Consider the following 144,179-nt stretch of genomic DNA (forward strand, 5'->3'; position numbering starts at 1 on the left):
ATGCTTTTAAGCGCATAAAAACTTACACTCTTGATTTCTGGCTAAATAAAAGCTGTTGCAATGATATTTCCATGCTGAACTGAGTTGTTCTGGCTCAAATATGAAGGCAAACCCACTTTCCTTTCAGTATTTTGCTGCATTTGGCAGAAACAGGCATATTTGCTCATTCGGCCTGAAAATGCTTTTAAGCGCATAAAAACTTACACTCTTGATTTCTGGCTAAATAAAAGCTGTTGCAATGATATTTCCATGCTGAACTGAGTTGTTCTGGCTCAAATATGAAGGCAAACCCACTTTCCTTTCAGTATTTTGCTGCATTTGGCAGAAACAGGCATATTTGCTCATTCGGCCTGAAAATGCTTTTAAGCGCATAAAAACTTACACTCTTGATTTCTGGCTAAATAAAAGCTGTTGCAATGATATTTCCATGCTGAACTGAGTTGTTCTGGCTCAAATATGAAGGCAAACCCACTTTCCTTTCAGTATTTTGCTGCATTTGGCAGAAACAGGCATATTTGCTCATTCGGCCTAAAATGCTTTTAAGCGCATAAAAACTTACACTCTTGATTTCTGGCTAAATAAAAGCTGTTGCAATGATATTTCCATGCTGAACTGAGTTGTTCTGGCTCAAATATGAAGGCAAACCCACTTTCCTTTCAGTATTTTGCTGCATTTGGCAGAAACAGGCATATTTGCTCATTCGGCCTGAAAATGCTTTTAAGCGCATAAAAACTTACACTCTTGATTTCTGGCTAAATAAAAGCTGTTGCAATGATATTTCCATGCTGAACTGAGTTGTTCTGGCTCAAATATGAAGGCAAACCCACTTTCCTTTCAGTATTTTGCTGCATTTGGCAGAAACAGGCATATTTGCTCATTCGGCCTGAAAATGCTTTTAAGCGCATAAAAACTTACACTCTTGATTTCTGGCTAAATAAAAGCTGTTGCAATGATATTTCCATGCTGAACTGAGTTGTTCTGGCTCAAATATGAAGGCAAACCCACTTTCCTTTCAGTATTTTGCTGCATTTGGCAGAAACAGGCATATTTGCTCATTCGGCCTGAAAATGCTTTTAAGCGCATAAAAACTTACACTCTTGATTTCTGGCTAAATAAAAGCTGTTGCAATGATATTTCCATGCTGAACTGAGTTGTTCTGGCTCAAATATGAAGGCAAACCCACTTTCCTTTCAGTATTTTGCTGCATTTGGCAGAAAAAGGCATATTTGCTCATTCGGCCTGAAAATGCTTTTAAGCGCATAAAAACTTACACTCTTGATTTCTGGCTAAATAAAAGCTGTTGCAATGATATTTCCATGCTGAACTGAGTTGTTCTGGCTCAAATATGAAGGCAAACCCACTTTCCTTTCAGTATTTTGCTGCATTTGGCAGAAACAGGCATATTTGCTCATTCGGCCTGAAAATGCTTTTAAGCGCATAAAAACTTACACTCTTGATTTCTGGCTAAATAAAAGCTGTTGCAATGATATTTCCATGCTGAACTGAGTTGTTCTGGCTCAAATATGAAGGCAAACCCACTTTCCTTTCAGTATTTTGCTGCATTTGGCAGAAACAGGCATATTTGCTCATTCGGCCTGAAAATGCTTTTAAGCGCATAAAAACTTACACTCTTGATTTCTGGCTAAATAAAAGCTGTTGCAATGATATTTCCATGCTGAACTGAGTTGTTCTGGCTCAAATATGAAGGCAAACCCACTTTCCTTTCAGTATTTTGCTGCATTTGGCAGAAAACAGGCATATTTGCTCATTCGGCCTGAAAATGCTTTTAAGCGCATAAAAACTTACACTCTTGATTTCTGGCTAAATAAAAGCTGTTGCAATGATATTTCCATGCTGAACTGAGTTGTTCTGGCTCAAATATGAAGGCAAACCCACTTTCCTTTCAGTATTTTGCTGCATTTGGCAGAAACAGGCATATTTGCTCATTCGGCCTGAAAATGCTTTTAAGCGCATAAAAACTTACACTCTTGATTTCTGGCTAAATAAAAGCTGTTGCAATGATATTTCCATGCTGAACTGAGTTCTTCTGGCTCAAATATGAAGGCAAACCCACTTTCCTTTCAGTATTTTGCTGCATTTGGCAGAAATCAGCTCATTCGGCCTGAAAATGCTTTTAAGCGCATAAAAACTTACACTCTTGATTTCTGGCTAAATAAAAGCTGTTGCAATGATATTTCCATGCTGAACTGAGTTGTTCTGGCTCAAATATGAAGGCAAACCCACTTTCCTTTCAGTATTTTGCTGCATTTGGCAGAAACAGGCATATTTGCTCATTCGGCCTGAAAATGCTTTTAAGCGCATAAAAACTTACACTCTTGATTTCTGGCTAAATAAAAGCTGTTGCAATGATATTTCCATGCTGAACTGAGTTGTTCTGGCTCAAATATGAAGGCAAACCCACTTTCCTTTCAGTATTTTGCTGCATTTGGCAGAAACAGGCATATTTGCTCATTCGGCCTGAAAATGCTTTTAAGCGCATAAAAACTTACACTCTTGATTTCTGGCTAAATAAAAGCTGTTGCAATGATATTTCATGCTGAACTGAGTTGTTCTGGCTCAAATATGAAGGCAAACCCACTTTCCTTTCAGTATTTTGCTGCATTTGGCAGAAACAGGCATATTTGCTCATTCGGCCTGAAAATGCATTTAAGCGCATAAAAACTTACACTCTTGATTTCTGGCTAAATAAAAGCTGTTGCAATGATATTTCCATGCTTAACTGAGTTGTTCTGGCTCAAATATGAAGGCAAACCCACTTTCCTTTCAGTATTTTGCTGCATTTGGCAGAAACAGGCATATTTGCTCATTCGGCCTGAAAATGCTTTTAAGCGCATAAAAACTTACACTCTTGATTTCTGGCTAAATAAAAGCTGTTGCAATGATATTTCCATGCTGAACTGAGTTGTTCTGGCTCAAATATGAAGGCAAACCCACTTTCCTTTCAGTATTTTGCTGCATTTGGCAGAAACAGGCATATTTGCTCATTCGGCCTGAAAATGCTTTTAAGCGCATAAAAACTTACACTCTTGATTTCTGGCTAAATAAAAGCTGTTGCAATGATATTTCCATGCTGAACTGAGTTGTTCTGGCTCAAATATGAAGGCAAACCCACTTTCCTTTCAGTATTTTGCTGCATTTGGCAGAAACAGCATTGCTCATTCGGCCTGAAAATGCTTTTAAGCGCATAAAAACTTACACTCTTGATTTCTGGCTAAATAAAAGCTGTTGCAATGATATTTCCATGCTGAACTGAGTTGTTCTGGCTCAAATATGAAGGCAAACCCACTTTCCTTTCAGTATTTTGCTGCATTTGGCAGAAACAGGCATATTTGCTCATTCGGCCTGAAAATGCTTTTAAGCGCATAAAAACTTACACTCTTGATTTCTGGCTAAATAAAAGCTGTTGCAATGATATTTCCATGCTGAACTGAGTTGTTCTGGCTCAAATATGAAGGCAAACCCACTTTCCTTTCAGTATTTTGCTGCATTTGGCAGAAACAGGCATATTTGCTCATTCGGCCTGAAAATGCTTTTAAGCGCATAAAAACTTACACTCTTGATTTCTGGCTAAATAAAAGCTGTTGCAATGATATTTCCATGCTGAACTGAGTTGTTCTGGCTCAAATATGAAGGCAAACCCACTTTCCTTTCAGTATTTTGCTGCATTTGGCAGAAACAGGCATATTTGCTCATTCGGCCTGAAAATGCTTTTAAGCGCATAAAAACTTACACTCTTGATTTCTGGCTAAATAAAAGCTGTTGCAATGATATTTCCATGCTGAACTGAGTTGTTCTGGCTCAAATATGAAGGCAAACCCACTTTCCTTTCAGTATTTTGCTGCATTTGGCAGAAACAGGCATATTTGCTCATTCGGCCTGAAAATGCTTTTAAGCGCATAAAAACTTACACTCTTGATTTCTGGCTAAATAAAAGCTGTTGCAATGATATTTCCATGCTGAACTGAGTTGTTCTGGCTCAAATATGAAGGCAAACCCACTTTCCTTTCAGTATTTTGCTGCATTTGGCAGAAACAGGCATATTTGCTCATTCGGCCTGAAAATGCTTTTAAGCGCATAAAAACTTACACTCTTGATTTCTGGCTAAATAAAAGCTGTTGCAATGATATTTCCATGCTGAACTGAGTTGTTCTGGCTCAAATATGAAGGCAAACCCACTTTCCTTTCAGTATTTTGCTGCATTTGGCAGAAACAGGCATATTTGCTCATTCGGCCTGAAAATGCTTTTAAGCGCATAAAAACTTACACTCTTGATTTCTGGCTAAATAAAAGCTGTTGCAATGATATTTCCATGCTGAACTGAGTTGTTCTGGCTCAAATATGAAGGCAAACCCACTTTCCTTTCAGTATTTTGCTGCATTTGGCAGAAACAGGCATATTTGCTCATTCGGCCTGAAAATGCTTTTAAGCGCATAAAAACTTACACTCTTGATTTCTGGCTAAATAAAAGCTGTTGCAATGATATTTCCATGCTGAACTGAGTTGTTCTGGCTCAAATATGAAGGCAAACCCACTTTCCTTTCAGTATTTTGCTGCATTTGGCAGAAACAGGCATATTTGCTCATTCGGCCTGAAAATGCTTTTAAGCGCATAAAAACTTACACTCTTGATTTCTGGCTAAATAAAAGCTGTTGCAATGATATTTCCATGCTGAACTGAGTTGTTCTGGCTCAAATATGAAGGCAAACCCACTTTCCTTTCAGTATTTTGCTGCATTTGGCAGAGAACAGGCATATTTGCTCATTCGGCCTGAAAATGCTTTTAAGCGCATAAAAACTTACACTCTTGATTTCTGGCTAAATAAAAGCTGTTGCAATGATATTTCCATGCTGAACTGAGTTGTTCTGGCTCAAATATGAAGGCAAACCCACTTTCCTTTCAGTATTTTGCTGCATTTGGCAGAAACAGGCATATTTGCTCATTCGGCCTGAAAATGCTTTTAAGCGCATAAAAACTTACACTCTTGATTTCTGGCTAAATAAAAGCTGTTGCAATGATATTTCCATGCTGAACTGAGTTGTTCTGGCTCAAATATGAAGGCAAACCCACTTTCCTTTCAGTATTTTGCTGCATTTGGCAGAAACAGGCATATTTGCTCATTCGGCCTGAAAATGCTTTTAAGCGCATAAAAACTTACACTCTTGATTTCTGGCTAAATAAAAGCTGTTGCAATGATATTTCCATGCTGAACTGAGTTGTTCTGGCTCAAATATGAAGGCAAACCCACTTTCCTTTCAGTATTTTGCTGCATTTGGCAGAAACAGGCATATTTGCTCATTCGGCCTGAAATGCTTTTAAGCGCATAAAAACTTACACTCTTGATTTCTGGCTAAATAAAAGCTGTTGCAATGATATTTCCATGCTGAACTGAGTTGTTCTGGCTCAAATATGAAGGCAAACCCACTTTCCTTTCAGTATTTTGCTGCATTTGGCAGAAACAGGCATATTTGCTCATTCGGCCTGAAAATGCTTTTAAGCGCATAAAAACTTACACTCTTGATTTCTGGCTAAATAAAAGCTGTTGCAATGATATTTCCATGCTGAACTGAGTTGTTCTGGCTCAAATATGAAGGCAAACCCACTTTCCTTTCAGTATTTTGCTGCATTTGGCAGAAATCAGCTCATTCGGCCTGAAAATGCTTTTAAGCGCATAAAAACTTACACTCTTGATTTCTGGCTAAATAAAAGCTGTTGCAATGATATTTCCATGCTGAACTGAGTTGTTCTGGCTCAAATATGAAGGCAAACCCACTTTCCTTTCAGTATTTTGCTGCATTTGGCAGAAAACAGGCATATTTGCTCATTCGGCCTGAAAATGCTTTTAAGCGCATAAAAACTTACACTCTTGATTTCTGGCTAAATAAAAGCTGTTGCAATGATATTTCCATGCTGAACTGAGTTGTTCTGGCTCAAATATGAAGGCAAACCCACTTTCCTTTCAGTATTTTGCTGCATTTGGCAGAATCAGCTCATTCGGCCTGAAAATGCTTTTAAGCGCATAAAAACTTACACTCTTGATTTCTGGCTAAATAAAAGCTGTTGCAATGATATTTCTATGCTGAACTGAGTTGTTCTGGCTCAAATATGAAGGCAAACCCACTTTCCTTTCAGTATTTTGCTGCATTTGGCAGAAATCAGCTCATTCGGCCTGAAAATGCTTTTAAGCGCATAAAAACTTACACTCTTGATTTCTGGCTAAATAAAAGCTGTTGCAATGATATTTCCATGCTGAACTGAGTTGTTCTGGCTCAAATATGAAGGCAAACCCACTTTCCTTTCAGTATTTTGCTGCATTTGGCAGAAACTGGCATATTTGCTCATTCGGCCTGAAAATGCTTTTAAGCGCATAAAAACTTACACTCTTGATTTCTGGCTAAATAAAAGCTGTTGCAATGATATTTCCATGCTGAACTGAGTTGTTCTGGCTCAAATATGAAGGCAAACCCACTTTCCTTTCAGTATTTTGCTGCATTTGGCAGAAATCAGCTCATTCGGCCTGAAAATGCTTTTAAGCGCATAAAAACTTACACTCTTGATTTCTGGCTAAATAAAAGCTGTTGCAATGATATTTCCATGCTGAACTGAGTTGTTCTGGCTCAAATATGAAGGCAAACCCACTTTCCTTTCAGTATTTTGCTGCATTTGGCAGAAATCAGCTCATTCGGCCTGAAAATGCTTTTAAGCGCATAAAAACTTACACTCTTGATTTCTGGCTAAATAAAAGCTGTTGCAATGATATTTCCATGCTGAACTGAGTTGTTCTGGCTCAAATATGAAGGCAAACCCACTTTCCTTTCAGTATTTTGCTGCATTTGGCAGAAACAGGCATATTTGCTCATTCGGCCTGAAAATGCTTTTAAGCGCATAAAAACTTACACTCTTGATTTCTGGCTAAATAAAAGCTGTTGCAATGATATTTCCATGCTGAACTGAGTTGTTCTGGCTCAAATATGAAGGCAAACCCACTTTCCTTTCAGTATTTTGCTGCATTTGGCAGAAACAGGCATATTTGCTCATTCGGCCTGAAAATGCTTTTAAGCGCATAAAAACTTACACTCTTGATTTCTGGCTAAATAAAAGCTGTTGCAATGATATTTCCATGCTGAACTGAGTTCGTTCTGGCTCAAATATGAAGGCAAACCCACTTTCCTTTCAGTATTTTGCTGCATTTGGCAGAAATCAGCTCATTCGGCCTGAAAATGCTTTTAAGCGCATAAAAACTTACACTCTTGATTTCTGGCTAAATAAAAGCTGTTGCAATGATATTTCCATGCTGAACTGAGTTGTTCTGGCTCAAATATGAAGGCAAACCACTTTCCTTTCAGTATTTTGCTGCATTTGGCAGAAACAGGCATATTTGCTCATTCGGCCTGAAAATGCTTTTAAGCGCATAAAAACTTACACTCTTGATTTCTGGCTAAATAAAAGCTGTTGCAATGATATTTCCATGCTGAACTGAGTTCTTCTGGCTCAAATATGAAGGCAAACCCACTTTCCTTTCAGTATTTTGCTGCATTTGGCAGAAATCAGCTCATTCGGCCTGAAAATGCTTTTAAGCGCATAAAAACTTACACTCTTGATTTCTGGCTAAATAAAAGCTGTTGCAATGATATTTCCATGCTGAACTGAGTTGTTCTGGCTCAAATATGAAGGCAAACCCACTTTCCTTTCAGTATTTTGCTGCATTTGGCAGAAACAGGCATATTTGCTCATTCGGCCTGAAAATGCTTTTAAGCGCATAAAAACTTACACTCTTGATTTCTGGCTAAATAAAAGCTGTTGCAATGATATTTCCATGCTGAACTGAGTTGTTCTGGCTCAAATATGAAGGCAAACCCACTTTCCTTTCAGTATTTTGCTGCATTTGGCAGAAACAGGCATATTTGCTCATTCGGCCTGAAAATGCTTTAAGCGCATAAAAACTTACACTCTTGATTTCTGGCTAAATAAAAGCTGTTGCAATGATATTTTCATGCTGAACTGAGTTGTTCTGGCTCAAATATGAAGGCAAACCCACTTTCCTTTCAGTATTTTGCTGCATTTGGCAGAAACAGGCATATTTGCTCATTCGGCCTGAAAATGCATTTAAGCGCATAAAAACTTACACTCTTGATTTCTGGCTAAATAAAAGCTGTTGCAATGATATTTCCATGCTTAACTGAGTTGTTCTGGCTCAAATATGAAGGCAAACCCACTTTCCTTTCAGTAATTTGCTGCATTTGGCAGAAACAGGCATATTTGCTCATTCGGCCTGAAAATGCTTTTAAGCGCATAAAAAACTTACACTCTTGATTTCTGGCTAAATAAAAGCTGTTGCAATGATATTTCCATGCTGAACTGAGTTGTTCTGGCTCAAATATGAAGGCAAACCCACTTTCCTTTCAGTATTTTGTTGCATTTGGAAGAAATCAGCTCATTCGGCCTGAAAATGCTTTTAAGCGCATAAAAACTTACACTCTTGATTTTTGGCTAAATAAAAGCTGTTGCAATGATATTTCCATGCTGAACTGAGTTGTTCTGGCTCAAATATGAAGGCAAACCCACTTTCCTTTCAGTATTTTGCTGCATTTGGCAGAAACAGGCATATTTGCTCATTCGGCCTGAAAATGCTTTCAAGCGCATAAAACTTACACTCTTGATTTCTGGCTAAATAAAAGCTGTTGCAATGATATTTCCATGCTGAACTGAGTTGTTCTGGCTCAAATATGAAGGCAAACCCACTTTCCTTTCAGTATTTTGCTGCATTTGGCAGAAACAGGCATATTTGCTCATTCGGCCTGAAAATGCTTTTAAGCGCATAAAAACTTACACTCTTGATTTCTGGCTAAATAAAAGCTGTTGCAATGATATTTCCATGCTGAACTGAGTTCTTCTGGCTCAAATATGAAGGCAAACCCACTTTCCTTTCAGTATTTTGCTGAATTTGGCAGAAATCAGCTCATTCGGCCTGAAAATGCTTTTAAGCGCATAAAAACTTACACTCTTGATTTCTGGCTAAATAAAAGCTGTTGCAATGATATTTCCATGCTGAACTGAGTTGTTCTGGCTCAAATATGAAGGCAAACCCACTTTCCTTTCAGTATTTTGCTGCATTTGGCAGAAATCAGCTCATTCGGCCTGAATATGCTTTTAAGCGCATAAAAACTTACACTCTTGATTTCTGGCTAAATAAAAGCTGTTGCAATGTTATTTCCATGCTGAACTGAGTTGTTCTGGCTCAAATATGAAGGCAAACCCACTTTCCTTTCAGTATTTTGCTGCATTTGGCAGAAACAGGCATATTTGCTCATTCGGCCTGAAAATGCTTTTAAGCGCATAAAAACTTACACTCTTGATTTCTGGCTAAATAAAAGCTGTTGCAATGATATTTCCATGCTGAACTGAGTTGTTCTGGCTCAAATATGAAGGCAAACCCACTTTCCTTTCAGTATTTTGCTGCATTTGGCAGAAACAGGCATATTTGCTCATTCGGCCTGAAAATGCTTTTAAGCGCATAAAAACTTACACTCTTGATTTCTGGCTAAATAAAAGCTGTTGCAATGATATTTCCATGCTGAACTGAGTTGTTCTGGCTCAAATATGAAGGCAAACCCACTTTCCTTTCAGTATTTTGCTGCATTTGGCAGAAACAGGCATATTTGCTCATTCGGCCTGAAAATGCTTTTAAGCGCATAAAAACTTACACTCTTGATTTCTGGCTAAATAAAAGCTGTTGCAATGATATTTCCATGCTGAACTGAGTTGTTCTGGCTCAAATATGAAGGCAAACCCACTTTCCTTTCAGTATTTTGCTGCATTTGGCAGAAACAGGCATATTTGCTCATTCGGCCTGAAAATGCTTTTAAGCGCATAAAAACTTACACTCTTGATTTCTGGCTAAATAAAAGCTGTTGCAATGATATTTCCATGCTGAACTGAGTTGTTCTGGCTCAAATATGAAGGCAAACCCACTTTCCTTTCAGTATTTTGCTGCATTTGGCAGAAACATGCATATTTGCTCATTCGGCCTGAAAATGCTTTTAAGTGCATAAAAACTTACACTCTTGATTTCTGGCTAAATAAAAGCTGTTGCAATGATATTTCCATGCTGAACTGAGTTGTTCTGGCTCAAATATGAAGGCAAACCCACTTTCCTTTCAGTATTTTGCTGCATTTGGCAGAAACAGGCATATTTGCTCATTCGGCCTGAAAATGCTTTTAAGCGCAAAAAAACTTACACTCTTGATTTCTGGCTAAATAAAAGCTGTTGCAATGATATTTCCATGCTTAACTGAGTTGTTCTGGCTCAAATATGAAGGCAAACCCACTTTCCTTTCAGTAATTTGCTGCATTTGGAAGAAATCAGCTCATTCGGCCTGAAAATGCTTTTAAGCGCATAAAAACTTACACTCTTGATTTCTGGCTAAATAAAAGCTGTTGCAATGATATTTCCATGCTGAACTGAGTTGTTCTGGCTCAAATATGAAGGCAAACCCACTTTCCTTTCAGTATTTTGCTGCATTTGGCAGAAACAGGCATATTTGCTCATTCGGCCTGAAAATGCTTTTAAGCGCATAAAAACTTACACTCTTGATTTCTGGCTAAATAAAAGCTGTTGCAATGATATTTCCATGCTGAACTGAGTTGTTCTGGCTCAAATATGAAGGCAAACCCACTTTGCTTTCAGTATTTTGCTGCATTTGGCAGAAACAGGCATATTTGCTCATTCGGCCTAAAAATGCTTTTAAGCGCATAAAAACTTACACTCTTGATTTCTGGCTAAATAAAAGCTGTTGCAATGATATTTCCATGCTGAACTGAGTTGTTCTGGCTCAAATATGAAGGCAAACCCACTTTCCTTTCAGTATTTTGCTGCATTTGGCAGAAACTGGCATATTTGCTCATTCGGCCTGAAAATGCTTTTAAGCGCATAAAAACTTACACTCTTGATTTCTGGCTAAATAAAAGCTGTTGCAATGATATTTCCATGCTGAACTGAGTTGTTCTGGCTCAAATATGAAGGCAAACCCACTTTCCTTTCAGTATTTTGCTGCATTTGGCAGAAACAGGCATATTTGCTCATTCGGCCTGAAAATGCTTTTAAGCGCATAAAAACTTACACTCTTGATTTCTGGCTAAATAAAAGCTGTTGCAATGATATTTCCATGCTGAACTGAGTTGTTCTGGCTCAAATATGAAGGCAAACCCACTTTCCTTTCAGTATTTTGCTGCATTTGGCAGAAACAGGCATATTTGCTCATTCGGCCTGAAAATGCTTTTAAGCGCATAAAAACTTACACTCTTGATTTCTGGCTAAATAAAAGCTGTTGCAATGATATTTCCATGCTGAACTGAGTTGTTCTGGCTCAAATATGAAGGCAAACCCACTTTCCTTTCAGTATTTTGCTGCATTTGGCAGAAATCAGCTCATTCGGCCTGAAAATGCTTTTAAGCGCATAAAAACTTACACTCTTGATTTCTGGCTAAATAAAAGCTGTTGCAATGATATTTCCATGCTGAACTGAGTTGTTCTGGCTCAAATATGAAGGCAAACCCACTTTCCTTTCAGTATTTTGCTGCATTTGGCAGAAACAGGCATATTTGCTCATTCGGCCTGAAAATGCTTTTAAGCGCATAAAAACTTACACTCTTGATTTCTGGCTAAATAAAAGCTGTTGCAATGATATTTCCATGCTGAACTGAGTTGTTCTGGCTCAAATATGAAGGCAAACCCACTTTCCTTTCAGTATTTTGCTGCATTTGGCAGGAATCAGCTCATTCGGCCTGAAAATGCTTTTAAGCGCATAAAAACTTACACTCTTGATTTCTGGCTAAATAAAAGCTGTTGCAATGATATTTCCATGCTGAACTGAGTTGTTCTGGCTCAAATATGAAGGCAAACCCACTTTCCTTTCAGTATTTTGCTGCATTTGGCAGAAACTGGCATATTTGCTCATTCGGCCTGAAAATGCTTTTAAGCGCATAAAAACTTACACTCTTGATTTCTGGCTAAATAAAAGCTGTTGCAATGATATTTCCATGCTGAACTGAGTTGTTCTGGCTCAAATATGAAGGCAAACCCACTTTCCTTTCAGTATTTTGCTGCATTTGGCATAAATCAGCTCATTCGGCCTGAAAATGCTTTTAAGCGCATAAAAACTTACACTCTTGATTTCTGGCTAAATAAAAGCTGTTGCAATGATATTTCCATGCTGAACTGAGTTGTTCTGGCTCAAATATGAAGGCAAACCCACTTTCCTTTCAGTATTTTGCTGCATTTGGCAGAAATCAGCTCATTCGGCCTGAAAATGCTTTTAAGCGCATAAAAACTTACACTCTTGATTTCTGGCTAAATAAAAGCTGTTGCAATGATATTTCCATGCTGAACTGAGTTGTTCTGGCTCAAATATGAAGGCAAACCCACTTTCCTTTCAGTATTTTGCTGCATTTGGCAGAAACAGGCATATTTGCTCATTCGGCCTGAAAATGCTTTTAAGCGCATAAAAACTTACACTCTTGATTTCTGGCTAAATAAAAGCTGTTGCAATGATATTTCCATGCTGAACTGAGTTGTTCTGGCTCAAATATGAAGGCAAACCCACTTTCCTTTCAGTATTTTGCTGCATTTGGCAGAAACAGGCATATTTGCTCATTCGGCCTGAAAATGCTTTTAAGCGCATAAAAACTTACACTCTTGATTTCTGGCTATATAAAAGCTGTTGCAATGATATTTCCATGCTGAACTGAGTTGTTCTGGCTCAAATATGAAGGCAAACCCACTTTCCTTTCAGTATTTTGCTGCATTTGGCAGAAACAGGCATATTTGCTCATTCGGCCTGAAAATGCTTTTAAGCGCATAAAAACTTATACTCTTTATTTCTGGCTAAATAAAAGCTGTTGCAATGATATTTCCATGCTGAACTGAGTTGTTCTGGCTCAAATATGAAGGCAAACCCACTTTGCTTTCAGTATTTTGCTGCATTTGGCAGAAACAGGCATATTTGCTCATTCGGCCTGAAAATGCTTTTAAGCGCATAAAAACTTACACTCTTGATTTCTGGCTAAATAAAAGCTGTTGCAATGATATTTCCATGCTGAACTGAGTTGTTCTGGCTCAAATATGAAGGCAAACCCACTTTCCTTTCAGTATTTTGCTGCATTTGGCAGAAACAGGCATATTTGCTCATTCGGCCTGAAAATGCTTTTAAGCGCATAAAAACTTACACTCTTGATTTCTGGCTAAATAAAAGCTGTTGCAATGATATTTCCATGCTGAACTGAGTTGTTCTGGCTCAAATATGAAGGCAAACCCACTTTCCTTTCAGTATTTTGCTGCATTTGGCAGAAACAGGCATATTTGCTCATTCGGCCTGAAAATGCTTTTAAGCGCATAAAAACTTACACTCTTGATTTCTGGCTAAATAAAAGCTGTTGCAATGATATTTCCATGCTGAACTGAGTTGTTCTGGCTCAAATATGAAGGCAAACCCACTTTCCTTTCAGTATTTTGCTGCATTTGGCAGAAACAGGCATATTTGCTCATTCGGCCTGAAAATGCTTTTAAGCGCATAAAAACTTACACTCTTGATTTCTGGCTAAATAAAAGCTGTTGCAATGATATTTCCATGCTGAACTGAGTTGTTCTGGCTCAAATATGAAGGCAAACCCACTTTCCTTTCAGTATTTTGCTGCATTTGGCAGAAATCAGCTCATTCGGCCTGAAAATGCTTTTAAGCGCATAAAAACTTACACTCTTGATTTCTGGCTAAATAAAAGCTGTTGCAATGATATTTCCATGCTGAACTGAGTTGTTCTGGCTCAAATATGAAGGCAAACCCACTTTCCTTTCAGTATTTTGCTGCATTTGGCAGAAACAGGCATATTTGCTCATTCGGCCTGAAAATGCTTTTAAGCGCATAAAAACTTACACTCTTGATTTCTGGCTAAATAAAAGCTGTTGCAATGATATTTCCATGCTGAACTGAGTTGTTCTGGCTCAAATATGAAGGCAAACCCACTTTCCTTTCAGTATTTTGCTGCATTTGGCAGAAACAGGCATATTTGCTCATTCGGCCTGAAAATGCTTTTAAGCGCATAAAAACTTACACTCTTGATTCTAATAAAAGCTGTTGCAATGATATTTCCATGCTGAACTGAGTTGTTCTGGCTCAAATATGAAGGCAAACCCACTTTCCTTTCAGTATTTTGCTGCATTTGGCAGAAACAGGCATATTTGCTCATTCGGCCTGAAAATGCTTTTAAGCGCATAAAAACTTACACTCTTGATTTCTGGCTAAATAAAAGCTGTTGCAATGATATTTCCATGCTGAACTGAGTTGTTCTGGCTCAAATATGAAGGCAAACCCACTTTCCTTTCAGTATTTTGCTGCATTTGGCAGAAACAGGCATATTTGCTCATTCGGCCTGAAAATGCTTTTAAGCGCATAAAAACTTACACTCTTGATTTCTGGCTAAATAAAAGCTGTTGCAATGATATTTCCATGCTGAACTGAGTTGTTCTGGCTCAAATATGAAGGCAAACCCACTTTCCTTTCAGTATTTTGCTGCATTTGGCAGAAACAGGCATATTTGCTCATTCGGCCTGAAAATGCTTTTAAGCGCATAAAAACTTACACTCTTGATTTCTGGCTAAATAAAAGCTGTTGCAATGATATTTCCATGCTGAACTGAGTTGTTCTGGCTCAAATATGAAGGCAAACCCACTTTCCTTTCAGTATTTTGCTGCATTTGGCAGAAACAGGCATATTTGCTCATTCGGCCTGAAAATGCTTTTAAGCGCATAAAAACTTACACTCTTGATTTCTGGCTAAATAAAAGCTGTTGCAATGATATTTCCATGCTGAACTGAGTTGTTCTGGCTCAAATATGAAGGCAAACCCACTTTCCTTTCAGTATTTTGCTGCATTTGGCAGAAACAAGCATATTTGCTCATTCGGCCTGAAAATGCTTTTAAGCGCATAAAAACTTACACTCTTGATTTCTGGCTAAATAAAAGCTGTTGCAATGATATTTCCATGCTGAACTGAGTTGTTCTGGCTCAAATATGAAGGCAAACCCACTTTCCTTTCAGTATTTTGCTGCATTTGGCAGAAACAGGCATATTTGCTCATTCGGCCTGAAAATGCTTTTAAGCGCATAAAAACTTACACTCTTGATTTCTGGCTAAATAAAAGCTGTTGCAATGATATTTCCATGCTGAACTGAGTTGTTCTGGCTCAAATATGAAGGCAAACCCACTTTCCTTTCAGTATTTTGCTGCATTTGGCAGAAACAGGCATATTTGCTCATTCGGCCTGAAAATGCTTTTAAGCGCATAAAAACTTACACTCTTGATTTCTGGCTAAATAAAAGCTGTTGCAATGATATTTCCATGCTGAACTGAGTTGTTCTGGCTCAAATATGAAGGCAAACCCACTTTCCTTTCAGTATTTTGCTGCATTTGGCAGAAACAGGCATATTTGCTCATTCGGCCTGAAAATGCTTTTAAGCGCATAAAAACTTACACTCTTGATTTCTGGCTAAATAAAAGCTGTTGCAATGATATTTCCATGCTGAACTGAGTTGTTCTGGCTCAAATATGAAGGCAAACCCACTTTCCTTTCAGTATTTTGCTGCATTTGGCAGAAACAGGCATATTTGCTCATTCGGCCTGAAAATGCTTTTAAGCGCATAAAAACTTACACTCTTGATTTCTGGCTAAATAAAAGCTGTTGCAATGATATTTCCATGCTGAACTGAGTTGTTCTGGCTCAAATATGAAGGCAAACCCACTTTCCTTTCAGTATTTTGCTGCATTTGGCAGAAACAGGCATGTTTGCTCATTCGGCCTGAAAATGCTTTTAAGCGCATAAAAACTTACACTCTTGATTTCTGGCTAAATAAAAGCTGTTGCAATGATATTTCCATGCTGAACTGAGTTGTTCTGGCTCAAATATGAAGGCAAACCCACTTTCCTTTCAGTATTTTGCTGCATTTGGCAGAAACAGGCATATTTTCTCATTCGGCCTGAAAATGCTTTTAAGCGCATAAAAACTTACACTCTTGATTTCTGGCTAAATAAAAGCTGTTGCAATGATATTTCCATGCTGAACTGAGTTGTTCTGGCTCAAATATGAAGGCAAACCCACTTTCCTTTCAGTATTTTGCTGCATTTGGCAGAAACAGGCATATTTGCTCATTCGGCCTGAAAATGCTTTTAAGCGCATAAAAACTTACACTCTTGATTTCTGGCTAAATAAAAGCTGTTGCAATGATATTTCCATGCTGAACTGAGTTGTTCTGGCTCAAATATGAAGGCAAACCCACTTTCCTTTCAGTATTTTGCTGCATTTGGCAGAAACAGGCATATTTGCTCATTCGGCCTGAAAATGCTTTTAAGCGCATAAAAACTTACACTCTTGATTTCTGGCTAAATAAAAGCTGTTGCAATGATATTTCCATGCTGAACTGAGTTTTTCTGGCTCAAATATGAAGGCAAACCCACTTTCCTTTCAGTATTTTGCTGCATTTGGCAGAAACAGGCATATTTGCTCATTCGGCCTGAAAATGCTTTTAAGCGCATAAAAACTTACACTCTTGATTTCTGGCTAAATAAAAGCTGTTGCAATGATATTTCCATGCTGAACTGAGTTGTTCTGGCTCAAATATGAAGGCAAACCCACTTTCCTTTCAGTATTTTGCTCCATTTGCCAGAAACAAGCATATTTGCTCATTCGGCCTGAAAATGCTTTTAAGCGCATCAAAACTTACACTCTTTATTTCTGGCTAAATAAAAGCTGTTGCAATGATATTTCCATGCTGAACTGAGTTGTTCTGGCTCAAATATGAAGGCAAACCCACTTTCCTTTCAGTATTTTGCTGCATTTGGCAGAAACAGGCATATTTGCTCATTCGGCCTGAAAATGCTTTTAAGCGCATAAAAACTTACACTCTTGATTTCTGGCTAAATAAAAGCTGTTGCAATGATATTTCCATGCTGAACTGAGTTGTTCTGGCTCAAATATGAAGGCAAACCCACTTTCCTTTCAGTATTTTGCTGCATTTGGCAGAAACAGGCATATTTGCTCATTCGGCCTGAAAATGCTTTTAAGCGCATAAAAACTTACACTCTTGATTTCTGGCTAAATAAAAGCTGTTGCAATGATATTTCCATGCTGAACTGAGTTGTTCTGGCTCAAATATGAAGGCAAACCCACTTTCCTTTCAGTATTTTGCTGCATTTGGCAGAAACAGGCATATTTGCTCATTCGGCCTGAAAATGCTTTTAAGCGCATAAAAACTTACACTCTTGATTTCTGGCTAAATAAAAGCTGTTGCAATGATATTTCCATGCTGAACTGAGTTGTTCTGGCTCAAATATGAAGGCAAACCCACTTTCCTTTCAGTATTTTGCTGCATTTGGCAGAAACAGGCATATTTGCTCATTCGGCCTGAAAATGCTTTTAAGCGCATAAAAACTTACACTCTTGATTTCTGGCTAAATAAAAGCTGTTGCAATGATATTTCCATGCTGAACTGAGTTGTTCTGGCTCAAATATGAAGGCAAACCCACTTTCCTTTCAGTATTTTGCTGCATTTGGCAGAAACAGGCATATTTGCTCATTCGGCCTGAAAATGCTTTTAAGCGCATAAAAACTTACACTCTTGATTTCTGGCTAAATAAAAGCTGTTGCAATGATATTTCCATGCTGAACTGAGTTGTTCTGGCTCAAATATGAAGGCAAACCCACTTTCCTTTCAGTATTTTGCTGCATTTGGCAGAAACAGGCATATTTGCTCATTCGGCCTGAAAATGCTTTTAAGCGCATAAAAACTTACACTCTTGATTTCTGGCTAAATAAAAGCTGTTGCAATGATATTTCCATGCTGAACTGAGTTGTTCTGGCTCAAATATGAAGGCAAACCCACTTTCCTTTCAGTATTTTGCTGCATTTGGCAGAAACAGGCATATTTGCTCATTCGGCCTGAAAATGCTTTTAAGCGCATAAAAACTTACACTCTTGATTTCTGGCTAAATAAAAGCTGTTGCAATGATATTTCCATGCTGAACTGAGTTGTTCTGGCTCAAATATGAAGGCAAACCCACTTTCCTTTCAGTATTTTGCTGCATTTGGCAGAAACAGGCATATTTGCTCATTCGGCCTGAAAATGCTTTTAAGCGCATAAAAACTTACACTCTTGATTTCTGGCTAAATAAAAGCTGTTGCGATGATATTTCCATGCTGAACTGAGTTGTTCTGGCTCAAATATGAAGGCAAACCCACTTTCCTTTCAGTATTTTGCTGCATTTGGCAGAAACAGGCATATTTGCTCATTCGGCCTGAAAATGCTTTTAAGCGCATAAAAACTTACACTCTTGATTTCTGGCTAAATAAAAGCTGTTGCAATGATATTTCCATGCTGAACTGAGTTGTTCTGGCTCAAATATGAAGGCAAACCCACTTTCCTTTCAGTATTTTGCTGCATTTGGCAGAAACAGGCATATTTGCTCATTCGGCCTGAAAATGCTTTTAAGCGCATAAAAACTTACACTCTTGATTTCTGGCTAAATAAAAGCTGTTGCAATGATATTTCCATGCTGAACTGAGTTGTTCTGGCTCAAATATGAAGGCAAACCCACTTTCCTTTCAGTATTTTGCTGCATTTGGCAGAAACAGGCATATTTGCTCATTCGGCCTGAAAATGCTTTTAAGCGCATAAAAACTTACACTCTTGATTTCTGGCTAAATAAAAGCTGTTGCAATGATATTTCCATGCTGAACTGAGTTGTTCTGGCTCAAATATGAAGGCAAACCCACTTTCCTTTCAGTATTTTGCTGCATTTGGCAGAAACAGGCATATTTGCTCATTCGGCCTGAAAATGCTTTTAAGCGCATAAAAACTTACACTCTTGATTTCTGGCTAAATAAAAGCTGTTGCAATGATATTTCCATGCTTAACTGAGTTGTTCTGGCTCAAATATGAAGGCAAACCCACTTTCCTTTCAGTAATTTGCTGCATTTGGCAGAAACAGGCATATTTGCTCATTCGGCCTGAAAATGCTTTTAAGCGCATAAAAACTTACACTCTTGATTTCTGGCTAAATAAAAGCTGTTGCAATGATATTTCCATGCTGAACTGAGTTGTTCTGGCTCAAATATGAAGGCAAACCCACTTTCCTTTCAGTATTTTGCTGCATTTGGCAGAAACAGGCATATTTGCTCATTCGGCCTGAAAATGCTTTTAAGCGCATAAAAACTTACACTCTTGATTTCTGGCTAAATAAAAGCTGTTGCAATGATATTTCCATGCTGAACTGAGTTGTTCTGGCTCAAATATGAAGGCAAACCCACTTTCCTTTCAGTATTTTGCTGCATTTGGCAGAAATCAGCTCATTCGGCCTGAAAATGCTTTTAAGCGCATAAAAACTTACACTCTTGATTTCTGGCTAAATAAAAGCTGTTGCAATGATATTTCCATGCTGAACTGAGTTGTTCTGGCTCAAATATGAAGGCAAACCCACTTTTCTTTCAGTATTTTGCTGCATTTGGCAGAAATCATTTTATTCGGCCTGAAAGTGCTTTTAAGCTCATAAAAACTTACACTCTTGATTTCTGGCTAAATAAAAGCTGTTGCAATGATATTTCCATGCTGAACTGAGTTGTTCTGGCTCAAATATGAAGGCAAACCCACTTTCCTTTCAGTATTTTGCTGCATTTGGCAGAAATCAGCTCATTCGGCCTGAAAATGCTTTTAAGCGCATAAAAACTTACACTCTTGATTTCTGGCTAAATAAAAGCTGTTGCAATGATATTTCCATGCTGAACTGAGTTGTTCTGGCTCAAATATGAAGGCAAACCCACTTTCCTTTCAGTATTTTGCTGCATTTGGCAGAAATCAGCTTATTCGGCCTGAAAATGCTTTTAAGCGCATAAAAACTTACACTTTTGATTTCTGGCTAAATAAAAGCTGTTGCAATGATATTTCCATGCTGAACTGAGTTGTTCTGGCTCAAATATGAAGGCAAACCCATTTTCCTTTCAGTATTTTGCTGCATTTGGCAAAAATTAGCTTATTCGGCAGAAACAAGCATATTTGCTCATTCGGCCTGAAAATGCTTTTAAGCGCATCAAAACTTACACTCTTGATTTCTGACTAAATAAAAGCTGTTGCAATGATATTTCCATGCTGAACTGAGTTGTTCTGGCTCAAATATGAAGGCAAACCCACTTTGCATTCAGTATTTTGCTGCATTTGGCAGAAACAAGCATATTTGCTCATTCGGCCTGAAAATGCTTTTAACCTCATAAAAACTTACACTCTTGATTTCTGGCTAAATAAAAGCTGTTGCAATGATATTTCCATGCTGAACTGAGTTGTTCTGGCTCAAATATGAAGGCAAACCCACTTTTCTTTCAGTATTTTGCTGCATTTGGCAGAAATCATTTTATTTGGCCTGAAAGTGCTTTTAAGCGCATAAAAACTTACACTCTTGATTTCTGGCTAAATAAAAGCTGTTGCAATGATATTTCCATGCTGAATTGAGTTGTTCTGGGTCAAATATGAAGGCAAACCCACTTTCCTTTCAGTATTTTGCTGCATTTGGCAGAAACAAGCATATTTGCTAATTCGGCCTGAAAATGCTTTTAAGGGCATCAAAACTTACACTCTTGATTTCTGGCTAAATAAAAGCTGTTGCAATGATATTTCCATGCTGAACTGAGTTGTTCTGGCTCAAATATGAAGGCAAACCCACTTTCCTTTCAGTATTTTGCTGCATTTGGCAGAAATCAGCTCATTCGGCCTGAAAATGCTTTTAAGCGCATAAAAACTTACACTCTTGATTTCTGGCTAAATAAAAGCTGTTGCAATGATATTTCCATGCTGAACTGAGTTGTTCTGGCTCAAATATGAAGGCAAACCCACTTTCCTTTCAGTATTTTGCTGCATTTGGCAGAAACAAGCATATTTGCTCATTCGGCCTGAAAATGCTTTTAAGCGCATAAAAACTTACACTCTTGATTTCTGACTAAATAAAAGCTGTTGCAATGATATTTCCATGCTGAACTGAGTTGTTCTGGCTCAAATATGAAGGCAAACCCACTTTCCTTTCAGTATTTTGCTGCATTTGGCAGAAATTAGCTTATTCGGCAGAAACAAGCATATTTGCTCATTCGGCCTGAAAATGCTTTTAAGCGCATCAAAACTTACACTCTTGATTTCTGGCTAAATAAAAGCTGTTGCAATGATATTTCCATGCTGAACTGAGTTGTTCTGGCTCAAATATGAAGGCAAACCCACTTTCCTTTCAGTATTCTGCTGCATTTGGCAGAAACAAGCATATTTGCTCATTCAGCTTGAAAATGCTTTTAACCTCATAAAAACTTACACTCTTGATTTCTGGCTAAATAAAAGCTTTTGCAATGATATTTCCATGCTGAACTGAGTTGTTCTGGCTCAAATATGAAGGCAAACGCACTTTCCTTTCAGTATTTTGCTGCATTTGGCAGAAATTAGCTTATTCGGCAGAAACAAGCATATTTGCTCATTCGGCCTGAAAATGCTTTTAAGCGCATAAAAACTTACACTCTTGATTTCTAGCTAAATAAAAGCTGTTGCAATGATATTTCCATGCTGAACTGAGTTGTTCTGGCTCAAATATGAAGGCAAACCCACTTTCCTTTCAGTATTTTGCTGCATTTTGCAGAAATCCGCTCATTCGGCCTGAAAATGCTTTTAAGCGCATCAAAACTTACACTCTTGATTTCTGGCTAAATAAAAGCTGTTGCAATGATATTTCCATGCTGAACTGAGTTGTTCTGGGTCAAATATGAAGGCAAACCCACTTTCCTTTCAGTATTTTGCTGTATTTGGCAGAAATCAGCTCATTCGGCCTGAAAATGCTTTTAAGCGCAAAAAAACTTACACTCTTGATTTCTGGCTAAATAAAAGCTGTTGCAATGATACTTCCATGCTAAACTGAGTTGTTCTGGGTCAAATATGAAGGCAAACCCACTTTCCGTTCAGTATTTTGCTGCATTTGGCAGAAACAACCATATTTGCTAATTCGGCCTGAAAATGCTTTTAAACGCATCAAAACTTACAGTCTTGATTTCTGGCTAAATAAAAGCTGTTGCAATGATATTTCCATGCTGAACTGAGTTGTTCTGGGTCAAATATGAAGGCAAACCCACTTTCCTTTCAGTATTTTGCTGCATTTGGCAGAAACAAGCATATTTGCTCATTCGGCCTGAAAATGCTTTTAAGCGCATAAAAACTTACACTCTTGATTTCTGGCTAAATAAAAGCTGTTGCAATGATTTTTCCATGCTGAACTGAGTTGTTCTGCCTCAAATATGAAGGCAAACCCACTTTCCTTTCAGTATTTTGCTGCATTTGGCAGAAACAAGCTTATTTGCTCATTCAGCCTGAAAATGCTTTTAAGCTCATAAAAACTTACACTTCTGATTTCTGGCTAAATAAAAGCTGTTGCAATGATATTTCCATGCTGAACTGAGTTGTTCTGGCTCAAATATGAAGGCAAACCCACTTTCCTTTCAGTATTTTGCTGCATTTGGCAGAAATCAGCTCATTCGGCCTGTAAATGCTTTTAAGCGCATAAAAACTTACACTCTTGATTTCTGGCTAAATAAAAGCTGTTGCAATGATATTTCCATGCTGAACTCAGTTGTTCTGGCTCAAATATGAAGGCAAACCCACTTTCCTTTCATTATTTTGCTGCTTTTGGCAGAAACAAGCATATTTGCTCATTCAGCCTGAAAATGCTTTTAAGCGCATCAAAACTTACACTCTTGATTTCTGGCTAAATAATAGCTGTTGCAATGATATTTCCATGCTGAACTGAGTTGTTCTGCCTCAAATATGAAGGCAAACCCACTTTCCTTTCAGTATTTTGCTGCATTTGGCAGAAATTAGCTTATTCGGCAGAAACAAGCATATTTGCTCATTCGGCCTGAAAATGCTTTTAAGCGCATAAAAACTTACACTCTTGATTTCTGGCTAAATAAAAGCTGTTGCAATGATATTTCCAAACTGAACTGAGTTGTTCTGGCTCAAATATGAAGGCAAACCCACTTTCCTTTCAGTATTTTGCTGCATTTGGCAGAAATCAGCTCATTCGGCCTGAAAATGCTTTTAGGCGCATCAAAACTTACACTCTTGATTTCTGGCTAAATAAAAGCTTTTGCAATGATATTTCCATGCTGAACTGAGTTGTTCTGGCTCAAATATGAAGGCAAACCCACTTTCCTTTCAGTATTTTGCTGCATTTGGCAGAAACAAACATATTTGCTCATTCGGCCTGAAAATGCTTTTAAGCGCATAAAAACTTACAGTCTTGATTTCTGGCTGAATAAAAGCTGTTGCAATGATATTTCCATGCTGAACTGAGTTGTTCTGGCTCAAATATGAAGGCAAACCCACTTTCCTTTCAGTATTTTGCTGCATTTGGCAGAAATCAGCTCATTCGGCCTGTAAATGCTTTTAAGCGCATAAAAACTTACACTCTTGATTTCTGGCTAAATAAAAGCTGTTGCAATGATATTTCCATGCTGAACTCAGTTGTTCTGGCTCAAATATGAAGGCAAACCCACTTTCCTTTCAGTATTTTGCTGCATTTGGCAGAAACAAGCATATTTGTTCATTCGGCCTGAAAATGCTTTTAAGCGCATAAAAACTTACACTCTTGATTTCTGGCTAAATAATAGCTGTTGCAATGATATTTCCATGCTGAACTGAGTTGTTCTGCCTCAAATATGAAGGCAAACCCACTTTCCTTTCAGTATTTTGCTGCATTTGGCAGAAATCAGCTCATTCGGCCTGTAAATGCTTTTAAGCGCATAAGAACTTACACTCTTGATTTCTGGCTAAATAAAAGCTGTTGCAATGATATTTCCATGCTGAACTCAGTTGTTCTGGCTCAAATATGAAGGCAAACCCACTTTCCTTTTAGTATTTTGCTGCATTTGGCAGAAACAAGCTTATTTGTTCATTCGGCCTGAAAATGCTTTTAAGCCCATAAAAACTTACACTCTTGATTTCTGGCTAAATAAAAGCTGTTAAAATGATATTTCCATGCTGAACTGAGTTGTTCTGGCTCAAATATGAAGGCAAACCCACTTTCCTTTCAGTATTTTGCTGCATTTGGCAGAAACAAGCTTATTTGCTCATTCAGCCTGAAAATGCTTTTAAGCGCATAAAAACTTACACTTCTGATTTCTGGCTAAATAAAAGCTGTTGCAATGATATTTCCATGCTGAACTGAGTTGTTCTGGCTCAAATATGAAGGCAAACCCACTTTCCTTTCAGTATTTTTCTGCATTTGGCAGAAATTAGCTTATTCGGCAGAAACAAGCATATTTGCTCATTCGGCCTGAAAATGCTTTTAACAGCATCAAAACTTACACTCTTGATTTCTGACTAAATAAAAGCTGTTGCAATTATATTTCCATGCTGAACTGAGTTGTTCTGGGTCAAATATGAAGGCAAACCCACTTTCCTTTCAGTATTTTGCTGCATTTGGCAGAAATCAGCTCATTCGGCCTGAAAATGCTTTTAAGCGCATCAAAACTTACACTCTTGATTTCTGACTAAATAAAAGCTGTTGCAATGATATTTCCATGCTGAACTGAGTTGTTCTGGCTCAAATATGAAGGCAAACCCACTTTCCTTTCAGTATTTTGCTGCATTTGGCAGAAATCAGCTCATTCGGCCTGAAAATGCTTTTAAGCGCATAAAAACTTACACTCTTGATATCTGGCTAAATAAAAGCTGTTGCAATGATATTTCCATGCTGAACTGAGTTGTTCTGGGTCAAATATGAAGGCAAACCCACTTTCCTTTCAGTATTTTGCTGCATTTGGCAGAAACAAGCATATTTGCTCATTCGGCCTGAAAATGCTTTTAAGCGCATAAAAACTTACACTCTTGATTTCTGGCTAAATAAAAGCTGTTGCAATGATATTTCCATGCTGAACTGAGTTGTTCTGGCTCAAATATGAAGGCAAACCCACTTTCCTTTCAGTATTTTGCTGCATTTGGCAGAAACAAGCATATTTGCTCATTCGGCCTGAAAATGCTTTTAAGCGCATAAAAACTTACACTCTTGATTTCTGGCTAAATAAAAGCTGTTGCAATGATATTTCCATGCTGAACTGTGTTGTTCTGGCTCAAATATGAAGGCAAACCCACTTTCCTTTCAGTATTTTTGAGAGATAATGACTTACACTCATACTTCAGGTCTCAAAATTGAGGAAGAAAACTTACACAAGAAGTCACACTGCCACCCAAAAGTACACAAAGCCAGTTCATATACAACTTTTCATCTCATGACAGATGATAATGTGAAACTGCTAGCAAAATGTAAAATAAAATTGGCAGAAACAACCATATTTGCTCATTCGGCCTGAAAATGCTTTCAGGTGCATAAAATCTTACACTCTCTTATACTCAGGGAAAGTGGGTTTGCCCTCATATTTGACCCAGAACAACTCAGTTCAGCATTGAAACATCATTGCAACAGCATTTATTTAGCCACAGTTCATCAGTGTAAGTCTAGGACAATATAATGCGCTTACTAGAAGTTTTAAGCACAATGTAGCTGATTTTAACGATATGCTTATTTCTGAAAATTGCAGATAAATACTGAAGGGAAAGTGTGTTTGCCTTCATATTTGTCCCAAAGCATCTCAGTTTAACATGGAAATATCATTGCAACAGGTTTTATTTAGCCACAGTTCATCTGTAAGCTATTATGTGCTTAAAAGCAGTTTCAGGCCAAATGGAGCTAATTTTGAAGATATGCTTGTGTCTGACAATTGCACCAAAATACTGTTATAAAAACTCTTTGCTAAATATGAAGATATCTGGCCCAAAGCAACTCAGTTCAGCTTGGAAATATCATTGCAACAGCTTTTACTTAGCGACACTTCATCAGTGTAAGTTATAATGTGATTGTAAAGCAGTTTCAGGCCGAATGGAGCTGATTTTTAAGATATGCTTGTTTTTGACAATTGCACCAAATTACTGAAAGGAAAGTGTCTTTTCCCTAATATTTGGCCCAGAGCCACTCAGTTCAGCATGGAAATATCATTGCAACAACTTTTATTTAGCCACATTTCATCGGTGTAAGTCTAGTACAATATATTGCGCTAAATAGCAGTTTCTTCTTTTCACAGTCTAAGGCTCAAAGTACTGCTTGATGACAGAGTAGTATGACCAGATCTCTCAAGATACTGTTCGTTGAGAACGTATCGCCCTGTCACCTAGTTTGCCCTTAAGTCTATGATCATTATGCTAGGTACCGTAGAGACCATTGGCTCGAGAGAGAGAGGTATAATGGAATTTCTGCTCGTAAGGAGAAGAGGTTCTTGAGTGATGGCATATTCAGGGCTGGTCTCTCTTTGACACTAACATGCCTAGTCCCAGCCAATCTGGCGGCAGAGTGCAATAGGAGCTTCTGATGAGGTCACTTTGAAGGCGTCTAAATGTGAGACACAAAACAAATTGTCAGGGTTTTGGTTAAGGGAGGACCCAAGTGAAGAGACTGTGAGAGGGATTGCAAATAACGAGGGGCTTTATTGACAGATGTAAATCATTTACAGAAGTCGCTCCTAACAGGAGGGTACTAGGAACCGGATACAGAACAAAGAAAACTCAGACTAACCAAAGGGACCAGAACGTGAGGGGGATGAACTTAATAGATAGTAAGATGGTTACTTAGGACAACAGGCTCAGGAAACAATAAGACTCGGATAAACATAAAAACTAATAACAGGTAAGTACACGGAGAGGAACTAAGGAAAACTGATAATCAGAGGGTAACCAGATAAATAAGGCACAGACAAACAAGGATCTGGCAGGGGAGCGAAGGGAAGACTGAACTTAAATAGAGAGGGGAACAGGCGCAAACAATGAGGGACAACGAGGGCAAAGCTGGGGAAAAGAACCAAGGCCACCAAGGAAGTAGGGAGAAGGGCCACAAAATAAAAGTCCACAGACAGGAAGTGCAGAGACATCCTGACACAAATGCTATAAAAGAGAACTCCCATTGGCGCAAACACGTTTTCTTTTTTCCAAAAGTGAGTTAACAACAGTTTTAAAAATGTGTCATTTGAATTCTTTTTAAAATGCATTATTTTAATTCATTTTACAGTTTTGTTGTGTGCATGTCTTCTTGTGCTTATGAACACTTATTGATATGTAAGACCTTTAGTAAATGTTAAATGGTCTGCATTTATATAGCGCTTTTCTACCTATTGGCGCTCAAATCGCTTTACACTGCTTATTATTCACCCCTTCACACTCCCACCGATGGGGGAGCTGCTATGCAGCTGGCCAACACTCACCGGGAGCAACTAAGTTAGGGTTTAGAGTCTTGCTAAAGGACACTTTGACATGTGACCGGAGGAGCCGGGGATTGAACCAACAGCTGCGAGATTGGTGGACAACTGCTCTACCTTCCTGCATCACAGTCGCCCCAAAGCATGTGAATGCTTTTTTTTTTTTTTTTTTTTTTTTGGCAACTGTAACAAATTTAGTCCTGGTATATGCATGCTGGTAATTTGTGATTTCATACCAGGGATCAATAAAGTCTGATAAATATTCTGTATTTCTTTTCATTAATCTGAATCTGAAAAGGATCTAGCAATGTTTTTCAAATATATGCAGTGGAATAAAAATAAGATATTTGTCTCTGCAATGTATTGATTCATAGTTATATAAAGTAGCAGAAAATGTAAATGTTTAAATAAATTAACTAAGTAAATGTTTACACCACTGGTTCTGACCGGTCGATCAAGCAGTCATCCTGACCCGTTGGCAGTGCATTAACCAGCAGGTGGTGGTAATGTTGTTGTGGATCGGTGTACATGTGTTTCCTTGCGGAACCATAGCCATTTGCTGCAGTTGTGCATGCCGGACGGGTTACGAAGGTGGACAAATTTTATATTCAGGGACAGACGAGAGATGTTCTCTGCTGCTGTTATTGATGTTGTAAGTTCTGTTGTTTATTTTCTTTCATTTGTAGTAGCTGCAGTGCTGAAAGGGTTTTAAAGATGATAGCTCACAGTGAGAGAGGTTAATGGCTCATTTTCAGACTGGAGACAGTACCTCAACACTACCGTGGATGAAACGTTGTAACGATAGTTTTCAGTCCAAGATTCAAACGAGGTCAATCGAGTTTTACTTAAGCTCTATTAATACGTTTAACATCCCGCTTTATAGAAGCTTCAGTTCTGAAGAATGATAGCCCTTATTTCATATTGATCAATATAGATATGTACGTTTTACAACATAGTAATAGTGCAAAGTATGTTTGTTTATGCAGATAACTTTCTTTAGTTAAATTACTGACTTTCTAACTGGCTTTACGATAACATGGATGAAGCAGTTGTCAGTACATCAAGTGGTTAAAACCAGGTTCACCAGTCCTTTCTGCTGCAATGTAGTAACTTATCTTGTTTGTAATAATTACCAGAAAACCTTCCTGTGTAGTCACAGCTTCATCTTAATCGTATTGTTACTGCAGCACTGCAACATTTGGTCTTAAAGTTCTTTTTTGTGTGGGAGCAAGTACTTGTTTTGCTTGAGTATTGAGCTTGTTTACACCTCTGGGTTTAAATACTGTAAGTCGGCCTAAACCACTAGTATCAAACCAATAGTTTGACATCTCTGGGTTAACAGTTGACTACAGTGTACAAGTATAAATATTGTACACAATATTCTAGCCTCTGTACAGATTCAACACTGAAGCTTTACTCTCTTGTTAAATGAAAATATCCCATGAACAAAGCAGTATGTCTGTTTGAGAAGGATTTGAAGGATTTGAGGAATTTACATGTAAAAATGTTGCATGAGGGCCAGTACCCCTGGTTTGTAGCATTAATTTAATTTTTTATAAATCAGACTTCAGGATTTGATAATGTGTCAATGTCTATCTGTGTGCTCTGTCTCCCCAGGTAGTGAAACATGTGACTGGGGTATGTTACTATTCTAAGGCCATGTAAGATCAGCCATGGACCAGATCACTTTTCATCATGACACTGTGCTGTCAGATGTTCACATGCTCCTCCCCAATGCATGCCACCTCATGACTTATCTCAACAGAGTTGGGCAGCCTGGTGTGTGATTACATAGTTTATTTTAGGCCGTGTACTAACTGTTGTATGTGGTAGATGTGTAGGCCTTGTGTTCATACAGTGGCTTCAGAAAGTAGTCACATCTATTAAATTTTGGCATATTTTACTCTCATAATTTATTTTAAAATTGAACAATTGAAATTGTCCTTAACAATGAACACACTGCAATCCATAACCATAAAGTGAAAACATTTATAAAACTTTTGCAAAATTCTAAATAAATAAAATTTGCCATCCCCCCCAAAACATTTTTGGGAGATTTTACTTTTTGATTGGTTGGTTTCACATAAAAAATATTTTCACCTTCTCTCTATTTGGTATAGAGTGTAGTTTTCTTTAGCTTTCTTTTTATGTAAAATATTACAACACTGTAAAATGTGCAAACGGAAATTCTTTATGAAACTATTGTACATTCATTTAGTCATGAACTTTAGTCAGGCAAATTTTAACACTGAAGCCAAATAGAGGAATGACTAATGGGGGGTAACTTGATTAATCTAACCTCATGTATCTTCCAATATACCCATGTGAGTGATTCCAGATGTATTGTTTTTCACAGGGAATATTATTTAACTTTTAATTATCTAAGAAAGTGATTAGAGTAAAGTATTACCACAGGCTACTGCTACTAGAAAGAAATAATAAAGTCAGTGTGTGCTACGTGTGCTAAATGATTTGTATGGAGTATTCTAACTTTACTATATTAATTCTTCCAGTCTTCATCTCCAAATTCAAGATCTTGTCAAGTGCTGAAAGGCTTGACAACAGTGAGCCAAACGAAGACAGGGGGCAAGACACAAATGCCACACAAGGAGAAGTTAAAAAGGAAGTTGGTGCAGTAAATGTGGACACATTATTGGATGAGGATGGAGACCTAGACGTCACACATCGGTACGAAAAGCTCTCTGTCAACAGTGAATGCAAGCAGGACTGTCCATGGGAGGAGGTTCTGAAACCAAACTGCAACTATTACTGTACTGCTATTTAGACCCCTTGAGATTTTGTCTACTGTGTTGTAAATCTGTAGAACAAATCAATCTACACATTATAACCCATCTTGACAAATAATAATTTTTATTTCAAAAGAATTTACAATTAAAAACATAAATCGTTTAGAAAAGTATTCAGATCTTTAGGTCAACACTTTATAGAATCCTGGTTGACAATAATTGAGGCTCAAAGGGTGTGTGGGACTTTTTGGGGCAGTCTCTACAGGCTTCTCCCAGAAAATAAAGAATTATTAAAGACTGCAGAAGGCAGAGCTATCCCCCCTGTTCTGATAAGCTTAAAGTCCAGGAGATTTTGCCTTGCCAAGGCTTATCATTTTTTTTCAGACTTTAACAAATTAATATATAAAGAGAGAACAATTAATAATAGAAATATAAAAACAGAAGGAAACCCACAAGAGCATAGGGAGAATATATAAACTCTACACAGCGAGCAGGGTCAAAACCATGGCCACCCAGTTGACCACTGTCCTGCCACTAAAAATAAGAAAAACATTTTAAATGGTGGGAAGATTCAAGTTAATGGCCCATAACTTTAACAAACTGGATATGGACACAACAGCTTTACAGCAACTGGTAATGGCCCCCTTCTGCAGCTCTGTTCTGACTTCCTGATTTAGCCTTTTCATGCAGTTAGAAGCTGTCATTAAATTGAGATTAACATAGACAAAAAATAATAATAATGCATTACTTTTAGAAACATATATTGTACATTAATGGATTTCCTTCACCACTCTTCAGACCAAGGACAATGTCCACAGAGGGCAGTGGCAGAGCCCTGGTCTGTCCCATCATTCTCCAACAGTCCAGCCCTGAACTGGAAGAGGAAGACAATACAGACGATGAAGCTGATAAGTGCTTTAAAGACATTATAAAGATTGGTAAGGATTAGGATCTGTTATTTCATTATTGTGGGTGCAAAAATAAATCTGTGCCTCAAACACAAACTTTCCATAAAGCTACAAGAAATTTAATTGAATGTGTCATAGAAATAATGGGTCTTCCGTCCAACCTTAAATATATCATTTAAAAATACATTCAGTTTCCCAATTAACAAATAATAATAGAAAATTGGAAACATTGAATTTGGTTTTCTAAAGCTACAGATGTGGATGAAATTGTTACAGACAGTAAGCAAACACACCTTGCAAGATGGTAGATGTCAGGCAATAATAGAAAGCTGTTTCTAATATGGTGATCTAGGCAGATTAGGCACTATTGTCCACTTTCTAATAAACTTACTCAAGAAAGACACTATGAGCTATTGGCATTATAGTTTCTACCACATAAAATGAGGTTGGTGCAAAGATTTGCATCCCTATATGTTAAGTTGGCAAAAAGTTTTATTTTTTCTATTTTCCAGTTTGATACTTAAATTTACATTTAGTCATTTAGCAGAGCATTTTATCCAAAAGGACTTACAAGTGAGGTACAAGGCAAGTAAAAATCTAAGTCAAAGCAAAGTCTTACCAGAAAAGTGTTTACATTTCATTAGATGCAAGTGCAAGAAAAAGCAGAAACGAAGTTTTTTTAAAAGAAATAGATTTGAGTGCACAGGAATATACCAAAAAGTTAAGTTTTCAGAAGTTTGTTTCATATTGGGAATTAGTTAGCTGAGCGTGCCGAGTTTGGTAGCACATTCCACCATCATGGGATCACAAGAGTTTTGCTTGATGTCGTCTGTGTGGTGCTGGGACCACCAGACATCATTTATTGGCAATGCACATTTGCAGTTCTAGCTATGCAAAATTAGCTAGTAAAACTGTTTCTTCATCTGAAATTAAAATGTAAAAGTCTGTTGTTAGTTTTAAGGTTTTTTAAGCATACTATACACTTCATGCTATACAATAAACTGTAGTAAATAAAAGAGTGGTGGCTCATGCAAGAATCTATTTACAGAGCATACTATGGCTACACCCCTGGAGGATGTGGGCAAACAGGTCAGTAAAATGTGATCAGCGCAAATTTTTCTTGTCTGATGCTCCCCCCCCTCACCCAAGAAACTAAGACATTGTGTCTTTGCTTTTAAGGTGTGGCGAGGGGCCCTCCTCTTAGCTGACTTCATCCTCTCTGAGCAGCTCATGTTCAGAGGAGCTACAGTCCTAGAACTGGGAGCAGGGACAGGCTTAACTAGCATCATCATGGCAACCATAGCCAAAATGGTGTACTGCACAGGTAGAATAGCATGAAGCATGGCTGCTTTTATTTAAGCGAAAGATATGAGAACTTTCACCACTGTTGATCACAAAGTCAAGAAAGTTCTTCCATGCTTATTCATAGAAATCTGTTTTGCTTTACCTTTTAATTAACACGTCGAGACACAGTATACAGTGAAGAACCCTGAGCAGTTGCCTCTTAGATTGGCTCTGCTGTTGCACACACTAGCACTTCCTTTCCAAGATCATAATGTTGTGATGCCATCATAAATCTGTGGGACCCCATCATAAGCAATACCATTGTCTAGCCCTATTTAACCCTATTTATAAATGGGATATTTATATGTATACAATGATAATAACTTTGCTCCTTGTTCAGCTCTTTGGTACTTGCTCTGCTTTATTTTGATTGTCTGTGTGTAGCTTACTGCTTCTTATTCTTGGTGATGTGTGTAAATACAATCATGTATCTGCAAACATTTATAAAGTTAATATATTTTGATGTAAATATTTATAGATGTATAAATTAATATAAAATAATTTTTTGATTGTGAGTCTATTGTATTCCAATTAGCCTTTCTCAAAGGGAGTTGACTGTATCTAAAATTCTATATTGTACTTAATATTGTACTCTAGTTGAGCTCATGTAGAAATTTCAGTCTCTGTTTTCATGGCTGAAAATCCAAAATGTATTTTACAGATGTGGGAGAAGACCTTCTCAGCATGTGCAGGAGAAATGTGGCATTAAATAGACATATGATGGAACCTGGGGGTGAGCTGTTTCTTCTACATTTACATCTACATTTACATTTAATCATTTAGCAGACGCTTTTATTCAAAGCAACTTACACGTGAGGTACAAGGCAAGCAAATATCAAATTCAAGGAGGAAACATTGAAGTAAAGTCCTGTCAGAATAAGTGTTTCTGTTTCATGAGATGCTAGTCCAAGAAAGCGCATAAAGGAAGTAGTTTTTTTGACCAGCACCTGCACAATGGGTTGGGTTGTATATGAGGTAGAGTATTATCTTTTTAATGTTCCCCTCCCCAGTTACTGGGCACTGTTGGCTACACATGAAAATATCTCATGTTTTTCATCCACTAGGGATAAACAGTTGTTAGTGACAAATTCAACTCCTATTTGTTTTAAAAAAAAAAAGAAATTCCCAATAGCAAGATTATACCTGCTGCTAATGGTTTTCTGAAACCTTTATTTTGATTTGGCATTTGCTCTATGTTACATTAATGTAATGCATTCAGTTGCATTATAATTGAGTACCTCTTTATGTATTTGATTTCTAGATTATTTCTCTTCCTATTCAAAATGCATTATTTTGGCAGAACAACTTATACATTTTATTTCATTGATACTTAAAGCTTATGACAGGTTATCTGTTTCAGCACTGTCTTTTTGACCATCAGGTAGTGAGGTTAGAGTGAAACAGTTGGATTGGCTCCGACACGACTTTTGCACAGGTAACTAACACACAGTCACTTATTTTTCTTTGGCAAACACAAAAGTACATTGAAACAACGTGTGGTCTTACAGTCAGTCCTCCTTCACAAGGTAATAATTTTTAGTTTGAATACAATACAAATTTTATTTGTAGTTTGGGTGTGCAACACACTGGTATACATTATAAAAAAGCAACCACATTCTAACCCTATTTGTATTTGTCTGACCTTTATAGATGCTGATATGGAATTTAGCTGGAAAGAAGAGGAAATAGCAGATATATATGACAACACAAGCTTCATCATTGCTGCTGATGGTAGGCTGTTGAATTGATTAACATACAACTATGTTCACTCTTCTTAAATATACCATCCATTTTCAGAAGGTAACCGAACCTGCATAGAACTAAAACTATGATAGATGAAGAATGCAAATGAAATATGGCACTTTGATTCACTAATTCATTGGGGCCTGCCTCGTTACAAACCCAGTTCAACAAGACTTGGCTTGCTGGGCCATATCAATAAAGAGAATGCACTGATTTGCATTGACTTGAATGTCAATGACAACATATCAATTATTAAAACTGAGAAATTAGAAATGTGTTTTTGCTCATTTTAAATTTGAATAGAAACTGGGCAAAAGACTGTGCTCTGACATTTAGTGTTTTTTTTGTCTTCACTCTAAACAAAATGTTAAGATGCTACATTTCAATATGACCTGGGGTATGTTTGAGGCCCTAGTCATTAATTAATATTTGTGGCAGCAATGAAGCACAGTCCATTATTGCACTCATATAAATACTATAGGTATGACTTATTTAGATGATATCTCCAAGCCAGGTCGTGATTTTTTTATGTATTTTTTTGTGCAAACATCCACAGAACATATTACTTGAATAACACTGCATCCTTAGACCACCATAATTATTGCAGCAGAACAGCTCCTACATTGTTGCAACTGCATTGCAGCTGGCATGTTTATAATACCTTTAGAGTTATTTTTTTGCAAAAAGAAAAAGTAAAACATGCTCTGAATTTAACAACTGCTAAAACCACAAATGGTAGAGAAGTATATTTTTTTAATATATTTTTAAATTATTAATATATTAATTGAAATATCAGAAGAATCCTGTTAGATGATATGACTGATAATCTGAAGTCTACTCACTGTAACCTTTTACAGCAGCAGTAGCAGCAGTTTGGTTTTAAGAATCTTAAAACCAAACAATGCACATGTGCAGACAGACAAACAAGCACAATAATTGTTTCTTTGTCAACAGTTTGCTATGATGATGATCTGACAGATGGCTTTTTCCGAACACTGTACCAACTCTGCAGTAACTTTACTCACACCTGCACAATCTTCATCTCTATAGAGAAAAGGTAAGGACTTGCATTTTATTCTTTGTCAAATTATGTTTATTTCAGTGGTTGCTAATACATATTTTTATTATACAGCAGCAAAAATTATATTTTGTCTGCAGTGTATGTAGTATTCACTGGGGCCAGGTGACATGTTACCCAGTCATGTGAGAAATCTTTAAAATCATGCATAATCTTTCTAAATGTGTGTGCGAAGAGAAATATTTATCAAAAAAAGTGCAACACAGCTTTAGGCAATAAGCAGTTAGAAATCTCACGTCCCTAAATCTCATCTACTTATGAATATAAAGGCTGATTTAAAGTAAAACACCTAAATAAAATAAATAAAATATCCATATAAGTCACAATGACACTGTAATAGTTTATAATGAAGCCAACTTATTACAATTCAGTGTTGACAGTTTTGCCACATCCAGACACTGGCGCACTACTAGCCAAACAACATGAAGAAGAGGCATCAAGCCAACTTTTATTTGGAATGAATTATAGTACACACTATAGTTATGACCAATTGACATACACCTGAAGATAATAATACATTTGAAAAATACATTCTTGCAGTTACTGCATTTACATTTACTGTCATTTAGCGAATGCTTTTATTCAAAGCGACTTACACACCAGGTACAATGCAAGCAAAAAATCTAAGTCAAGGAGAAAAACATCAAAGCAAAGTCCTATAAGAAAAGTGTTTACATTTCATAAGATGCAAGTGAAAGGAAGTTTGTTTTTTGTTTTGTTTTTTGTTTTTTTGTTTTTAATAGATTTAAGTGCATATGAAGATGCGGAAGAGTTCTGTTTTCCGGAGTTTTTTGAATATTGGGAGTGAGTTTGCTGAGTGTGCAGTCGAAGAAGGAGAGGAGGAAGGTGTGTTTGTAGGCAGAGAGAGAAGAGGAAAGCTAAGAATGTAGAACTGACAGTAGGGACTTTGAATGTTGGGACTATGTTGGGACATGGAAGGCTAGAGAGTTGGTTGACATGATACAGAGAAGGAAGGTGGATATACTGTGTGTCCAGGAGACCAGATGGAAAGGTAGCAAGGCTAGAAGCTTAGAAGCAGGGTTCAAGTTGTTCTACATGGGTCAGATAGGAAGAGAAATGGAGTAGGAGTTATCCTGAATGAGGAGTTTGTGAAGAACTTTCTTGAGGTGAAAAGAGTATCAGACAGATTGATCGGTCTGAAGCTGGAAACTGAAGGCGCGATGTTCAATGTTGTTAGTGGTTATGCCCCACAGGTAGGATGTGAGTTAGAAGAGAAGGAGAAATTATGGAGTGAGTTAGATGAAGTGATGCAGAGCATCTCCAGAGGTGAGAGAGTGGTGATTGTTGCAGATTTCAATAGGCATGTAGGTGAAGGGAACAGGGGTGATGAGAATGTGATGGGCAGATTTGGTCTTCAGGACAGGAACACAGGTGGTAGACTTTACAAAGAGGATGTATAAATGGCTGTAGTGAACACTTTCTTCCAGAAGAGGCAGGAACTTAGGGTGACATATAAGAGCGGAGGTAGAAGCACTTAGGTGGACGACATCTTGTGTAGACGTTGTAATCTGAAAGAGATCAGTGACTGTAAAGTATTGGTAGGGGAGATTGTAGCCAGACAACACAAGATGGTTGTGTGTAAAATGACTCTGGTGGTGAGGAAGATGAAGAGGACAAAGGCAGAGCAGAGGACGAAGTGTTGGAAGTTGAAAAAAGAAGAATGTTGTCTAGTTTTCAGGAAGGAGCCGAGACAGACTCTGGGTGGTCTGGAGGTGCTTCCAGATGACTGGACCACTACAGCTAATGTGATCAGGGAGACAGGTAGGAGGGTACTCGGTGTGTCATCTGGAAAAAGGAAAGTGGACAAAGAGACTTGGTGCTGGAATGAGGAAGTTCAGGAGTGTATACAGAGAAAGACACTGAGAGGACTGAAGAGAGTAAACCAGAGTACAGGGAGATGCAGCGTAAGGTGAAGGTAGAGGTGGCAAAGACCAAACAAAGAGCATATGAGGACTTGTATGCTAGGTTGGACACTAAAAGGGGAGAGTTGGATTTGTACAGATTGGCGAGACTAAGATAGAGATGGGAAGGATGTGCATCAGGTTAGGGAGATTAAAGATAAGGATGGAAATGTATTGACAGGTGCCATGAGTGTGATGGGAAGATGGAAGGAGAACTTTGAAGAGTTGATGAATGAGGAAAATGAAAGGGAACGAAGAGTAGAAGAGGTGACTGGTGTGAAGCGGGAAGTAGCAAAGATTAGTAAGAATGAAGTGAGGAGGACGTTGAAGAGGATGAAGAGTGAAAAGGCAGTTGGTCCTGATGACAAACCTGTGGAGGTATGGAAGTGTCTAGGAGAGGTGGCAGTAGAGTTTGTGACTTGTTTGTTTAACAAGATCTTGGAGAGTGAGAGGATGCTGAGGACTGGAGGAGAAGTGTACTGGTGCTTATTTTTAAGAACAAGGGAGATGTGCAGAGCTGTGGCAACTACAGAGGAATAAAGCTGATGAGCCAAACAATGAAGTTGTGGGAAAGAGTAGTGGAAGCTCGGCTAAAGGCAGAGGTGAACATTTGTGAGCAGCAATATGGTTTCATGCCTAGAAAGAGTCCAACAGATGCAGTATTTGCTTTGAGGACGCTGATGAAGAGAGAGTGTGGAAAAGAAGTGAAGAGGTGAGTGCAGGCAGGTTGGAACAGGTGGAGAAAAGTGTCAGGTGTGTTGTGTGATAAAAGAGAATCAGCAAGAATGAAAGGAAAGATGTTAAAGACGGTGGTGAGACCAGAGATGTTGTTTCCGTTAGAGACAGTGGCACTGAAGAAAAGACAGGAGGCAGAGTTGGAGGTAGCAGAGCTTAAGATGTTGAGGTTCTATTTGGGAGTGACGAGGATGGACAGGATCAGGAATGAGGACATCAGAGGAACAGCTCATGTTAGATGTGTTGGAGATAAAGTCAGAGAGGACAGATTGAGGTGATTTGGACAAACTGTGAATATATCGGTAGAAGGATGCTGAGGTTGGAGCTGCCAGGCAGGAGGTCTAGAGGAAGAGCAAAGAGGAGGTTTATGGATGTAGTGAGAGAGGACATGAAGTTAGTTGGTGTGAGAGAAGAGGATGCAGAGGACAGAGTTAGATGGAGGCACATGATTCGCTGTGGTGACCGCTGAAAGGGAACAGCTGAAAGGAAAAGAAGAAGATGATGCAGAAGAGTTCTGTTTCCAGCAGTTTCTTGAATATTGGGAGTGAGTTTGCTGAGCGTGCAGATTTTTTTAGCTCGTTCCTCCATCGTGGGATCATTGCGCTGAAGAGTTTTGCTTGGTGTCTTCTGTGTGGTGCTAGGACCACCAGACATTGTTTGTTGGCAGACCGCAGCAGATGGAAATGATTGTAGACCTGAATGAGGGAGTTGAGGTAAGAAGCTGTTGAGGGGATGACCCTGTAGGAAAGAGACAGAGCTTTGAACCTTATGTGTGCAGCTACAGGAAGCCAGTGTAGAGTGGTGTTACAAGAGTCCTTTTTGGCTGAGGCGTGCTGCCACGTTTTGGATAATAATAAAATTCAGTTGTTGGTTCAATCCCCACCTCCTCTGGTCACATGTCTTAGTGTCCTTGAGCAAGACACTGAAACCCAACTTAGTTGCTCCCGGTGAGTGTTGGCCAGCTGCATAGCAGCTTCCCCATCGGTGTATGAGTGTGTGTGATTGTGAGTGTGAATGGGTGAATAAGAAGTAAAGTGCTTTGAGTTTCAATAGGTAGAAAAGTGCTATTTACGTGCAGACCATTTACCATTTACCATAATGTTCAAGGGTTTGATTGTGGATACCAGTAACCCATTTACCAAAACGTTATCAAGATGAGATACAACCAGTACCTGTACAATGAGTTGGGTTGTACTTGTAGAAGTTATTTATAAAAATACAAATGATACAAATGTGAAATAAGGAAAACATACAATAATACAGGCTAGCATTTTGCATTTTAGTCCCAAATGTATCATGCATCATTTACCATTGTAAGTTATCAGAAACATGTTCTTCAGTCATTTTACTGTTCTGTTCTTACAAGGATGAACTTCACTCTGCGACACATGGATGTTTCCTGTGATGCTTACGACCATTTCTGCCACTGTCTGTCCCAGCTCCAGGAGCTGGTGGATGGACGATGCAGTTTCCAAGTGGAACAGCTCCCTTCTAACTTTGAACAGTTTCTTCTGTATGAGCGCATAGAGCAACTGGTAAGTACAACTAACACAAATTAATTTTAATATATATTAGTTAGTTTGGCTGAGTCACCTACCAAAGTAAGATTTGGTCTAAAATAATAAATAATTAAAAGTAAAATAATTAGGACCCAGCAACACAGTCCTCTCTAACAGACTGCTACTACTCACACAGCTTGAAGCAAAAAAAGCTTTATTTCTAAACAAAATTTTCTGCTCCTAAGCTGCTGCTTAGCTAATAATTCACCTTTTCATGCTTTGACTGAATCCAATTAATCAGAATGTGGCTAATGAGAATTCTGGAAACTAAGGATTTTAACATCAATATGTCCCACCACCTAATCCACTACAAGCTGCCTTAGCTTGAAAACACTGTTCTTACTGACGATAGGGATTCAGCTCCACTTTTTACTGCTTTGCATCCTTCTGCTGCACAGATGTTAGTGTTGTCAGTGACAGACTGTCAGTGAAACATGCAAGATGACCAGAAATAACTTATATAATCCAGAGGTTCAGTTTGTCCAAAATGTAACTTTTATATTTTAAAAAAATCACAGTATAGTTTCCAAACATAGTAATTAAAATATTGCATGAAGTAACTAATAAAAATATTACTACTAAAATTACGTAATACATTATATCACATTACTGCACTGATAATAAGATGGAAACAATATTGTCAGTAATAGAAATAGAATATCCACCCTGAGCCTGGTTCTGCTGGAGGTTTCTTCCGTTAAAGGGAGTTTTTCCTCTCCACTGTTGCCTATGGCTTGCTCCAGGGGGAATTGTTGGGTTCTCTTTATACATCTTTATAATCTTGACTTTATTCTGTAAAGTGCCCTGTGATGACTTTGTTGTGAATTGGCACTATATAAATAAAGTTGAATTGAATTGAATATCCATGTCTAGTAAGAATCCTAGAGCTCACATGAAGATCATTGCAGTTGAATTTACTCGTCTCTAAAACTGACACTGTCTGATAGGGCTGAACAATTAATAATTTTTAAATCATTGCAATTTAGCAGAATGCAATTTAAGTGCAACTGCATCGAAAATGGTTTTGGCAGAAGCAAACCTTGATGTCAATGGGCAAGAGACCATACTATAATAATAATTTATAGTAATAAATAATAATAATTTCAGCATTTGAATTCTCCACTTTCTAAACCCCCAAAGCTTAACAGTTAGGATAACTACATGTCCTCTAATCTTCTAAGGCTGTGTCATCAAATGAAGAAGTTCTCAGGGTATTATCTTTCAGTGCAGTTAATCAGAGTTTGGACATCTGCAGTAGCTTTGATTGTTTATATCAAATGTGATTTTTTTTTTCTACTTAGGGCAGTTTAAAACATACCATTTAAGGTTCTTGATGTAGGACTTGAATTACTAACTAAAACAAAACTTTAAAAAAGGTGTTTTAAAAATGTTGATCCAGGTCTTTATATATACATGGAATGATACTAAAAGGCAAAAAAAAAGTTCTGTTAAACATCATAAAATTGTGATGCGCACAGCTTTGTACAACTGAGATGAAACCAAAACATCTGGACTTCCTGACACTAGGTGTAATGTTATTTTGTGCTTCCACTTTTTTTCCCTAAGCGAGGAGTTTTCAAGCTATAGGTCAAAATATAGACTTGGCTGCCCAGTCTTGTACAGTTTAGATGGAGCAGATAAATATTCGATTTTTATTAACTGAATCATCCTTTTCTTCAGGAGCTGTGGAAGCTGACTGCCACTCCAACTTCGTTCTGATTCGGAGCAGTTTTCATCTTGATCTGGACTCGTATCCAACTAGTGTGAACACTGTTCTGCTCACACTGTAGTACAGTCCTATTAGCAGGTTTATAACATGAAAAACTCAATGTAACAATACAGGTTCCTGTGGAGGTAAAATTATAAAGAGACCAGCCTTTTAACAAAAAGCATTTATCAAAAGGTTTTGGAATTTTTTTATTGTTTTTTTATTGATGCATTCTTGTCATGCATTTTTACATGGTCAACTGTAGTTGAAGCCAATTTGAGGTATAGTAATGGTCTCAATGTACCCCCTAATGTTTGTACAGTGTCAGATTAAAATAATATCTAATAAAAAGCTAATTTACTGAGTACATCAATCTGTGTTATAGGCATTTAAAACTGTTTTTTAACCTGAGGAGCTTTGCATAATAATGCAAATTTGATATGTGGTAAACATACAGACATATTAAAACACATTTGACAGGAAAAGTACATTAGTGAATGTTGAAACAAATGCTTTTAGGAATGCATTTTAATGCAGTTCAAACCAAAATAAATCTTTAACATTCTTGTTGGATTATGGTGCTTGTTGGAACCTTCACCTAAGCTCTAAAAAGTACTATTTAATTTATGGTCATTGTGAAACATACAGTACATAATTATGTATTATAAACTTTTATTTAATACATCTACTCACACAAACAAACACCACTCCTAGCAACATTTGAATTAATAAGTGTTCATTTCTTATCTTCTTCTTTTTCTTTGGGCTGTTCCCTTTCAGGGGTCGCCACAGCGAATCATGTGCCTCCATCTAACCCTGTCCTCTGCATCCTCTTCTCTCACACCACCTAACTTCATGTCCTCTCTCACTACATCCATAAATCTCCTCTTTGATCTTCCTCTAGACCTCCTGCCTGGCAGCTCCAACCTCAGCATCCTTCTACCGATATATTCACAGTTTCTCCTCTGAACATGTCCAAACCACCTCAATCTGGCCTCACTGACTTTATCTCTAACACATCTAACATGAGCTGTCCCTCTGATGTCCTCATTCCTGATCCTGTCCATCCTCGTCCCTCCCAAAGAGAACCTCAACATCTTAAGCTCTGCTACCTCCAGCTCTGCCTCCTGTCTTTTCTTCAGTGCCACTGTCTCTAAGCCGAACAACATCTCTGGTCTCACCACCATCTTGAACACCTTTCCTTTAATTCTCACGGATAATCTTTTGTCACACAACACACCTGAAACTTTTCTCCACCCGTTCCAACCTGCTTGCACACACCTCTTTTCCACACTCTCCATTGCTCTGAACTGTTTACCCTAAGTACTTAACTTAACCCTCTTCACCTCTGCTCCGTGTTACCTCACCTTTCCACCAGTGTCCCTCTCATTCACACACGTATTCTGTCTTACTGCAGCTAAGCTTCATTCCTCAGAATTCCTCATACAATACCACAGCTACTCTCTCAGCACACTGTCATACAATTTCTCTAAATCTACGAAGACACAATGCAACTCCCTATGACCTTCTCTGTACTTCTCCATCAGCATCCTCAAATCAAATAGTGCATCTATTGTACACTTTCTCACAGATTCTTCTAGCTTCAACTACTCTTTCCCACAACTTCATTGTATGGCTCATCAGCTATGCTAATTTTATTTGCCAATTCAGGTTTCTCCTACAGGGTTGGCTGTGCATCTGACAGGGTGAACAGTGCCTAAGTTATAGAAGCTTCTTACACCAGGGCCAAAATACATGTCTGGCAGGGCTACTAACACACAAGCTCCTTCCTGCACTAGGACCTGTCTTTATTGGGAACATACTGTCGAGCCAAATCAACAAAACACCAGATATTGAGGACACCTGTCAACCTGTATACTTGTCTGTGGTCTCACGCTTAGTCAGTTTGACATCCATGTTACTTTAGTGGGAAAGCAGCATTCAGTGTGCCTTTTAAGTGGTTGTTGTTGAGTGATTAGTTTGTTGATGATGAATTTATTAATAATGAAACAAATAATGACAGCAGTTTGTGTAAAGACGCCTCAGCTTCTTAACAGAGGAGCTGGAAGGAGACCTTCGGAAGGAGACCTCCAATGAGATTGATCCTCAGTTCCAGCAGCATGACCAGCTGCATGCTGCAATAGAGAAAATAATATATAAGACAAAAAAGGACAAGTCTGTGTATATTTTGAGCTCTTAATCTGACGGGCTCGTGCGGTAAGCGTATTGCGTCATTTCCTGTTTCTGCACATGCTTGGGTTTCGACCGAAGGACTGTTTACTGATTAATTGTAGCTCTTTTTTTTTTACTTAAATAAGTGATTTCTTCCCACAAGAATTAATAATTGAGTCGTAACATACACTTGTATTACACAAGCACCTGCTCTTGTAAAACATAACCAGCTAACGTTTACAAATTCCAGATTTCCCCTATATTAGCTTCGCTAGCATAGCAGTTATCCGTTAGCAATGGCTTGTCTGTCTTCCCTTCTCTCACTTCCTCTGCCTCCTTTAGTGATAATGGTCTATGTAATAAGCGTAAGGTTTTGCAGCTTTGGATGCGAGGCTAACGGAACTGGAAGCGCGGCTGCGCACCACGGAAAACAATTCAGCTAGTCAGGCCCCGGTAGCTGGTGTGGGTCAACCTAGCGTAGCCCCTGCTAGCTGTCCCCCAGCAGTTCCCGAGCAGCCGGCAAGCGAGTCCGGCTGGGTGACGGTTCGTAAGAGATCTAATGCTAAACAGACGCCCGAGGTTCACCACCAGTCGGTTCACGTTTCTAATCGATTTTCCCCACTCAGCGACACACCCGCTGAGAAACCAACTCTGGTAATTGGCAGCTCTATAGTCAGAAACATTAAGTTAGAAACTCCAGCGGCCATAGTCTCTGGACCCCTGCCAAATCTGACCAGTGACGACATGTACACCCGCATGTCGTCATTCAACCGCTGGCCGTCAAGGTGGTGTCCAGCAAACGATGTGGCCCACAACTCCCACATAACTATAGAGACTGTGTCTGTTCCCCGACCTAAATTACATAAAGTAAATATGACAACAAGAGGAGTTAATCATAATAACCTAATAAAAGTTAAGACTACTCCTCTTACAGAACAAAACCCAAAAAAACTATAACTAATGACAACACTATTAAATGTGGATTATTAAATATCAGATCTCTCTCTTCTAAATCTTTGTTAGTAAATGAGATTAGTAAATAAGATCATCAATTCGATTTATTTTGTCTTACTGAAACTTGAGCAGGAAGAATATGTCAGTTTAAATGAGTCAATTCATTTTTAGATTCAATTGTTTTTTCTGATTTTCTATCTGATTTATTGCTTAGTACAGATAAAGTCTTTAAAGTGGGTGACTTTAACAATTATGTAGATGCTGACAGTAACTGCCTCAACACTTCGTTTAATTCATTATTAGATTCAATTGGTTTTACCCAATTGTTTTAGTCACACCCTAGACCTTGTCCTTACGTATGTAATTGAAACAGATAATTTAACAATATTTCCGCACAACTCTCTTCTGTCTGACCATTTTTAAATAATATTTGAATTTACAATAACAGACTATACAGCAGATAATGAAAAATTCCACTATAGCAGATGCTTAAGTGAAAAAGCTGTCAACAAATGTAAAGAAATGATTCTTTCATCATTTGTTTCACCATATGCCAATAAAATGGAAAGTAGCCACCTTATTGTCACTCCTGCATGAGTAGATTATCTTGTTGACAATTCTGCAGCCTCACTACGTACAATACTCGATAGTGTTGCCCCTCATAAAAAGAAGGCAGTAAACCAGCAGAGGCCATCTCCATGGTATAGTTCACAAACACGCAACTTAAAAAAGGAAACACGAAAGTTAGAAAGGAAGTGTTGTTCCAGAAAGTTAGAAGACTCTCATTTAGCCTGGAAAAATAGTTTAAAAATGTACAAAAAAGCTCTCAGTGATGCCAGAACAGCATATTATTCATCATTAATAGAAGAAAACAAGAACAACGCCCGGTTTCTGTTCAGCACTGTAGCCAGGCTGACTAAGAGCCATAGTTCTGTTGAGCCTACTATTCCCTTAACTTTGAGCAGCAATGACTTCATGACCTTCTTTATGAATAAAATTGTAGCTATTAGAGAACGAATTCACCAGATCCTCCCCCCAAAAATTACAGATAGATCTTCATGTTGTGCTAGAGTCAGTGCTAGAGTCATCGATAAGGCCCCACTTCCTGTTAGACTGCTTTTTACCCATAGATCTCTCTGAGCTAACTTCAATTATTACCTCATCTAAACCAACAACCTGTCTGCTAGACCCTATTCCAACTAAGCTGCTCAAGGAAGCTTTACCCTTAATAGATACGTTCGTATTAGATATCATCAATCTATCTTTAGAAACAGGCTATGTACCACAGGCCTATAAGGTAGCTGTAATTAAACCATTACTTAAAAAACCCTGTCTTGACCCAGGTGTTTTAGCCAGTTACAGACCAATATCTAATCTCCCCTTTATTTCTAAAATAATTGAAAAAGTAGTCGCAAAACAATTATGTGATCACCTTCATAGGAATAATTTGTATGAAGACTTTCAGTCAGGATTTAGAGTTCATCATAGTACAGAAATAGCACTGGTAAAAGTCACCAACGATCTTCTCATGGCCTCAGATACTGGACTCATCTCTATACTTGTTCTGTTAGATCTTAGTGCTGCATTTGATACCATTGATCACAACATTTCATTACAGAGACTGGAACATGAAATTGGGATTAAAGGAACTGTGCTAGGTTGGTTTAAATCTTATCTATCTGATATATTTCAATTTGTTCATGTTAATGATGAATCCTCCATGCACAAAAAGGTTAGCTATGGAGTTCCACAAGGCTCTGTGTTAGGACCAATACTTTTTACTTTATATATGTCTCCTTTAGGGAAACTCCATAAATTTCCACTGCTATGGTGATGATACCCAGCAGTGGTGACAATTGCTGGATGAGAGAAGAGGAGAGATGGTCAAGAGGAGGAAAGGAGCTCAGTGCATTGGGGGGTGGGTCCCCCAGCAGTCTAAGCCTATGGCAGCATAACTATCACTAACTATATGCTTTATTAAAAAGGAAGGTTTTAAGCCTAGACTTAAAAGTAGAGAGGGTGTCTGCTTCCCGAATCTGAACTGGGAGCTGGTTCCACAAGAGAGGAGCATGATAGCTAAAGGCTCTGCCTCCCATTCTACTTTTGGAAATTCTGGGAACCACAAGTAGGCCTGCATTCTGAGAGCGAAGTGGTCTACTGGGATGATATGGTGCTATGAGGTCTTCTAAATATGATGGAGCCTGACCATTCAGAGCTTTATATGTAAGAAGCAGGGTTTTAAATTCTATTCTACATTTAATGGGAAGCCAATGGAGAGAAGCTAGTGAAGGTGAAATATGATCTCTCTTGCTAGTTCCAGTCAGCACTCTTGCTGCAGCATTTTGGATTAATTGCAGGCTCTTTAGTTACTGGGGCATCCTGAAAGTAGGGAATTACAGTAGTCCAACCTAGAGGTAACAAATGCATGGACCAGTTTTTCGGCATCACTTTGAGACAGGATGCTCCTAATTTTGGCAATGTTCCGTAGGTGGAAGAAGGCTGTTCTAGAGATTTGTTTTATATGTGAGTTAAAGGACAGATCCTGATCAAACATAACTCCAAGGTTCCTTGCAGTAGTACTGGAGGCCAGACTTATGCAATCTAGAGTAACAATATGGTTGGACATCATGTCTCTGAGATTTTTGGGCCCAAATACTATGACTTCAGTTTTGTCTGAGTTTAAAAGTAAAACATTGTGGGACATCCAGGCCTGTATGTCTTGTAGACATGCTTGAAGCTTTATTAACTGATTATTTTCATCTGGTTCCATAGATAAATATAGCTGGGTATCATCAGCATAACAGTGGAAATTTATGGAGTGTTTTCTAATAATGTTGCCTAAAGGAGACATATATAAAGTAAAAAGTATTGGTCCTAACACAGAGCCTTGTGGAACTCCATAGCTAACCTTTGTGTGCATGGAGGATTCATCATTAACATGAACAAATTGAAATCTATCAGATAGATAAGATTTAAACCAACCTAGCGCAGTTCCTTTAATCCCAATTTCATGTTCCAGTCTCTGTAATAAAATGTTATGATCAATGGTATCAAATGCGGCACTAAGATCTAACAGAACAAGTATAGAGATGAGTCCAGTATCTGAGGCCATGAGAAGATCGTTGGTGACTTTTACCAGTGCTATTTCTGTACTATGATGAACTCTAAATCCTGACTGAAAGTCTTCATACAAATTATTCCTATGAAGGTGATCACATAATTGTTTTGCGACTACTTTTTCAATTATTTTAGAAATAAAGGGTAGATTAGATATTGGTCTGTAACTGGCTAAAACACCTGGGTCAAGACAGGGTTTTTTAAGTAATGGTTTAATTACAGCTACCTTATAGGCCTGTGGTACATAACCTGTTTCTAAAGATAGATTGATGATATCTAATACGAACGTATCTATTAAGGGTAAAGCTTCCTTGAGCAGCTTAGTTGGAATAGGGTCTAGCAGACAGGTTGTTGGTTTAGATGAGGTAATAATTGAAGTTAGCTCAGAGAGATCTATGGGTAAAAAGCAGTCTAACAGGGAGTGGGGCCTTATCCATGATTCTAGCACTGCTGTACATGAAGATCTATCTGTAATTTTTGGGGGGAGGATCTGGTGAATACTTTCTCTAATAGCTACAATTTTATTCATAAAGAAGCTCATGAAGTCATTGCTGCTCAAAGTTAAGGGAATAGTAGGCTCAACAGAACTATGGCTCTTAGTCAGCCTGGCTACAGTGCTGAACAGAAACCGGGGGTTGTTCTTATTTTCTTCTATTAATGATGAATAATATGCTGTTCTGGCATCACTGAGAGCTTTTTTGTACATTTTTAAACTATTTTTCCCGGCTAAATGAGATTCTTCTAACTTTCTGGAACGCCACTTCCTTTCTAACTTTCGTGTTTCCTGTTTTAAGTTGCGTGTTTGTGAACTATACCATGGAGATGGCCTCTGCTGGTTTACTGCCTTCTTTTTTAGAGGGGCAACACTATCGAGTATTGTACGTAGTGAGGCGGCAGAATTGTCAACAAGATAATCTACTTGTGCAGGAGTAACATTAAGGAGACTACTTTCCATTGTATTAACATATGGTGAAGCAAATGATGAAGAAATAATTTCTTTAAATTTGTTGACAGCTTTTTCACTTAAGCATCTGCTATAGTGGAATTTTTCCCTAACTGCTATATAGTCTGTAATTCTAAATTCAAATGTTATTAAAAAATGGTCAGACAGAAGAGAGTCGTGAGGAAATATGGTTAAATTATCCGCTTCAATTCCATACGTAAGGACAAGGTCTAACGTGTGACTAAAACAGTGAGTGGGTTTATTTACATTTTGGGAAAAACCAATTGAATCTAATAATGAATTAAACGCAGTGCTCAGGCAGTTACTGTCAGCATCTACATGAATGTTAAAGTCACCCACTATAATGACTTTATCTGTACTAAGCACTAAATCAGATAGAAAATCAGAAAATTCAATCAAAAACTCTGAATAAGGGACTGGAGGACGGTACGCGATAACAAATAATAGTGGTTTTTGAGTTTTCCAGTTTGGGTGTGAAAGGCTAAGAGTAAGGCTCTCAAATGAGTTATAACTATGTTTAGGTCTAGGAATTATTGATAAGCTACAATGGAAGATTGCTGCAACTCCTCCACCTCGGCCTGTGCTTCTAGGAACATGATAATTAATATGACTTGGGGGGGTTGACTCATTTAAACTGACATATTCTTCCTGCTGCAACCAAGTTTCAGTGAGACAGAATAAATCGAATTGATGATCACTTATTAAGTCATTTACTAACAGAGATTTAGAAGAGAGAGATCTGATATTTAATAATCCACATTTAATAGTTTTGGGGTTTTGTTCTGTAAGAGGAGTAGTCTTAACTTTTATTAGGTTATTATGATTAACTCCTCTTGTTGTCATATTTACTTTATGTAATTTAGGTCGGGGAACAGACACAGTCTCTATAGGTATGTGGGAGTTGTGGGGGGGTGATGGTTGTAAGGATACTGCAGAGAGGCGTGTAGGACTGGATCTCTGCATCCTAGGCTCAACTCTGGATTGTCATACCTTTGGTTGTGTAATAAAACCAGCCATATTTCTGGATAAGAAAGCTGCACCATCTAAAGTAGGATGGATGCCATCTCTCCTAATCAGCCTAGGTTTTCCCCAAAAACGTTTCCAATTGTCTATGTAGCCCACATCGTTTGCTGGACACCACCTAGACAGCCAGCGGTTGAATGACGACATGCGGGTGTACATGTCGTCACTGGTCAGATTTGGCAGGGGGCCAGAGAAAATTACGGAGTCCGACATTGTTTTGGCAAAGTTACACACCGATTCAACGTTCATTTTAGTGACCTCCGATTTGCGTAATCGGGCGTCATTAACTCCCACGTAAATAATAATATTACTGTATTTACGTTTATCCTTAGCCAGGAGTTTCAAATATGATTCAGCGTCGCCCGCTCTGGCCCCAGGAAGACATTTGACTACGGCCGCTGGAGTCTCTAACTTTACGTTTCTGACTATGGAGCTGCCAATTACCAGAGTTGGTTTCTCAGCGGGTGTGTCGCTGAGTGGGGAAAATCGATTAGAAACATGAACCGACTGGTGGTGAACCTCGGGCGTCTGTTTAGCATTAGATCTCTTACAAACCGTCACCCAGCCGGACTGGCTTCCCGGCTGCTCGGGAACTGCCGGGGGACAGCTAGCAGGGGCTACACTAGGTCGGCCCGCACCAGCTACCGGGGCCTGACTAGCTGAGTTGTTTTCCATGGTGCGGAGCCGTGCTTCCAATTCCGTGAACCTCGCCTCCAAAGCTGCAAAAACCTTACACTTATTACATATACCATTATCACTAAAGGAGGCAGAGGAAAAATTGAACATAAGACACACTGAGCAAGTGAGAGAAGGAGAAACAGAGGGAGACAGAGAAGCCATTGCTAATGGATAACCGCTAAGCTAACGAAGCTAATATAAGTGAAATGTGGAATTTGTAAACTTTAGCTGGTTATGTTTTGCAAAAGCAGGTGCTTGTGTAATACAAGCGTATGTTACGACTAAGTATTAATTCTTGTGCGAAGAAACCACTTATTTAAGTAAAAATAACAGCTACAATTAATCAGTAAACAATCCTTCGGTAGAAACCCAAGAGTGTGCAGAAACAGGAAGTGACGCGATACGCTTACCGCACGAGCAGCCAATCAATCAAACAAGTTTCTCAAAGTATGGCTGAACAGCCTGCTTTAAGTGCGTCGATGAGTAGTACTCTATCAACCTTTGTATTATATCAGTGCTTTCATCAACTGCGAAAACATCGAGAACATTCACTGTGACCTTTTTTTTAAACTCAGGATCGGCTACATCAACATCTTGCAAGTCTGGATTTCTTGGCTACTTCTCGACCATTTGTGTAAGGAAGGCAGGTCCTGAAACCCACAGCTTATTACGCAGAAAGGCTTTCATGTTCTGCCCCCTTGATGCATCATCTGCCGGATTAAGCTGAGAGTTCACGTAGTGCCACTGTAAAACTGTTGAGGTCTGCTGAATCGACGGCACCCTATTAGCAACAAACGTGCGAAACCTTGATGTCTCGTTGTTGATGTACCTTAGCACCGTTGTACTGTCAGTCCAATACACAGAGTCTTGCAGTGGAAGTTCCAACAGTTTATTTTTTTAGCAGTTTATCCATGCAAACTGCTAAGGTTGCTGCAGTTAGCTCCAAACGAGGGATAGTCATGGGATTTAGAGGGACAACTCTTGCCTTTCCCTACACAAAGGCACTGTGAGCTTGATTACTGATGTTTTGCTGGACTAAGTATGTCTCTTGACGAAACCTACTCAGAACTCCAAATATTGTACTACTAAGGTTTGGTCCTTGAAGCTGCTGCTCATTCAATGAGGTTCCCTCATAAGACGCGCCACAGTCAAACACAAAGCTTAATCTTTTTAGGATGGTTCACCCCATGATGTGGAATATGCCGAACCTTTCCATCAATGCGGCCAAGTTCCTTGTCCAGAACCCTCACTGCATATTTTTTGATGCCATATCATTCATCAAGGCAATATAATCCATCTTAAAAGAGGGATTCCTGAGAAACGTACTCTTCTGCTATGGCCCCGTTGTTTGGCATTTTAATGTCCAAAATCCTCTAATGGGAGATTAAGGCATTAGTGGCCATCTACCAATTTAGCAGATTGTGACATTCTATCCATGAACAATCTGCCTTAGACAGCTCATAATCCTCCCCTTGACCACCCTCAGGAAAGTCATACTGAAACTGTTGATTCCACAGGCAACGGATATACAATTTGACGCAACTTGCGTTATTTTGTTCCTGGCTCTGTTGCCACCACCCCTCTTTCGGTGGTCCAACCCAGTATGGTTCTGACTGCAATAGGCCCATTGCTTACGGTAGGAATGAGTTCGTCTGGTTCCATCACCCTGGCAACATTAGTTCCAATCAACAACCCTATATCTGCGTTGATGAGAGGTATCTGCACTCCTTTAAGATGTGGCCACTTATCTACATCCTCTACATTCTTGCTTACTGGAATGACCTTTTGTGAAAACACCCACTTAACTTTATGAAGTTATTCGATTAGCAAAAGAGATGACTTAGGTGAGGCTTTGATGGTACTAGAAGAGCCTTTCTTACTAGAGCCAGGTTCTACCCACACATCCTTTTGAGTAGTCCCTTGCTTTGCAGTAGTGGTAAAGCTCTTTTTACTACCACCTAGCTTCCCTAACTTGGTACTTGAAAGACACTTTATGTGCTCTTTAGCTTTGTCAATTATGTCCCTATAGTAAAGGGGCAGTGAGATCTAGGATTCGTCATTTACAATCTCCACTACATCTATAAACTTAGCCTTACGTTCGTGTTTCTTATAAAGGTCATAAGCCACATTCCTCCACTTCTTTCTCAACTCATGTGGAAGTTTAGAAAGATGTATGTTGCCTGCAATATTAAGCTCTTTCATACATTCCAAATCTGCTATTGCTTCACCATCTTCGGCCTTAATTGTTTGCCAATTTAAGACCTTTTCCATGTAAGCTACTGATATCTTATTTTCATTTCCAAAATTCTCCTTCCTGGCCTTTGGATATCCTTGGCTTGGTTCCATATGAAAGCAACTTTACACTATCTCCCTGGGTTTTCCACTTGTGTACTGCGTTAAAAGGTAAGCTGATCACTGTCATCCCCAGTTTTGCTCTCCACTCCGTGTTCAAATCCTTTGATGAGTCCATAGTCTAGAGCAGGGGTACCCACACTTTTTTGGCTTGAGAGCTATTATAAAATGACCAAGTCAAAATGATCTAACTAATATAAAAATACTAAACATTTATTTATTTATGAATATATTGAGAATTCTTTATATGCACAAAATATGTTGGTGTAGCTTGCATAACTACATGAACCCATATTGCACAATACCACTCTGTAAATTTTGTTATTACCTTACTCTGATGAATTGGCACTGGATAGAATCAGCCAGGTATGCATAGTCCGGAGGCTACATCGCCAGCTTGCTAGATTTTTGCAGTACTTGGTGCCGTTGTATTCATGTCCGGTGACCTATGCGTTTTAAAAAATCCGTCAGACTGGCTGCCCTGTACGTCAATTAAGGGACAAATTTCATAGTAAGGACGTATACTTTATTAATTCCATGCGATCTACCCGCACTACCTTTGCAATCGACCGGTAGATCGCGATCGACGTATTGGGCACCCCTGGTTTAGAAGTTAGGAACTATTTGAGGAGATTAGGAACTATTTGAGGAGATTGAGCATAAAACCTGTGGGGTTTATCCGGAATTTTGGTAAAATCGTTCTGCCGCTGAGAATCCCTAAACAAAGCATGTTGACCCTTTTGATATTGGAAACTGGCTAATAGCACTTGCTTGGAAATCACAGTGGAGAGTCTCTGCCTTTACACTCCCACTTCATCACACTTTACAGCTTCATTGACAGGTACTTTGCCATTGCATATGTTGTCTATGCATGACCAAGATTAAAGTTGTCATTGCTAATGTTTGAACCACATGACACCATAGAGCCTTTTCTTAAGACATGAATTTGAGTGTCAGCGGCTGCAAGAGCAGCGTTCATTTCCAACTTTTCCTTCCTTGCTCTAACCTTCTCCTAAGCATAGCTTCTTGGTGCTTAACTAAAAAATACCTATACTATTGGTATTTTTCTAATTCTCATCTTGTTACCCTGTTATTCCTCAAAGTTTGCTTATTGTTATAAAGTAACAACAAATATGTATCCGTAGGTACTGTGGAACTACACCATTTTTGCTAATAAGTACAAAAGTTCACTGTACTTACCCTGTAAGTCGAGGGCTGTAATCTAAACTGTTACCAAAAAAATGTCACAGACTCTAATATTTCAATAGACCGCCTCTAACCTTGATTACCCATTGCATGGTTTTAATGAGCTTATGCAATGTCACATCATTTTTATTTCCTGGTGATGAAGAAAAATACATCCTTGCATTAAAAAAAAATAGAAACCCACAGTTTTATGCAAAATTTATTACTTATGTCAGTTTCAAGTCATGTCAGAGAAAATGTGTAGCAACTAATCTTTTTAAAATAGTAGACTATTATTATTACTATTATTAGTGGCAGTAATTTTACTAGTAATATACTGTATGCACGCATTTTCAAGACCAAGGTCCTGTATCTCAAAATAATGACATACATTCTCAAAATTATGCCTTAGTAACTCAAAATATTGAGAAAGTATCTAATTTATTCTGAGTTGCTAAATTAAAATATTAAAGTATCTCGTTATTTTGAGTTAGTGACTCAAAATTCTTAGAAAGTATCTCATTATTCAGAGTTGCTGTCATTATTTTGACAAAGTATTTCATTATTTTAAATCGGTAACTAAAATATTGACAAAGTATTACATTTGCTATACAGTTACTATATCATTATTTCAAGAAAGTATCTAATTATTTTGAGTTAGTAAGTCATTATTTTTAGATACAGGATCTTGATTTTTTTTTTTTTTCCCAGTGGCGGTAATAGGCTTCCATATGATACAGACTGTCTATTTGTGGCTTGTGACATATTAAAATACAAATAAAGATTTGTTTCAAGAGAGAAAGAGAGTGAGAGTATAAGCCCCTCCTCTCCCAGAGAGCAGGCCTGGCTGCTAAAACAAAAGCCTAGAGACCCACACTCTGTCTGACTGTCCTCCTTTGGTGCGGGGATCTTCACGCACACCCTGCAGTCGTCGCTGGATCATCGGTAAGTTCTGGCAGAGCTGTGCTCTCTAACACACGGATTATCATCTACCGGCTCAGCAGCGAGAGCCGCCCGGATCAAACCGCTGTCATGTCGCATTGAGTATCACTGACGTCGGTGTTGCGATGAAAGCTCCGAGATGCACAGCAGTCTGCAGTAGCGTCCATGTCAGAGAAAGCTGTTGTCCAAGCATCTGTCTCGGTTTAAAATAGCGTATCGGTTATAGGTCGGTTGCTCAAACGTTACAGATCCATAACCTGTAAGTGTGTGAGCCAGCTCGATCCAGTGGGAACTAGATTCGTCAGGAGAAGAAACGTTAACACTTAAACAAACAGCATATTTTTTAAACAAGTTTGGTTAAAAAAAAGGTTTGATAAGGATTTTTGGTGGTTCCTGGACCCAGGTACGTTTGACAACACACACCAGCAGTAAACAACTGAATAATGTAATTTCCTTATTTCCAGGATGAAACACTTTCACTGGTCCAGTATCCCCTGGGTTTGTATATAAATTACATATTTTTTTATTTCTAAACCCACCCCTGCCTTTGTGAAAACTGGCTAAAATTGTGTGCACGTTATACCAAGATGCAGCTTAGTGGCCTCAGTGCCTCAGAGCTCTTAGGTAGTAATCAGCTGGTCGGCTGTGACCTTTCTGTGTGCAGTTTGCACATCCTCCTTCCACAGTGCGAAGACATGCAGTTGGGTTTACTAGTCTCTGACCTGTCCGTGTGATTTGGTTGTCTGTTTGTGTAAGCTCTGAGTCCAGAATGGACCCCACCTGACATTTGCTCAAGCCCCCCTGAGGCTCTTAAGAGTATAAAGAGCATAGACAACAGATAGGTGTTGTACCAAAAGAATGAAGAAATGCTCATACAGTCTAAACACTATATGACAGACCAAACAATAATGATGAACTCTAAACTCTCATATACCAGCTGTCAAATAATTGACCTAGCATTGTGCCACTTTCCATAAATTTGCTGTCATGTCTGAATAAAGCCATGAGGGACATTAACATGACAGTGTCCTCTCTGAGGGACCACAAGCTGTCAATGTAATAGACACATTTTAGTTGCTTATTGTTCTGCTGCCAGATTCAAGGAACTAAAAGTTCATGAGCCAGCTGCTTTTGCAGAATGGAGACCTTTGAAATACAGTTGAAATGTTTGTGGTCTCATTAGCGGACCTTTTTAAATAAAGACTCACCATCTATTTTAAGCTTTTATTCTCTCATTGGACAAACCAGCAAAGCTTCTGCAAACCACACACTACACTACAAATGTAATACTCAAGGTAATCAGAACATTGAACCCATTCATTTATCAGTTATCTTTAACTGCTTTTATTAAAAGCAGTGCCATAAATTCTGCTATGTGATTGCTTTATTTATCCCTGATAAATTGATACTCTTTCATCAACGCAACTCTTTCATTATCTCTGAATCTGAAAACACTTCCTCTTTGCCATGACTCCTTCTTTTTGCAGGTTACCAGCAGCATAGACACAAAGATTGAGGTCATGAAGTGACAGTACTTTCAATGTGCAACTGTAAGAAAAACATGCTGGGATTAATAAATGATAACTGATAACCGCAGGGGCGTAAAATAGATAGATTGGACAATCTGGAACCTTATGCATGTTAAGGGTTAGCTATATACAGGGCTGATGGTTCAGTATTGTCTTCACAGTTGTGGATGTTCTTTTCATGGTTGTTAAGGGAATCCTTACATGTGTATATAACATGAGTGGGTGCAGTGCAGTGCAGTCCTGCATTTGACAGGAATATTCTTCTGATGGGCTACAGTTAAGGTTGGTGCTGGAGCATTCACAGTAATGAGATTCTATTATTATTATTATTATTATTATTATGGTCTGTCTTCCTTACATATTTGTGGTGCCAAATTGCTTTGTCATACTTTTAGCTAGAAACACTGTTCAAACTTCGAAATGTGTTATAATGACATCACACAATCACCTTCTGAAGTTTTTGCTAATTGGCTTTGAAGCTTGTCTAACCAGTATATAAGGAAGCAAATTTTAATTTCCGCTATTTCTGCAAAAGCAAATCTTTCACCAATGACTGTTCAGCTTTTTTCAGCTTTGGTTGGAAAATCCTTTCACTGTTCATTTTTCTCTTTGAAAATGTAGAAATGTTTTTTATTTTATGTATAAAAATGTTCACTTTTGGTGCGTTCATTGTGTACTTCAAGCGATGTAATAGGACACAATACTACTTGACTTAGTCTGTGTATTTGATTGTTCTGACTCATAAACATCACCTGATCCAAAGCTCTGCTAATAAACAGTATAGTAAGCTCCCAGAAGAGTTAGATTTCAGAAATGCTCCACTCTCTCTGTATCTGTGATTGATAATTTGATCAAATGGATGTAGTGTAGCCAGGCACTGGAGTCTACAAACTCCAGTGTTCAATTAAATCATGCTACAGCTGTGATTACACAACAATCTTTTTATCGATGCCTTGTGAGGTCATCAAGAGCACAGAGCAGCTGATTAGACAGCCCCAGACCAGTTTCATACAAAAAAAACCACATGAACACCACAAAGTAAATTGCTAAACTATAGTGTATATGATTAGTTTCATTTTGCTTTTAAGTGCCTATGAAATTCTAGAAACCACATCAGAGATTCTAGTAAAAATATATTTTACTATGATATATTTTTACTATGACCACTAGAATCTGTGATGTCTTATTGTTTCCATAATTTTATTGTGTTTATTTATTTTTTATGTGATGCTTATATTTGCTCTCAGTGACTGTGCATTAAATATGTACAGTGTCAGCTGTAGCCTTATTAATCTGACACACATTATTTATCAGGACCTATTTGATCCAAATACCAGGGGTCCTGGTTAGACCATAAAAAACTATTTTCTCGGTTTAAGTGATTGAAATAAAAAAAATTGAGATAATGTGGTGTTGTCTGTTTCCACTGTCACAGTGTTTACCTCCTTTTACAACTGTGTTATGTTTAGATTCAGCTTGTCAAAATTGGATAGATTTTAACACCTGAACTAAAGAGAGATCATTGTTAATTGTTAGACATGGGCTATAGAGAGAGTTTTAACTAACAAGTCTCCTGGAATTAGTAAAGCTGAAATAAGTCATTTGGTCTATGTGATGTTTTTGAGCAGGGGGTATTTTGTGGCTTTTAGTGCAATGAGAACAGTAAGAATGATCAGAATGCCAAAATGTAGTCGTGATGTAATTTAGACACAGATTAATGATTTTTGAGTAAGTTTTGCAACTTCATTCCTTTGCAACTTATTCTCTTTTTTTCCTTCAAGTCACAGAAAAATGTTTTGGTGGTAACAAGCAACCTTTGTTAAAGAAATGAAAATATTCAAACCAAAAAAGAAGCAAATCAGATTTCTTTGAAAAAGACACAAACTCAACTAAAATCTGTTGAAAGACTAATGAAGCCAGAATATAGGTTAATGTATTCAGTTAATATAGCATTAAAAGGGATTTCTCATTTCAAGAATAAAATAAAGAAATGATGAATCCAAAAATGCCCTTGGTAATGCATACACATTTTTTTTCTTTCTTTTTTTTTTTTTTTAAAGAGAATTCAGGATCTTTTTATCTTCAGTCCATTGGTCACTGACAAGGATTACTTATGCTCCACAGTCTTGCACCAATATTGTAGTCTGAGGACATTTCCTAGAAACTTATAAATTATAGTGGCAACATGAAGGAATCACATGCATTAGTCAGTTACCCTAGTGCATGCTGACTTCTTCTAAACCTTGTCATGTAACGGTAGTCACATGATCAACATCAAGCCAATCAATTACATACTGATCGTGCCTTTAACTCTCCTGTTTTACCTTTGTTAAATTCACAAACTCAAGAATAACAAAAATTACCATTAAAATGCTTCTCAATAACCAAAGTGGTATGGGTATGAGAATTAACAACCTTATTTTAGCTTGGTAATGGGATGTGTAGCTGAATTACAGTACTTTTGATAGAAAACAGAAAATGCGATAAATGCAGAACATCACTGTAGTCTACCACTTGTTTTGATCAAGAGGTCATTAGAGTTAATTGGTATGTTAGCGCTGATAGAAGTCACAATGCAATATCGAAGAACACAATGATAGTTAAGGTAGTTTCAGCAAGAACTAGAGAAGAAACACTGAGCTAGTAACCATGGATTAGTGTCGGGGTTCACATTGCAGTGGCTGTATTAATATTTTTCAGAGTTTCTCCAAATGGTACAACTGTCTGACATACTGTGTTTTATACACCTACATATAGTTGTAGCTGGGGTTACACTCTGAAACTCAGAGTGACTCACTTCATTAACAGCTTGTGTTCAAATTCACACTAACTCAGTGGCTGTGATATTATTTTCATGACCAAGGATGTGGAATGCACCCATACATTGACATGTGATGTAAATGGTGCATGACACAAGTGTCCACTGTACTTTCCTAGCACATGCACAATTGGTGCACTTGCTGTGCTGCACACATCTATTTCAGAATTCCAGCTTTCATTTGCTGGTATTTGCACCATTGTAGAAATGGCATATTGTATCAACTCACCTAAGCTAAATCTCCTCTAAAAGTATTGGGACATGGAAGTTTGTTTCTTGTAAGAGCGATTTTCATACAGTAAATACTTCTAAGTGACTATTTATGGGTTTGAACCTCTACCAAAGTGATGGGAAGCTGAAAGTGTGGAGAAAGAAAGGGTCTACTTAGAATAAATAACTAAATACTACAGTACTAAGTCAGTACATATGCTAAGAACTGATCGCTGTGGCATTGGTGGAGAGGCCGATTTATTGTAATTCTTTGCTCCCTGTATTTTATCAAAAAGCTGTCATATCTGTAGAATATCCTTTTTGTAAAAACAAGTTTTGCCAGTAATTTTAAGAAACGGTGTAAAATAATTATGGCACAATAATTCATAAAATTACTCAAACAAACCAAATTTAAATATGTATTCTAAAATATAAGAATATACTTCTTTAAACTACCATTACATCATGACCAGCTGAACAGTTTTTTTTTTTCCCAAGATCTTTAAAATATATCCCCTACTTCATTGTAATTGTGATGGATCAAGTTGACTATCTGAAGTATTATTGTACGATTCGACTCCTGGTCATACAGTGCTACATGTTAAAGTGCCACATTTTAAAGTTTATTCCATGTGCTGTATAAACAGATCATTTAAATGGTGTTCACTTGTATAGCACTTTTCTACCTATTAGTACTCAAAGCACTTTACACTGCTTTTCATTACCCATTCACACTCAGACTCGCACATCGATGTTCTTTACTATGCAGCTGGCCAACACTCACCGGGAGCGACTAAGTTGGGTTTTAGTCTCTTGCTCAAGGACACCAAGGATCAAAGCAGCAAATGTGGGATTGGTGAACTGCTCTACCTCCTGTGCCACAGCCACCCAATTCATTAATATTCAGAAATATCTTTCACAATAGATGGTTTTACACCTACATTGTTTAATTCAGTCCACTAAAAATCTAGTTGGATTTCTCCCATGGTGTGGTTGATTTGGTTAGGTCTGCACACAGCAAAAGCACTTGGATGCAGACCAAAGCAACCAAATGCATTTAAATGCATGCAAATACAGTAAGTGAATGCACTGGAGGAATCACATTTTAATGTCCGGAGCACTTTGATAACTAGACAGTACAGCACTTTAAAAATTCTTTACTATAAAACGGTCTCTGGGGTTTGGATGAGAAATCCACCTCCAACTTCACTGTTATATTAGGCATTGTTGCAGTTTATACTGTTTTGTGTTTTAAATTCCAGCTAATCCCAGTTCAAACTCCCAGTATCCCTCTAGCCGTATTCCAACCCTTTATTATGCACCCCCAACTCAGATAATCCACCCCACCCCTCCTAGGCAAGTAAAGATGCAGTCTTGTGTAACTCTCAATGTTGAAACCAGTTTCATCCAGTTAAGGAGATGTTGCCAAGAAACCGTGTGTGTGTGTGTGTGGTGTGTGTGTGTGGTGTGTGTGTGTGGTGTGTGTGTGTGGTGTGTGTGTGTGGTGTGTGTGTGTGTGTGTGTGTGTGTGTGTGTGTGTGTGTGTGTGTGTGTGAGAGGGGCCCAAGTTTCCTTTGCTGTGTGAAAGCAGATAGCTGGAAATGTTTCTCTTCTTGCTGCCAGTAAGGGCTTGGAAAATGCATAGGGGATAGCAAGCAGACAGCAATGCTTCCCTCTGCCTCTTTTTTTTTTTTCCTTCTTTCATTTGGAAAATAATATTCCCATAATGCTCAATAAAAATCCTTCTTTATATGTTTATTATTAATGTTAAATTTGAAATTGTCTCTGAATGTTGACTCACTATACACAGATGCATTTTTCATGTGTAAAAGTAAGTGCAGCTCTCTTTAACCCTTCTGGAGATATTTTTAAACTGTGTTATCATTCCCATATTTAAACAGCAACAGTTCTCTGCTCTCCCAGCCTTTCACTCCACCATCCAGTATCATTATTCAAGAGCGACCAACGTGTCTGATTTCCAATAAGTTCAATGAGTCTGACCTTTAGACTTTAACAGTACATTTTGAGTCTGTTCCAGTGGATTGCAGGCAGAATGCCCACTATGAAGTAGTTGCTGATAATGAGTTTTTGTGCTATTTCACATACTCTATCCTTGGATCCTAGTGTGGGAAGAGTACAGGGGTTATCCTAACTTCCATGCCTAAAGTGAGCTAAGTGCAGCTTCTTAAACTGCCTCCAGGCCACAGGTCCAACTTCACATAAATAAAACCCCTACTTAACACTGAGCATATATTTACAGTTTATTACTAAAGCATTTATTTAGTTCTGGGAGATACTAGAGCTACACAATTAGATCATTGTGCATATGTTTCTCTTATGGGCAAGTAGCAAGTATACAAAGTCAATACTCAAAAATACTTACTTTAGACAATTACTTACTTGGAGTGTTCCATTACAAGTAGAAGTTCTTCAAATTCTTCATTCAAGTTAAGAGCTGGTATTATGGCCCTTTTTCTTTTTTACTTGTTTTTATTAATATTGAATGCATTTTAACATTTAAGGTTTAGATTTAACAAATCTTTACAAACAACCCAGATTCACCTCTATTCTGAAGCAGGCTGATTTGGAAGTCATTAACATAATATTTGCAATATACACTGATTGGCTGGAGTTGTGGCCTCCACGTTCAACTCCAGTCAGTGAAAAGACGACTTAAAGGGCTAGTTCACCAGTTTTGAACTTGCTTGCTATGGCTTTAGTTTTGGGTGTAAATGTTTATTTACATTTATATATTTTAATGCTTCTAGCTGGAAAAACTCCTCCTCCAGATGACATCACCCGGAGGAGTTTTTCATGATCTGATGATGTCGCCTGGAGGATCTCCTGAAAAGCAGATTGATCTTGATGTTCCATATTATGAGAAACGAGATGACATAACCTAAACTGAAGGTTCTTCCAAGTGATGTCATCTCAAGGCATTTTTCAGTTAAAAGTGGGGAGATATTTTAATATAGGGAAGTCAATGGGAAGTTTAATGCCTGCCTGTATTAGATGACCAACACTGGTTTTATGGTTTTTTTTATGACTCAATAAGTGATTGCCAACTTTACAACAGTGCTGTGATGGGAGTGTCCACAGACTCCTTTTCAGCTGTTTTTCCATGTGTCTTTGATGCCTACCACCACTCCTAACTGTTAGGTCTATGAATTAAAAATAAATAAATAAATATAATATATGTGTCAAAACAGCCTGCATACTTCATAATTGTTCTTAGCTTGCTGGCCTACTTTTCCTGATATCACAGCCAAATTGTTTGAGGCAGGTGTACAACTTGTGAACTAGTATCTTTTTTCTGAATTTATTTTTTCTTTTAACTTACTGATTCACAGAGGTTGTTCATATTAATATGTGACTTGGACTTTATCACCTGAATGTAGGTCTGGGTGGCTGGTCAGGTGTACCGATATGTGAATAAAGCTTTTGTGCTGTCTGTTATCATGAAGGCTGAACCTTAACCAGTATTTGTAACACAAACTACAGTTTTGTCTTTGCCTCAACTTCACTACAGAAGTGGCAGAGAAGAAAAACTTCATCCATCAAGGAGAAACTAAATACATTTTATTTGTGATTGAATTGATGGAGCAAATATTAGTTGTAGGTTCCCAATTGTTCACATCATTTTTATTTTATTTTTTTGTGTGTAATGTGTATTCACTATGGCTCAAACCAAGCAAGCTGTAGCATGCTCGGTAAATCTCTTTAAACTGTCAAACAGCAACATCTTGTTTGTGCCTGTGTTAAATACAAAAGATACGTGTGGGTGTGGAGGTGTTGGACTAGTTGAAACACTGCAAGTAAAGTAACGTGCTGTAAAGCATCACTTTTGCTGCTGAGTATAATTTCTTTTTCAAGAGACTAATATGTAATGATTAATTGCCCATCGCTGTTTAGTAATAGGCTGAGCTAGTTCGATACAAACAAATAAGCTAACAGCTTATTTCTCTCTCTCTCTCTCTCTCTCTCTCTCTCTCTCTCTCTCTCTCTCTCTCTCTCTCTCTCTCTCTCTCTCTCTCTCTCTCTCTCTCTCTCTCTCTCTCTCTCTCTCTCTCTCTCTCTCTCTCTCTCTCTCTCTCTCTCTCTCTCTCTCTCTCTCTCTCTCTCTCTCTCTCTCTCTCTCTCTCTCTCTCTCTCTCTCTCTCTCTCATATATATATATATTCTGTAGGTGGCTTTGTGAAGTTGGACTCTTGAGGGCAGTTGCTACATCTCGTATTGTCACACTTTTGTCATGGTGTCCTCCTTGATCAGCCGTCAACTTGCTCTCTCCCTGCACAAGAACTTGTGGCTCAGTGCTCCAGGTAAATAGAAAAACTCTGCAATTTAAACCCCATCCTTTAGAAATCCATGTAATTTGTACTCCTAATTTTGTTATTATGTGCATATGCCGATTACTTTGTTTACCATTGTCATAAGCTGCCTTTAGTCAGTTTTTGTTGAACCTAAATTCAAAATTATGGGTAGTGAAGCTAATCCGCTACTGTAACAGCAGTAGTTACAACAGAATTTCTTGATGATCAGCTTGTCTGAAAGCTAAATATTGTCTCTATATATTGTCTCGCTTTGATAGAGCATCTAGCCTTGGTACACCTGGATCACAGTGTGAAGTGTGTTAGATTTTACTTAACTATCATTGTTGATTTAGATTTTGCTTCAGTATCACTCCTACACATGAAGGCTACACATGAAGGCACTTACTTGTGATGCTTGCAGAGATAAAATCAGTGAACTAAAGTTCTAGTGAAAGTAGAGCAGCATTGTGTAATCTGTGTAAATGTTTGACTCGGACATGATGTAGTGTTCAGTGCATGTGTACCTGCTATTCAGAAGCTGAATGGCCGAATTACGTTTTAAAGGTCCTATCTTGTTAATCATCAATAGGTGAGTCTACATCAGATTTACCACTATACCTCTGGTGGACATTATTAAATAAAACGACACATGGTTAACCTTATGTCAGTAAACATTTGTGTGCTTGAAACAGGATTATATTTTCCCATGAGACTGATTTTCAAACAACAAATGACTCTAAATGACCACTCTCAGACATGATGGTAGCAGAACAGTTAATTCAGAATTTTCTGCAACTTTGTAAAGAAATAAAAACTACATTGAGCAGCAAGAACAATAATACAACCCAAACCCAAATGTCTTCAGTGTACAGCAAAAACAGACGAACTGTCCTTGCTGCTCCAATGTGTTGTGAGGGGACTGTAGTTTCAGTGTATTTCCTAAGCATATGTGACATTAGAAGAAAATACAGTTATTCTCACCAGTTTAGTACACATAAAATATCCGGGGCTGTAGAAGCATGGGAGATTGGTCACTAGACGAGATTCAATGTTCTCTGTGAAGTGTAGGAAGGAGAAAAAAACTCTCAGTAGCCAAAACTAAATGATTCAATCTGCATAGTCTGGAGATTTCATGATGGTGGTGAGTGTGGCCCTGGATTTTGACTGATCTGAATAATTTAAACTGCAGACATGTGAGACGATTAGAGGGCCATAAGATTGAGGAGATCTGATTCTTTCAGGAGGTGAGAGAGTGACTGTGGAGCAAGGCTCCTTGAGGCTTTATAGAGAACTAAGCAATAATCAGCTCAGAGACCGAATAATGTTTGTAATGCTGTTAAAGTTAGTTTGTAATCTGGAAACCTAGGTAGCATTGAAATATTATAGCAAGGTACACCAAAAAGAAAATGACCACTGGAAACCATCTGTATCTGTTTTGTGTCTGTAGAAGATTTATTCTTTTTCTCTCTCCTCTCCAGCTCGGTGCAGATATGTCAGCAAGGCAGCTGCGAAGACCCAGGCGGACTTTGACTATGATGGACCATCCATGAAAACTTCAGTACCTGGTCCACGATCCCAGGTAATGCACAGATACACAAAATCCCCAGAGTAGATAAGGTTTTATTATGTATTCCATAACAGTTGTATGTTTTTCTGCAGGAGCTGACAAAGCAACTGGGAGAAATGCAGGTGAGGTGTGTGTGTGTACACTGACGTACAGTTGTTAGCATATTAGTCATAATGCCTAAATGTTTTCCTATGCAAATAATTGTAATAATAATAAAACATTGCACATGATAATACTTAATAACATATCGTTGTGACGTCGCCGTCTAAAGTATCAAATTAAAGGGCTGCATATTATTGGTCTAGTCCACATCTAGAAACATGGAAAATACACTAATAAAAGTAAGAAGTCCATCTACAGTGTGTGACTCCTATACTGCCCTGTTTAGTTGTTTTCCCCCTTGTAAATATTATCTCACAATCTATTGTGTGATATTATTATTGTTATTATTATTATTATTATTATTATTAATCTATTTTGTGAATATCGCACAATCTATTGTGTGATATAAGAAATTATTAAAGGAAAGAAGAAATGACAAATCATAAAACCATTTCTTGTCATGTCCATCTTTCATCCATACTGATCAGTTCAGTTCAGGTTTGTCCAACATAACTGTTCTTGTATATTTCTTTTTCTGTAGCCTTTACATCACCACCCATGGGTAGCTCCTAATATTCAGTATAGTCACTATAAAAAGAGTATCAATGATAATTGAGTCAAGGTTGTAAAGTGTAGCTGAATTAATTATATTGGATGTATTGATGATTGTAACTGATTCAGTTAGGAACTGCACCAGCAGCTCGTGTTGGCGTGTTTCAGTGTAATGTACCAACACAGGAGGGTTTAGTACTGCATGCTGTCCCTAATACAGAAAATGTCTCTTACTAGAATGTTGGTGCAGTCAACTTCTTCTGTAACTATGAGGAGAGCAGAGGGAACTACCTGGTGGATGTGGATGGCAACCGTATGCTGGACCTCTACACCCAGATCTCCTCCATCCCAATTGGTTAGTAACAAAACATCCAAACACGGCTACCTGGATTAAGGAGTGGGCAGTGTGGGTCAAAACCTTATTCATATTTGCTAAAAAAAATAGATATATATAATAGAATGTTTGTTTGTTAAATAAGATCTTTATTCAACAGTGGACGACCACATTATACAAGTCGTTACTTGATGTCTTGAAATAATACTGCATTCAGAGATTAAGCACACATTTGGGGCTGTCCATCAGCAATCTTAACCACAATCAACAGTGAGATTCTGCGCACTTATTGAAAATACCTTACAAACCTTACAAACACAGACCCTCTCAGAGAGCTGAGTGGAGACTGTACTTTGATGAAATTGTAAAAAAGGATACTACATTTTCCACTTGACAAGGAATTATGTATTGATTAGAATATTTATCAGTGTTGAGTGGAGTTAAATGTTAATGGATCAAGTGGTAGGAATTGCTTACATCTGTCAAAGTATAGCAAATTGTGTTCAGTACAATATACGCTACCAATCATACACTGACTACAGAGACAGTTTTTTTCATGTTTGTAATTTGAACTAGTAAATTCAATATCAGCTCTGGCTTAAGATGAGAAACTCCATGTGTTTTGAAGTTGGTTAATCACTGCAACTTCAGTATTCTAACTTAGTCACTTAACAGTGTGTATGAATTATATTTCACGTTAACACACTCTCATTTTCACTCTCCTCCACAGCACAATGAGCTGAGCTTTTTAGATTTTTAGTTTAGAAAGGATTGGATTTTGATTGGCTTTATTTCATGCCAGGACAGGCATAATGATCCTTAGGATCGTATTTATATTAGGATCAGTTCAGGACATCTGTTTATTTCAACCCTGTGATGATAAATTCAGGTTATAGAATGTCCAGTGTTGAAGCTGAGGTAGAAACAACGGGAAAGCGTGTTTCACCTCACTGCACTCTGCTGGTTGGTAAAGGAACAGTATTTCAGTTTATGAGGCAGCTACATCCATGGAGTGTGGACATGTCAGCTGCTCATTCACCTGTTATCTCTTCAGTATTGAGGGATTTTCTTTCTTTCTTTCTTTCTTTCTTTCTGTCTTTCTTTCTTTCTTTTAACTCATAAGACCCCCATGACAGATCCAGACTGATGATTCGGAGTAGTTGGTTGAAGATTTCAACATCCATCTGCTAAAATGATTTACTCTCCCATTCCTTTGCTCATATTTACACATCTTTGCTCATATTTACAATGTACTGGTGGTCAAGATCGACAGTACTTGCATTTAGTCATTTAGCAGACGCTTTTATCCAAAGCGACTTAAAAGTGAGGTACAAGGCAGCAAAAATTTAAGTCAATCAGTACATCAGTTTGCTGTGTGTGGGGCTGTGCATCTGCAGAACAGTCAGTGTCCATGCTGACCCCTGTTCATTACAACATTAAAACTATCATATCTGGGTGGTAGTAATGTTAATGTATCTTGTATACTGTATAAAATGACTAAGCCTAAAAAAACTGACACAGTTTTACAGTAAAGCTGCAGTTGTGTTAAATGATTTCTCCTGTTCTCAACCCTCAGGGTACAACCACCCTGCTCTTCTCAAACTGATGGCCAATCCCAACAATCTGGTAGGTCGTCTTTATGTCTCGTCTCATGAATTCACTTTTGCACTAATAGTAACTGGATTGTATATATTATGATCCCCAAAATGTGATACTATTATCTGATTCTTTCAGAATTGTCTACAAATGTATAAATGATCCCTGACAACTGTAAAAACAATCACTAAAATGGGATGTAATTTGTCTGTGTATAATCCTTAATAATCATGTGGAATATTATTCTACTTATACTAAAATCACTTGCTAATAAAATATCATATGATAAAAACTTACACACAAGTTATTTGAATGTAACCTTCCTAGAGTTTTGGGTGTGGAAGTAGACGTTCTTAGCTTATGGAAACGGCATCTTTGACAAGTGCATTGTGCAGAGGTTTAATGACAGCGCAGTTGATGTGCTAGTAGAAGTCACTGGTGTAGTAGATGGTAAACACAAATACAAAAGCTGATTTTAAAGGCAAACCAGTTTTGCCTGACACATTTGTTTGAGAGGGCAGAGAGTTGTAACAGAAAATATTTACCTGTGTTTCGTTGACCTAGTTAAACAAATGCGTGTGTGTGAATTTATTGTCTTTCAGAGCACATTTGTCAATCGACCTGCCCTAGGAATCCTGCCACCTGAGAACTTTCCAGACCGACTCGCTGAAAGTCTTCTCTCAGTTAGTCACACAGACACACACCAGAATTTTGTTATTTCTATTTTCATTAAATTTTTTTGGCAACAGGTTCTTCAGCCCAAATGTATGAAATGATTAGCCTTTCCCTTTCTTAATCAAGTCATGTCAGAAGATGTATTGTGTGGTCATGGAAAAGATGTCAGTCTGTAACGCTGTAATAACCAGGAAGATTGCTGAGGAAACTGGGGTCAGGCCTAACCTGGAAAGATGGCGCTCAACCACCATCTTCAACAAAAATGTGGTCTGACTCCCATCATAAATACAAGATTTTAGTAAAAAACAATAATGCAAAAATATTATTTATTATTGCAGTCTTTATTTTTTTGTTTTTATTATCCTTCTAAATATTGGTGTTTGAATTCTGAGAAGCCATGCCTTCAGTAACGGATGTGGCTCCCTTTATCAGGAGTAACCTCAACCAAAAAATTTATGGTAAATATTTATCAGCTCTGCATGTCAGCTTGGAGGGACTTTAGTCAATTCCCCTTTACACAACTGCTTTAAATCAGGAATGTTATTAGTCATCCTACAGAAACTGCCTTGTTCAGATCCTTCAGCAGCCTTCTTTATTATCCACATGGTCTTAAACATACTGTAGATAGACAACAAAATAATCTGCCCCAATTGTTGTTCAATGTTCTCCTCACAGTGGACTCATGAACACTATTAGCCACTGCAACACAGACTTTTCGCATAGTAACTTAATGCCGTTCACATTCTTTCTCTAACACACATACACTGATTTAAGCAGTAAGTGTAATAATTGTTTCATATTTGATTAATTGGGTTTTATCTAGACTTTTTTTTTTTTTAAGTCTAGAGGGGTCACAAACCTTCATGGGATCCAGCTGGGCTGGGCCCACTGGGGAATTTCTGCAATGAGCTTGACATGTTGCTGTCTTACTTTCCTGAAGATGGCTATACTCCCTTCATCTTGGGAGACCTGAACATCCACCTGGACAAACCTCAGGCAGCTGACTTGTTTGTTATTCTAAACTCATTTGACCTGAGACTGGTCTCCACTCCTCCGACTCACAAAGCTGACAACCTGGACATCATTCTCACCCAGAACTGCACCACAGACAACATCTTGGTGACTACTCTGCATTTATCGGATCACTTCTATATTAAACTTACAGTCTTCATCCCTAGACTCTCCCGCCACACTTGTAAAATTCCGCCTTAACCTCAGGTCTCTCAACCTGGACCAATTCTCTTCACTGGTCTCTGCAACTCTGCTCCCAACACAGGACCTTTCCATCCTCGATGCAGATCCAGCCACGGACAGCCTCTACAATACATCTGTGCCCCACATCATCTTGACCCGCTCGTCCTTCAGCTTCTGATCTGTGGGGAACGGACTGGAGCAACGCACGGACCATAAAAGCTGTCTCTACTTTCAATTCACTTATTCACCCACCTCCACCTCCACCATCTACCTTTCTCACTGCCGACAACTTTGCCGGCTTCTTTACTAATAAGGTGGCAGCCATCAGCTCTCTTGTCTAGATGATGACATCCTGCTAACTTCTTCCAACGCTGCATCACTCTCCTCTTTTTCAACTCTAGGATGACGTAGTCACCCTCCTCACATGGCCTTTCCTATTACTGCTATGCTGATGACACACAGTTCTTCCTGTCCTTTCCACCGGACGACTTCACTGTCTCGTCACACATTTCTGCCTGTCTCTCAGACATCTCTGCCTGGATGAGAGAGACATCTTCAGCTCAACCTCTCCAAGACGGAAGTCCTTGTCTTCCCAGCAAGAACTTCAACACAACACGTGATCTGCATCAGCATTGGATCTACAGTATACGGCCTGACGTCACTTCCGTAGTTTGCAAATGGCGGTCTGTGCAAACTGTGTACACGTTTTCACGTAGTTGTGAGACTATCAAACTTTTGGAAAACGCACTAAGCAAAAAATATGCACTTATCTTGGGGTTTTCCAACATTGCCACCACACAGGCGAAGCACCTCCCAGCTCTTAATACCTCGAGCTACATAGAACAAACAGTCTCTATCCACCCGGTTGTTTGTTCAGTGACCCAGTCTGCCAGCAAATGACATCTGGTGGTCCCAGCACCACACTGAAGACCCCAAGCAAACTCTGCAGTGCAATGATCCTACAATGGTGGAACGAGCTACCAAACTCTGCACTCTCAGAAAACTCACTCCCAATATTTAAAAAAAACTACTAAAAACAGAACTTTTTCACACCTTCCTTTCTGCTCATCTCATGAAATGTTAAACACTTTTCTGATAGGACTTTGCTTTAATTTTTTCTCCTTGACTTAGATTTGCTTGCCTTGTACCTCACTTGTAAGTTGCTTTCGATTAAAAGCATCTGCTAAATTACTAAATGTAAATGTGATCGCCTAACCATCACGTCCAGTCACACTTACAATCTGTGTTCCCTGTTGTCAGGTGGCTCCCAGTGGAATGACCCGTGTTCAGACGATGGCCTGTGGCTCCTGCTCCAATGAAAATGCTTTTAAATCCATGTTTATCTGGTACAAGGTGAGTGAGCAAATATTCAGACAATATTAACTGGTATGTGAAAAACCCAGTGTATTCCCAATGTAACTAAGTGTGATCAAATATTTTTGTTCTGTTTAAAGATGAATAGTTGGTTACACTTGTGTTTTTTTTTAAAGTTATTTTTTAATAATAAATGGTACAAAGACCTCATATCAAAAGTTGAAATTGAGAAATTTGATTGTTTTGGGGAAAATATTTCCTCATTCAATTTGTTGCTAGCAGCATGTGTCAAATAAATTTGGTACTGGAAAGCTGTGTAACACAAAAAAGGGAGTACTGTACCCGGAAATAAAAGTTAAAACTCCACCATGCAAAGAAAGAGCCAGATATAAACAAGAACTAGAAACACTATCCCTTTCTATGGGACTGAGCTCATTAAATGGACTGAGGCAAGATCGAAAAACCATCCTGTGGTCTGATGAGTCAAAATGTGAAATGCTTTTTGCTACTTGATAAAGTGGAGAGGGATCATCTGACTTATCAGTGGACAGTTCAAAAGACAACACTTGTAATGTTGTAGGGGGCATTAATGCGCACAGCATCAGTAACATCTGTGAAGGCCTCATTAATGCCAAATAATTTATACAGCTTCTGGAGCAACATCTACTTCATACAAGTTTTGTTTATTTCATTAACATTATGGGCATAGAATAGTAGCTAAATTATTTGTATGTGTACAGGGATTTGTGCGTGCATACTTATACTTGTGTGTCTGTGCTCTGATTTGTGTGTGGCACTCAGACTTGTGTGTCTGTGCTGGGATTTGTGTGTCTATACACAAATCTGTAACTGTAAATAATATTTGCGTGTATGTAAAATAATGTGCAACTGTATTCACTCAAAAAACTTAATGTAAATAACTAATTATCTGAGAAAACACCAAAGCTTAATAAATCAAATCAAGTAACCCTACAACTACGTAGTAGTATTTTCATTGTGAAGCCTCATGATCAGATGTCCCTCATGGATACAATGAATGATACTCGTCTGTACATACATGTAAGAAGGCTGTTTCCCAAGTGGAATAGAGAAGCTACAATTGTGCTGAGTTACATGTTTGCAAAGACTCAGTAATAAGCCATAAAAACTGCAATAACCAGGTTGACTAAACACAGATCTAGTCACTGTGAGCTGCACAACAGCTGACGATCAATGCTCTTGAAACCAGTAAAGTTGCCGGTCTGTGGGGATTCTCAGTCATCCAGGTCATGGTTATCCCAAGTGTTATCTGCTGTAGCTAACAGTTAGCTCTGATGTCAGGAACAGAAACACTATAAACACAGTTTGGCTGAGCAGGAGAAAGTCAAGAGCACACCACAGCCAACTCAAAGACAGGTAAAGGTGAAACTACGCTGAGTGACTGTAGTGGTGGCAGTGCTCCTCCATTAGGCACTGGCTTTATTGACCCGCCTCGGAGCTTCACTGCAGCCTGAACGCAGACTGTAAAGCACATTGTGAGCTGAACCATACTCGGGCTGTAAGGGTGAGCCTGGGAGCCCGAGCTTAGGGCAATGAAAACCGTCCAATACAGAAAAATTGTTGTACACCCACAAATCTTGCAGACGACAGAACAGTAGTACCTGTACACATACTACTATTCTACTCTTATACAACACGATGTCAAAGCAGATTCTACATGTATTAATACAGCATGGCTCAGTAATGAAAGTGTCCAGATGCTAAAGGGCACCTACACTTCAGACCTGTAACCCACTCAAATAAGTGGACCATTATAAGACAAAAAAATATTACAAAAAAGGTGCTAAATTGTTGAGCAGCTTAAATTTTATATCAAGCAAGAATGGGGGGGAAAACAATTGTTCCCTTTAGTTCACAAACGCAGTGAAAAAGAGGTGAAGCAACACAATGGTAAACATGGTTCAAATTCGAAATGAGCAAATATATTTAATTATATTAATATATTTAATTTCAAAGTTTCAACATTTGCTATGTTGTGTTTGAGGTTTTTACAATGAACCAAACTTAACTTCAGCTCTGTGTGAAGTCCTAACAGTGCATTTGCATTTGCTATAGAACAAGGAGCGAGGCCACAGCACACCATCTAATGAAGACCTCAGCACCTGCATGATAAACCAGGTGGGCTAAAGAACCCTTACTGTTTATCATGATATCCTATTTGTGTTGTTTGCATATTGGGTTTTTCTGACCCCTTTTCCTGTTCATCTTTCTGTCTGTCTCAGGTCCCAGGTTGTCCAGACCTCAGTATTTTATCCTTCATGGGATCCTTTCATGGAAGAACCATGGGTATGTTAAACACTTCCTGTACTACTGCTGCCACTGTGGGGAGATGAAACAAATCACCTCCGACCTGTTCTGTGCTCAGTCTCTACTGCTTTTGCTGGATATCACACTACTTCTAGTACAGCATATAATACAGCACAGTGAATCAATGCATGTGTCAGCAATGATTGTTTCAACTACATGTGTCTATACACTGATCAGCCACAACATTAATAGCACCTGGTGGCTTTAATATAAAAATATGATGAGGTTTTTCAAAATATGATGAACTGATAAATTTGTTTTATTATTAAGGGTTAACCACCTGTCAGCACAAAAAGTGTTAAATCAACTCCACTTTTATCAAAAGTTACCTTTTGACCCTTGTTCTTTTAATCACTGTACCTGTTTTGCCATAACTACCATCATCAATATTGTTTAAGATATACAGTTTCCTTAGTGCAGTACATTAACTCTTGTACCTTTATAGTTAATCTACTTGGTACTTAGGTAAAAAATTTGTAGTAGTACATCAAGTGGAGACCGCTCAAAGTCACCATGCTGAGCCTTGTCCTCCATGACAGTATTAAGACCACCAGTAGTAATGTTGTGGCTGATTGGTTGCATTTATGCTGACGGATTCCAGTAGGAATCCTGTATCTTACACAGTAAGATTGCATCTGCACTGACATTAAAAGTAAGGGTCCAATCTGGCAGTAAAAAGTATTTATTGTTAGTGTGAGGTGTAAAAACCCAATTTGCTGGGCTTCATGCAAGTCACATGAACAGATATTTAATTAATTTACAACACAAAACAGATTTAAGAGAATGTTTAACATTCACAAATGTTCTCATTTTATCTGCCTGTATGACCTAAGAATAAATTTGGTACTTTCAAAATTAAAGGAATTTTCCACAATCATCATACAGACACTAAAACCAACAATACATTTAGTACCTTGTTTGCTGTAGATCTCTATTGTCCAGTGCACACACACACATATATATATATATATATATATATATATATATATATATATATATATATATATATATATATATATATATATATATATATATATATATATATATATATATATATATATATATATATATATATATATATATATATAAAATTATTATATTTTTGAATATATATTTAATAAATAGGTCAAATGTTATTTGAAATTTCTAACATCGCGCCAAAAGCCCAGTACTGTATGTGTGGGAAGGGCCATACTGTAGTAAATGTGAAATGTGTCCTTGCTCTCCACAACCCCTCCAACATAATTCAGAAGAATGTCCTTATCTAACTCTTCCTGCAGAGGTTCTAAAAGTTTTTCACCTTTCAGTCAAACAATATTTAATTTGCATAGTTTAGTAACTTATAGGCAGAGAGGTATGTTTCTTCTTCTTAATTTTCTGATATTCAGTATTTCCCATAGTTAAAATCTTAAATTTGTGTTGCAGTGCCTTGTAAAATCTTGAAACAGGTCATATGAGCAGGAAGCAGGAGTCACCGTCTCCCACAGTACTTGTTGACTTCATTCCCGCCTCCTTTCACATGTTAAAGTGTCTTTTAAGGAAGCCACTGAATCCTTTTTTGCTCCCAGTGAGTGTAGAAGCTCGCCCATTTGGGTGATTGTGAGTGTAAATGGGTGAATGAGAAGCAGTTTATGTGCTTTGGGTAGGGATGCCAAACAGAAAAATGAACCTCCAAAGTCCCCTTGTAGCTCTTCAGAGCTTGTTACAAAGGCTTTATTAAGCCAGAAGAGTTGGCTTAGATGCTGGTTTTCTCTCGGTAAACCTCAACACTTCCTGCAGATGTTTCACTTTAAAACACATGTGTGTACAGACACATACAGACACATACAGTAGATGCAGTATATGAGTTACATTACTAATCAAGAAATATGGACCTGACACACATCTGAAACACTGCATGGCAACAACCATTTCTATAAAATGGGCAATTATTCTGACATTGATTCATGACTAACCCATGCTTTTGCTTTGTTAAGGTTGCTTGGCAACAACACACTCAAAAGCAATTCACAAGCTAGATATACCATCATTTGACTGGCCGATTGCCCCGTTCCCCAGACTGCAATACCCATTGGAGGAGTTTAGCAGAGAGAATGCACAGGAAGAGTCTCGCTGCCTTGAGGAGGTATGCTGTCTGTGTCTGTGTGTGCGTGGGTGTGTTGTGTGTGAGCATGCAAGGTAATGAAAGTAGATTGTCGGTCAGAACAATCTTAACATCACAATGTTCATCATCAGTCATCAAGGCAGCCTTGTTCTCATTTAGAGGCCATAGTATTCTTTTTTCATAACTGAATACACACACAAACACACACACACACACACACACACACACACACACACATACACAGCCTATAAGGCTTCTTGACCTTAGTTAGATTTGTTCAGTGTTTTTTGACTAATCTAAATGAAAACTAACAATTGGCTTCTGTGTGATCAGTTTTTTATTCTTTTATTTTTTACATGATCGATAGTATGACAGCAACAATGTGTAGTTAGTGGGCCACAAGCTGGCCAACCTTCAACCTTATTTCAGTAGAGCCCTAGAATAACATATACAGCCTGATTTATGCATAATATGCACTCTTTAAAACATAACCAGTGTGCTGATGTATTTTTATTTAATACATGGATGTGCATCTGATCATTTTACTGGTGCTGCAGGTTGTAGGGTGATGCTCTGTACTGTAGATACAATCACAAAAATTCTAAAATAAAAACCGGTGTCAGGCTTAGTTATAAAAGTTATTTAACTGTATATTATGATAATAATAATTGATTAAAATGACAGCTGTGAAAAATATGATAATGGTTGTGTGTGATCATCGTGTGTGTGCATGTTGCAACTGTCGTGTGCATCTTCAGGTGGAGGATCTCATTGTGAAGTGGCGGCAGAAGGGGAAGCCTGTGGCAGGGATTGTAGTTGAACCAATCCAGGCTGAAGGCGGAGATAATCATGCCTCCCCAGACTTTTTCAGAAGCCTCCGCAAAATTACACGCAAGGTAACAGTTATCACTATGGTAATAGATGCTTTAAAACCTGAAGGCTGTGCTGGTTCACTACCCTTAGACATCACTTTTTAATATGATAGAGATAGATACAACCCCAATTCAAAAAACGATGTGACGATGTGTAAAATGTAAATAAAACTGGGCCAACTTTTTTTGAATTGGGGTTGTAAATAGATAGATACTGTACTTTATTAATCTGAGATGTTTGTGTTGCAGTAGCTATTACACATAATAATACAGTATACATGCAAAGTAATAAGAAATCAATGAAGTTAAAAAAGGAAGGAAAATAATAACAATACTATTAATACATTGTACACTGTGTATTTTAGTGAGGTGATAAGTCCTAAAAGGCCAGAGATATGTTTCATTGAAACGTTATTGTGCAATCTGTAAACTTTTTGTACTCATGTGCATATGCAGAAACAGTGGCTGTATGTCAAAGTTATTATAGTTATGTTGTGATTAAATGATAAAGATCTATCTCCTGACACCGCAGAGAGTTATTGCATAGACTAATGGCTGTTGGCTCCTGTACCGATCTTTGTTACAGTGGATTTGAAGAAGCCATTTTCTGACGCTGCGCTGCTATTTGACCAGCAGCTTGTGGAGAGGATGTGAGCATTTTTCCATTTGTGCATTTTTTTTTGTGCAGCTGTGTTGCATGTCCAGTCCAGCCCGTTGTTGGAGGTTAACTCTAAGATATTTGTACCCCTCCAATAACTCTACCTCCTCACCCCAGAATGGAGATGGTGTTGACTCTGCTCCTAGTCCTCCTGAAGTCCAAAACCATCTTTTTGCTCTTAGCCAAATTCATGATGAGGAAGCTGTCCACTAAGCCTCCTTACTCTGATGACTCTGCAGTGGTGTTGAGTAGGCAGAGAGTTGTACTGGAAATCTGAGGTGTACAGAAGGAACCAGAAGGGTGAGAGGACTGTCCCCTGGGGGGCTCCTATGTTGCTGATCACCTGCTGTGACACACCTCCCCACAAATTTGTACTGACAGCTGCCTGAAAATAGACTGTAATTAGTATGCAACTTTGAGAATATGCCTTCTGTTTACACAGATTATTTAAAGCAGCATAGCAAAATCCTGAAAGACATTTTTTCAAAGGCCAGAATCATATAGACATTCACTCTCTCAGTCCTAATTAATTTAAAGGAGAAAGTGTGTTTACAAAGCAGGATCTGGCATCGCAGGGGGTTACTTTCAAAATGGCACAGCTTTGCATGTAGAATCCAATACAAGCAACAAATTCTGGTCTGTCAGTCAAGTTGTCAGCAACCCAAGAGGTGATGGAGCAGTCGACCTAGATCCTCAGCAGCTTCTCTCTCAGCAGGATAGGCTGCATTATATTAAAGGCACTGGAGAAATCAAACATGATCCTCACAGTGCTGACTACTTTGTCCACGTGAGAGAGAGCCCGCTGCAGCAGGTAGATAATGGCAGTAGGTCCAAAGAGTTTCTCACGTAAGGCCTCAAATGTGATAGTACTGCAGAAGTTTCATGATGTGTGATGTGAGAGCTACTGGTCTGTAGTCACTGAGGACAGATGAAAAGGATTTCTTTCGCAGTGGAATCAGGCAAAATGTCTTCCACTGAACTGGCACCTTCGCCTTACTCAGGCTGAGGTTAAAGAGGAGCTGTAGAATCTCAATAAGCTGTTCAGCACAGAAGGACTCTAGGGCTGATACCCTCACAAGGGGGTTGAGAAGCACCAGGTTGTGATCTGATCCAAGGGGTGGGAGAACAAGGTCACAAAATCCTTGGATGGGTTAGGCAACTTATTGTTGGCAAATAGCATTGTCCAAAGCTATGTACAAATGAGGTTCATAGACCAAGACACAGTAGCTTAAGAAGAGGGACAATTAAACTACAGAAGCTTGCGTACAACACTCAGTCATCGCCCACTTGGCACATAAGTCAACTTCAACGCCATAGGACCTGATCCTTCTTTACGTTACAGAGTAAGGTTTAGGAATAAGTTTGCATCCCTTTAAAGTATGTTGTAAAGTAGCGAATGGATCTAAACCTGGTAACCTAAACCTACCATTTCAACAATCCACCATCAGCTAGTACAAATGTTCTTTCATCCTCAGAAGTAACAAATGGTCAAGGAGTTTAGAGAAAAAAGTAAAATGTTAAAAATTACAAAAGTGTAAAAGTTGGAAACCCCATAAATAAATTAATTAATGTAATTGTATTATTGGTTATTACTTGTAACATTTTTCAATCGATCTTGTATTTTGGCAAAACTGTACAAGCCTTTTGGACTGTTTAATTTTAAACTGGAAGTGAAAGACTTATACCTACCAGACATGAAGACTGTTTTAGTAACTTGTATATTTGACGTGTACTAACCTTTCACAGAATCTCCACCATCGTATGACAGCCCTTAATTAGGGAGCTGGGACGATATCTAATGTTTACCACTGTGGGCCTGTTAATACCATGATCTTATGAGTGCTATCTGGTCCTGAGTCAGTAGTCTTGCCTATGAAGAGTTGTTTTCTCCTTTTTTTTTTTCTCTGCAGCATGGCTGTGCTTTCCACGTGGATGAAGTCCAGACGGGTGGGGGGACGACAGGAAAGTTTTGGGCTCATGAGCACTGGGGTTTGGAGGACCCTGCTGATATTGTCTCCTTCAGCAAGAAGCTTCTGACTGGTGGTTACTTCCAAAGGGATGAGTTACAGGCTAATGAGGTTTGTTAATAAAAAAAAAATGTACGCTGAATGCTATGTGTAGTTCATGAACACACCCTTCTATTCTCAAACACTTCCTTTGGTCTGTTTACCCAGTATGAAATCGAAGTCATGTGTTTTTTTTCTTTTGGCTTATCCCGTGAGTTCAGAGTCGCCGCAGGGATCATTGTCCACATTTTGATTGGCACAGTATTTACACTGGATGCCCTTCCTGACGCATCCCTCCCCAATTTCTACCGGGCTTGGACTGGCACTGCACAGCTGGGGATGGGAATGGGCTGTTAGGGGTTCAGTGTCTTGCCCAGAGACACTTGGACATATAGCTGGGACCGGGAATTGAATCGCTGACCCTGTGTTCCTTGGACGACTGCCTTACAGCTTTGCAATTGAAGTAATTTAAGAAACACAAAATGCAAGATAATAATAATCACTTCTTCAATTAAAAACAACTGTAAAAACAATTCAAAGCCCCTTTATAACATGCAGTGGAATTCTGACATTATCCTGACTTTTTTTAAGAGTGTGTGTATGTGTGAACAAAAATGTCCAAGTAAAAGGCTGCGGACATTATCTGGATTATTTCCTTCGAGCCCCCTAGTGCAGTGTCCATGTTGACAAATGATCTGTCTCGGAAATCAAAATTTTCACACTTGTGGATGCTTCTCACTCGGGCAATCTCCCGCTGTGAGTTGCACGTCTGAAAGGCCCTCCAGATAATGTCAGAGGCTGAATTCTCCCAACGATGTCCGGAGTTCATGTTTGAAACAGGCTTTAGGAATACAGGTTTCATCTGACTCAATTGCTTGCGTGAGTGGCCTACAATCATAAATGTGGTGTGGACTAAAACATACAAATGTTCAAGTTTCCTTTTTGTATTCGGGTTAGTAGGTTTGATGCTTGTCTATGCCAGGAGTCCACCAGCCATTCTGACATTTGTGATTGGCTAAAAAAAAACTGTGACAAACAGTGCTTTCAAAACTTGTGGCCTGCGGATATTAATCTTTATCTAACGGCTGCCCTCTGTACTGTAATTCTTACTTTTTAGTATAACAAATTATTACTACAAGATCATTGTATTTAATTTTTCGTTTTACAGCCATACCGCATCTTTAACACATGGATGGGTGACCCATCGAAGAACTTGTTCCTGTCTGAGGTTCTCAATGTGATTCGCAGAGAAAACCTTCTGGAGGAGGTGACCCGTTCTGGGAAGGCACTGCTAAATGGTCTTTATGAGCTACAGGTAGTGTGTTTGTGTTTGCTGGTGTACTTGTTTATTTATGTGCACTTTGTTTTATTTTGAAACGTACTTGGAACCTAAACTGTAAATGTGAGTCTTCTTGCTAAAGGGGTTACTCTGGCTCTGGAGGTAAAGCAGTCATCCATCAATACCACGGTTGGGATTATCCTGTGCCACAATAGTTTAACTCGTACTAATTCAAAATTTGTCGAGAGGACTCAAACCCTAAACTGCAACAAGCTCTGTGTTGACAGTAGAGCAGTAGTAACCCTAAAACACTAACCTCAGGAATAGGGCATACTATTCACGCTGCTATGCCGTATACATCTCTGCGTGTTGGGCCCTTTGTGTGTTACTGTAGTTTACATGGATGAGGTTTGTTGTGAAAATGACCTACAAAGAAATGTATTTGAACATGACCTAGTTGCGTCTGGTCCCCAGGCTCAATACCCTGGCATACTGAGTCGAGCTCGAGGACAGGGGACCTTCTGTGCAGTTGATATCTGTGATGACGGAACACGCAACAGCATCCTGCTCAAGGCCAGAGACAAAGGTATGAAATACATTAGCTGTCATTCCTTTCTTCTGCATGTGTAGCGTGGGCGCATCAGTTCAGTTCAAAGTGTGGACTGTCCTGCAGAGTAGTCCTGCTCTGGGAATGCACTGAATATACAATGAAGATGATACAACTAAAGGATTCCAACTTGATTCCCCACTGTCTTCTTCTGCCTTAACATTACCTGAGTAAATAACGACACTACCATAATTACGGTCTGCTTTATGACATTTTACACAGTCATAGTAACTCTGGGTAATGGTTAAGAACAGCCCCGTTATTCAGCTAATATTTTTCAGCCTCACTCTATATCATGGTGTTCATCCTTATCCAAAATAATCAACCAGACACTAACATTAAATGTCACTTCATTCAGGCAAGTCTAGTTTGAGGGAATCATTTATGTGTTTAAAGCTTAAAGTCAAAACTCGATTTGTAAAACTTATCACAGCAAATGTTCTATCTTTAGTTGTGATGATCTTGAGGCAAATGGCAGAAGTACTGTGTACATGTTACAAAGTAATCTACCAGGAAAACAAGCTTGCTTGTATCTGATTGGCGAGAGAGTGAATGTCTATATGATTGTGGCCTTAGAAAAAATGTCTTTCAGGATTTTGCTGTGCTGCTTTAAATAATCTGTGTAAACAGAAGGCATATTTTCAAAGCTGCATACTAATTACAGTCTATTTTCCGGCAGCTGTCAGTAAAAATCTATTTTAATGTGCATAAATGCATAAGAGAGAGCTACATAGAACCTGAACACAATGTTACCTGAACCCGGAGCATCCTGAGTAAAACAGGAACAGGAAGAACACCTTATTTAGTGAAACTAGGACCGTGCTTTGACTGTGACTGTTAACAGGAGCACAAGTGCAGGCAGATATAAAAGATGAGTTAGGCTAGAAGAATGCAGAGTCTGAAGAACACCCAAGGAGGTTTTTTCCAGGCTGTGTTTCTTTTATAAAAATTTAAACCCTGCAGGTACAGAGATATAGCAGATCCCACTGTGTTATATCACCATCAAATACAATATCTGAAAATGTGTGTTTAAACAGATGAATGTTAATCCATAAACTGTGGTGCTGCTGTGGTCTAACAGTGTTTATCCTTGGCAGGTGTCATCCTGGGAGGTTGTGGTGAGCGATCGATCCGTTTCCGTCCTGCGCTGATTTTCAAAGAGTACCATGCCCAGATCTTCCTCAACATCTTCAGTGATGTGTTGGCCCAGCTCAAATAAACCGTAACCCTGAAGGAACCTGTCTGATACTACATGAGCCTGGGTTGGTCCAGGAAGGAGTTAGGGGAAACTCCAGACAGTCTAGGATAAGCACAATCTAGTACATCAACCCAACACAGATATCCCATAAAACCTGTTTAAGACCCAGACTCAATTAAGTTTGTCCATTCTAATCTTTTCTAGCCAGAAATGTTGATGATGTGGCTACTGTCGCTGTAGACAGAGTGTTCACGTTTCCTTTCATGCTTCTCCAAATTGCAGAATCCTTCTCATTTGGATTTATGTTATGTTACTCGACTAGACTAGCTATGCTCTTAATAAAATCTTGTCAGCAAATCTTGGACCAACATTATTCATCCCTTCCAATTTATTTAGGACACAGTCTAACATTTAGAAGAGTTTGGACATGTTAGAACAAGATTGATCTTCTTACCTGATCTGGTTGAGACATCAGCAATCACATATATTTGTTTAATATTTAGATAAGTTTAGTTTCCAATTAATACACACGATTTCTGTTTAAGCATTTCACATTTAGTTTAATGTCATTTCAAAGCTACAGTAGGAGCAGTTGATGGGTTTCCTAAACCACTGATCACTTATTAGTTTCACCTATCTGTGGTTTTTATTATTGTGGCTAATCACTGCATGTTCATTTAAGATGTGTGTCAGTCAATCTACGATCATCTCCATTTTTAATTTTTATGCCACTTATTTTGGCTTTGGCACAGAACAATGAAATTCCTATTCTTAATCTCGTCTACTGAGTCCCAAGCCTCTTGGTTGTATCCAAGCTGGGAAGGAGCAGTCAATACGCACAGCACCAGACCTTTCTGAATCACAGTGAAAATCTGACATGATTCAGAGGTCTGGAACCAGCCTAGAAATGTGTGTTTGTTCTTTTAGCAGGTCACACACCATTAGAAGCATGTAAATAAAATGATCTGAAGATCTCAGCTCCTCATTAACCTTACTTGGATACAGATTCTTTTAATGCTCACATCAGCTTTATTGCACTGAATTGATCTGACCAAACAAGTTTCTTTGAAAAAGGTTGACACAGCTCTTTGTAAGTGAGAACAGTGATGTAGGGACGCACAATACAGTGAAGGTACCAGCCTGCATGTCATTTATTGCTCTCTGTTAGAAATGTCCTCGTTATGATTCTGACTGTTGTGTTCCTTTTGATAGGATGATTTTCAGCTGGAAATATTGTAGCCCAGAAAAATGTGAATTTTAAATGGACCATGAAGATCTCATTGATAATTTAGTGCCTGCATGTTACTTAAATGTGCTTCTTTTTTGGTTGGCGGGGGCGCTTCTGGCTCTGATGAGAGCAGCCATCAATAAGGTTAAATTAATTAAAATGTTTGATTTCTTTCACTCTTGATCAAGAGTGTCCCATTGGTTGCTAAACTCAAAACAGCAGCGTTTTTTATCTTCAGGTCTCATGTGATTATGACTTTATAATTGCGACAGAACCGAGCCATAATGTCAGGAAATTAAAGATAGGATGTAACTGATCATTTTCAGTTTGCATCAGTTTACAGTTCAGTTTACTGTTTTGAAAAGTGAAATGCTCTTTGTTAAATAGACTACAATGGTGGCTAAGACAAGACAAGCAAAGCATAACCGAATCAGGAAATGTTTCCAAATCCAAAAAACGTACAAATTTTTAAATGCAGACGATGACAGCCTAACCTTGTGGATCTGTGCTTGCACTTCCTGCAGCTAACTCCTGCAGCTATTGTAATGAAACTCGATATGTTTCAGTACAATAGTTTACTCACAGTAGTTTGTTACTAAGATTTATGTTTAAGGACTGTTAAGAGCTTTGTTAGGAGACAGTATGAGAGTGCTATGTCAAAACTTTTGTTGTCAGACTTTGAGATTCCTCACTATTATTTAAAAGACCTCTTGAGTTCAGACTGACTACCATTCAACATGTGTGGGGTCATTAATAAAAGATTTGGCATAGAGTGACTTTATTGAGCAGCAGTAGTTAACAACTACCAGGTAGTCAGTCAGTTGTGCTACTAGCTCCTTTGGGGACTGTCTCATTCATAGAAAAAGATTCCCACCAGGTTGTTCAACAACTGTCCGTAGAGCATAAATTTTAACTTTTCTATTTTTTTGTACGTTATGTTTTGTAACTGCAGTTTTTATGACCAGTTACTAGTGGATAAGACTTAACCAGTTGCTGAACCTGCACTGCAGGCACAGGTCCATCAAATAGGTTGGTCAAGGAACTCATAGGATGATATATGTAGAATAATTATGTAATACAAGTCTTAAATAACTTTGCAGCACAAACTTTATAAATACTTGTTGAATTGCCATTTTTTTTCTGTACAAATCAAGACACTTCAGACCTGTGTGTGTGTGTGTGTGTGTGTGTGTGTGTGTGTTTGTGTGTGCACGTGCATGTGGGAGACTGTTCCATGGAGCTTTTGGGAAAGTGTTCCGAATGTGTAACCATTCACAAAAAAGTGTTAATGTTTTGATTTCTTTCTGATCAGTTCCGTACTTACTACAATCTAACACTAATATATGAATATATCTACATAATTTTACAGACATGTTATCCTGTAAGGCTTATGTAAAGTACTTGTTCACAGGATCTTTCATATGAATTACACTTAGACCGAGTGAAGTCAGTAGGGTTTGAAGGCCGAGCAGTAGGATGGTGAAGATGACAACAGTGCCTGTCTCCTTGTTGTCAGTCAGTATTACATATGCCAGTATCCGTGATGACCCACTTTAAATATCTTTGACATTAACTGTTTGTACTTGTGACCTGAGATAGATGATTATTGATGTAATTATTTTAGATGGTTCTAACTGTTGTTACTATAAGCACTATGGTTATGTACCGTGATAATAAATGAATTTTTGAGTAAGTTGGTTTTATTTCTTCTGTGTGAAAGTTTTTTTTTTAACCTGGGAATAGTAATTGAAAAAGTAATCAAATCACTAGTATTTATACAAATTCCACTTTCTAGCGGTTCAATGTGCATTTAAAGAACATTTTAGCCACTGACTAAAATAATAGGTTATTGGTTATAAGCTTAAAATGTAGGATTTTTTTTTTTTTTTTTGTCTTATCCCATGAGTTCAGGGTCGCCATAGCGGATCAATGTCCACGTGTTGATTTGGCACAGTTTTTACGCCGGATGCCCTTCTTGACGCAACCTCCCCAGTTTCTACCGGGCTTGGACCGGCACATATAGCCAGGGCGGGGGATCGAACCACTCACCAGTGTGGTCCGTGGACGACTGCCCTTACCAACAGGAATTAAGTAGCATAATAAAAAAATACTTAATCTGACTGCTTTGTTTCCTATAACTGACAGTCTGCATTGATAGTTAGTTAAGTTGATTAGCCCCGCTGGTAGGTTTGGGGTACATGAGCAACATTAAAAGTATTAGCATTACTAAGGTAACATGGTGGACTCATCCCCCTCCTTCCCTTACTACGAACTGTTTCAGTCAAAGTGGAGTTCGTTTGCGTGACAACGTGGCGGTTAACAGCCAATAAAAACGTATCGTGAAGTACCAAACTTTTTATTGGTTAGATGTGGCGCTTGGGGCGTTGGTATTGGGTATTCGAAGAAGAAGGCCCACCTCAATATCGCTGGTATTTAAAGGGACAGCGCCAACGCGGACCCAGCTGCTTGTCACCAACTGCGAAGGGAGGTTCCATATGAACAATATACTGGTGAGTGAACGGTTCGAGATTTTATTACAGTCTTAAAAAAAAAGTTCTATCAGAAATGAACGGACTTTTGTGTTCGTCCAGCAGCGTGATAGGATACAGGTAACGGTAAAATGAAGGACTAAAGGAAGAAACGGACACACATGTTCATTCTATGGAGTGTTAATGAGAAATTGTTTTTAGCTCAGTTTTCCATGTAACGGTGGATTAGCATTAATCTAACCCTACGCATTCAGTCCAGGTGTTCTCAGGAATGTCTTCTTGCTAACGCTATTCTGCTCATTGAGGACTTTTTCTTAGCTTATTATGGATCTGTTAAAATACAATCCCAAGAGATAAATGTGGAATTATTCATCTGTGCTAAGCAGGACTTTTTAACATGATTTGCTGTCCGTAAACAAATTGAATGTGTTAAAAGTTTAAAATATCTTGGTAGAGTTGAGACTGCTGCCTGTCTCAATGATACCAAACTTATGTAACGTTACATAAAGAATCCACTCAACATTTCATCATCACCTTGATCAGCAGCAGACAGAGCTCTCGGTAAGAGCATTCTGACCTCCCACCTGCCTTCCAACCCTGAGCAGCTCAGGAACCAGCTCCTTTGAGCTGCAGGGCTTTTAACTCCAGCTGAATGTAAAATTGTATGGTCAGGAGGAGAGATGCCACAAAAGATATCTCTCTATCGCCTCAGTTTGAGACTCTGGCCTTTGGGAGGCGCTGCAGAGTGCAGGCTGCAGTCTTTCATGTGGGGAAATCCTTCTCCAGAGCGTTTAATTTAATGTTGTTTAATTTTTGTCTCCTCTCTAGTCCACCATGGTGCTGCTAAAGTCACTAGCATCTTTCTGTTTCCTGGCCACTGTTGCTTTTGCTGTCCCCGCTCAGGAGAAGCGTGTCCACCACCAAGCTCATCTAAGTGACCATGTCCATGATGATGATCACGGATACCAGTACGATCATGAGGCCTTCCTGGGCAAGGAAGATGCCAAAACCTTTGATCAGCTTACCCCAGAGGAGAGCAAAGAGAGATTAGCGTAGGTTTTTCTCTATTATCAACTTGTTGTGTACACACTATAAGTTTGCGTTCTATTTCTAAATGCAGTGAGGGAGCAGATTATTTTAGTTTAGATAACCTAAGAGAACCCAAGATAGCCTTGTCAAGACCAGCATTAGGAATCTAGAAGCAAGTTTGGTTGAGTGTTCCAGCTTTTCAACCTGCAATTGTTGCATTCATACACCTTTACTGTATAATTGTTATCCCATTTCTCAACACAGTAAGATAGTGGACCGCATTGACACAGACAAGGATGGCTACATCTCTCACTCCGAGCTGCACTACTGGATTAAACACCGACAGAGGAGGTACATCGAGGACAACGTTAACAAGCACTGGAAAGACTACGACAGCAACCACGATAACAAGATTGCCTGGGAAGAATACAAAAACACCACCTATGGCTACTACCTGGGTAATTGTTTGTGTGGAAGATGCATCTCTATTCTCTTTTTACTTCTTCACCACACATTAATTTAGTTCTTTCATTACCAATTGTTTTTCCTTTTCACCCTTTTTCTTTGGGACCTGGAACCTGATTTTATTGTTGCACTTTTCTTTTTTCTCTCCACTTTCCACGCACCCCAACCTGTTCAAGGTAAATGGCTGCCCACCCTGAGCCTGTTTCTGCTGGAGGTTTTCCTCTCCACTGTTAACTAAGGCTTGCTCAACGGGGATTTGTTGGGTTTTCTCTGGACATCTTTATAGTCTTGAAGAAGATTGGTTTCCACTGTGAAAACTTTCCATGTTTCTAATAAGCCTCTTAAACACACTATTTCCAACTGAATGTTTTAATCATCTATTAATATCTCACTAGTACATGAAACATCACACCCTTACCAATTCTGCATTTAAGCTCCCTGCTGTTTTGATGCAAGTGGCTGCACATGGACACAATTAAGTGACACAAAAAATACTACTTCGCTGTTCAATACAAGACTGCCGGTAGTGCTTAGATTCTTTGTTTTTCCAGATGAGGACTTTTCTGACGTTGAAGACAAGGACACCTACAAGACCATGCTCATTCGGGATGAGAGGCGCTTTAAGACAGCTGATAGAGATGGTGATGGTATTGCCACACGTGAGGAGTTCACTGCTTTCCTCCACCCTGAGGAGTTTGATTACATGAAAGACTTGGTAGTGCAGGTAAAAACTCTTCACAAACCACTAGGAACTGTGAAAAGCATTTTTACCCAGGTTAGTGATGTGGCTCTAAGGAGGGCGGCTGTAGCTCAGTTGGTAAAGGCAGTCATCCACAACCACGCTCAAAGTGTCTCTGGGCAAGACATTAAACCCCTAACAGCCCATTCCCATCCCCAAGTGCAGTGCCAGTCCAAGCCCTGTAGAAATTGGGGAGGGTTGCATCAGGAAGGGACTCTGGCGTACAAACCGGGCCAAATAAACATGTGAAAAATGGTCCGTTGTGGCAACCCTGAACTCACAGGATAAGATGAAAGGACAAAAAAAGTGATGTGGCTGGAATCAGAATGGAAGAATGGAAATCAGTCATCAGTTTATGTATCTCAAAAGCTGCCAGATGATTAGAAAATGCATACAGGGCATGAACTATAATCATCTTAGGGATGATCTAGTGCTGTCATTAGGTCAACATTTAAATTTGGTTTATGAGCAAATATAACATTTTTTGCTAATGAACAACTAACATAAATGTGTTAGTGTTATTCGCAGAGGTTAGAATTTAGCTAAACTCACCACTATGTTTAATGCTGCACTAGACAGTACAGTATATGTCACAAAATACATTTTTTTAACAAGTGTGATTGAGTCATCCCTCAAAATTGGTGCAATTTGAAGTCCAACCCCCCCAAAATGTCCATTCCACTAGAATCTTATAACTCTAAGGTTATCCGTTCCTTTTCTCAATGACCAGCATCTTTTTCTGACGCGTATTGCAAAAACTTACATGTCATCCTAAACTATGTCAGACATCTGAAACAAGTAGAAGTTATCAATGACAGACTTAGAGATAACGAAACAGCTGCATTGATACTTAAAATTAACAAATATGCCTATGAAATCAATGAGGAATCAGACCATTAAACATATCATGTCACTGTTATCAATAAAATCCATTGACTATTCTGGCCAAATTGATGTGAATAATTTTGAGTAACAGCCTCTCTCCTGTTGTTTATTGTCACATTTTGCAAATGATTAGAAGCTCTGTCGAAGTTGAAGTTTGGTTGTTTTACATTTGAAATCTTAAATCATAAAAAACTTGGACAACATTAGAGAGTCAGTAGCAGCCTGTGGTGTACAAGCTGGTAGGATCAGACTTAATGGGTGTGAATGTTTGTATGTCTGTGTCTGTCTCTCGGTGTTTGCCCTGAGATAGACTGGCACCCTGCCCATGGTGACCCCACCTTTTGCCCAATGACAGATGGGGTAGGCCTCAGTCCCCAGCAACCTTGTACAGGATGAGTGGTTAAAGATATGTAATGAATAGATGGATTGAAAATGCTAAAAGATAAATCCATATCTTTTCATATGTTCTGCAAATGTGTTCATACAGTGGAATTTCTACTACATATTTGCACTGGGTGATCATCATAAACACATGGACTTTTTATTATTTTCTATCCTGTGACACCTGGGAGCATCTGTACTTTGTCTCTACTCCTGAGTTAAAATAGAACCATCACACACAGCAGATACATTTTCATTATGATGAATGTTGTTTGTAGGGATTGAAGCGAACATTATTGTTTATGTAACACACAGCTCTCACTGTTAGAAAACTTATAAGAAATAGACTTGAGTGGTTTGCAGCACGAGTAAATGTCTCATTCTCTCATTCAGGAAACTGTAGAAGACATTGATAAAAATGGGGATGGCAAGATCAACTTGGTTGAATACATCGGTAAGTGAGTCCTTACTTTTCTTTCTGACCTGTTCTACTCTTAACCTGGAGGCGATATTTGCTCATATGTGTGCTGCTGCTTTCTTCACAGGGGACATGTACACACCAGAGAATGGGGAGAGTGAACCTGACTGGGTCCAGACAGAACGCAAACATTTCTCAGAGATCCGAGATGGCAACAAGGTAAAGGCTGCTCACTTATTCAGAACTGAAGTGCTTAATCCTTTCTCGACATGGGAACATGAGATTGTTTCAGACCCAGGTTAAGAGCAGTGTTTTCTGTTGGCAGCCCAGCTAATCACCTTTTTTTGTGCTGCTTGCACTGAGGATCAGAAAGAGAACCTTTATTATCTTGTATCACAGAAATATTGCAAAACTCAAGTTGTCATTCGGCAGTAGATGTTATCATAGTGCATAATACAGGTTTACCATGTAACAGTGATTATCAGTTTCCTTTCTTGTGAACAAAGACATGTGTTGAAAGACTAGACCATTTGTGAGAATGTGTTTGTCATGAATGTCACTTCCCAGCTTCCCTATTCTTCTGCTCCATGCAGAGTGATGCCTCTGTCAGCTCCTCACTTTTGCACTTGTGTGTCATGTAGGATGGCTACCTTGATACCAATGAGGTGGCACAGTGGATTTTGCCGGGAGATGTTGACCACGCTGACAACGAAGCCAAACACTTGATCCATGAGACAGACACTGACAAGGTAGTCCTGCCACAGTGCAAAACTTCTACCATAGACATGGTGCCTCTGACAAAGAAACAATACCTCTCATATCAATCATTTCTCAATACCAGATAGCTAAAACCACACAAACTTGGAACATTGTGTAAAATGTGTATAAAAAAGAATCTTATGATTTGCAAATGAGTTGAAATCCATATTTGATTATAAATAGTGCAAATATAATATACCCACTGGTACAGTCCAGTCCGGCCATGATTCTACATTTAAAAGGTTTACATTTCTCAGGATATAAAATGAATGAGGGGGCCAAAACATTAGAAACCCCTCTTAATATAATGCAATTGACTATGACTCAATCATTCACTATAACCTCAGTAATAAACACATAGTAGTCTTATCACCTTTCTAACAGTTTCAACTTAACCTTTTGGAACATCTCACAACTAATAAGGCAACAGGTCATAATTAGGGAGGAAAAAAAACATCTCAGAGAAACTGGGTCTTTTTGTAAGGTTGGGGTGAGGTTCTTCATTTTGAAAAACAAACTTAATGTTTTGAGAATCACGTTTCTCAATGTGAAACTGCAAAGTATTTATGGATTTTATTATCTACTATTCATAATGTTGTTAAAAGATTCAGGGAATCCAGAGAGAATGTACACAATAGCAAGCCCAAAAAACAGTGCTGGATGCTGATAAACTTTAGGCCCTCAGGCAGCATGGCAATATAAAAGAAAATTATAAACTACACGGACTAAGGAACACCTCTGAAAACCAATCTCAATGTAGAGTTTTTCTCAGCATCTTTTCTCAGTTTTTCTCAGTTTTAACGTTCATTTGAACGTTAAAACTCTACCATTATAGAAACAAGACCCAGAAACACTGTCATCTTCTCTGAGCCTAAACTCATTGAAAATTAAATGAGGTGAATTGGAAGTACTGTCCTGCTGTATGACAAGTCAAAATTTGAAATTCTGTTTGGAAATCGTAAATGCTGTGTCCTATATGCTACAGAGGAGAGGAACCAGCTGACTTGTAATCAGTGTACAGTTTAAAAGTCAGCATCTGTGATGGTGGGGGGAGCCTGTACACCACAGGCTGCTACTTTAATGTATACAGACAAGAGAACAGACAGACAAGCCTGTTTCAGACATGAACTGTAAAGAATGTCAGGAGGATCAGGTTCTGACATTCTCAGGAGTTTTCAGACATGTTGCCAACATCAGAAGAAAGTCCGTCCTTTACCACGTCGTATACCACAGTATCTCCTACTATTCCTTGTATTTGTTTGACGAATTCAAGGTCTACGCTTACCAACAGGAGTTCACGAATTTCATTGTCCTTCCAGTTCAAGAGTGTATTTGCCTGGTTTCTCGGCAGCCACAGGAAATGGACGTTATTGACACAGCCACTCACTCATGATGAATTCTTCATAGTATTAACTTCGCTATTCCCAAATGAGCTCAGTTTGAGATGATCCAGACTTTGCACTAGGGAGCTGGATGGGTACAATCCAAGTAATGTCAGGGCCAACAGAATTGCATTTGCATTCACACATACACCTACCCCAGAGAAAGTCCAGAAAATATCTGAATTTCAGTGCATGTCTGAAAGGGGCTAGAGAAACTTGCACGTCTTATTTCAGTAACATAATGACAAGCCACATTCTGCACGTATTACAACAGTATGTGTAATACCATGACAGAGGCCTGAACTGTTGAGTAACTGAAATCCAGGCAATGCAGAGGCAATGCAGACAATGTTTCTGTCATGAAGTTTTATTTTTACATTTAGTCATTTAGCAGACGCTTTTATCCAAAGTGACCTACAAGTGAGGTACAAGGCAGCAAAAATCTAACTCAAGGAGAAAACTTTAAAGCAAAGTCCTATCAGAAAAGAGTTCACAGTTCACGACATGCAAGTGCGAGAAAGAGCAGAATGGACATTTTTATTATTATTTTTTTTTTAAATAGATTATAGACAGAATAGAAAGAATTGAATATTGGGAGAGAGTCTTGGTAGTTCGTTCCACCATCGTGGGATCATTGGGCTAAAAAGTTTTGCTTGGTGTCTTCTGTGCTGGGATGACCAGACGTCGTTCGTTGGCAGACTGCAGCGGGCGGGAAGGATTGTAAACTTGAATGAGTGAGTTGAGGTAAGCGGGAGCTGTCAAGTTAACCACCCTGTGAGCAAGAGACAGAGCTTTGAACCTGATGCGAGAAGCTACAGGAAGCAAGTGTAGAGATCTAAAGAGTGGTGTGACATGGGTCTTTTTTGGCTGATTAAAAATGAGGAGAGCTGCTGCGTTTTGGATCATCTGCAAGGGTTTGATTGTGGATACCAGTAACCCCATCAACAAAGAGTTGCAGTAATCGAGACGAGATATGACCAGTGCCTGTACAATGAGTTGGGTTGTATATTTCGTGATGTAGGGTCTGATCTTCCTGATGTTGTAGAGGGCAAATCTGCTGCCCTAAAGACTGAGGAGATGTGGTCCTTAAAGCTCAGTTGGTCGTCGATGATGACCCCAGAGTTTTGGCCGATTTAGTGGGGACAATCACTGTAGATCCAATGTTGATATTGATGTTGTGTTGTGTCGAAGGTCTGGCTGGAAAGACAAGGACTTTTTGTAAGGCAATAAGCAAATTTGCCAAAAAAGTTAGTTTCTGTATTTGATTTGTTTTCTGTGGTATTTACTGGGTCAAATGATTTGTAAATCATTACATTTTATTTTTATTCAAATATATACAGTGTCCAACCTTGTGGCCAGATGGAAACAACTCCTCAGTAAAAGGCACATAACCGCCCACTGGATAGACTCTCAGACCAAAAGTTTCTGTTATAATGAAACAAAGATTTAGCTCTTCTGCCTCAATGCCAAGTGTCATGTCTGAAGGAAACCAGGATCCACTCACTACCTGGCCAATACCATTCCTACAGTAAAGCATCTGGGTGGCAGCATCATGCTATGGGGATGTTTTTATACAGGATGACTCTGTGAATGTCCTTGAGTCGCCCAGCCAGAGCCTAGACTTGAACCCGATTGAACATCTCTAGAGAGATGGAGCTTGAGAGGTATAATGCAAAGAAGAATGGGAGAAACCGCCTAAAAATAGATGTGCCAACTTGTGCCATCATACTCAAAGACCTGAGCATTTAATTTCTGCTAAAGGTCCTTCAACAGCATATTGAGCAAAAGCGGTGAATACTTATATACATGTGATTTTTATTTATTTATTTATTTTAAAATACATTTGCTAGATTTTCTTTTTTCACATTGTCTTTATGGGATATTGTTGGTAGAATTATGACGATAATAATGATTTTGATCCATCGTGGAATAAGGCTGTAACATAACAAAATGTGCAAAAAGCTGTGAATACTTACTGGATGCACTGTAGAGTAGGTCTACATTTACGGGGAGCTATATATTGGGCCCACACGAACTAAGCAAGCTGAAAATCAATGACCTTCATCAGAAAGAGATGAAAGATGTACAATGTTTACTGAAGTCATACACTTAAATATGGAAGAATGCATCAAGTATGAGTACAACATATTATAATAACAATACATTATAATAAACACCTCGAATAAAACTCTGTAGAGAATCTGGCTCATATAGTATCATGTTAACATAGGGACTATAATTTGGGTAATTGGGGTTAATTATTAACAATCTTTTTGCTTTTCTCTCTTTCTTTTCCACTTTTTTCATCAACTCACATACCCCTCTCCCCCCTCACTTTCTCTCAATGATAAATCAATATTGGATGGCATCTGGTGATCAAACAACAGGATGAGAAAATCACCAAGAAGGAGATTCTGGCCAACTGGAACATGTTCGTTGGCAGCCAGGCGACCAATTACGGGGAAGATTTAACCAAGAGACATGATGAGCTTTGATGAGCTTTTTCACTAAAAATGGTTAAAATGTTGGAGGGGTGGGGTGAGGGGTGCGTCTGACTTTGGGTGATGCTGTAATCAAGGGTCAATCATATGCCATTGTTCACACAAGCAAACAGACAAACTTATTTCAGAGTGCACATACTGTGTATGTGAGTGATAATCCAACACACACACTTTTCTATATCTACAGATTATATAACATGTTGCTGTTTTCCAGTGAAATGTGTATCCCCCTAAACATTTCAACCAGTGATGCTGTGAATGATGTCCAACATGCACTGGCATCCAGCTGAAAGGATGCTGTTTTATTAGGAGCCAAAGAGATTCACAAGTGGTCTCATCACATGGTAAATGTTCCTATTAAATAATATCATTCATAATATCATACTATAAATATATATATATATATATATATATATATATATATATATATATATATATATATATATATATATATATATATATATATATATATATATATATATATATATAAATAAAAAAATGGAATAGCACATTTTAACTGGAGACAGACCTGGTTACATTTGACTAAAAGTTTGTGTAGGTTTTATCCCCAAAATGAAATGCACAGTTGGAGGAAAAGGGGGATTGTTACTGGCTTTTGGGGTTTGATTATTAAATAAAGTGTTTGGGTTTTTTTAATACAAATGTATTTCTTATTTTGTCAGTCAGCTTTCAGAGTACTAGGGGAGTTGCCTGCTTTGCTTGATTGGTTCACAAATATTTAAAACTATAGTTAGGTTCTTTCTATTTGCTTCTGTTATTTAAATGTATGTGTAAAGAAGGATATGCCTTTGCCTGTGTCTAATGATAGCAGCAGGAGATGTGCAGCCGTGTTGTCTCAGGAAAAGTATCAATTTTATCACAACCTTCCAGTGTATGGAGAGTAGCAACAACATAAGGAAGAGACTAACAAAAACACAATGAATTTTAATCATCTGGTTAATGGTGTGCAAGTCCAGTGCATCAATTAGTTTATTATTTTGAGCTTTAAATAATATCATATAAAATACAGATGCACCCTACAATATGTTAACCCTTTAGAATTACTTGTTTTTCTGCATTAATAGATTTGGACCATTCCTACCGAACAGTTTAAGCTCAGATATTATTAAGATGTCCGGTGTGAGTGACAGTTATTTCCATAACTGAGGTCTGGGCCCAAACTGGCCTCTTTCAAAATGAAAATTGAGTGACACTGTCATGTATTATATGTTGATAAACTTGAAAATTCAGTTTTTCCTCCAAGATGACAAACATTCTAGGCCCTGAAGTCCCAAATAATGATGCTGTCTCCACCATAATGTACTGTTGGGATGATGTTCTTAAGTTGGTATGTGGTTCACTTTTTACACCTACAGAATGCTGTGTTCCTCCCAAACTATTCAGCCTTAGTTTACACCCACATACGGATGAGCACCTTGCATGAGCACCTGACCCACTGAGAGCAACATGGGGTTCAGTGACTTGAACAAGTACACCTCAACACGTGGCCAGGAGGGTCCAGGAATCAAACCACTGAACCCGTGGTCTGTGGACAACTCCCTTATCAACCGAGCTATAGCCACGTAATTTGTTGTACTCTCTCATTCCCTGTGTGAGAGAGAGTATATGCATGTGTGTACAGGGTTGTTTAAAATAATAGCAGTACAATGTGACTAACCAGAATAATCCAGGTTTTTAGTATATTTTTTATTGCTACGTGGCAAACAAGTTCCCAGTAGGTGCAGTAGATTCTCAGAAAACAAACAAGACCCAGCAGCTCTTAAGTCTGTGCAATTGGGCAATTAGTTAAAAGGGGTGTGTTCAAAAAAATAGCAGTGTGGCCTTCAATCACTGAGGTCATAGGTGGCCACTATTTAAGGATGAAGCCAGCACTTGTTGAACATGCATTTGAAAGCCTGAGGAAAATGGGTTGTTCAAGACATTGTTCAGAAGAACTGTGTACTTTGATTAAAAAGTTGATTGGAGAGGGGAAAACCTATAAAGCGGTACAAAAAATTCAGCTAAAATGATCTCCAATGCCTTAAAATGGAGCAAAACCAGAGAGACGTGGAAGAAAACGGAAGACAATCATCAAAATGGATGGAAGAATAACCAGAATGGCAAAGGCTCAGCCAATGATCAGCTCCAGGATGATCAAAGAGTCTGGAGTTACCTGTAAGTACTGTGACAGTTTGAAGACGTCTGTGTGAAGCTAATCTATTTTCAAGAATCCCCCACAAAGTCCCTCTGTTAAAAAAAAGCCATGTGCAGAAGAGGTTACAGTTTGCCAAAGAACACATCAACTGGCCTTAGGAGAAATGGAGGAACATCATTTTGTGGACTGATGAGAGTAAAATTGTTGTTGTTGGGTCCAAGGGCCACAGACAGTTTGTGAGACGACCCCCAAACTCTGAATTCAAGCCACAGTACACAGTGAAGACAGTGAAGCACGGTGGTGCAAGCATCATGATATGGGCATGTTTCTCCTACTATGGTGTTGGGCCTATTTATCACATACCAGGGATCATGGATCAGTTTGCATATGTCAAAATACTTGAAGAGGTCATGTTGCCTTATGCTGAAGAGGACATGTCCTGAAATGGTTGTTTCAACAAGACAATGACCCCGAACACACTAGTAAACGAGCAAAGTCTTGGTTCCAAACCAACAAAATGAATGTTATGGAGTGACCAGTCCAATCCTTGGACCTTAATCCTTGGACCTTAATCCAATCGAGAACTTGTGGGGTGATATCAAAAATGCTGTTTCTGAAACAAAACCAAGAAATGTAAATGAATTGTGGAATGTTGTTAAAGAATCATGGAGTGGAATAACAGCTGAGAGGTGCCACAAGTTGGTTGACTCCCTGCCACACATCTGTGTGAAGCAGGTTTTAAAAACTGTGGTCATACAACTAAATATTAGTTTAGTGATTCACAGGATGCTAAATCCTAGAAACTAAAACCTTTGTAGAAAATAGCTTTGAGTTTGTACAGTCAACGGCAGACACTGCTATTTTTTTGAACACACCCCTTTTAACTAATTGCCCAATTGCACAGTTAAGAGCTGCACATCATGAATGCTGGGTCTTGTTTGTTTTCTGAGAATCTACTGCACCTACTGGGAACTTGTTTGCCACGTAGCAATAAAAAATATACTAAAAACCTGGATTATTCTGGTTAGTCACATTGTACTGCTATTATATTGAACAACCCTGTAAGTGTTGTTGAGTTCTTGTCTCATCACTGTATGTAGATGTGACAAACTACCCATTTCTGGCTGTGATCATTGCACATTGCATCTCCCAAACCGACTGTTGCCCTTACGATCTTTACTTGAATGTTTTGAAGGACAAGCAAGCCATTGATCAATATGTAGCTATATAAATAAATGCATACACACACAGTAATGCTCGCTAGCTAGCTAATTTTGCAAACTATAAAATAGGCAAATTTGATGATGGCTCATAAGAAACACACACACACTAATGTTAACTTCATTTTTTTTTTTACCTCAGAAATGTGTGTGCTTTTCCTTCAGGACTACTGTGTGAATGAGAATGTGTTATAGTCTGGCTGGTCCACAGAATATATATCCCTTTTCAAAGAATCAGAGGTTCTCAGTAAATTCCATAGGAAATGAATGCGACCATTTTTGACCCACCTATGGAAGTTTAGTAGTACAAAAACAAACTTTGATAAAATGTATAAATGGTAGGTTAAACATTTAAGTGGCATGATGTCAAAAACATTTTTGAGAAATAGTTGGACTATGAAATGATAGCAGCTTTTCATCATAAATATATTGCAAGAAAATAACCTCAACGGGCAAGTTTTGACCCACTTAAGCATCTAAGGGTTAATTAACTTAAAAGACTGGTTAACTTTACTGTACGTGTGTCTTTAAACAACAGTCAGGTGGCCGTATGAAGATTAAATCAGGTTTTACAACAGGTCAAACAACAATTTAACATGTTAATACAGGCCTTTAAGACATTCCTCTATTGTAGATGGTCTCGTTTAAGTTTTAGATACACATTTGAATAGATTTTTGCACAGAACAAAGAGTGAATTTTGGCCCACTTCATGTTCTTTGTGGCCAGAATGAACAGGGAGAAATGATTACAGCAATTAAAGTTATTGTCAGTGTTGGACACGTATGGACACGACTGCTGTTTTAAGATACACTTGAAAAAATGTGAACCTGTCCTTTGCGACCTAAATGAAGATCAGATTACATTTTATAACCATTAATTGCAGAAAAGTGCAGTTGACAATTCTCGCCAATGTACAGTTCACGTCTTAACTTAAGATAGGATGCTATCATGCTCTCATCATAATCCCACACATTAACAAGTCATTGACACGTTGGCATTAGTGATATAGATGAAATCTTCTAGTATGAATGAGCCCTTTAACAAAATAGAATTCACAAATGATCACAATGGCAGAATAAATGATATTGATTAACTGAAATATTGACAAAACAAGAGCTTGTTCAGGAGCTTTCAACCATATCACATGGTCATGATCAGCAGACAGTCATGGAACCGTAGTCCAAACCATTTGCAAGAAGTAGACCTTGGCATGAGACTGTTATGTTAATGGAAAAATTAGAATTTTAGTCTGAGTTGAACATGGTCCCATGGTTTGTTTTTCAGTCTAAAACCCTGCAAAGAATGTGTGGTTCCTGGAAATGTACACAGACCCAAATCCACCTTTGTGTGGCCAAGTAAATAGTGGGCTCGGTTTAAATATTTGTTATTTTTTGCAACTCATTATTTGACTGCATGAGCATCATCACAAAGCTATTATTGTCACCTTTTATTGTTGCTTCCACCCACTCCATGTTCTGTGCTCTTCTCCTCAGGATGGACGTCTTACACTTTCTGAGCTGCTTGACAAAATAGACTTCATAAAAATGAGCACCATCACCGACTATGGAGGCATGAGGGTAGACAGCCATGATGAGCTGTGAAACAGTTCCTACAGCTTCTGGAGGAATATTGAGGTTTTTCAATATTTGCTATTTTGTCTTAGCTGAGAATAAATGTGATAAATGTCCTCGGGAGCAGAAAGTGCCAAACAGCTCTGATTTAAAAGCATCACTTTGAATCTCATGGTGTAGAGACTGATGTTGCATACTGACTTTTGTTTGTAATTGGCAAAACATACAGTATAAGTTCTGAAAAAACGTCTATTCCTATATGATAGTTTGCCCTACAGTGTCTTCTTTTGGGATACAATCCACTGGCCCACATTTCTCCATGTGGGTTTCTTCAATCATGCCTTTGCCTGTATCCACGGATCTGAGGTTGTCCCATTTCCATCGGTTAGTTTTTACTGGACACTTAATATTTTGATCATTTTGTTGTATGGGGCCATTTTTAGAATATTGTAGAAAACTACATAAAATAAAGTATCTAAGTATGTCACACATGTACAGGAGGTTTTGTCAGTGTGCTATAGCATCTGTATCAAACCATTCTTGAACCATTTTTGCAATGAGGCAGGTTGCATCATTCTGCTTAAAAGTCACCACTGCCATCCGGTAATACTATTTCTTGCTACTTGGTCAGCAACAATGTCCTGTAGATTGTACATGTCCAAGTAACATCATTTGAATGGAGGGAACCAAGGTTTCCTAGCAGTACATTGCCCAAACCATCACACTGCCTCCAGCAGCTTGCCTTCTTCTCATTGTGCATCTTCACGCCATCTCTTTCCCAATGATGTACACACACCCAGCTATTCAAATGATGTAAAAGAATAGATGATTCATTAGACCAGACCCCCTTTTTTCAATGCTCCATAATCCAGTTGTAAGACTCCAATGCTCTATGTAGGTATTTTTGGTAGAAGACACGGGTCAGCAAGTGCCCCCTGACGTGTCTGTGGCTACGCGGCCTCAAACACAAAAAACTATGATGCACTATTTTCTGACACCTTTCTATTGCAACCAGCAATAACTTTGTAAGCACTTTAAGCTACAGTAGCTGTTCTACTAAGACAACCTGCACTTCCTTTCCATGAGTGAGCCTTGGGCACCCATGACCCTGTTGCCACTTCATCAGTTTTACTTTCTTGGACTTCTTCTTCATCCTGACCACTGCAGACCTAAAACATCTCACATGAACTGCAGATTTGGAATTGCTCTGACCCAGTCATCTAGCCATCACTAATTGACCTTTGTCAAAGTTATTCAAATCTTTAAGCTCACCCATGTTTTTTGGCTTCCAAACTGTTCCTGAAAAAAACTCACTTCCAGCTCCTACTGTAATGAGATGTTTTTTTTTACCTCACCTGTCAGTAGTCATAATGTTATAGTTGACCGGTGTGTATCATTCAGTACACACCCTGCACTGCTGTTCATTAAGTCTAGATCACTGAAACATCTGACATAACTTCCTTATTATGATCAGTTTTGGAGCAGATTTGTTCTACTAAATACACATACTGTTGATTTTCAAATGTTTCACTTTTCAGTTATGACCATCTCTGAGTAAAACCTATAGGCTCATTGCTAGGTGACCTTGTTGAATCTGCACAAATGTTCCTTCATGCTCCCACTTTGTTTTCATCAGAGAGATAATAAAATTAATGTGGAGGTACATTCTGATGGAAATAAAGAGTCAGCCACTGGTTTCTCTACATTTAATAAAAACAACGTGAAAATAGATGAAAGTTATACTAAACAGGTAACATAAAATATCCAGGACTGATTTATTATCATTGAATTCCTGTCAACATTGTGTCATAGGCCATGTCATACATGGTGTCAGGCTTTAAGCTTGAATAGTGAGGGAAGGTTCATGAAAATGAGAATCTTCTGTTACAAATCAGCTCTGCACAATCCATTTTATCAATCTTCTAATATATCACCACTTATGTACAGGAATAGGAAAAAATACTCCACATGAAAATGAATCCGTTACATGAGCTTCACCTAACTACAGGGAGGATGTCTCACACTTGCATTACAGGACGGGCCTCTTTAGCCCTAAGCTCAATCCCAGATGCAGAGAAGCCAGTTCCACCCTGTCAAACAAAAAAGTTCTGAGTACATGTGCAGTCTGGATACATAAGATAACAAAAATGTCAGTGGACATGAAATGTTGGAAATCAAAGAATTTGAAAGTCACACAATTTTCAGAAGAGACATACCCTCTGCAATAATATGATGTCTTTGTCCTTCAATTTGTCTCCAGTTATAGGATCAATCATGTCCTTCTTAATCAACATCTCCACACACTCCTGAGTTACTACAGCTCCCCTGGACACAGAACACAGAGTGTCACAGTGCGAACAAAGAATGCTTGACGTGAATGTCACAGTAGAAGGGCGCAATATTGGCACTTACGAGGGTCTCAGGACAGTGCAGGGGACACTGTTGCCCAGGACGTCTTTGGTAACTGCACATACATACCTGTCCTGGAGAAAGAGGACAAAATTAGACCACACTAACAATAGAGAAAACATTTTAACAGATAACTTGGATCATTTTCTAAATGTCCACAATCACCACACAGTTACTAAAGCCAACACTGAATCTTCTCCACTTAGGTGTCTAAGTGTTAGCATGCAGCCTGGATTAATTTGTCCATTAATGCCATAAACTTGTTGTTGTCCAAAAACTACTAAAACACATCAGACAGACACACTATTCTCATGGATGACATATTCCTTCATTCTAAAACCAGTGACCTTTCTTTTTGAACAAACGTTGCACCATATGCTCCGATTTAGAACTTTTTATTGCAGCCGGTGCAATGCGCATCCACAGTATTTGAAGTGGAATTACAGAGAATTAATTATTGTTATGAAAAAAAACATCTAGTGGCGTGGTGTGTGTCTGGCTTATATATGCATGGCCAACATGAAAGAGTAGCTGAGGTTGGGTATTCTTAATATTTATGGCTTGATTACACTGAGAATTACAGAAGAAGAGGGACTTTTGGGTGTGTTTGTATCACAGCGTGACAGGTCAAGGGGAGAGAAAAGACAAAAGGGGAGACGCACTGATCAAGAACTGTCTAAATTTAAAAAATGTGCAGGGAAACTTTGTGTTAGTTACATTTTCTGTCAGACTTTGTTTTAAAAACCAGGCGGCATCACCCTGTTAATGAGCTCTCTTTCATTCCGCCTTTCACTCAGCTGTGTGTTCCTGTCTGTAGCCTTTTATCACACATATGCAAAGTTGGAGAAAGCTGATCAAAAAACTCGTCAACGGTTTACATGGCAAAGAAATCTGCGTTCTCCAACAGAAATCCATCTAGGAAATTCAGGTTTTTCCTAATCCGTAAACCAGCTTTCCTATTTACATCTAAGTTAAGAATTCAGCTGTCATGGGAAAGGTTACTTACTGTAAGTTCATGGAAATGCAGTTACAGTATCCACAAAATGCTTTACTGGTCAGATTAAACAAGTTTTTTTTTTTTTTTTTTTAACTACAGGGCAAGTTCTGACATTTAGGTGATTTAATCTGAGCTGGCTAATGTCACTAAATAGCTAGTTTTGCTTAATAGCATCATTAACATCTACACAGTTAAATGTACAACAGCACACACATAGTGTGTTATCATTAATGTGGTAACAGTAATTCCTCAGCTGTCAACCTTGGCTACTAATACTGGTCACTTCACACATAATGGTGCTGACGTAGACTGACCTGGCGGGTGAGCAGGGCCACTCGGTCCAGGCTTGGGTCCAGTGGCGTGAAGTGCACTGGGATGAGCTCATTCATTTTAATGGGTCGTCCTGACATGGGACATAACACAGCCTTACTCTGACAAACACCAGGGATGGAGAGAAAAGGTTAGGGATTACATTACATTTCAAAGAACTTGAGTTCATTGAAACAGTGAAAAGCTGAGAATGTTCACACACACACACACACACACACACACACACACACACACACACACACACACAAGCGGTCAATGTGATGCCAAAGTCAAACACAGATACACTACACAAACAGAAAATCATGATTTCAAAACAGTAAAAAGGAGAACCAGGGAACACAAAACACACAATAAGAAATACAAGTCTAGAGCCCTATGAGAGGCTGTAAAGTGTACCACTCCTGCTTCAACTAAAGTGTACTTAAGACATGGAATCCCCAAAGAATTTCTGTCTTGCCCCAATTATCCTATAAGTGATGGATCCTGCACACTATTGTGCTGTGGATTTATTTCTAAATTGATATAATTGGCAGTTATGTCATTACATCCTGCTCTATCACTTCAAACCCGTGTTCTTGAGCTGAAAACATTTTTTTATTTTAAAATAATTTTAAAAAGATAAAAGAAAAGATCATTTCAAATGCCATACTGAAAGTTAGGAATGCAGATAGAGACTGTTGGTCAGATTATTAATCTGTACGTAGCAAGGGGTTAGATCTTCTGCCCAGGTTTACACAAATTTTATAGACTGATCCATAGACCTAAACAATTTAACATTTCTTTTTCTTGTAATTTGAAAAATGAAGATTGATATGATACTCAATATATCACTATATATTGTGTATCATTTTGTATTCTGTATTCTACAGCACTAACGGATATCAGTAAACAGCCGTGTCTGTTAAACTGCAGGGGAAGCCACTCACTGGTTTCTTGATCAAAGTGGGCTTGGCTTCAGGTGTCAGAGAGGGAATCCAAAAACTAGGCAAGCTCTTGCTGGAAGTGCCAGATGAACTAGCAGCGGAGGATTCTGCTGAGCTGCTGTCTGGTGGGCCCTTCTCACTTCCCTTGTTCAGCCCTGAGGAGGGACAACATTTCCTACTATGTTAATATTGCATGAGCATTTACATTCACAAATTACTGTCGTAAATACAACTTGAACAACTTGTAGAGAGCATGTCGAACTACCACCAATATTTTAGTATTGATAAAGAAAAGGGAGCTTTTAGTAACTGAGTGATCTGATCAGCAACTTAGTGCAGAAGAACTGGAATATATATATATATATATATATATATATATATATATATATATATATATATATATATATATATATATATATATATATATATATATATATATATATATATATATATATATATATATATATATATATATATATGTGTGTGTGTGTGTGTGTGTGTGTGTGTGTGTGTGTGTGTGTGTGTGTGTAGCATAATTTCAACTGCATCAAAACACCGCAAAGGTGATCACAGCAGGTAAACACAGTCCACTCCTCCCCTTTTATAAACACCTAAACTGCTTTTCCAAAACTAGCTGGCTTGTTGTGGACATAGAGATCATGCATAGGCACATACCATTTGTGAATGGATTGATGGGTTTGGACACAATGGTGTTTTCATTGGTTTTGAACCTCTCCACTCGCTCTCTCTCTTCTGACTTGGACTCTAGTTGGCTGTTGCTCTTCTGTGCCTGCTTTTGCTTTTCATATGCCTAAATAATTATAAAAAAAAATAAAATAAAATGGAAGACTCCCAATTACACCAATAGAGATCTAACTTTATTTAGCAAATAATGAATGAGGAGGTAAAAAAAAATAGAAAACTTTATGAGATAACAATTCATTTTACAAAATTATTGTCATTTAAACATTACATTCCAGAGATAATCTGAGCTCTAGGAATCAGTATCTGGACCAACCAGTGCAAGTTTTAACACACCAATACCAATGCCTTGGCTCTCAGATGCTGGCTGTGATACAATAATATTTGTTAGCTCAAAGGAGGTAAGGTACTGTAGAATTGAATGGTCTCATGTTATTGTGTGGTTATTTTACTACTAAAACAACCAGAATGTTGTGTATAGATGTTGCCAGACACAGAAATGCAGGGCTCACCTTCATTTTTTTGGCAATTTCTGTCTTTTGGTGCAGGATGTATTCAAGAATGGCCTGTTTGTCATATAAGTATCCATCCGGACTGAGAACAACAAAAAGACATTGTGTTTATATATGTGATAAGTATTAAGGTAATGGAGTATGTTTTAACGTTGGAGCATTTGTGGGAAAGAAAGACATACGTGACCACAGGATCCTGACAGGGCTGCAGGGACAGACAGCAGCAGTCAAAGTCTTTGATTGCGTCTTTGCCCAGTCGAATGATATGCGTCCCATAACCAGATGCCGCTGTATAATATAAAAAAAAAAAAGTTTACAATTTGTTTTGATTGGTATGTCCAACACATTTAGTCACAATGCTGTGCAGCTTTTTTCCCCTGTGTTTATACTGTGCTAATGGGCACACTTAAGGTATGGTTTTACATCCTTACACTCGGAACAAACCAGTGTCTATTTGTGCCAGTCAAAATGCAGAGGGTTGGGACAGTAGGGACTATGACAGGGAAGACTGGTCAGTTAGTTGACATGATGCAGAGAAGGAAGTTGGATATACCGTGTGTCCAGGAGACCAGGTGGAAAGTAACCGAAGCTCAAAGCTTAGGAGCAGAGTTCAAGTTGTTGGAGAATTGGAGTAGGAGTTATCCTAAAAGAGGAGTTTGTGAGGAATGTCCTAGAGGTAAAGGGTAAATGGTCTGCACTCATATAGCGCTTTTCTACCTATTGGCACTCAAAGCCCTTTACACTGCTTCTTATTCACCCTCACAATCACACGCACACACACACACACTCGGTGGATGGGGGAGGCCAAAACTCACCGGGAGCAACTAAGTTGGGGTACAGTGTCTTGCTCAAGGACACTTCGACATGTGACCGGAGGAGCCGGGGTTTGAACCAACAACTGTGAGATTGGTGGACAACCGCCACTACTACTTCCTGCGCCACAGTCACCCAGAGGTGAAAAGAGTGTCAGACAGAATGATTAGTCTGAACCTGGAAATTGAAGGCGTGATCGTTCAATGTTGTTAATGGTTATGCCCCACAGCCAGGATGTGAGTTAGAAAATAAGGAGAAATTCTGGAGTGAGTTAGATGAAATTTCTTCATGAAGAGGCAGGAACACAGGGTGACATACAAGATTGGAGGTAGAAGCACTCAGGTGGACTACACATCTTGTGCTGACATTGTAATCTGAAAGAGATCAGTGACTGCAAAATATTGGTAGGGGAGAGTGTAGCAAGACAACAGGATGGGGGTGTGTAAAATGACTCTTGTGGTGAGGAAGACGAAGACTAAGGCAGAGAAGAGGACAAATTGGTGGAAGCTGAAAAAGGAAGATGTTGTGTAGTTTTCAGGGAGATGAGAGAGGCTCTGGGTGGTCAGGAGGTGATTCCAGATGACTGGACAATTACAGCTAATGTGATCAGGGAGACAGGTAGGAGGGTACTCGGGGTGTCATCAGGAAAGAGGAAAGTGGACAAGGAGACTTGGTGGTGGAATGAGGAAGTTCAGTAGTGTATACAGGGAAAAAGGTTAGCTAAGAAGAAGTAGGAGACTGAGAGGAATGGAGAGAGTAGACAGGAGAACAGTGAGATACAGCATAAGGTGAAGGTAGAGGTGGCAAAGGCCAAACAAAGAGCACATGAGAACATGTATGTTAGGTTGGACACTAAAGAGGGAGAGGTGGATTTGTACAGGTTGGCCAGACAAAGAGATAGAGATGGGAAGGATGTGCAGCAGGTTAGTGTGATTAAAGATGAGGATGGAAATGTATTGACAGGTACCAGGAGTGTGATGGGAGGTGAGCATTTGTGAGAAGCGATATGGTTTCATGCCTTGAAAGAGTACAACATATGCAGTATTTGCTTTGAGGATGCTGATGGAGAAGTACTGAGAAGGTCATAAGGAGTTGCATTGTGTCTTTGTAGATTTAGAAAAAGTGTATGACAGGGTGCCGAGAGAGGAGCTGTGGTATTGTATGAGGACGTCTGGAGCGGCAGAGAAGTATGTTAGAGTGGTGCAGGACATGTATGAGAGCTGTAAGACAGTGGTGAGGTTTGCTCTAGGTGTAACATAGAAGTTCAAGAGGTGGGTCTAAATCAAGGATCGGCTCTGAACCCCTTCTCGTTTGCTCTAGTGACTGACAGGCTGACAGATGAAGTTAGACAGGAATCTCCATGGACTATGATGTTTGCAGATGACATTGTGATCCATAGCAAGAGCAGGGAGCAAGTAGAAGAAAATCTAGAGAATTGAAGGTCTGCTCTGGAAAGCAGAGGAATAAAGGTTAGCCGCAGCAAGACCCATGTGGAATGGTAAGGTTACAAGGAGCAGAGGTATAGAAGGTGCAGAGGTGTAGAAGGTGCAAAACTTTAAGTACTTCAGGTCAATGGTTCAGAGCAATGGAGAATGTGGAAAAGAGGTGAAAAGGAACAGGAGGAGCAGGTGGAGAAAGGCGTCAGGTGTGTTGTATTATAAAGGAGTATCAGCATGAATAAAAGGAAAGGGGTTCAAAACCATGGCAAGACCAGCAATGTTGTATGACTTAGAGACAGTGGCACTGAAGAAAAGACAGGAGAAAGAGCTGGAGGTAGATGTTGAGGTTCTCTTTGGGAGTGATGAGGATGGATAGGATCAGGAATGAGAACATCAGAGTCTCATTTTAGATGTTTCAGAGATAAACTTAGAGAGGCCAGATTGAAGTGGTTTGGACATGTTCACAGTAAAGCCTGTGATTGTCAAACAGAGAGTTTGGTAGTTATTGTTCTTAGGTTTTTGACCTGAAATGGAGGGTAAATTGTGGGACCTTAGCATAGTTGTGTGTCCTCCCTAACTGTGTGCAGTTAATTGACAGTCAAGATCTAGACTCATCAGGAAGGAAAAAAAATCGCAACATGACATTTTATAGTCACATCAAAAGTGTCTGGATGACTTTGTAAATAAGACGTTTTTGGTAGGCTACAGCCAGTAAAGTTAGAATAAAAAGGAGAACCTTAGTTTAACATAAAACAAGTTATTAATGTTATATAACAGGAGCAACCACTAACTGTGCCTAAAGTTACGTTAGCTACATATCTATGGTTCTTACCCGTATCTTTCTTTTTCTCGTGGTACGTGTAGACAGCTCCAGCTGTGCAGTTCTTCCCGTGGCGAGTCATTGTACCTTAATTCATCCAACTAGAGCCTCTAGAAGCGTTGGGATAGAAAAAATGTTTGTAATGGTCACATGAGCATTAGCGGAAACATGCTAACGAAAACAATAATAGTTAGCTGTTTAAGATAAACATTAGAAAACACAAGAACATATCAAACACTGTGTATTCACAGGAGGTTACAATTGAAAGACACAAAAACGAAATAAGTTTAAAGTCGTTACCACCGTTACTGAACAATAAAACCTAACTGAAAAATAAATGTTTAACACGCACCAAACACAACTGGCGTTAGCGTTCTATTTCTTCTTCTTCTATTTCTTCTTCTTCTTCTTCTTCTTCTTCTTCTACTACTCCAACTACTATCGCCACTTCTTTTTCCTCCTTTGTCGCTTAACGAAGAAGACAAACAGCTTATGAGTTAATTACCGCCACCTTCTGGATGTCACTGCTTTGAACTCTATTCTTATATAATAATATTAATAATAATATAATAATAATAATAATAAAACACTGAACATTTATTGAATTCCAAATTCCACAATGAAAGTAATTCCACAGAAAACAGTAAGAAACCGTGTACCCCCACAGAGACACACTCAACTTTGCACTACCACCTTGTTGCGCTCCCCATTGATCTTCGCCTTGATATGAACCTGGCAGACTAGACCATGTTCATCCGTTATTGTGTGGATGATTTTGCCTATCACCCATAAGTTTCAGGGTGCTGTCTCATCAACAATCAATACAATGTCCCAGGAACAAAATTTTGGTTTGCCCATTGTTTCATTGTTTTGCTGCATTTAAAGCAGGTTTCTTATGGTGTTCTGTGTAATTATTTTGAGAATGTTTTATTGTAGATTTACTTAAAACATGTGACTGGAGGAGGGGATTGAACCAACAACTGTGAGATTGGTGGACGACCACTCTACCTTCCTGCGCCACAGTCGCCCACAGGTACAATTTGATTAAACAAAACAGAACAAACACAGAGAAGTAGTTGGGGGGGTTCTCTCTATACATCTTTATAGTCTTAACTTTATTCTGTAAAGTGCCTTGAGATGACTTTGTTGTGAATTGGCGCTATATAAATAAAGTTGAATTGAATTGAATAGTCAAAACTGTTACCCTCTGCAGGAGGTGGACCATAAGACATAGATAATAAGAATTAGGGAAAGCTGTTGGTCAAATCAATAAGCCCCACAAACATTCCAAGAAGTCAAACTACTTCAAAACGGTAACCATTTTGGGCCAAGTAAAAAAATATCAACCACTTAATATTAAGTGGGTTTCCATCTGAACCTGAAGTCAGAATAATAAATATGAAATAAAAATGAAACGATTTCGATTAGAATACACAATGAAGTCGTATTTCTGAGTCGGAAAGTCTGACAAACCTCAAAAATCTCAAAATCTAAGAAAGCTGTTACACACATGATCAATGTGAAAGCTGTAGTAATATACTGTTTATTTGTGGTTTGGTCTTATTTGTGTCTCATTAGAATAGTCATACACATAGTACTCTCCAACTTCTAATTGTGGACATGTCTTTATGATGTTTGTATCCTAAAATACCATGTAGTGCATTGTTATAAACTGGTAATGCTGCCAATGTTACAGTAACCATGTTTTTTTATTTTGTACTGAGTTTCTGGCAGCCTGTACACTGAGACAAACATAGCACATGAAGAAGAAAGCAAAAAGAGAAAACAAATAAATTATCAAATTACTGCATGCCAGTCACAGGGTTAGTCCCAAATGCAGGTTTCCAAAAGAATGGGTCTTCAAATGTGGAAAAGCTACATAGACTTGAAAATTATTTGTGCATTGTGTTGTGTCTTAGAGGATTTTAATCCAGCATGACAAGCAAACATGAAACCAGCAAAACTTCAGGAAGAAGAATCGAACAGGGGGGAAATAATTCTTTTTTGTACGTTTTTCCTCTCCTGTAAAGACGTTTCGATGCAAAGCTTTATTAAAACCACTTACATTAAACCATTAGTGGAGATGGGAAGGAGTTTATTTCTACTGGTTCCCATTTCTACAAGCCAAACTGGAAGGAATATTATTTTACAAGCACCATAGCAGATTTTGGGACCTTCACCAGGATTTAGTTTGCTGGTAACCGAATTGGCAGCTGATTGAAACACAACACACAGCAAATATCCATAATCTAGACCTTCTCATTGCTTAATAAATCGCAGTGTGCTTTTTCACAGTTGATCTGTATTTCCCAATAAGAAATAACACAACACTATATCGCTCTTTAGTGGTCTGATCTTAAAAAGATCTTGGCACCAACCAAATACCATTTTCTCAAAGAATCAATATTTTCACTCTCCTTCAGATGGCGCCATCATCCTCAACTAGAGACATTTGAAACCCTGGTAGACTTTCTGAAAGGTCTAATTTATCTGGATTGACATTGTCTTAAAAAAGAAAAATAGAAATAAATTATCCCTGGAATGAGAGAAGTAAAGTGAATTAGGCTATGCACTGTCCAAAGCTTTCTTCTGAGTTATATTCATGAGATTAAACTTTAAGTTTCCAATGAACTTTAAGTTTAGTCTGTTTCTCAGTCTAATCTGAGAAACAGATTTTACTTCTATCTTTGTCTTACTAGACCTTAATATTAAGTGTAATGTAGGCTACATAGTAATTTTAACAATTGCTGAGCTACCCATGTTAGAGTTCAGCATGTTTATAAGAGAAACTGGAAACTGAAAAACCAACTTTGAACCACCAACCTGCTCCACTTTCTTAGCCACCATCTACTGGTGCTTAGGAGGTAGAGGGGTCATCCACTAATACCACAGTTGTTGGTTGGATCCCTTGCTCCTTGAGCAAGACAGTGTGTTGGCCAGCTGCATAGCAGCTCCACCATCGGTAAGTGAGTGTGTGTCTGATTGTGAGTGCGAATGGGTTATATGAGAAGCATTGCATTACTGTTTGTAATTAGTGCCATCAGAAAATGATATTATTTTCCCAACTGGGGAAAAATGTTAATTGTTTAGGTACATTTTGTCAGATTTATGTTTTTATTTTTGATCTTCACCACAGAAACATCCTTTGTCTCTATGCAGGAGAATCAGAGCAGTTCTTCTCTGAAGTTTCCAGACTGAGGATGTGGTTTAGATGTAATAACATATTCAGTGTTTTTCTGTTCTTATCAACCCATATACATGGAATATTAGCTCTCTCTCTACCTGCCATGCCAGTAAGTGGAACAGGTCTTTTCATGTGCTGGACCTTCACTGTCATGATTACAATACTAAACACAACTTTGTTACATTTAGCCATAAAAAGTACAAGGTTAGGGTTAGGCATGAAATGAGTTGTTCAGGGTTATAGATGGGGAAAAGGTTGTGGTTTGGTTAAGAATTAAGAAGGAAATGTCTCTTTAAAATAAGGCTCTATGAATAATAATAATAATATTAATGATGATGATTATATAGTACGGAGTTTGCATAAAAAACATTGTAGTGGGGGTGTTGTTGTGTCTGATATGTTGAAATAAAATGTTTTTTTGTATCTAATACAGTCCATATCATGGACAGATCTTGTACAGTTTTATGGCTGTGAGTAAATAAGACTTGAAGCACATGAGTTTTCCATCTGCTCTGGTTTTTAATAGCGTAGGTGAGATGGATTCTCCAGGATGACATTGATATTGTCCATCCTACTCTCTGGCATGTCCTCCAGACTGCCAGTTTGAGTTCAAAGAACAGATTTTATCTTTCTGATCAGCATATTCAGTCTGTTTGAGCACCTAAGTACCCATGCAAGATGCAAGACATTTCAATTGTACCAATTTAAAAGCTGGATGCGGTCACAAATGTTAAAATCTTAAAAAATAATCTTTTTATTTATTCTTTTAACACAACAGATACACAGAGATGCATACGAAATATTGCCTCTCAGCTGGGTACATCAGGTACAGGCAGTGCAACTTAAATACAATACTTTTGGTGATGTCAAATACCTTTTTTGCTCTCTTTCTATTGCAATATGCTGGGAGGCTGTGGTCTGTTATCATTTTCTTTTGCTATTAAGAGTAGAACTCTCATCAGGTAAATCAGGTCCCTGTCCATTTGTTTATTAGGTAGTGTACAATACAAAAAACAATATGCAATATACTCTTGCTTTCTCTTTTTACCTTTTCCCAAAATTCCAAAATAAATGGAAACTTTTCCCAAAACTTTTCCCAAAATTCCAAAATAATGGGGTGTCCCAGAATATATGTGTAAAATCTCCCACCATCCCACAGTCTCTCCAACACAGCTCAGATGCTCTGCTGTATTTTAAAGTACCACATTTTAGTTTCCAGTCAAACTACCTCCATGTTGGACAACTAATTTTCAATTTATGTCCTATTTTAAAGGTTTCCTCCGACTCCTCATTTTCCACGATAACTTTGCAACTCTCATTTTCTTTGAACTGCTTTGGTAATTTGTAGATGAGATAATCCCTTTTTTTGTCTCTTCCTCTGTAAATAACAAGAACATTTCCTTAGTTTGTTCTTAACATAAATGATCCCATTCCTAAGGTGCCTTAAGATAATGCCTTAGTTATAGGTATTTGTTAAAATCAGAGGTGTGGGAATTGAAATCTTGTTTAAGTTGCTTAAATTACTGTATAACTTGATTGTTAAAAATTTGTTTAATGAATATCAACCCCTCCTTTGTTCACTTCTCGAACCCTATGCCACCATACTTATATGGTATTAAGTCTGGGTTTTCCATTATATTTTGTGTCCCTGCATATTCAGTAGATCCTGATAGCTTTCATTTCTTTTGTATTACCTTAGTAGGCTCTTAAAAATAGATTTAGATTTAGATTCCACTGTCACTTGCCCTGTTCGCGCCACCTGCAATCACCTGACCTCCTAACACACCTTCTGTAAATGATTTGAGCATCCTCTTTGTATACTGTAAATACCAACCCTGTTCCTGTATGCACTTGCAAGATTGCTTTGGTGTATTTCACCAGCCTGTTTACTAGTTGTTGTTTTTTTTGTCTGCCTGATTGATGTGATTTGTTTGCCTTCGCTTACAGTCTGGCTCAATGCAACCCACTTGAAAATAAAAATAAAATATTTGAAAACTCTTTGTTCTTTTCATATGTCCTTAAATGTCCTTAAACGTTGGTGAGAAAATGTGCTCTGCTGGCAGTGATGTGAACGGTGGCTGTTTCCCTCACATGTCTTGTTTATTTCTGTTTCTGAACAACAGCATTTCCTGTATGTGTGACTGTGGATTTCCTGTTAGCAGATCCCTACACCCACTGCAATCAAAGCTCCAACTAACAGATGCATAGACTAAAATGTTGCTGCCCTGTACACTGTAAAATTTTATAGGTTAATTAATTCCACTAAAATAAGTATAGGTAATTTCAGTATTGTTTAATTACTCTGCTTAAGTCAAATTACAATATTATTTAGCCAAGCAATGGCAATAAAAAATATACTAAATCAAAATAACTAAATCTGATTAAAATGAAAAGTAAAATTTGGAGAGTAAACTGTTTACATAGAGTAAACACACCAAAAAAAAAAATTGAGTAAAAAAGTAACATTAAAAATTTAGCACATTAGTACATATTAATGACACTGAAAAAACGAACTTTCCTATCTTCTTTGTACAAATAAGCGAAGTCATTGCCTTTTGTACCTTACATTTGTTTTAATATGTGGGTCCTTGTGCAGTTAGTTTTACTGTTGCTTGTTTGACTCCATATGTCTAGTGGCGGTTCATAATTAACCTAATAAGGAAATGTAGCTAGTTCACTTTAGCTAATTTTATAAATTAAGATGGTGATGATTGGGGTCTTCTCTTAGTTTGCAGGTAACACAGTGCTAACTTTAATGTCAGCAATACTGTTCCTACACTGGTAAGGTCCTACAAAGTTGGCTAAAGTATTCTAAAAACAATTCACATTAAGGACCCGAAATATAAATGTATTGTCTTTATCAATGGAATGGTAAACATGAATTTCCCCCCCTTTTTAATTATCATCCCATGGTTTATTCCAATGTGTTATACTTTAAAGTGCAAGTTAACCCTAAAGTAAAAGAGCAAAGCAGACAAAGCTGTGGAGATGCTTCATTCAGAGATGGCCCAAATGTTATACTAAAAAAGCTTATCATCTTGACAATTTCTGTGATTCTAAATTAGTTCAAAATTAATTGTGCTCTGGAGTTATACAGCCATAGATTTTCCAGGTTCCATAAAATTGCAGAGTCACAGTTTATACCTGAGAATAGCAGTAAAGCAATGTTCATGCAGGGGCCACAGTTTGTGGAGTGCAGCAACCTTGTCCCAGGCTCTACAACTGATTTGTTTATTGTTTTTAAAAAATAAAATTAAAACAGAATCAATTTAATGTAATCTAAACTTATGTTTAAGAAGATTGTTTTCAGCATTAATAACCAAGGCAAGAAATTAATTTTTTTTTTGTTTCTCTTTCTTTTCAGGCTCATCACAGTGGACCATTTGTCTGCATGTTGATTTGGTACAGCTTTTTATGCTGGCAACCCTCCCTAATTTCTACCAGGCTTGGGACCAGCACTGCACGACTGGGGACAGGAATGGGCTGTTGGGCGTTCAGTGTTTTGCCCAGGGACACTTCCACATGTGGTCAGGAAGAGTGTGCCGCAAGCATTCAACCCTATAGTTGGTAGGCAGCCACTCTACCATTTTTTCTTTTGTCACTACATTTGTCTTAATTTTGAGTAAATTGTACGCGTGACAAGTGCTGCATCTACACATCCTCAAGAACCTGGTCATCCATAGTGCTAATAGAGAGCATGTTTCTATCCTTCCTAAGGGCAAGGAGATGTTGTCAGGATGGGCCAGTACTGCTAAAGCTTTTTATCAAGGGATTTATGCCCTACATCCCAGCACTATGCTACACTTATGAGGTGTTTCCGAACATTTTCTTGCAACTGAATATGATTAAGCTGTCCCCAAAAGTACACAAGCATTAAAGCTGAAGCTGAAGTTGTAAATGGCCATGGCAAGTACTGTGCAGTCATGGCTGCTGCATCCCAAATTAGTTTTCAATCTTGCAAATGTACTCTGTTGAACAGTCTTGCTGGACTTGCTGACTTTAACTTTGGCTGTTTGTAAGGTGGTTTAATTCAAAAATATTGCATAGATGCACACATAATTACATTTCAAGTAACATGTTTGCCTGTGTGCATATCAGTATCCTTTTCACTATAAAAGACTAGGTTCGTATGTAAGGTACTTTACAAAAATAATGATGCAGGACTTTAGTGATGTAATTTAGGGATGTTTACACCCTTGTGGAGAATTGTCTTTTAGAACAGCCTTGCCCTGATTAATTAGTTATGGGAAGTTATCTATTCTAAATGTTTCCTATTTTGTGTCAATTAAGGCACCAGGTTTTTCTATCATTGATGTTTTTAACAGATACAATCTTAAAAAAATAATTTAACATTTTATCTGGAAATCTTAATGCCTTTTTGAGTTAATCAAAATGTTTTAATCCAGGGGTTCCCAAACCTGGTCCTACACACTTCAACACTTCAACATTCCAACTTGTTTTCCAATGAGCCCTGTCCTCTGCTGATTGGGTGTCTTCAATGATGGTGCAGTGGGGGAAGACAAAGTCAGTCTCCAAGTTTAGGATTGCGTGGAGACATCTGATCCAAGTAATCAGCAGTGTACAGGGCAGAGATAGTTGGAAAAGAAGTAGGGAGGTGGGCCTTAAGGACCAGGTTTAGGAACCATTGTTTTATTGAGTAATGGTTTGAATCATATACTTAAACTGTACAAGTCCCGACTGATGACTTGCAGTTACATTATTTCAGAGGGCTTAAGGTTTTCTTTGTTAAAGATTTGAGGATCACAATTTCATATGCATTGATTCAAAGATTCAAAGTGTTTATTGTCATATGCACAGATAGAACGCATGTTTCCCTGTACAATGAAATTCTTACTTTGCCCTCCACTCTGAATGTCACACAGTAAGTAAGATGAGATTGTGGATCCATTTGTATTAGTGGTAGATCATCTTAAAAGTTTTGTATCTTGTGTTTAAAAACATTTTGAAAAGCAATGTACAGATATTTTATCAGGTTTTAAGTTTGTTATTTAATTTTACAGAACAGAAGATACTCAAATGAACTTTTTTCAATACAGCAAATTACCATTCTACACCAATGCAGGTATTTATTTTGCTGGTATTTCACTTGTTTAAAAGGGCTACAAGCCCAGGTTGTCATTACAAATGTTTAAAGGTTATACTAAAGGCAATGTGAAATTGTGTCTTGAAAAAATAAAAAGTTTAATTGTATTCTATTTAGTTTTTTGTAGGAAATGTTGATAAATTGCATAGAGAGAAAAATATATTTGGTAACATCAAAATAAAATTTGCAACTTTTACAAAATTATACTGAGTAATACAACTTTATACAAGTAAGTAATTTAAAATGTCAAACATAAAATTAAATAATAAAATTGTCACACTACCAGAGTATATTTCATTTTATAATTATTACCCAGAAGAGGAGACGGTGAGGGGAGGTTTGAATGTGAATGAGCCAAACAACTCAAAATCACTCCATGAGGAAGGCAGGAAAAACACACGTAATAACAAAAAAAAAGTAAAACAGAGCATGAACTTAAACACACTCGGAAGGGAGGATTAAACAAATTATATCTGTGCTGGGGAAGCAAGGGATCTAACTAAGTAACTAAGGGGGACCAAACAGGGAAAAACAAACAAACATACTAAACATAAAACTCAGACTGACAGAAAGGGACAAATAAATACCCAAACATAAAACCAGGGTCAAACAAGTGGGGATAACAAAAGACAAAACCAAAACACTGAAACAAACAGGAAACCAAAACATAAGGGGGAGAGAGTCCAAACGTGAGGATCAGGTAGGGCATGGAAGGAGCACACATAACAGAGGGGACAACAATGTCCAAAAGCATAGAATATCCACAGTTCACAGAGGAGAGACAATTTGGCAGAGAACAGTAGAGAGAACTGGATATAAATACATGGGGACACAGGTGAAAACAATCAGGGTTAACAAGCAGAAAGAAGCTAAAGAAATTAAGTAGGAAGTGGGGCTGAGTGATTACAAAATAAAAGCCAGGAGCAGGAACTAAAACTAAAGAAAACTAAAGTCCAAGAACTGGGTTTGTGACAAACATCTAATTGTTTCATTGATAAGAGAAATACGATTTACTTAACATTTTCATGATAATGATGCTCCTGTTCATGAAAAAATAATAGATTTTACTTGAATATATCTTAGTTAAGTAACATTTACTTAATATCTTCATTTTTGTTAAGTTTAGTAGTAAGTACATTGTACCTGATCCTGGCAAGTATGCTGTACTTATATTACAACAGTACTTTTTTTTAATTTAAAAGTGCAAAAAAGTATTTTATCAAGTAAATCCTACAAGGTTTTTTTTTCAGTGTAGTTAGCATTACCCTAAACTGAGTCTTGACAATGCCACTGCAGCTGACAAACTGAAATATGTGTTATTTTGAATAATGTACCTAAAGTATTTAGCAAAGCTCCTTGTCAGAACTTTGTAAAACACATTTCACTTCTGTGCATGTGCACTGCAAATATGTCTATTAGTTTTATTACTTTTACATTAAAAAAATACTCAAATGTTACATTTTCTCACATTTCTACTGCTGTAAAGAAAGAAAAACATCATTCAGAGCTGGTGGAAGTAGCAGTAGCTACATTTTATACAATTGTTATTTAACTAAAACTAAAATGTCAACTACTAGAAAATCAGAGTAGAATTGAACCCAGAAACAATTGCATTACTGTATGATTTCCTTTCAGGATGAAGAGTGTTTGTATAACAAAGTTCACAAGTACAAACAAACACAAATCAGAAAAAGAATCATGAAAATCATAATTAGGGAAGAGTCACTTTTTTTACACATATAAATAAAGTACTGCAATTAACCTTTACTTGTCATCTTCAGTCACACAGCAGGCCCAGACCATATAAGGCCAGATATATTCATTGCTGGTTTGCTGTGCAAACAGTTAATAAAATCTGGAGTTAATGATGTGGTGAGAGTGGTAAAGGATGCTACAGGAGATAATAAGTACATGGGACTAGACGTCTTTCATAAACAAGTATCCCCTATAGACACCCCACCCAGCAGTTACCAGTATCACTTCTCTTTATCTGCATCCTTTGAACATGAGCCCATCACTATCAATCCATCAGCACCGTGCCCTCCAGTTCTCCATATTTTTCACATCCTAATGCTTGTTGAGATTTCTCAGCAAAGACCGCATCATGGACAATTTTTAGTTTTCTATCTTGTTTGAAGTCCTTGTACAACAGCAATGTTTGACAACATGAAAAACCTAATTGCAATCTGTAAGGTGATGCATATGTCTGCAGCTCCCCTCATTTTTACACAGTTTTACAGGTTGTAACTGTTTTGCTTCAAACTCACAGAAAAGGCTCAGCAGCAAACAGTAGACACACACAGTCAGAGACTAACTGGAAAACATGGTGGAACATTTAATGTCATTCATTGAATTGTTAGAAGCAGTTCATCAATGACATTGGGCTGAATTAGAAATTGATGGGGTTGTTTGATTCCCACAGTCTGGGTGGAGAAAGTGAAACAGTTGAGCATCCTTTGCCACCTCAGTGGTGCTAGAGTGAGGCACAACCCACAGGTAATAATGTGTGAAACTGTGTAAAGGTTCACAGGGTGTTCCCTGCAAACGAGGAGCAATTTCAATGAATTAAGAATTTGAAAAGAAAAACGTGTAAACGTTAGACTTCAACTCCAGTTACCCTAATTCAAGTCAGTTGTGACAATTTGATCACGTGTAGGTTTTGAACTCGGAGTTCAGGTGAACACACAGAAATGTTTCACCTTCAGCGGATGAAAGGCATCTCTGAAGTCAAACTCTGCATTATTCTGCACAGTGAAGTTCAAACCTCACAAACAAATTCATACAACTCTGTTTCCAGAGAAGTTAGGACTTTTTTAATATAAACTAACTTTATTATTTTTTTTTTATTCATTTGAACCATTATTTATCTAACAAGGATTTTGACTGATGCTTGGCCAAAAAACAATTCCCCTCCTGGATTTAACTAAGCAAATATGTAATTACTACAGTCATTAATACATCTCATCTGGCAACAAGCTCTTCATTCCTAACTGATGCAGTGATTAGCTGACTGCGGGAATATACTGAATGACCAGGTTTTTCAATAGATTGTTTCTTCTCTTTTTTTCAAGATGACAATGCTAGGATTCCATGGGCTCAAATAGTGGTCAAAAAGTGGTCAGACAACATGAGACATGTGCATTGGCAAAACTGGATGAAAGTAAATGCTGTGACATTGCATATGCATATTCAAAGCCATTTAATGGTGAATGTGTGTCATAATCACAGTTAAATGTAATGTGTATGTGACCTTTATTTGGGTAGGCAGTGTATTTTGCAAATATATGTAAATATTCACACATATGCAAATCAGCCATGCTATTTGCAAGAGGAGCATTGGACTTTTACACCTAAAATAGGGACTCATCTGACTACAGAACATTTTGAGTTCAGTCCCAGAGAACTCTGCTTCATTTCACAACCAAAGCACTCTTGAGCCCATTTTACTATGTTCATCATAGCTGAATAATGGTTTCTTGTTAAATACTCCCTGAGGGCTCGAAGGTCAAATTTACTCAACAGTGGTTTCTGTCCTTGGTCTTTATGCACTTTATGCAGTATGATTTCCTCTGGACTCCCTGAATCTTTTGACACTATTGTAAACTAATAGTGAAAGACCTCAATTCCCTTAAAATCTTGTGACACTTCTCATACATTTTTGCCACAAATTGGTGAACCACAAACTATTTTTGCTTGTAAAGATGGGTCACCTTTGTTGGTTCCTCTTTCTATACCCAATCATGAAACCCTCACTGTTACTTGCGCCTCAGTGTTACTTAAATATTTTGTCTCTGTTCCAAATTATTTTAGTGTGTTGCAGACATCAGACTCTACATTTGCTCATTTCAGTTGCTCAGCCGGTCAGATGAAGTCCCAGTGTTTTTCGAAAATATCTAATCAGACCGATGTGTATTAAAAGCATTGCTGGCCACTGTAATTCTTCCTTGTCCATCCCTTCAGAACCAAAAACGAATTAAAGTACAGCCAAAATAAAGGTGAGCTGTCAAATTCAACTCTTACGTTATTGAATGTCCAAATGAGCATGCCAGTGTTTAAAAGGTGAATTTACAGTTCATTTTGTGTTAACTTAAATACCAAAGATTATTCTCACTGCCCAGACGTGAGTAATCAGTACCACATAAACAAACAGAGCAGCCTGGCTGAACAAGAAATGGATGGATTGACCTTCTTCTGAACTCTCTAACTGTATTTCAAGCAATCAAACATCTGTAGCTCTTTATCTCTCCCTTTCTCATTAACCCCCTCCCCCTTCTCATGGTCTCTGGGTGTTTGTTGTTAACTTCCTGTCACAGAGGAAGTGCCTCACCCTGCCGCCTGGCTCCCTATTGGCCTTATCGAACACTGTTTTTTTTTAGGGCGGGTGGGGTGAGACAGAATGACAGGAGGAGGGAGGTGTGGATGCACAACAGGAGGATAGATAGAGGGATCAGAATATAGATAGGAAGACAAGGGCGCAAGCTGGGGTTAAAGGCAGATGGCAGGAGTTGAGTCCAAAGAGAGCTTCAGATTCAGATGAATGAGAGCAGACGCCTGGGTGCCTGGGAGGAAATGGCTTTGTGCTGCAGGAGGTAGGCATGCACAAACAATGGTGACAGAGAATTAAACAAACTGTATACTTGTGGAAACACATTAGATTGTATAGTGCATTTCCCTTTGTTGTTTATCTTGTGTTTAATGTTGATTTTTGTGCATGCACAACTAACAAAAATATTAATGCTTTCTTTTGTCTCTCATAAATAAGTAAGTAATTAAGTGCTGCAACAATGTATTAGTGCAGTAAGTTGGTTTATTTCATTGTGTGAAATGTTTTTAGGAGATCAAACAATAGAATGTATTTTAGGATGCAGGAAGAGACCCAGAGTGGAGGATTATTGCAGTGTTACTAGTCTTACTTCGCGCCTTTTTAGTCTGGTCACTCCCAATCCTTGTACCAGTGTCTTGATACTGTAAGTGACGCTGGACAGGTTTGGGGGGGGCTGTGCTAAGGACTTGTCAAGCTATTTGCTCTGTTGATTCTGTTTTTAGATATATTTTGCCCTTCACATTGATGTTACAGTTATGCTTTGGAGATTACTTGTGCACTTTTCTAAATAAAAAAAAACAATATTGCATGAGAAATGTTTTGTTTTTTGTTTCTGCACTGTAACATATTTGTGTGGCAAGTGGAAGAGATTAAAATGAGCAAGAACTGAAGTTGGTAACTCTATACTAAACTAGCATTTGAAGTATATGATGTTCACCTAGTAATGAACAGCAAAATCCTGGGGATGATGTGTAGAGAAAATCACAGTCTCACTCTCTGACGCAATAGTGAGGTGTAAGAATACATTCATTTAACTATCAATATTTAATCAGAAATAACATTTAGAGATGCTGTCAGTAAATTGTGATACAATCTAATGGAGATAGAGTACATTAACAGCAGGGTCTGCATTGGCAAAATTTTTATTGTTGATTCAACATGCAGTATTTTGGCACAAGATGCAAAACTATTGGCATATCAGTATCAATGCGACAATGAATAATACTGTTGGGACATTACTAATATCTGAATTTCTCCAGTGAGGTTTTCTTGTTTGTAGTTGTTCTTTTTGTACTGTTTTACTATTTTAACTGTTCTTCTGTTTTATGTGTCTATCTATGTAAGTCATTTAAATGACTATACAGATGTGTTTTTAGCTAATTTAATGCAGTGACACTGAACAAAAGGCAATTTCCCTATAGAAAACAAAACTACACCACAAAACAAGCACAGTTAAGAAATTGATATCAGAAAATGGTCTTTTAAAAGTCTACATTTCTCTGATACATTTGAGGAAAAATAATACAAATTCCTTTTGGGTTTAAGGTATTATCAGATGCCCATTCTCTTTAAGTGTTTCTGTCCTCTCCACCCACCTATCACAAAAAGTATTCCTCTATACCATGAAATAGTCACGCCAAAATTAAGAGTTACATTCAAAGTTAGTTTAGATTTTACTAATTAAATTAAACTCTTAGTGGGTTTGAGACAGGTTAGAACAAACTAAAATACAGTGGGCTGACAGCCTAAATGCACTACACCAACTGTCATCAGACTCTTTTTCAAGTGTTTAATGCAAACTCAATAAACAAATCAACCACCTTAACATGGTCAGAATGAACTAAGCTGTAGTTAGGTTGAAGATAACTTTGGATTTATTATGAGGAGGCATACACATTATAATAAAGGCATCTCATTCTATCATGTTGCTACTGATCTAACTGTGAACCCACATGCAAACATTGTTCACCTCAGATATTCAACAACTGAGTATGTGTAGCTGACATCACACTGTTTCTGAGTTTTGTTTTCCTGCACCATCCCCCCTGAATTTGTGTTGGTGAGTTAGAGGCTGTACTCTTTCACTTATGATTTGGAAAAAAACAAAAAGGTGACACAGGTAACACGCTGTAACACTGATACATAAAAAAAAAAAAACCATATTGTTTTTGAAACACAAAACACTCGACAAGACATGAAAAGACAAAGTAATGAATGCAGATAATGTATTAAGAACAACAGCAAACAGGGTATACATTGTGATATGTATGTGTAAAGGTGTGTGGTGTGTGGAGGTGTACTATATTGACAGAGTAGGCTTTAAAGTGGTGTAAAAATAAGGTACAGGTGAAAACGTTCCTTAACGTAAAATTGTTAAGATCCCACCATCTACAATACATAATATCAGCAAAAGATTCAGCAAATCAGGAGGAATCTTCTGCGCAAGAGACAAGGCCAAAGGTCAGGACTGGATGTGCGAGATCTTCTGGCCCTTTTTAATGCACAGCATTAAAAACAGGCAGGATTCTTTAATGGACATCAGTCGATGGGCTCAGGAACACTTCAGGAAATCACTGTCTGTGAACACAGTTCACTGTGCAATTGACAAATATAAGTTAAAGCTGTATCATACAAAGAAGAAGCCAAAGCTCATTTAAAATGGTCTGAGGCAAAATAGTAAACTGTTCTGTGGTCTGATAAATCAAAATGTAAAAGAATATTATGGTCACCTACCGACCATGGTATCGGAGGTTTGTGCCCCGCTCTTTCCGAACCACGTTGAAGTGTGTCTGGGCAAGACATTGAACCCCCAAAAGCCAATCCCCTACCCCAGCCGAGCAGTGCCGGTCCGAAGCCCGATAGAAACTTGGCGGGTTGCATCGCAAAGGGCATCTGGCATATAAACACTGCCAAATTGATGCCAATGCAATTTTCGGATAATTAGTGGTAGAGTTAGCACTGTCACCTCACAGCTAAAAGGTTTTGTGTTCATGTTACTGGCTGACTGTGGCCTTTCTGCGTGGAGTTCGCATGTTCTTCCTGTGCTTGTGTGGTTTTCCTCCCACAGTGCAAAGACAGACTATGACAGCTGGAATAGGGTCCAGCCCCTCTTTGACCCAAAAACAGACTAAAATTGGTTACAGAGGATCGATGATGGGTTATTGATGTATTTATCACATTAATGTTGCACCTGTTGTTTTTAAATATTAAGGGAATGTGATGAACATTTTCTTTAAATGTAACTGAACCAGTCAAAGGTTCATTTTCATCTGTTGTCCCTGAACATGTACAAGACATTACCAGAAAACTACAACACTGTCTCAGTTTCAAAAGAATACAGTAAAATGCAATACAATAAAAAACAACCAAACGAAAACAAACAAAAAAACTATAAATTAATACTTTAACTGTAAACATTGAGCGCATCTTATGACCTTATATGCTGTTTTGATGAACATATATGTTCAATCTTTTATAATTTGAGCTACTTTATGTTTTGCTGGGTAGCTTTTAAACTTCCAAGCAATGGTCATTTCGTAAAAATATTTCGACTGTCTTTGGTAATTAATCAGAGTTGGAAAATAAATCATATCATATCTGAAGTGTAGTAAAGTGAAAGTATACAATGAATGAAAATTCTCAATTTAAATAAAAAAGGCCTCAGATTTGTTCTTAAATATGTAGTCTACATATTCCTTATCACATGCTATGGGTGCTAGGAATATGTAATGATCTCAAGTAAACAAGTCTGCATACTGAATCCAGTCCAGGGCCCTGTGAATCAGGGGCCAGCAGTGTGCAGTGAGCCACAGGCCACTGAAAGATTCCAATCAACCTAGAAGGACACCTGGTGGCTCTTTGTGCACATGACACATGCAAATCCTATAGCAACACATTCACTATAGCAACAGTGTGTAATGTGTAAGTGGCTGACAACCCACTATTCATTTCACATACACAAGTGTGTGCTGGGATAATTAACAGATCATTTCTAAAGGCAGCAAGCACTGAGGGTCATGGAAGCAACCTGTGCCCCCACTCTAAAACGTAAAACAGGGGACCTGTTACCACTACTTACCTAGAAATTGCATTTTCTAAAATGTAAATGGACTGTGAATTCGGCGCTGAAAGGATTGTCCAAGCAAAGCTGAAAAAGGCTGAATTGTTTGCTTTTGCTTAAAAAGGTGAAAGAAAATGTTGCTACCTTATATATTGGTTAGGAAAATTCAATCCAGTTAACCTTGAAGACTTCAAAGGCAAAAACCTTAAAGGAAATTATTTAATCCATCAAATGTAAAGGTATTTTGTGATGTCATTGAGGCATTAAATTCAAATAAAGTATAAAAGATATCAAAAAGCCATATATAAGCATTAATGTACTTTATATAGAACAGTGTTTCCATCTGAAAGTATAATGAAGTAGTTAGGTGCCAAAAAATTAAACATGCTCACAAATGTTCACCTCTGCCCTTATCCGAGCTTCTACTCTTTCCCACAACTTAATTGTTTAGCTCATCAGCTTTATTCCTCTGTAGTTGCCACAGCTCTGCAAATCTTCCTTGTTCTTAAAAACATCACCAGTACACTATTTCTCTTTTCCTCGAGGAACCTCTCACTTTCCAAGATCTTGTTAAACAAATTAGTCAGAAACTCTCCTGCCACCTCTCCTAGACACTTCCATACCTCCATGTTACCTCCTATGTCAACAGGATCAATTGCCTTTCCACTCTTTACCGTCTTGTCGTTAACTTGGGCCCCAACCGCCCCCTTGTGGTTAAATTAACTTAATAATAATAATCATCATCATCATCATCATCATTATTATTATTATTATTATTATTAATCATTATTAAATATGACTAATAATTAAATACAACTATAACAAATAATAATAATTATTAAAACTTAATATTATTAAGTAGTCAATCAAAAAATATTTGTTTATAATGGCAGTAATTAAGTGGATGGTAAAAAAAATTGCATTAATTTCTAGCAAAAATGCTAATTGGAGTTTACACAATGTAGTTTATTGCATTCACTTAATTTATCCGGAAATTGTCATAACTCAAAGAGATTGCCGCAAACTGTTTTTAATAAAACTTTTTTGAGTGGAGAATTTGATGGTTTAATAAAAATTGCAATATGTAGTCTTCACATTCCTTTATCCTGACAGAAATCCTAAAAGCCCCCCCTTAAAAAAAAAGAGAAACTCGCTGAGTCAGGCGGTGTGGGAGCGAGGCCCCTCCCCGCGCTCTTACGTAGCACCGTAGGTATCTGCACTCACACAACGGGAAGGAGACAAAATCAATCTCAGTCGGAGCAGCACAGACGTTTAAAGTAGGTAAGAAACATGTCTCATTAGAGTTTTCCTCCGTCTGTCCTTCATTTCCGCCTTAGAAAAGCCAGTGAAATATGTCTCTGAGCTTTCTCTGAACACGTTCAGTGAGGAGGAGGTTTGGTTCAGAACAAACGAAGTCGCTCCTGGAGTTTCTCTGTTCTCTGGTTGTTAAAGCTTAAGTCACTGTTGCTTTGTTCAGGGTTGTTTTGAAGACTTGAATCTGCTCCGCTGCTACAGGTGCTGCTGTGTGTAGCTGAAAACTTCGGTAAGGATTTCCTGGTGTTTACCTCCCGCCCCGTCCTGTACTGAATCCTATCCCGGTGTCCCGGTCCCATGGCGTCCTCCGACACCATGTTTACAACCTCTTTACATCCCCGTCTTTTGAATCAATCAATATTAAAAATCTAAAAGTGAAAAAATCTGAACTAATTTGTTTAGATTCTACGCACAAATCTCTTACTATCTTTGTGCCCATTTCTGTCTCAGTCAGATCTGCCATATTATCAGTGACCTTGTTTCAGTTTCTCATTCTGTTGTAGCTGCTTTACATTCCTCATATAAGAAAGGAAACCTGAGGAAATGTATTTATTGAAGCAAAAATGTGATGTAATACCAGCAACACCTGAGGGAAAAGGGTTTGCACCCTCAATTATTACATCCCAAAAAACTACCAAAGTAAAACCCATGTGCATTGGAAGAGGTTACAAAGTTATTTCTAATGCTTTGGTAATCCACCAATACACAGTGAGTGACACTATCTACATATGGAAAAAGCTTCCTAGAAGTGTCTGTCCTTCCAAACTTAGGGAATGGTGTGGTGAAGAAAAACATTAAATATCATCTGAATGCTGATCAAAACTTTTAGGAGAATATCAACACAGCTACCTAATGTTGAATGCTGCTGGCTACCTGCTGTCTACATTCAAGAATCTTGAGTTGAAGGTCAGTAGAACCTGGGGTATACAGCAAGACAATCCCAAGCATACAAGGCAGGTGAGCTCAGAATGGCTCAGAAGTAATTAAGTCCACGCCTTACCAATCAAATTCTGGGGGTAATGACTTTTTCATATTGGCGATTATCATTAAATATAAAGCTAATTTCAAACTTGTATTTTGTGTTTGCACAGGTTGTCTTAGTTTTATGTTAGATTCAGTTTTAGCTGTGTACAGTTGGGAATACAGCTCCAAACCTCTATCTCTCTTTAGCTTTTGTTTCCTCAGTCATTACTGTGGTGAGGCCCTATTTATACACACCGATCCACAGTGTAAAGAACTACTGTTTTTTCACATGCTATTCTTTGCAAAATTTAATCTCCAAATTGGCAGTACATTCCTTTTGTGGTTAATTCAATTCAATTCAACTTTATTTATATAGCGCCAATTCACAACAAAGTAATCTCAAGACACTTTACAAACTTTAGTCAAAACTATAAAGATGTATAGAGAGAATCCAACAATTCCCCCTTGAGCAAGTCGTAGGCAACAGTGGAGAGGAAAAACTCCCTTTGCTGTTGAAACCCTAAAATTATTCTTTAAATTAAATGTTGGTCATTTCATAATTGTCTCAGAAAAATATACAAAAATATTTTTTTAGCTATAAAATATACATATTTTAGCTAGTAGTCTGATATTTTGTTTCATTATTTAACTCATATGATGTCACCGTCAGTGCACTAAAACTTCTAAAAAGGAATGTTAACAAACTGGATTGTCCCTATGTGTTTGTTTAGCTTTCATTTAGACATAGTATCTCATTAGGTTTAGAGTTCACCCAGTTTTATTTCACTTAATCTTGATTATTTGGTAACAATTTATTATTTTGAAATCCAGATCCTAATCTTACTTAACATGATTTTTAAAACTGCAAATCCATAATGTAACAAAAAAGTTCCAAAGTTTTTAACTTGACTTCCAGTGGATAAGCTGGGCCTCTTGGCAGCCGGCCGACATCACGGGTTGAAGTGTTTGTGGGAATGACTCAGTGTTATTATTGTTTCAAAATGTTTATTTAGTTTTTGTTTTTATTTCTTCTTTAACTTCAAATAATTGTATTGTTTAGTTTTGTGGAGACTAGTGTTAGCTGAGTTTCATTTATTTAAAGAATCATAGTTTTGATTATATTTTAGCCTATTCAAATTGTATTTATTTTTTTCTATTTTTTTTTTTTTTTAAATTTCTAATTTTAAATGTGTATTTTCATTCTACAAATTCTTAGTAAGAAAGGCCACATAAAATCATTGAGAACCTTATAAACTTTTTAGCCATTTTATTTTCCAACTATTTGGAGTGTCTTGCAGGATCAAACTTGGTTATTATTACAAAATATGATGAAGATGGTCAGTGAAAACAATAAAACCTTTTCTTTGTACTTCTGTCAGATAAGTAAAGGATCAATCAAATTAGGAAATTACACATTTCTGTTTATATTGCATTTTAGAAGCGCTAACTGTTCTAGAAATGAGGTTTGTAGAACTTTGACGGAGGGTAGGATGGTACATTCTTTTGAAGATGATTCTCACACGCATGCTACAAAAGAAGAAAATAATGTCTTAGTTTTTTTGCCTTTGTGTTTTATGTCATTTTAGTGATGTCAGAATCGCAGGCAGACCGCCGTCCTTCTGCCTCCTCCATCTCTTCCATCTCTTTGCTGGAGATAAAGGCGGAGACTCATTTGGTACTCCAAGCTTTCCTCCATCGGACCCTTTGTGTGCCCTTGAAAGAGAGGCCTGGCAGAATAGGAGGTACCTATAAAGATAAGAACAAGTACAGGTAAGAATATGTCAGAGTTATTAGTTCCAAAAGATGCAATTAGAATGAGTTCTATCAAGTAGGTTGAGCCTGAGTTAGAGTTTACTGTAAATGGAGCACAAATAAAACAATCTGATAAGGGCAGTTACTCTGGTTGAATTTTAATGCAAACATACAAGGATTGTGACCATTATGACCATTGATTGTGAACATTTTGGAAGTGGGATCATCCTTATGTTTTTCGTGACTAATAAGAAAAGTCAGTCAGAACTTGAGATGCATTAAGATGTGTGGACTCATTGATGCCTACAGTATCTTACACTAGTCTACTTTGATGCTTTCCCATTCTAGCTCCAAGTCACGACAAAAAGCAACCAATGGCTGGGATTCACAGGCCGAGGATTTCAGTTCAGCAGATGAGAAGAAGATTGGATTGAAGGATTTATTAAAGCAGCTACCTCGTCGTAACACTGCACGTCGCTCTGCCAAAGACCCTAAAGGATCACTGGACAAAGACAGCAAGACAAAACCACCACATCTCAAACACCAAACAGAAGTAAGAAAATATTGTTTTTATTTGCCATCAAACCAATTAAAATAAGTCATGATATGTTTGTTAGTTTTAGATAAGATGCCAGTTTTTCCTTTTTGTCCCACCTGAAAGCCCAGTCAAACCAGCAATTAGAACAGCAGAATTTCATAGTACGACAAATTGTTAATATTTGAGCTACTGTTAGTGGGTTTGCTAGCAGAGTTGAGAAAAAGTTAGCAGCAATTTGTGGAGCTTTACAGTTGATGAAATGTCTTAATCCTAACATTGGAGACTTTTGAGGAAACAAGGAGTTAGAGAGTACAAAGCAAAGAAAGCTAGTATGTATTCGCTACATATGTCACACACTGTTATTGCTGTCAGAGTAAAAACATGACAAACGTCACTTGTGATATAGGATTGGATACTACAAAAATATGTCTCTTGGATCAATAAAACATTTTGTCTAGTTATCAACTGAGCTAGATAATTTACGGGATGCCAGATAGCGTGTTGGAAAACTATGGCTTATCATGCAAGTACAGTATGTTTCTAGCTGGCAAGTTTTACTTTATCACTGCCTGATTGGATAATGTTCCTTAAATGTAATATTATCAAAAGTAAGACCAATGCATAGATCATTATTGAACCTTTTCAGCACATTTATGCCCTGGGGGGTCTAAACATGGTTTTTGTGTCCAACAGTTAAAACTCTTGGGGGAACTATCAGATCACATTTCAGTGTGGAGTCAAAGAAAAGCTTAAAGGAGCTTTGATTTCTAGTTTAAGACAAAAGTATTCAACATGATGGGCATAAAATTAAAGGTTCTCAGATAGCTAGAAATAAGGCGGTATTGCAATCACCACAGCTTTTAGTTGAGCTCCATAACCTGTACCCACAGGATGATGTTGTGTCCCCCTCGTCTGCATCAGAAGATGAAGACAGTGAGAAGAAACAAAAGAAGCTTAACCAAAAAAAGATTAGAAAGAAACTCTCCAGGTTCTTCAAGTTAAGGATAGAGAAAGAAAAGGACAAAGAGGGGGATGGATCTCATTCACAGAGGCCAAACACATTGCAATTCTCCAAAAAAGGACATCCGACGTCGTCTATTGCTTCTCCCAGTAAGTTCCATCACACTGGAAATCATAGTGGTTAAAATAAATTTAAAGCTCTAATCTTAGGTTCTTATGGTGATGTGTTGTATGTTGATCTAGATCACCCTCCCGAGTTCTATAATGAGGTAGCTGAAAAGCTGGAGAAGATTGCCCAAAAGTCCACCAATAAAAAGAAACCCAGTCCTTCAGCTCAGCATCCTCCACCTGGTAATCACACACACAAAACACACACAGCCCATGTTTAAGTTGGTATAAAAAATATTTAATCAGTCCGTGTGTGTGTGTGTGTGTGTGTGTCTCAGCTCAGCATCCTCCACCTGGTAATCACATACACAAAACACACACACAGCCCATGTTTAAGTTGGTATAAAAAATATTTAATCAGTGTGTGTGTGTGTGTGTGTGTGTGTGTGTCAGCATCCTCCACTTGGTAATCACACACACGCACAAACAAACACACACAACGTCATGTTTAAGTTGTTATTAAAAAAAAAAGGCTGGCTGTTTTAAGTTGGCATAAAAAAACATAATCAGTCCATCCAGGATCGTGCAATGTTGGTTAACTAACTGTAGCTAGTCAGTGTAGTGAAGTGTGTGTGTGTGTGTGTTTTCTTACTAGTTTACTATTTAAATCAGACGTTCCCTTTAATTTTTAGAATGAGTTATATCACAAAAATTTGGAAAAACTATTTTGTAACTGCTTCTACAATTTCAATTGTAAAAAAGCTACAATTTGGGCTGCAAACAAGCTGGAAAATCTTGGAGGCACAATGTGTTTTAGACAGAAATGCACCTGTCTTAAATGACAAGCGCTGCAGCAGATATGATGATTTTTTTTTTTGTTTCATACCACTCCTCATACCCCTGCTACTTGCCATTTTGTAAAGATGTTGTTGACATGATTTTGGAAGGCTGAGTAGTAGCCGGATCTGCTGATGAAGTCCCAGTGCATTTACATTTTCCCTCTAATGGGTCAAGGCCATGAGGACCATGCGCTACTCAATAGAAATTGGGCTTGCTTGAGTGTTTTTTTTTCCTTTTTTTTTGTTTTGTTTGAATTTAAATTTTTTTACCTCTCATAACAAAAGCGTCTTCATTCTGACTGTCCCTGAGCCAACACCTCAGCTGTTCTAAAGGTCACATCTTGGTCATTGTCCCACCTAACTTATCATGTGTCTTGTTAGGTTTGTCGTGGCAAAAACTGTAAGTCATGTTTACGAGGCAAAAGGCAGCTCACAGTCTTGGTTATGGATTTCAATTCACACAAAAGGACAAAGGAATTACTTAGTGCAAATCAACCTTACAGAACATACGTACAGGTGAATACACAGTGGTCAGGAATCTAATTAGCACTGTCTCAGAGCCTATACATCTCCTATGTATTTCCTGCTGTATGTATGTATGTATTTCCATTTTGACATTGTGAAACTCCCTCAAAACTAAGAACTAGGTGATACAGCTGTGGACATGGCTTTTTCAACTAAACCCTAATGACACCAGCTATCACTGAAGTTTTCATGGAATTACTATTGGTTGGCTGTCAGCCAACAAATGGGCTTTCTGTGAACATCCATTGCCCCTAGTTTTTGTAGTGTTTCCCACTATTGAATTGCAGCAGTCAATTTTCTGTCTGAATGGCTTTTCAGCTTAGCAAAAAGGGACAACATTATTAACAACAGTAGTGAAATTTCTAACCTGTTTTCAGACATATTTCCTAAGTGGATACAATATAAACCAATATAAACCAGCTTTGATGAGTGAGAGTAGTTGAAGATTAAAGGGGGTTTTTCCTCGCCACTGTTGCCTAGGGCTTGCTCAAGCGCATTTGTTGGGTATGCTTATTGTCTTGACTTTATTCTAAGTGCCTTGAGATGACTTTGTTGTTAATTGGTGCTATATAAATAAAGTTGAATTGAATAAGACCCACTGGTCTTATTCAGCCATATGATTTTTTGCACTTAGTAGTGCTATACAAAAATAGCATGTGAGGTTAGTGGCAGCCACACAGTCATTGCACCCAGGACCTACAACTTCATTCATATCCAAATTCATTTTTTTTATACTTGATTTATTAATTTTTTGCCTATCTCAGCCATGTTTTTTACACTCTGAACAATCCCTCTTCTTTTCTGCATATCCCATCTGGACAATATATAGTCCTTCATCTGATTCATGCTACTGCTATCAGAACAGTCAGAACAGAACATCTGTATAATGGTCATAATTTTTAGTGTCATTACAAAAAGAAATGTAAATGGAGAAGAACAATTGCTCCTTCTATTAATGACTCATTCAAGAAGATGGCCATGCAATGTCATGAGCTGCCTTAAAATCCAATAGATCAGTAGGATGCAGTATTTTTTAACCAAATTACTACTTTGGCCAGAATATATTTATGATCTAGTACCCCAGTTAGACTAATGGTTTTTATCTTCACGGTTCCTCACTGACCAGTGAGTAGGCTATGTAAGTTATTTTTAACCTTACACTTGATTCTTTAGACCATTTATTTGTATGAAGAACTTGTATGATCCATTTTCATTGAGTTTAAAGTTGTTGCTTCTTTCATTTAGCAGTGCTTGACAAAGAGACCGTGGTGCAGCAGCTTGTTCAGGTGCTCTCTTTGGAGGGAGATTCTATGGACATTAAGGTAGGCAATGGTTCATTATAATGTGTGTAAAAATGCATTGTTCATTTTTTTTCTTAGCGGTCATACTTTGGCAGCTACCATAATAATTTACATAACCACTACCAGAAATTCTACAGGAAAACAACTAGTAGAAAGACATTTCGTGTTCACACTCACATAAACAGTATATTTACCTTGATTTAATATCTTTTAAAACTATCCATTTCCATACTTCTTATTTGGGTGATTTGATACAAAAGTGCTTTTTTCTATGTTGTTTAACATATCAAGGTGAAAATACCATCAAATCAAAATTACATTTATTTTGTGTTGATCCTTAGTTGATAAAAATTTCATTTTTAGTAAAATGAAATTGCCTAACCTTTCCAGTACTTTTGGAAGACAATGTGGTTCATCTGTGCATCTTTTTCCAGATCCAGTCAAATCCCATCCTGCGCTCCAGTATTACTCGTCTGTCTTATGGATCGTTTGCAAAGCTTCTCGACACTTTCAGCAGCAGTCAGGTATCAGAGACTCCAGCTTTGCGTCCACCGGCCAGTCCAACACTGCAACGCATGGCTGTCTCCATGGAAGTGTCCCGCCGGATAGTGACAGCCACAGGAACTCAGCGCATACAAGGCTATGCAGAGTGCTACATGGAGACCTTTGTCCCCTGGGTCAAGAGCCATGGAGGATGGGTGAGTGGTTAAATTAAGTCATTTACAAATGCTTTTCTTAAAATGCTGATTAAGAGAAATCTTGTAACATACACAACGTTAACTCCTTATGACCAGAACATTGAAAAGTGGCTGATTGATCAATGCTCTGCTGCTGCTCAGTTGAATATTGGTTACCTTGGAAAGATTCCTTGGTGTATGCTGTCTTAATGGCTGAGGCATTGCTTTAAGAAGGCTTGATGAGGTTGAAGTCTCAAAAAAAAACTGGCAAAACACTGTTGCGACTTTTTCTGTACATAGCAGTGCGATTTTGGTGTAGTGCCCTTTGGTTGCAGTCTCCACTGCATAAATGCAAAAATGAGAGGGGCCAGTGTTGCCAGATTAATGTATTAATTGCACATTTATATCTAATTATAACATAATTGACTGCTGTTACAACACCAGCTCAGAGAGGAGCGACATTAAGAAGAAAAGAATACTAAGTCTAAATGTATTAAAGCAAGTAACTAAAAACAACAAGCAGTTTGCTGTTAGGAGACTCATCCTCCTGCAGAGGATAGGTCTTTTTGTAGTGGGTCTAGTACTGATTCTCAGGAGCATGTAGTTCTCTAGTAGTTCTCTGGACTTTCTGAAACAATTAAGAGAGCAGAAACACCGAGCAGGTACACAAACACACCACATTTAAAACACTGTTGTAATAAAAATTAAATAGGGTCCTTACAATGGATCATTTGTCTGGATGTTGATTTGACACATATTTTTTTACCCTGGATTCCTTTTCTGATGCAACCATACCCATCCCTCCCTCCCTCCCCCTCCCCAATTGTACACGGCCGGCACAGCTGGGGGATGATAATGAAAAATTAATTATAATTAGTAAATATACTGTAGATAAAGTTTAGGCTGTGCATATGTAAAATGTGCACCTCTCTTTTAATTTGAAAACGCGTCGTGTAGTAGCCGTGTATCAGCTTTGACCACAGTAATTCATTGTCAAGTAAATGATGTCAGACCCCTGCAACAGCATACACTAGGCAGTTATAACACAGTACAGGGGATTGAGACAAAATAACCCTAAAACAAGAAAGTACACTTATAAACCACCCCAAAATATGCAGTCTGCAGCTACCACTAAGCATGTTAAAGTAAGGAAATCTGAATTTGATGGATGGCAGTCAAAGCCATTTGTCATTCACAGGGTAAATATTGTATATTGTGTCATGTGGTAACTATTCAAATTGCAAACTTTACATTGTTTAATTCAATGAAATGTCCCTCAGGTTGGTCAGTGGAGAAGCTTCCAACAAGTTATTGTGGTATCAGGGTTTATTTCTACACATTTTACCTATTATGCTCTGTCTATGCAGGTCTTTCTTTTTGTTCTCACACATGGGAAGATGATGAAATGTACACACATTAACCTCTGCACATGTGGATGGTAAAATGTATCACATCTGTTAATATGTACAGACAACCCTTTTGTTTAATCTTCAGGAGAACTTGGTGCATTTGGAGGAGACTGCAGAGTGCGACTGAGTTTCCAGGAACGTATTCACTCCAAATAACCATCAGGACATAAAAATAAAGATTGATTGACCTCATTCTGCTTTCCCACATGGATAAGCTCTTGCAGAGTCTGAGCTGGACTGTGACAGGAGCAAGTTCCAGAAGACTCTCTGATTTACACTGACCTGGGATCAGACACTACTCTCACTAGAGGTTATGGTTTACATGCTCAGAACAAGCCAATTGAGAGTGACAGCAGTTGGTAATGGTGTTTTTCGATTTTACATTTGTAGACCTTTTAGATCAAGGATAAGGTAATTGTTCGCAACTTGTTACTGACAATAACTCCCAACGTGACGTTGGGAGTTATTGTCAGACAAACTAAAGCTTATTGCTGTATTGCTATCACAAAACTGAATTCAAGAAGGAGATTGGTACAGGAAACCAAAAAGAAACACTTGGTTAAATGTGCCTTTAGTCAGAAGACATTCTCAGTGAAGTAATACTTCAACACAAAGGACCAGGGTACAGTTAGGTGCTGAAACTTCAACCTTTTTTTATTTCTAAACTGTGATGAATACAAGTGAACTTGCTATTTAAATGCTTTATTGTAATTATATTTTCATTACTGTTTCACTTTGGCAAAATTTAAACACAAAAAAAACTAAAAGCAATTTGATCTATTTCCAGCACGTTCTGTGACAGAGAATTATGTGAAAGAATGATTTGGGTTGGGAGGGAACTGAGAAACAGAACTGCTGTTGTTGGGGTCAAATGATATAAATGTCTATAAATTCACATTTATTCTGTATTTACAAATTATTTATTATGAAGACGTTTTGTCTCAGAAACATGCACTACCCTACAAGCAAGAGACTCACATACTTTTCACACATTTCAGCTGTACTGTATGTCTTGAAAATAATATCTGTGATGTTTTTTCAGAATCTGTAAATGTCATTTTAAAAGTTTTTTTTAAATAAAAGTATCTTTAAAAAATTATCATCTTAATCTTTCAAGCTGTGCTAAATTGACTAAATGCCAGCAGCTACCTTAATGTGAAAACATAAAATTCCCACCAGTGTTTGGTTTGTCCTTTTAGAGCTACTTTAAGAACCAAGCAGCCTCTTTAACCACTGGCCATATCAAAGCACCCTAACCCTTGGTAATGTTTGTCTGTGTCTGTCTATAGACTGGTCACCTCTCCAGGCTGTCCCTATGACAGCTGGGAAAGGCTCCACACCCCCTGTGACCCAGTGACCCTAAACAGGATAATTAGGACAGCTAATGGATGGAAATTGATTGGGCAGGGGGCTGCGAGGGGAGCGGGCTGTGGATGGTTGAGGAAAAAGTTGAAACCATGGTGAAAATATGTAACTGGCCACCAGATCAGCCCAACAACAAAATGCTAATACAAGACAACTATAATTAGAATAGAGCAGCTTCAATCTTACACTCTGCTCCTTTAAGTTTCTTCAAGTCTGTTAAAAACTGTTTTACTTCTTGTGCTAATTATTAACTAAATTGAGTGACATTAAATGGAAAATTCCATTAAAAAAATCAAACATGAGTTTAATTTTAGGGAGAAATGACAGGAAATTAAAGCCTCTAACAAACACTACACATGCAGCTAAACATCCTCAGGGCTGTTAAACATGCCCAGCATTCCCTCTCCCCCATGCAGACCCCTGTCCACCACAACATTAACACATCCATAGCCTGCCTCCAGCTTTCCTCCACACCTTTAAATCCATAGTCCACACATAAGTAAAACACATGGCCAAACCCTAATATTGTATATAAGAAAACCCCAAACTTCATGTGTGACACACCTTTTGGTTTAGAATAAACTGCAGAAATTGCATAAAAGGAACTTCTCAACCAATGCAGGAATATGGCTGCTTATTTTTAACCGTTTGCACCGTTGGTGCGTTATATTAAGCTGGCTGGTCAGGCTTCACATTACAGTTCCAAGATGCTAAGAAGGAAAAATTATACGTCATTTTAACTGGACATAGAGATATAGGAAAGAGTCGAGAAAGAGGAGCGCGGTGAGCGACTGATAGCGTGGATGGCCGATGAACCACTACTCCACATCCCTGAAGCAGCATTGGTGATGAGAGGAAGCATCTGACCAGGCAGGACCAGTCTAGTTAAGATTGGAGCTCACCAGGGTTCAGACAATACTTGCATGTTTTCATAATGTGTGATGGCATTCAGTGTACTTTATATGTTGTTGCCTGTTAGCAAGCTGAAAGACAAAGTAAATCCTTATTAATAATAATCATCCTTCCCTTACCACATGTACTGTGTGACAATAATACAAAAAATCTGGATAGTAATCAAGGAAGTGCAGCAGCAAGTTCATGAAAGAAGTTCTGGATTGAGTACTTTGATAGTGACACAACTGGCCACTTCCCAAAACCCTCAGCATTGGTTATGTTGTTGAGTGTGGCAGTGTTCAGTTATACATATATATATCATTCATATAGAACACTGATGGCATAAATATCTTAGTGTTGAGCCATAACAAAACATGTTACAAAACAGAAGACTATGCTCCAATAAGGATGTTGTTTAACTCGTGGTAAATAACAAGAATGAACATTAACACAGAAATATTAAAATTATTCCAGTAATGATTAGATGAGACTGACAGAATTAAGGTAAAGCTGGAAGCCACTGAAGCAGATGCTGTGTGTTCAAAGTCTTCATATATCACAGAATAATGCACAAAGCTAGAAGGTATGAGCAAAGTGAACTAAGTGCTATGGAAAATAGTTTTTTTCTGGTGTACTTGTCTACTTAAATCCTCCATGTAACACCCTAACTGAACCAGCAGGTTAGAAAGCAGGTGAAACGTCCTCTCTCCTCTTCACACACTGGGTAGATATTAGAATTATGAATATAGTAAAGATTTTTCTTCAGCTCTACTAAAGAACAGAATGTATGTTATATAAATGAACATAATTCATAACAAATGTCACTCCATTATTTCTAATAAGAAAGATGCAGCTAAATGAAGCTTTGAAATGAGGAGAAACAGACACATGCTTTGCTTTCTTGATGTTTTAACACTGACAGTGGAGCCAGTTATTCCTCTCCTGATGGATGTAGTAGTTAAATGAACCCTCACTGACGTCATGGTATATTAAAGGATGATGAGGTTTGTAATGCCGGATACAAATGATTGGATCTGATTTGATCTCCACTTCACCTCTGCGGTTAATGGTGTTTGTATTTTGTATTTTTGGGGGGTTGTGGGGCATCCATTTCAGGTCTGGACTCAAAGTAAGAATTTCGATCCGGTTGTAAGAGGGCGTTTTGTGATCCCAAAGGATAATCTGTCCCATCATGAAGAGCTGGCCTGCGTCAGTCCAGGTGCTTCTCAGCCCAATGAATTTGACAGTACATCAGCATGGAGAACACCAGGGCCAGGATCTGAAAAGAGAAGAGGAGGTAAACAAGAAATCAAAGCAGCAAAAGGGAGGGCTTCAAAAGCCATAAGGCTATGTTGACATACAACAGTACACTAAAACTTTAAGTAAATAATAGTGTTATTAAATACATGACGCCTGGCAAACTTTGACAATAATCATTTGTATAAATGAACAGGACATAATAAACCTGGTATAGGTTCAAATACTTTGACATCTAATCCATGTCAAAGATTAGTCTCATGTACATTCTCGCTGGATCAAAACCAACGTCTACAATCATTTCCGCTTTGGATTTGTCTGACACAAGAATTTTAAGGAAGTCATAAAGCCTAATAACACTGATTTTGTTTTTGAGACAGAGGCAGTGAAGATTTTTCACTGTATAAATTATATTGGAGGTAAGTAATGTACCTGCACAACACCAATACAGACTCCAAACACCAGGACAGAGGGGATGTTATCCAGCAGCCACTGCCTGGCCTTCTGATAACACGGCTGCAGAGAACAGAATAAATGCCATTAAACATGTACATACACGTAGAACTCAAATTAGAACCAATGGAAGCAAGTTCAAAATCAGTGAAGGCATCCTTTAATACTGAAAACTTTGACAACAAGCTCATGTACAGACTGTGTCGTGGGAGTGTTTGTGCACACAAGGATACAAAAAAAGAGCTGAACTGACGAGTGAGGTGATTTGTTTTCCACATGTCACCTATGAAACTTACCTGCGTACAGACGTACAGACTTGTTTCCTACATCAACAACATAGCTGCACTGTGCATTACCAGTGATTAATTTAATTTTTCTGACTCTATTGCTGAAATGCATCATGTGTAAAGTCATTCAGACAAACTCATGCATCTGGAACAAACTTGCAAAATAAAAGAAGAAATCTTACACCTCTAAGCTCTTAAGTGCTCCAACCCCTCCCCTATGACTGAGAAGCAAACGCACCTCGCTCCAGCCGTCAGCACACTGGTCTGTCCCAACAGAGCAGCAGGATGAGGGCAGCGTTCCATTCAGCACATCATACCAGTCTGTTTTGTTAGTTACTCCACAGCACTTGAACTGGATGAAGAGAGGGTAATATATCACAGAAAACATGTAATGGTTGCTGGTCCTGTCTTGACCAGTGTGATCATAGCAGCACCCACCTATAAAGTACTTTATTGTGTTACTTTCAGTCTGTTGTGGATTTGTGTAAAATAAGTCATGCACCACTACTCACCATTTTCTGGACATTGTCCCAAGATTTTTTCAGTCCGGGTTCTGATTTATAGTTCTTCATACCTTCCTTTAGTTCATCTTGTGCTTTGGAATCAAGCTAACAAAAAGAGGAAGAAAGAAAGAAAAAAGAAAGAAAGACAAAGACAGTTATTAACTATTTCAATCCACTCATCTTTTGCAGGGTCTTGTAGGATTTGAAGTTGTACTTGTGCTTAATCAATTCATTATTTGTCTGTAAAATGTCAGAAATAAACATAAAAGAGGTCCAAGGTGGTCTTCTTCACATTGTCTCAATGGCCCAACATACAGTCAGATTCCTAGAGTTATACAATTAACAGAGATAAAAATATTTCAATTTAAACTATTCTCACATTTTTCATGTTAAGGGCTCAGTACATACAAGAAGGAAAGTGCAAACATTGCTCTTTTGTTCCTATAATCCTTAGTTTTATCTAATTTATACAGATAATGATGATAGCAGCTGGTTGTGGATAGGGGTCAGCATGGAAAAAGAAAAGACTGAAGAAAGTGGAAAATCTCACAGCTGATGAAGTTATTTGATGAGAGATAAGTTCCATGACTGGCTATTAAAGGAAGAAGAAGCTGAGAAGCTGAGTCTTTACGGATCAAACAAGGTTCATTACTACAGGACTATAAGAAACCCACACACACAGAAAAGTACCTACAGTTTGACTACCAACCCCCACTGCAACACAAAATAGGAGTCATCAGAACCTGCACCTCCTCTGAAGCCAAAAAGAAGGAGGATAGACATCTGAGGACACCTCTCAAGGCCTGCGGTTCTCCTAATTGAGCCTTAAACAAGATGTCGTCCAAATCCAACAGAAGGACGGCGGACAGAGCAAAGACTCCGAGTCAAGGAAAACCTGGTGATTCCTTACATAGCTAGACAGAGTTTCAGAGAAGCTCAAAAGGATCTTCAGAAAACACCACATACAGTACCTATTCACTTCAAACCTACCAACACATTAAGACAAAGACTTGTCCACCCAAAAGACCAAACACCTAAACACAAGAAGAGCAACGTAGTGTATGCAGCCCAGTGCATAGAAGAGTACTCAGAGCTCTACAATGGAGAAACCAAACGGCCTTTACACAAGAGGATGGCCCAGCACAGGAGAAGCAACACCTCAGCAGTGTACCTACACCTGAAGGACAAAGGACAGGTTGTTTGTCACTGTATCCACAAATGTTACATTTCCAACATGCAAAGAAACACACATATATAACAAGATCCTGAAACACTGTCACCTTCTCTGAGCCTGAGCTCATTTAAAATGGACTGAAGTGAACTGTCATAAGTCATAAGTGTCATATGGTCTGATTAGTCAAAATAGGAAATTGTGTTTGGAAATCATGGAAACTGGGTCCTCAATGCTAAAGTGAATAGGAACCATTTGACTTGGTGTAGAGTTCAAAAGTCAGTATCTGTGATGGTGTGGGGGGTATTTAATGCGCACAGCATGAGTAACTTGAACATTTGTGAAGGCTCCCTTAATGCTGATCAATATATACAGCTTTTGGAGCAACATATACAACCATCCAGCAGCTGTAATCCTATATCAAGAAGAATTTCAAAAGTAAAGCAATTAGTCTTTCCAGTTCCTGACTTTTTTAAAAGTACTGCTGGCATCAAGTTCAAACAAGCAATAACAACAATCTAATCTTTCAGAATTAACATTTGATATATTGGATTTATACTATTATGAGTAAAAAAATATTTTGAATGATTTGTAAATCATTGCATTGTTTTACACACAGCAGCCCAAGTTTTGTGAATGTAACATGTAACAAATAAAGCTTTGTAGATGGTGAGCTCACCTTGTCATGGTAGATGTGTAAAACCAACACAAGCATCAGCTCTGTCAAGACGAGGAGCAAAAGGATCACAAAGAACTGCATGAGACAGAGGAGCAGTGAGAACGATTACATCAATTATGGACAATATATTGTTCACTCTACTGAAGATTTGTGAGTTTGATTCCAATGTTATTCCATGAAGAAACTATAACCAGTGTTCAGTCAGCTTTAAATTATCTCGAGTGGGCTGGTTAGCTCAGGTTAGAATGAGGTGCTACTAATGCCAAGGTCATGGGGTCAATCCCCATACTGGCTATTGGAAAGCAGGATGCAAGCTGCTCTTTACTGCAGAAGATTAATCTTGACTACACTGTTTCTAATTGTTCATGTGGTCTGTAAACCTGCCACTGTGAGTTGTCAACCAGGTAATGTTGCTGACTAAACTGTTTGCATGAAATGTAAACACTTTGCTTTCTCCTTGACTTAGACTTTTGCTGCCTTGTACCTCATTTGTAAGTCACTTTGGATAAAAGCGTCTGCTAAATGACTAAATGTAAATGTAAAGGCAAGTTATGTGCACAATCCCCACTGAGATGTGACTGGGACAAGTGTGTCTGGCTTATATCTGAGCACCTTTGTTGCATTCCTCATCTCTCTGTTATACCAAATAAAGAATATCATGTCTCGTGGATGCTTCACCATGAACAACAGGCAGCGCTGCTCCTTCAGGGCTCCAAGACAACCCAAGAAACCTGTCACCATGGTGATACCACCTGCAAGTAGCAGCAGATTGGCAGCTGAGAGTGATGGGAAGGACAGGGGAAGAGAAGAAAACTCTGCCTGAGTGAAGGACAGCCAGACTCCAACGCCAAACAAGCCGCATCCTCCTAGCTGTTCAGGACATTCAAAAAGCACTGTTCAGTGCATCATATTTTATTTGAGAAATCATAAAAAGATTAAGGGCCAATGGGAAATGTCAGATTTTAGTGAATAAATAACAGGACACCAATGTGTGACAGACTGCAAATACTAACCCAGAAGATGAGGTTAAAGACAAACATCAAGTATTTGATGCAGCACAAACACCTCTGAGACACCGGCATCCTGCAAAAGCAAAGAGGAAACAGAAGAGCAGAAGAAGTGTGAAATACTTCATGTCACTAATACTTTTATTTCCTTTCAGCTGAGAAATATTTTCACCTAGAGTCAATGGGTGTCAGATTTGTTGTAGTGTGTTTTGGGTTTCCTAAGAGGTAAGATAGATGGTTTGTGTGTGTTTGTGTGTGAGGGGAGAACGTGTCACAAGAGGGTGAAACATGAGTAGGGGTGTAACACTCCAATTGGCTCCAATTAGCACAACTCTATGAGCCACCTTGTGGATTTTATGTTCCTAAAAAAAACAAATTTTCAAGTAAGGAAGTAAATATGTATATATGTTTTCTTATTTTTTTTATTTTGTTTTTTTATTACTTTTCAATAGGATTCAGTATATTTTAAATATAATAGTGAAGCTTTACAGTCATGATAAAACTTCTAAAGTGTGGATCAGGTGTGTGTATTGTAGTTCTTAACCAAAAAGCCTGCATCCCAGGAGAAGCCATAAACATTTCTGCCAACCTTCAGGAACACACATATGCACACACACACACACACGCACACACAGCACTTGCTTTCATGTTAAATATATATGTATATATATATATATTTCTTTTTTTGTTATTCTTCAATAAAGTTCTTGCACAAATTGGATGGTGTCGTTAAATAGTCACTTATATGGCGCTTTTCTACCTATTGGCACTCAAAGCGCTTTACACTGTTATTGTTATTGTTATATCTTTCCATGGCCAATGTTCCAACTCACCACAGTGGTTGTGTAAGTTGTGACAAGCCCTTTATTTGAGATGAACTAAACTCTACAATCCCATTGTGTGTGATTCTGTAGACTGACTACAGATGATTCAGCTGAAATTAAACATATCACTGCATAGAAAACAGTGGATGGACAGCATAATTACACCCACTATGTGTTTTATTTGGATTTAAAAATGTACTTTGTGCAGAACTGTCCACTGTTGTGAAACTGTACTCCACAGAACACCTTTACTAAATGCATATCAAATGTGTATATGAGCATTTCTACAGTAGAAATCAGTTTCTAACTGAGTGGTCTATTACAAAACCACACAGGAAGTAAAACTGGTGACAGGAAGGATGCTTCCTCCCCTCCTAAGTAAAGCTAATTATACTGCTGAAGGCATTTCCCATGACCACAGCAAACCTGTGACACACACAAATTTCTTTACTAACAGAATATGCATCATGAAAGTGTGAATCGGTGAATGACAAAGCAACTGTAAAGTGCTTTGGGTACTGAGAAGGTAGAAAAGACATTTACTATTATTGAAAAGCAGGGGGTAGATACAAACACATTTCCAAGTCACTGAAAGTTTCTTGTAGTACAGTGAAATCCGTCATTAATGACTGAAAGGAGAATTGCAAAAGTATAAATGTGCCTATAAGCTTATGTTACCTTTTGGCTAGAGTTTGTGAGAAGCCATGTGGGAGATTCTGATGACAAATAAAAGAC

General features: G+C 38.2%; 6 protein-coding genes and 1 long non-coding RNA gene across 17 annotated transcripts in view; 5 read left to right on the forward strand and 2 right to left on the reverse strand.

Annotated features, from left to right (window-relative positions):
* The first annotated feature begins 27,904 nt into the window (after positions 1-27,904).
* On the forward strand, positions 27,905-41,686 carry mettl22 (methyltransferase 22, Kin17 lysine). Of its 4 annotated transcripts, none has more exons than XM_067477930.1 (12): positions 27,905-28,029; positions 28,995-29,156; positions 29,891-30,065; positions 30,923-31,062; positions 32,081-32,121; positions 32,212-32,356; positions 33,038-33,109; positions 33,758-33,811; positions 34,027-34,107; positions 35,074-35,176; positions 39,221-39,389; positions 41,094-41,686. In XM_067477930.1, the coding sequence occupies exons 2-12, from the start codon at positions 29,051-29,053 to the stop codon at positions 41,130-41,132; spliced, it is 1,125 nt and encodes a 374-aa protein (XP_067334031.1). In that variant the 5' UTR covers positions 27,905-28,029; positions 28,995-29,050; the 3' UTR covers positions 41,133-41,686. The 4 variants fall into 4 exon arrangements, with proteins under 4 accessions (XP_067334031.1, XP_067334035.1, XP_067334034.1 ...); XM_067477934.1 differs by having other exon boundaries at positions 39,294-39,389; XM_067477931.1 differs by having other exon boundaries at positions 27,913-28,029; positions 28,995-29,015; positions 29,911-30,065.
* A 12,668-nt stretch (positions 41,687-54,354) lies between these two features.
* abat (4-aminobutyrate aminotransferase) lies at positions 54,355-84,699 on the forward strand. 4 transcript variants are annotated; one of them, XM_067476569.1, is made up of 16 exons: positions 54,355-54,511; positions 63,251-63,383; positions 64,853-64,953; positions 65,034-65,063; positions 65,833-65,950; positions 67,506-67,555; positions 68,128-68,208; positions 70,655-70,747; positions 72,803-72,865; positions 72,970-73,033; positions 75,031-75,179; positions 75,917-76,054; positions 78,599-78,766; positions 79,863-80,009; positions 80,448-80,559; positions 81,678-84,699. In XM_067476569.1, exons 2-16 carry the CDS (start codon positions 63,314-63,316, stop codon positions 81,797-81,799), a joined length of 1,506 nt encoding a protein of 501 aa, XP_067332670.1. In that variant the 5' UTR covers positions 54,355-54,511; positions 63,251-63,313; the 3' UTR covers positions 81,800-84,699. The 4 variants fall into 4 exon arrangements, with proteins under 4 accessions (XP_067332670.1, XP_067332673.1, XP_067332672.1 ...); XM_067476571.1 differs by lacking the exon at positions 54,355-54,511 and adding an exon at positions 54,891-54,911; XM_067476570.1 differs by lacking the exon at positions 54,355-54,511 and adding an exon at positions 56,172-56,319.
* On the forward strand, positions 76,061-78,505 carry LOC137099567 (uncharacterized). Its single transcript, XR_010910769.1, has 2 exons — positions 76,061-76,680; positions 76,806-78,505. It is a non-coding gene; the product is annotated as an uncharacterized lncRNA (long non-coding RNA).
* Positions 84,700-85,370: 671 nt separating the features above from the next.
* On the forward strand, positions 85,371-112,845 carry rcn3 (reticulocalbin 3, EF-hand calcium binding domain). 2 transcript variants are annotated; one of them, XM_067477302.1, is made up of 9 exons: positions 85,371-85,516; positions 86,324-86,547; positions 86,789-86,982; positions 87,541-87,713; positions 89,388-89,448; positions 89,540-89,631; positions 90,054-90,161; positions 98,924-99,064; positions 111,106-112,845. In XM_067477302.1, the coding sequence occupies exons 1-8, from the start codon at positions 85,502-85,504 to the stop codon at positions 99,029-99,031; spliced, it is 975 nt and encodes a 324-aa protein (XP_067333403.1). In that variant the 5' UTR covers positions 85,371-85,501; the 3' UTR covers positions 99,032-99,064; positions 111,106-112,845. The 2 variants fall into 2 exon arrangements, with proteins under 2 accessions (XP_067333403.1, XP_067333402.1); XM_067477301.1 differs by lacking the exons at positions 98,924-99,064; positions 111,106-112,845 and adding an exon at positions 93,941-94,717 and having other exon boundaries at positions 85,372-85,516.
* Positions 100,694-108,450, reverse strand: nosip (nitric oxide synthase interacting protein). Its single transcript, XM_067477303.1, has 10 exons — positions 108,299-108,450; positions 107,959-108,056; positions 105,057-105,162; positions 104,875-104,956; positions 104,336-104,471; positions 103,664-103,815; positions 102,722-102,838; positions 101,414-101,484; positions 101,218-101,326; positions 100,694-101,091 (listed from the first exon to the last, which is right to left on the reverse strand). The coding sequence occupies exons 2-10, from the start codon at positions 108,026-108,028 to the stop codon at positions 101,020-101,022; spliced, it is 915 nt and encodes a 304-aa protein (XP_067333404.1). The 5' UTR covers positions 108,029-108,056; positions 108,299-108,450; the 3' UTR covers positions 100,694-101,019.
* Positions 112,846-125,662: 12,817 nt separating the features above from the next.
* bcl2l12 (BCL2 like 12) lies at positions 125,663-136,103 on the forward strand. Of its 4 annotated transcripts, none has more exons than XM_067477374.1 (8): positions 125,663-125,895; positions 128,482-128,665; positions 128,996-129,200; positions 130,076-130,295; positions 130,389-130,496; positions 132,866-132,939; positions 133,353-133,616; positions 135,090-136,103. In XM_067477374.1, coding segments are annotated over exons 1-8 (1,098 nt in total). In that variant the 5' UTR covers positions 125,663-125,894; the 3' UTR covers positions 135,132-136,103. The 4 variants fall into 4 exon arrangements, with proteins under 4 accessions (XP_067333475.1, XP_067333472.1, XP_067333473.1 ...); XM_067477371.1 differs by having other exon boundaries at positions 125,666-125,895; positions 132,863-132,939; XM_067477372.1 differs by having other exon boundaries at positions 125,670-125,899; positions 132,863-132,939.
* A 1,558-nt stretch (positions 136,104-137,661) lies between these two features.
* Positions 137,662-144,179, reverse strand: part of tspan4b (tetraspanin 4b) — a 7,925-nt gene continuing 1,407 nt past the window's right edge. The window contains exons 2-8 of the mRNA XM_067477375.1: positions 142,627-142,696; positions 142,292-142,483; positions 141,614-141,688; positions 139,773-139,868; positions 139,499-139,612; positions 138,953-139,036; positions 137,662-138,542 (exon numbers count right to left, since the gene is read on the reverse strand). Coding sequence (XP_067333476.1) covers positions 138,474-138,542; positions 138,953-139,036; positions 139,499-139,612; positions 139,773-139,868; positions 141,614-141,688; positions 142,292-142,483; positions 142,627-142,695 — 699 coding nt within the window. The 5' untranslated portion in view covers position 142,696 and the 3' untranslated portion in view covers positions 137,662-138,473. The remainder of the gene's footprint in view (positions 138,543-138,952; positions 139,037-139,498; positions 139,613-139,772; positions 139,869-141,613; positions 141,689-142,291; positions 142,484-142,626; positions 142,697-144,179) is intronic.

The sequence above is a fragment of the Channa argus genome, chromosome 15, assembly GCF_033026475.1.
Source record: "Channa argus isolate prfri chromosome 15, Channa argus male v1.0, whole genome shotgun sequence".
In the NCBI taxonomy this organism is placed as follows: domain Eukaryota; kingdom Metazoa; phylum Chordata; class Actinopteri; order Anabantiformes; family Channidae; genus Channa; species Channa argus.

Bases quoted from the DNA above. Each gene is read 5' to 3' on its own strand.
- mettl22 (XM_067477930.1), top strand. From the start codon at position 29,051: ATGGACCAGATCACTTTTCATCATGACACTGTGCTGTCAGATGTTCAC. The intron at 32,357-33,037 runs GTAGAATAGCAT...TGTATTTTACAG, and splicing joins CAAAATGGTGTACTGCACAG to ATGTGGGAGAAGACCTTCTC. The intron at 33,812-34,026 runs GTAACTAACACA...TGACCTTTATAG, and splicing joins CCGACACGACTTTTGCACAG to ATGCTGATATGGAATTTAGC.
- abat (XM_067476569.1), top strand. From the start codon at position 63,314: ATGGTGTCCTCCTTGATCAGCCGTCAACTTGCTCTCTCCCTGCACAAG. The intron at 73,034-75,030 runs GTATGTTAAACA...TGCTTTGTTAAG, and splicing joins CTTTCATGGAAGAACCATGG to GTTGCTTGGCAACAACACAC. The intron at 78,767-79,862 runs GTTTGTTAATAA...TTCGTTTTACAG, and splicing joins ATGAGTTACAGGCTAATGAG to CCATACCGCATCTTTAACAC.
- rcn3 (XM_067477302.1), top strand. The intron at 86,983-87,540 runs GTAATTGTTTGT...TTGTTTTTCCAG, and splicing joins CACCTATGGCTACTACCTGG to ATGAGGACTTTTCTGACGTT. The intron at 87,714-89,387 runs GTAAAAACTCTT...TCTCTCATTCAG, and splicing joins TGAAAGACTTGGTAGTGCAG to GAAACTGTAGAAGACATTGA.
- nosip (XM_067477303.1), bottom strand. From the start codon at position 108,028: ATGACTCGCCACGGGAAGAACTGCACAGCTGGAGCTGTCTACACGTAC. The intron at 103,816-104,335 runs GTATGTGCCTAT...GTCCCTCCTCAG, and splicing joins CATCAATCCATTCACAAATG to GGCTGAACAAGGGAAGTGAG. The intron at 101,327-101,413 runs GTAAGTGCCAAT...TTCTGTGTCCAG, and splicing joins TGCACTGTCCTGAGACCCTC to GGGAGCTGTAGTAACTCAGG.
- bcl2l12 (XM_067477371.1), top strand. The intron at 130,296-130,388 runs GTAAGTTCCATC...ATGTTGATCTAG, and splicing joins GTCGTCTATTGCTTCTCCCA to ATCACCCTCCCGAGTTCTAT. The intron at 133,617-135,089 runs GTGAGTGGTTAA...TTTAATCTTCAG, and splicing joins TCAAGAGCCATGGAGGATGG to GAGAACTTGGTGCATTTGGA.